This window comes from Primulina tabacum, chromosome 1 (genome assembly GCF_025594145.1).
Source record: "Primulina tabacum isolate GXHZ01 chromosome 1, ASM2559414v2, whole genome shotgun sequence".
NCBI classification, from domain to species: Eukaryota; Viridiplantae; Streptophyta; class Magnoliopsida; order Lamiales; family Gesneriaceae; genus Primulina; species Primulina tabacum.
In genome coordinates, this window is record NC_134550.1 from 2,561,020 (window position 1) to 2,680,884 (window position 119,865).

Genomic DNA, 119,865 nt, shown 5'->3' on the forward strand with positions numbered 1-119,865 from the left:
AATTGAATACATGACACTTGAGACGTTCATATGTCAGCGCTACGTAGAAAAAAAAAACTAAAATGCACATACACAAAAAAGAGTAAAACTTAAATTCGAGCATAGATGACCGACAAAAGACAACTATGAATTACCAAATTTGAAATTTTATCTTTAGTAAAATATGAACCGTACAAAGAAATTCAGTGTCCTTGGAATTTTGTTTTCAGATAGTGAGTTTTTGGAAAGATATTTGGGAAATGAGGGGTATGGTTTTTTTTTAGGTCATTTCGAGATATTAACGATGACCATCGACCATCGTTTGACAAGACTAGGTCCTGATGGGGAAAATGTTGAGATCGGTTTGAGATTTCCTTAAAATTGGTCCAAGGTTGGGTTAGCAATCGATAAAACTATTTTTTAAAAATCTAAATTAATAAACGAGTAACTCTATGTTAAAAAATGCAAATAACTCGAATTGATACAACAAATATTTTGATCAAACCACTATACACAGTATGAAACAAATAAAGTATGTGTTGATTATAAAAAAAACAGATAAATGAAAACACAAATTTGTTTCCGTAAGTTCAAGAGTCCAATATCTTTATATCTTATCTTCCTCCGTTTCTGAAGGTTCCACTAAAAAAGTTTAATTTACACAATAATGTTATACAAACTCACTCGAACTGAAATTACACTTTGAATAATTAGAACTTATAGTCATCTCGATTAAATATTATTATAAGAAGATGATGTGCGACCTCTGCTACTAAGTTTAATTAGTCAAATATCATCATATAAAATTGCAAATTACAAAATAATAAATCAGGATAAAGTAACATAAGCTTGTTACTATTGGTCCTTATAGCCGTCCAATTATAAATAAATTATAATTTTATCATGTTATTGCATCGCGTTCAAACTGGTAAAGATTTCCCCGGTTTAATATACAAAGAAAGATATGGGTTATTGTCTACCTGAAAATATCTAAATAATATTCTCACATGGAGTAATTGAAAAAAATATATATAGATCTTGATTTTGTATTAATATATACTATTAATTATTGCAATAAAATATTTTCCAAAGTATAATTTCTCAATTTATGCCCAAAAAAATTCTCACGTATCGGTGGCATTGAATTATATCCATGTTCAATTTACCGACCACTTTATCCATTCACTGGGTTTTTGAGTTCAATTGTCCATTTTGCGACACTTATCCTATAAGAAAGTTTATAAAGTATATATAAAATAAATAATCTTGCAGTGACCTAAAAAAGATGAGTAAAACAATTTGGGTCAGAGGAGGGTAGAATTAATGGGTTTAAAGTTGTGGGCCTTGATTTTAATGAAAGCATGCCCAATGCTCGCATGGATCATACAACATGTTAATGGGCTGGGCTTTTGAGTGTATAAACTGGGTTACAGCCTACAAAATCAGAGTCCAAAATTTCCCCATGAGCGAGTTCATTAGGGTTAAAAATATATAATCAATTCATAATCAATAGGTTTGAATTTGTAGAGGAATTTCTCCAATTGACATATAGATTAAGAGGCTTTTGACGACACCCACAGGTTATATACCACAAAAGAATGAACTTTTGTTTCACTAATGGCTCAAAAAAGACTTCGATTTACAATAAAGATGCTTTGAACGAGGTCAAAAGATAGAAATAACCACTCAAAGAATGATGCTAATACATAGAAAAAAGATTTTTAACTTATAATAAAGAGACTTGGTCGATGAGGCATCATATCCGTGAATTAGTAAATAGGAAAAAATTTGTGTGAGACGGTCTCATGGGTCGTAATTTGTGAGACATATCTCTTATTTGGATCATCCATGAAAAAGTATTAATTTTTATGCTAAGAGTATTATTTTTTATTGTGAATATCGATACGGTTGACGCGTCTCACAGATAAAGATTCGTGAGACCGTCTCACACGAGACCTACTCTAGTAAATAAATACTGAGGTTGTGTTTGGATGAAATGATTTAGATTTATGGGAGGGTCTCAAATCAAAAGATTTGGAATGCATTGATTTCAAATTATTCGGACAACCAATGGATTTGAAATCGAAACAAAAAATTACGTTTTTACAATATAAAAAGATTTCAGATCACTCATTCTAATTTTGAATAAAATTGTTATGATATTTTTTATATGTGCGTTTAAAACCAAATTCAATCAAATCCTCCATTTTAATACAACATTAGATTTTTTATTTTGTGGTACACGACTACAAATTATGTAACGAAATAAAAAAAAATTAAAAAGAAAAAATTGTAGTTTTAGTCATATATGTTTGTTTGTTTGAGAATTTGGTCTGATATGTTGTCAAATTCAATTCTTAATGTTATATTTTTTGATTCTTAATAACTTTAGTCATTTTTTAATCGAGAGTACTGATTTAGCACCGAAGCGACATTGCATACATCAGTGTCATGTCAGATCTAGTCATATCAACAATGCTTTAAAGTCACGTCAAAAAATGACTAAACAAAAAAAATTGTCCATGGTAGTTATTTAAATATATTCTTGTTTTCATATAAGAACTACTAACTAAAATCACTCCCAAAATTCGATATGAAATATATATTGCGTTAGGTTTGTTTCTTACTTTGTATCAATTAAAATAGAACGCATTTACATCCACACGAGGAAAACTAGTTTCATTGGCCGATGGAGAAGTGGTAGACAATGCATCAAGTGACAGAATCATGGGAACATTTCACATCTACTTTTGAAAAAATCAACAATTTCTAGTTCGCTTGACGTGAGCAAGAGAGACGTGTTAAGGTGCTCCCATTTTTTACTCTCACAAAAGGGATAATTTTCTGTTGCAAAAGATACGCATTGCAGAGCGGTTGAATGGGTCAAAAATTCCTTTTTCATGTTTTTATACACATTTTATTTTATTCTATAGAACCACCACTAATCCCTAACTCCCGGTCGACTTTCATATGTTTCGAGCTGCCTTGCCGCATCTTCTTTATAGATAGAAATTACATTTTCGGTCTTATAATAATTTGTACATACTTCATTTTTGGTCTTATTATCGGTTAATTCACGGTTTTAATCGACTAACATACACTTTTTTTTGCAACATCAGACATATCCGCAATTTTCATCAGAAAATCTGCATTTTCATGTGATACGACATACTTTTCCTATGCCACGTTAGCACCCAGATGAAAGGATTAAAACCGGAAAAAAAAATTGCATAGACTGTCAATCGACTAACAACACAATAAATGCAAAGCATACAAGTTTCAAAACCATAAGTATAATTTCCCCTCCTATAAATCTATCTTCAAACAAACTATAAATTTATTCATGGTATATGTGATGGATCAAATCTGAATTTTGAATTTTGTGAATCCACCTAATTACATCACTAGCTACTTGTTAATTTAATTATGGACCAAAGAAAGGTATTTTAACACTAATCTTGATTTTACTACTTCTCATTGTCATGATTTACACAATTATCCACCTCAAGATATACCGAGTTTACACAGAATAGTAAATGTGAATTATTTGTATAGCCAAATCATGTAACGAATCGATTAATAAATTGACTTGTGCAGGCAGAAAAATCTAAAAATAAGACAGAAGTCCAAAATATTTTTATTAAAATTCATCCTTTGCTATAATAATTATAATTAAAACTAAATCCATAATTACAGTACGAGAAAAGTCATTTAGGAGGCCCTCAATTCAATGATGGGACTTACTCAAAAAAACGACAGCGATGAGTTTTCCTTGTTGGCTTATTTTTATCCAAGAAGCATTATTTTCTCGTTCAAATCCAATATATATCACCGAAAAATTATTATTTTTTGTTTATTTCTATACTGTAAAAAAAATACTTGGTTACATGGTACTCGAGGAGGGAGTCAGAAAATAGAGATTGGAGTATGCAAATAGTATTTAGATAATTTTAAGATGACAAAAGCAAATATTAAGAGAGAAAAGTGAAATATAATTATTTTTAAACCCTAATAAATAAAATTAAAAAATTAAATGAAAGCAATTGCACCCATCCGCCTTCCTCGACTCCGGTACTGATGGTACCGGCAGATTCATTTCAAAATAGCTAAATACCAAAAATCTAAATTTCCTAAACCTAATATGTAAATCTTGACCATCAAATTTGTACGTGCGGCCATATATTTTGTATGTCCCGCACTAGACCTGACAATAAAATGCATGAAAACTTTAGCTCGTACGTGTATAATATGCAGTGAAGTTTCAACTTTTTAGAGAGTAATAGGTGGTGATGATGAGCTACTCATTATTTGTCACTTTCAAAGAGAAATGGGGGACCGAATCCTTTTCTTACAGTACTTAAACAGCGTGAGATAAAATAAAAAAAGATTGCGCCAGTTTAGAATGCTTTATTTACTAAATCCTAACGAGTTGTGGCCAAAACGTCAAACCACTTTTTCTTATTTTAATATTGTTTTCCTTCATTGATTTTCATGGTGGCTTTTAGTTGGATTAAACTTTCTGAAAGGACACTACCATTCTTTGGACGTTGGAACGGTAAAATTTGGAGCAATTTAATAAGGAAAAGTTGTTTTTTTTTTTTCCCAATCGAACACGTAAACTTTGTATTGGTTTCACATCAATATTAAATCAGAAAAAATTAATAAAATTGGTCAAAAACAAATATATTGGACTAAAATTAAAATACGACAACATAAATAATCAAAATCGCAAAAAGATGACCAAACCAACAATACAATTTTCTGATTTAATAAATTTTATATGAATTAAATTTTTTTAAATGGTTGGATTTTGTTGTCTTGTTGATAAGCGAGTAAGACCTTTGATCATAGATTGAAAAAATGGGACAAATTAATACGATGTATATTGGAACACAATCTTCAAAGAAAATTTTGAGTAAAATGTACCTAGTCTTAACTTTACCAAGATCATAATTGATTTCCATGTTAGAGATTTATTCTTTTACATTTAAAATTTAATAATTGTGAACCAAACAAAAGGCTCTGAAAAGTAGAGAGCATTGAAAACCGAAGAACACATTATTCATGTCAGTAAAACTATCATTATACTTGTCATCTCCCCGAGATTCCCAGTTTCAGCAGCAACAAAGAGTTCCGTCCAGAGAAAAGATGTCAAAAGAATACCATAAATTAACTTTTAATATACAATCCGCCATGAAATTAAAAACCCAAGACTTTAAATAAAAAATAAATAAAAATAGCATCTCACTTGATGAAAGTGATAGTACATGCATCCACAAGGTTATAGTTCCTTTTCCAACAGACTACACCTGAATTTCCCACAAGGTAACCAGGAATAATAATCAAGAAAATAGGCTTTTATATATATATATATATATATATAATTACTGTAAGTAACCTAAGAACCTTGGATCATTAAAAAATGTCCAATCTTGTTGAGTCTTTTGTTGGAGAGCTTCAGAGTTTGAGAATGTACTGTTACAATTAGGGTACAATAGAGGATTTATATCTGACCCCCAGCTTGTGTTGTTGCCCATTAATTCCACTGCAGATAAGCAGTTAAATCCACTTAATTCTTGCGGCATGATTTGCATTATCTCCTGAATCTCTGTTGTTATCCTGTCGAATTCTTGAGAATGATTCTTTGCTGCACCATTTATGGCAAGCGGATCTCGTTCGAGCCTGGTCATCGAGTTCTTGCTCAATGGCGGTGGGTTTTCACCGCAAGAAAATTCGGGAACATAGCGATAGTTTTCATTGTTTTCCGGGTTTTTGTTGATGTTGTTGGAAAGTGGGTCGTAATCATAATGAAATATTAATCCTTCGACCTGAGACAAGAGAATGTCGTTAGTTTGCTCTCTGACCAGACGAGATTCTTGGACCCCGTAGCCCACCAACAAGGGCGGCACCACCTGCAGCTGTGGCGGTTGAGGACACATGCTGAATAATTGATTGCTCAGAAAATCTTCATCCCTTTTCTTGGTATCCTTTCGAGCATGCTGCTGTTCCCTTCTCTGTTTGCCTAACAGCTTCTTCTTCAACCTCGTGTTCCAGTAATTCTTTATGTCATTATCTGTTCTTCCAGGCAATTGTGCAGCTATTATAGACCATCTATATAATCCACCCATTAGAAAATATATCAATAAAAACACAAGATATTGAAATATTTAATAAGGTTAAAGTCGTTAACTCGTTTTGATCTATACGAAATCTCTAGAAAAATCCATCTATATATGTGAAAATCATTAAGTTTAATAAGCTTAATCACCTGCTCCCAATACTAACATAGAGGCTGCAAATCAGGTTATCTTCTTCCTCAGTGAAACCTCCATGCTTGATGTTCGGCCGAAGATAATTCAACCACCGAAGCCGACAACTCTTCCCACATCTCTTAAGACCTTAACAAAAACAACAAAAAATCATGATAAAAATCCCATTACGACAACTGTACATAACTCAAAACCACCTGTGATAATTACCTATTTTCTGAGGTAGAGCGATCCAATTTCCTCCAGTTCCATATTTTTCAATATACGATTTCAGCTTCGCATCTTCTTCAGTAGACCAAGGACCTTTCTTTACATTAGCTTTGTCACAGCATGGAGCTCTCCCCATTTTTTCACAGAACTTAGATGAAAAGAGAAATTAATATGAAGAAAGAAAAAAAATTTTGTATTGTTTAATTTCTTTTTGCTGTTACCTGCAACAGGTTCTATATATATATCTCTGTGTGTGTGTATGCTGTGGGTTGCAGTAGGTTGGAAGAGAGGGTGGAGATTATAATAGCTGGAGATGAAGGAGGGGGAACAGTATGGAATGATCAGAGGGATTTCAAAAAAGTGGTGTGGAAAAAGGGAGACCCCTTTATGTAAATATTAAATTAATGGAGGAATTTGAATGCCAGAGCTGTAGACTAAGTTTTTTCTCATTGTCTTTAATTCTCAGTCCAGAATCTAATTTTTATACAGTATAATGTGATTAGTGATTATCCTCACTTTTACTATTATATATTGTAAGATGAGTATGCTTAAGTTATTATAATTTTCACTGAAAATTATTATTTCAAAGATTATTTTAGTGGTTTTTTTTTAAAGCGTACGTAAAAGCTATATAGTATTCCTTCATTGATTATTGCTTGTTTTTGTCGATGGCTCATTGTTAATATATATGGCTTGAGCCCATGTTAAAATTTGGGATGAGATTTCGGATTCTTGACCCAATAATTATAACAAACTCTTCTTCAGGTATATATATAATTTTGCTATGATTCATACCAGCAAGATGTTCAGATATGTTGCTCAATAACCGGAAGAAGACGTTCATATGTGTGCTCACTAAACAGGAGAAGATGTTCACATCCAATATGTGGATGTCAAATCAGCGACAGCGGATATCTATATGAATATCGTTGATGTTTTGTTGGATTTTAAGGTACAACTGTGTAAGGTGGTGGATTTTTTTTTTTTGCTTATTTCATCTCTTTAATTTTAAGTTAATTATGACTTAAAAATTAAATAAAGAAACCGACAGCAAAAACCAAGATGTGACGGTGGGCATACTCTTTTCAACATTGAGGAATGTTTATTTTGAGTTGTTTTGGCATTTAAAATAAGTATTTTATGTTTAACGTTTGACTTAAATGATATCAAAATAATTGTAACCATCATATATGTGTTTTTGTCAAGGAAAAACCAATAGACTAGCCTCGTTAAAATATGCTGCGGCGGAAAATAATGATGTGACATCCAAAATTGGTGATATGACCTCGGACGTTTCTGATGTGTCATCGGACACATCTTGTACTAAAAATGTGAGTTAATTAACATTATCAAAAATTTAAATGTACAAGTTACAAAACCGAAAATTAAATTTTACAGATAGCTTATAAATAAGTCAATTAGTAGGCTACTTGAAAAGTGCAAATTATTAGACCGTAAATTAGTCGAAATAATAATAATAATAATAATAATAATAATAATAATAAACATGTAAGTTACATAATCAAAAATATAATTTCTTTATTTATATCATACATGTATAAACGATTAGCGTTTTGATATATTGTACACCTATTTTGTATATCCAATATGCGGGTGTAACTTCATCGATGCTTACACAAGTGTACATGGTAGGTGTACAATATATCAAAATCATACATGATTATATATATATATATATATATATTTATTAATTTATTATTTATTAATTTATTTAATAATTATTAATTCGCAGTGGAATCCGACCTTTAATGACTACCTCAAAAAGCTATTCCATGCTAAACTAATCTACAACCACATAAAACAAACTACAATAATGTGCATAAAGGATTAATTTAAAGTTGAGCACATTATATTAATTTCATGACTATTTATCAACTTCTCCACACAAAAATTGTCTGGATTAAATCATTATTACATTATACATGAGTGTGATTTACGCGTAGAGGATACGTATAATTCTCAAAAATTAGACTGATTAATTACTCAATCAATAGGCAGAGTTCAAGGTGTCACTTCTCCAGACAAAAAATTTTGGGAAACAAATGATGTCATCTTTATATAGCGATTAATAGGCATCTTGAAAATATTCATATAAAAAATCGAAATAAATTGATTAAAAATATAAGCGAGGCAAGTTTTCTCCTTCACGTCTCCTTTACCGAAAATTATGAAACAGAAACAAATAATAAATTGATAATTATTGTTACGACAAAGGTCTTGAAAGTTAAGCGGAATTGATTTAAATTGAATACATTTGAAATAGAAGGAAGAATTTTTTATGAGAAAATTAGTATATATTGTTCGAAATATTTTGTTGACTCATATAATTAATTAAATTGTACATAAAGAATTCAAAAGGTGGTCTATTTATATATTATGGCTTTCCAAAATATCAAAATAAATTGGTATATATGCTTGTGTAGAAAATGAAAACCCCATCCAATTAAGTCTTATATGAAAAACTGCTCAAGTTATATAAATGATTATTGTCTCTAATGCACAAAGAATAAATTACAATATTTACATATTTTACACTTTTCTACTCCTCTCATCTCTTCAAAAAAATAAGGTGGTCGATTCTCTTTTACATTTGAAGATCCATAAATCTCTAACATATCTATATATACTAGTATAAGCTAGGAAAAAAAATTATTATTCAGTACTGTACAATAATTACTTTTAAAGAAATAATCAAGTTACTAATCTAATATGTTTTATGTTAATTCTATCGGCTATGACTGTAGATAGGGTGTTTTCAATCAAATGAGTGGTGACTGAATGAATGATAGCCCATTGTCTATGTAGAGGAAAAAATATTTTTAACATTTGATAATGAAGCTATTGTACAAAAATTTCAAAATATGAAGACTTAAAAAGACCTATTCTAAGATAATTATTTTGGAGTGTTTAATGATTACTTGATTAAAAAATTTATACATATTTTTTTATTTATTAATTATAATGTATTGTTACCTACACTAGATCAAGATGTTAGCTCCGCTCCTGCAATGACGTGATTTATGTATAAAACTTTATAACTTCAAAATAAATCATCACAAATTTAGAAATTATGGTTATTGTAAAAAAAAATTTAATTAATTTTTTTTTTTGTTTTATACTTTGAATAGTCTAACCATATCATTTTACAATTTTAAGAATATTATTAGAATATTATTCTGATTAGAGATCACATTAATAAATATTTTTATATTTAGACCGCAACACTATATATATATATATACACATATCAAACATAAAATTACTCAATTATATTAGTATAAAAGAACACAAGAAAAAAATAAAATCTGAACTTTATCAAGATATCATAGATTGATTTAATGGTTGAAAAATAAAAAATTGTGATAGCGAGGTGAGAATTTTTCTCCTCATATCATCTTTGTATATTCCACACGTGCAAGTATGTACATATCTTCTAGTATGGGTGTGGGTGTGGGTGTGGGTATTCTTGTCTTATTTAATGTTTGATATTGAAAAAAATTATATTATCATACGTACATTCATTAATACACAAAATTACTTTTATCCAATCTTATCCAAGTTTAATATCATATCACCCCTTTTCTAAGAACTATAAAAATCTTACAAAAAGTAATCTTTATAATTCTTTAATTTTAATATAATCTCCAAGTATTTTCACATTTTTATTTAGAAAATGAGGTGAAAATTATAAATATGAAAAATGCTGCTCAATCTGTAATATTTATAATATGACAAAAAAAACAACCGAATTCCTAGCTTCATAGTTGTCGTTCATCCAAAAGGTTTTATGGAACAACGAAAAGATTGATCGATGGATGACAGATTTTTTTTTTTTAAATAAAAAAACAAACTTCATTTTTTCAAATATTCAATGATGGCAAATTTCAGGATGCATGGACGGGACTTTTTTGGGCAACTTCACTTAATTTAATGATAAAACATACTTACCGTACCATAGTAGAAAGTTTTGTACGTTTTAAGGCGTAGTGTTGAATGGGTTCTTACGTTTGGTCCAAGGGTGCCACTAACCATTATTGACTTAGAAAGTTGGTTGATTGAAGTTAGTGAAAACTGTAATACTGGTCATATCTATCTATCTATATACAGTATTTTTGCTTTGCGATCTCTAGAAATGTAGCTTTTGATTTAAAAAATTGACAAATTTGATTCGTGAAGTTGGGTTTTATGAGATTTTGATCGTCGAATTAGTCAACTTTTGGTTTTAGCGTAATCAATCGGTTTACTTTGGCACATTCATTCTAATTTGTGTCCGAATGGTGACATGGTTTTAGGCCTAACATGACATCAAACAATGTTGATACAGTGTCTGTCATATGTTACTAATATTTACATATCCAGCTAAAATTGTAAGCTTGAATATGTGCAAAAAAAAAAAAAAAAAAAAACCAATGTATCTAATTAAGTTTTTTTTCGCTTCAATAATCTAAAGACTTGATAAAAAAAATTATTATCTTGGGAGAAAAATCAAGCAAAGGATACGTAGATGATCACCCTTAAACTGAATATGCACCAAATTATCAAAGTCATGATCATCCCACAAAAATTCAACTTTCTTTATCTTTCTGTTTTATTTGATTCTATATATATCATTTACGTACGTAACCAAAAGAAAACTGCAGGCATTGTCCTTCCACCATCTCTTCTTAGTTTATATATATATATATATATTCATATTGTTTCCCTACAAAAGGAAATTAATCAGAAGAAAACCGATCAAAAATTGGTGGAGAGTGGGCCTGTACCAGTTGACTGCTCCCTCTTCCTTGTTGAAAATTTATTAGGGTTTTCATTATTTTTTCTGCACTTTCGTCCACCACTTTCAGTGTTTAAGATTTGTATATCCACCAATTGCAGTGATATATATTCAACGCCGGTATACAGTTAAAGTTGGTAAAAATATTAATATAAACTGAACCCACAAGTATTGACTCGGGGAAAAGGTGAAATTTCTTCTGGTGTTCATACTCCTTTTGGAGTCAATCAGTTTCACTTTATGTTCAATCTGAGGCTTTGATTTTCTCCATTTTTGTTGCGTAGTGTGAAATCTTGGGGCCCTTTCAAAGCCATCTGCGGGTTACAGCTCGATCTTTAATAGCACTTTACTTCTCCAGGCATTTTTCTTCTCTTAGCGCTACTCGAGTTTGGAAAGATTAGATGGCTAATTATATATACAAATTCATATTAGTGGAGGCAAATAAGTTATATAATAAAGTTTTGAAGTGTAAAATGATATTTTGTCCAGTAATTCTGTGTTCACATTTTCTAAGCATGCTTTAATTATTGGGTTGGAATTCGGACAATATTTTTGGATGAATTCAGACATTTAATTTTGTATTCTTATACTTTACGTTTTGATTTAGGGAAAATTTTGAATTTTGTCATGTAAGCCGGTATATATACTTTTTTGTCACTATAATTGGTCAAAATTTGAACTTGGTATAATTATTTAGGTTTTTTTCATTTTTAGTTGTCTTTGCTGATGATGCTGGCACGACGCCAAACATACAACGTGTTCCAGTGAAAATGGGGTTAAATTGTACAATTATTGTACAATTTTGTCTAATTTGACGATAAAACCTTGTATAAACAAATTTTCGTGATGAATTTTTGAAATTTCCATCTATTTGTGCATGTCAATTTATCATGTTTGGCATGGATATTTAAGGTATGAAATATGTAATAATATAATTAAATTGGTGAAGTAAAAAAAGAGATCAATAGCATCAGATGTACTAGAATGATGAAAGGCGAGACTTTTATCTTTTATTTTTTTATTTCTTTTACGAAGAAATAGAATTAGATCAATTAACTTGAAATGGGGACAAATATAAATTGATGCCTAATCCCGATCACTCGTAGCAAGTACGGTCTCAAAGTCTTAAATTTAAGATGAGTTCTCGAGTTTAGGACTCGATTATAATGTATGGGAACACAGTACTTGAAGTAAATCGATCAGGACACATTCGAAAGCTTAGAATTGGGTGAGCAATCATAGGAATAGTTGATGCTGAGTTGTATTCAATTCAAAAGAGAGATTAATATTAAAGAAAGACTCGAGTACAAATCGCAATTGATGAGAACTTTAGCATAAAGGCGTTCTATTTATTTTGACGTTTTCATGGAAATGAATATAATAAAACATAGTTGTTATTACAATGAATTAGAGATATCAAAACAAGTGAGACGGGACATCCCGCAACCCGTTGCCACCGCCATTACGCGGGCTGAGACTCCAATGGTCAACTCAGCCAACCTGCCTTGGGCTCTAATTTTAAAAAAATTTAAAAGACATTTGAAATGTTAAGAAATTGAAAAATAAAGTTTAACCAAATAGTTCAACCAATATTTAAAAGCATTATCATGATAAATTAATAATGCGTAAAATTAATTAGTTAAATAAAATATGAAAAAATAAATAAATGCCACAAAAGTCAAATAAAGCTTAAAAAAATATCTAAAAAAAACTTTAAATATATATATATATATATATATATATATATATGACTGCCGGCCCGCACCACCTTAACATGTAGTTTTTATGGGCTCAACTTGTTTGGTCCGTCTACAAATCACTTGAGATTTCTCCAACTCAGCCCGCCCCATTTATATGGTGGGGTGGTAGGCCGAATTCAATTTGACTAGTCTATAATTAATCATAAAAAGTGTTACTATTTCACGGCGAACTCAAAGATTTAATAAGTTTGGAAATTACATTATAAATTCGGATTTTAATAAGATTAATTTAATTGATTTCACTATTTTATATCAATTATTCTCACGTCAATTTGTATGGAACTGGAAACTAGGAAAAATGTGTCCGTTAATTTTAGAGTAAAAATTTTAGTTTTGATGACAAAAAAAAAACATCCATAAGTTTTAAGAACTAACTACTATTTTATTATATTTACAAGTTTCGAGCTGGATATCCTGAACTCAAGCTTCAACACCTTTTATTCAATATTCTAGATGGACTGCCTGTCGGACTAGCTAGACATTTAGGTACAGTTTGGTACATAAGATATGATAAGTAAGGGATATATAGTATAAGGATAAATCAAGGATAAGTATAATGATGAGATAATATGTTGGATGTTTGGTATGATTTTAACAAGAGTGATTAAATTTATATGTTGAATTGTAATGACAAAATTAACCCTATCACAAAAACTTATATTTCATTGTTATCAAGATTTTGTAATTGCATATCTCAATTCTTAAATTACGCTATATATATATACACACACATGTATATATATGTGTGTGTGTGTATATTTGTGTGTGTGTATATATGTATCTATATATTTGTATATATGTATGTATTTAATAAACATTTCACATTAACTTAAATGCATTTAAATTATTTAAACAAAGAGATACCAAACAACATAGCCAAATTCAAACCTTCGCATAATAAAAAAAATAAAATCAAAGTACGGAATGTAGTACGATAAATCTATGAAAATGCCCCCAGTCAAAGCAAAATAAATCATTGTTTTCAACCATGTTTCTCAAAACATGGTTGGTCTGAAATAGAAGATCAATACGTGGTCTAAGAAATAGAAATCAAACTCACTCTTTTTTTAAGAGTTGCTTGACCAAGGAGTTTCGAGCCTCGTCTGGTAAACTGAAGAAATATGCCAATTTCTTTGGATTCTCCACTAACTTGTCACCTACAAACACCCTCTCATCCATTGTCATCCCTGGAATTGCACTTATAGCACCGAACACATCTTTAGTTGCAAAAGGATCATATCCAATTTTTTTTTAGAGATCATCTATGCTAACCTGTGTCATGTCACTGAATTTGTTCATGGCATCGACAATTCGGTCTTCTATTTCAGCACTTCGCTTGCGTTTCTTGCCCACCGATTTCTTACCTGATGTTGCGTCAGAGAAGATAGGGTCTGAGACCGAAATTGAATCAGCATTGTCCTCAAACCCATCCAACAACTTCTCCAACCCCACACCCACAGCAGCACCATCAGTATTCCCCAAGTTCAAGTCATCTTCCTGTACGGCATCAGCAAAGCTTTCAGAGCGTTCTCCAGTTGCACGATCGCGTCCAAAAATCTCACACCAATCATTATAATATGGCCAAGACCTATACCGCATCCCGTGGACACTGCTGTCCATCTGTGTGGCAAATTAGTGAAATTGTTAGGTCATAACTTGTCACAAGAATATACATGAAAGTGTAAGTAAAGCAGCTGAATTCGCAAGATATCAGGCTACTGGAATGTACAGTATAATTCTATACTGTACATTCCCCAACTGCCCACCTCCAATTCAGTACTTTTGTTTTTTAATAATTCAGTATAATTCTATACAGAAGATGGATATATTCATAGGAGAGCAGAGCACTGAGCCTAAAAATTTGCCTTCCCCAACTGCCCACCTCCAAAGTTTAATCCAAACATAAAAAATGTGAATCCAATTCTAGATTGATATACCAGTTGAGTATTTACCTTCTCAAGGAGTTCCCATGCTTCATTTGTGGTGTCTATCATTTTTTCATTTTCATTCCAACCGATTTCGCTCTTGCTTAACAATGTCATTAATGTACCATGAAACTTTTTCCATACATGAATTTTTGAATTGATATGAGGATTGGCCCGCAAATCTATATTTGGGAATGTCTTTTTCATGGCATCTTCTAAAAAACCCAAATAACCAATTTGGAATCCATTCTCACTCTTCCACCCATGATTGACAGCTTCCTTTAATGCTTGAAGGAGAACATCTTCCTCTCTTGTTGTCCACACTCGCCTAGTTTTCTCAACTTTTTTTCCCTTGTCATGTCCTTTGCTGCTACTTGTTCTAAACTCCATCTCTACTACAAAAACGAAAAACAAAAAACAAAAAACAAATACAGAAGGTTAGTATCTAAGTATAAGATTACTTTTCCAAATCGATTAACAAAATGACAAATTTCAAATAAAATAAAAAGTTTCATTCATAGAACAAAACAGGGAAACCAAACATCCACATTGAGGAATACAAATTATGGCATCAACATTGGTAAATCGAAAAATCTACGTATTCAAAACATATAAATACGACATGTATCATGAACTAGAGTACATCGAAATTGCTAAATTATCTCTCCATATATCCCAAGCCGGAGAGGACTCAATATTTTCAATGAAACCATCTTCAGTATCGTTATTGGGACCAACACATGCATCCTCTGCTTCTAAGAAAGGATCATCTGGCATTTCCAATCGAATGAAATTATGTATGAGAATGCAAGCCATGATAATTCGGTTTTGAACTTTCAATGGGTAAAATGATGGACTCCGCAAGATGGCCCATCTCTTTTTCAATAATCCAAACGCTCTTTCTATTACATTTCGTGCAAAGCAGTGCTTTGCATTGAAGAATTCATTGTGATTTTGTGGACCAATGGAGCCATTTCCCCATGCATACATGTGGTATCGCACTTTCCTATACAGCGTTAGAAAACCTTCTACATTGCCATATCCGTTGTCACATAAGTAGTATTGACCTGTCATTTTAGTTACAACATGAAAAAAATGATTACGTAGAACAAAAGACAAGAGTTATGTTCAATGTACTAATTGAATTGTAATAAGTGAGTAAAAAATGTATGTTTGACCTCGTGGTACTTTTAGCCCATTTTGTCGATGAATTGCATCTTGAAGTACCCTAGCATCTGCTGCCGATCCTTCCCAGCCAGTTAATGCATAAATGAATCTCATTTCTCAATCACAAACTCCCAAGATATTTACTGCTGTGGTGCCTTTTCTTGTTCTATATTTGGGCTTTTGTTGATTAGACACGTGCACACTTATATATGTCACATCCAATGCTCCAACACAACCCTACATACAATAATTATTTGTTACTTTCAAATAATTTTTTGCTATCATAGATTCACAATGATATTCAAAACATAAATAAACATACCTTAAACCATTTCCATGTTTCGTTAGTACAACTTTCATCAACAGGAACAAGCTTCACGAGAAGTATTGGGTATAGCTTTAAGATTGATTTCAGAACTTCGTGAAAATGAGTGCTAACAGTGTGTCCACTACGTATATAGTCATGACTTATGATTCTATTTTTTTTATGATGAGCTAGTATGGACAAGAACATAGCCACCTTCTCCTCAACCATTACATGCCTAGATTCTACAAGTCCTCCAACATGTGTGAGCAAGTAACATAGTCGTCCAAATGCATTACGATTCATCCTCAAGTTGACAATGCATTGTGTATCTCCTAATTCAATAATCCTATGCAAGTGATTTATTTGGGAATGAAACCTTCCTATAATATTGTACGAGACATCTTCTGAACGAAGCCTATGTTTTCGATGTAGTACGTACTTTGTATATACTCGTACTAAAATAGTAAAAAACACAAATGCCCGCATAAGTACTGTGTGTAACACTAGCAACACTTGGATGTCCCGATCTTGATTGTCCATGGAAGTACAACTTCTGCCACACCATAATAAAATTGTACATCATATTAGCGGAATAAAAATCTGAGCCAAAAGAAATTCCAGAACCCAAGTTCCAAATAAAAAATTCTGGAATCAAGACAGAGACATGTTCTAGTAGAACTGCGACTTTTCAAATTAAATTTATTATAAAACCAAACTGTTACTTTTCTTTCCTAACCTAAGTTACCAAAATATAATTAATTACGTAGATTCCTCAGTTTATAATCTCACATTAATTCATCCATAAATAATATACCAACAAATACAAACAAATCAATAAGTCTCTCTTACATAACAATATATTCATGTTTTAAATTTAGACTTCTCTGTGTTGATAATGCAATCAATGTCTAATCATATGCTTAGACTAAATTAAACTGTATTTAACATGATTATTAAGATATATTCTCATTTGGAAAACAGAACAGTAGTTTGTTCAACGAGCCAATGCCATGGGAAACTTGTAGAGACGAGAATTAAACAAAAAAAACGAGCTGCAATGCAAAGAAAACTTCACCAGAAAAAAGTCATTCAACTATACAATATATCGCTGTCCTAAAGTCTACAAATGATCATTATTGAAGGTGAAAGTGAAAAAAGATGAGGACCAGTGGATTGCTTCAATTTTTCTGTATATATAACTCTAATCAAAAAATACAGACAAATATTGCAAACAAGTCCAAAAACCATGTTAAATAAGAAATTCCAAAAACCAATTACACTATATAGCTGTCCTAAAGTCTACAAATGATAATTATTCCCTGATATTTTCAGAAGAAGTTTTGCAATATGATTTATACCCTTGAGTTATATACATGGTGTGAGCTCTTTATAGGTGTCCGAATTGATTGATTTTACTCTGGCACAAAAAACATTTAATGAACACCCCCCCTACCCCACCACCCCCCCCCCCCCCTTTTTCTTTATCTATAATGGCACAAAATACATGGTGAGACTTGTGAGACAGCTAAATGTCGTAAAAATTATGAAGAAACCTTTCGATATAGAAGAATCCGTGAAGCTTTTCAATGGAGAGCATCACATAACATCATTAAAGCTTGAGAATTAAAATAATTCTCTTGAGTTAACTTCGTAAATGGGGCAGTAGATGCCCTTGAGTCATCCAGCAAGATATGAAGAAAATGGGAGCAGTAAATTCCCTTGAGTTAACTTCGTAAATCACAACCAACTAATCTGATGCACACGCACAGACATACCAAACAAAATACGAAGATCTTCGCACCATCTAAACAATATGCGTCACAAATCTCACCTCAAATCGTGCAGATCTTCGCACGAACGTCTCTTCGAAATATGGGTTTTCTCCAGCCGCACTGAAGGATCGATGCAAACAAATGAAATGAGAGAAGATAGGGTTTTGGATTTTTATAAATTGGGGGTAATTAAGTCATTTGCAATGTATTTTATCATTACATTAAAATTATCATACCTCTTTGTAAGGATGTTTTATCCTTCTCAAGATTTATTTATCAAGGGCCCATGATCTTTTTAAAAATGTACCAAACGTGGGATAAGGGGGATTATTTATCAATCTCACCCTTATCCCGTGTACCAAACAATGCCTTTAAAGTCATGTTATACAACCTTCATAAGGTTCAAGCTGCGTCCAATATTCAATTTAATATGCTCAAGCTGCATAAGATCTCCACCTGGTGCTCTTGTATATCAAACATTTTTTCCATTTTCTGGCCAGACATGTAACAAATCATTTAACCAATCATGCACTATAGCTTATGTCTCTCATTGATACAAAAATGTCTTCTAATAAGATAAAGATACACATCAGTTATTCTATTTCATGAATCAACTTTATCAGAGTAATTAATTGACATATTTAGATATATGTCAAGGAACATTAAGTGTGGGGTACTGTGAAGAAAAAGAAGAAAAAATACATGTTACTTTGGTGTCGGCTAGACGTCACTACAACAAAAACGGCATACGACAACTGAGGGTGTTGTTGAAAGTTCGTTCAACGACAACGGTTTTTACCTGTTGTGGTAGGTAGAATTTGCGACGGTTTTTGAAAACCATCACTAACTAAGTTAGTGACGGTTTTATTCTTAACCGTAGCTAAAATTAGCGACGGTCAGCGTATAACAACCGTCGCTAAATTTAGCGACGGTCTTTAATCATGATTTTCGTTGCTAAGTTGTTTCGAAAAATAAAAAAAATTCTTTTAATAATTTAATAAATCTAAAAGAAACTAACAATCGAAACTAAAATCGTGTAAGAAAGAAAAATTTTAAGTGTTGTAAAGTAGTAAAATCATGTAAGAGAGATAAATTTTAAGTGTTATGAAGTAGTGAGAAAAATTTTATGTGTTATGAAGTAGTGAGAAAAATTTTAATTGTTGTGTGAAGTGATAAAATTGTGTAAAAGAAAAAATTTTAAGTGTTATGAAGTAGTGAGAAAAACTTTAAGTGTTGTGAGAAGTAAAAAAATTGTGTAAGAGAAAAAAAAATTTATGTGTTGTGGAGGAAAATTGATCGAAAATGGAGATATTTATAGAGAGTTTGCGCGGTATTTGGCTTAACCGTCGCTAATTTCGAATTAGCGACGGGTTTTATAAAACCGTCGCCAAATTTTGCGACGGTTAAATAAAAATCGTCGCTAAATGTAGCGGCGGTTTTAAAAAAATGTGGCATGTTTTGAAATGCGAAGAATTTAATTTAAACTGTCACTATCAGTAGCGACGATTTATCTAAAAGCGTTGCAATAATTAGCGACGACTTGCCTAAAACCGTCGCTAAGTTGAAATTAGCGACCGCTTTATGAGAACCGTCGCTAAATTAGCGTTTGTCCAAAAACCACGCCAATCGACAAAGGTTTTAAAAAACCGTTGTCGATTGTCCAAAAAAATACGCGAATAGACAACGGTTTAAAAAAACTGTTGTCATTCGTCAAAAAAACACGCTAATCGACAACGGTTTTCAAAAACAGTTGTCGATTGGCCAAAAAAACACGCCAAAAGACAACGGTTCATAGAACCGGTTGTCTTTTGCCCTAAAAAAACGCTGAAAGACAACGGTTTTTTGAAAACCGTTGTCGTTGACCCCCTAAAAGACAACGATTTTTGGAAAATCGTTGTCAAAACGCACCTACGACAACGGTTTTCACTAAAATCGTTGTTAAAAACTCTACGACAACGGTTTTTCAAAAAAATCGTTGTCGTAGGTGCGTTGTCGTTGTGCGTTTTTCTTGTAGTGTGTAAAAGATGAACGTTGAAAAATATTTGAACGTTGGAAAAGATCATCTATTTAAAGACAATTATCTTCTTCATCGAAGACTACTGAAATACCGAACTATTAGCAAGAAACAAGATCTCGAGCATTTAATCTGAATATATTCTAACTGTTCATCTATGTACATTCTTCAAGTAATATCTGATCATTAAAGATCATTATGTGCTATACAAAAACTCAAGCTATTATTGACAAGCTATCTGTTTGAGTGTTGTGATCAACCGAATCTAAGGATTAATAATAGCTTGTGTTTCTATTTGTTAAGTTTGAGACTTTGAGTTTCAGTATAAGTAGTGGATAAGTCATAGCTGAAGTGAGTTGTTACAAATTATTTTAAAAGCAAAGTTTTCTAGTGAATTTCATTTCTCACGTGGAAGAATGGGAGACGTGTGATACCCTTGCTAACATTAGTTGAAAATAAAAGTTTAAAATACTTTATAAATAATTACACAGAGTCATATAGAAACTTAAGTTAACCATTTTCGTAAAGCAATGACGAATATGAAGTAATTGCCATAAAAGCACACTGTTATGTAGCGCAGGCACTGGCTTGGGCCCGGAGTTTGACATAATAGTATCAGAGACGGTCACAAGCGGGGCAAATTGCTACATGGATGGGAGCCACCTCTTGAACATGCGGGGTAAAGTGTTACATCATGAGAGCTACCTCTTGAACTTGTTGGAGTCATCTTTATATTCTTGCGCTTGTAGATCGAGAGGCAGGCCGCGACGAGAATGTCACGTTCTGAAATAAAGGTGATTGTGGTATCTTTGTTCCTAATTGATTGAAAATGAAAGTTTAAATTGCTTTATAAATTAGGTTTACAATAAACATCTATAGAAACTTGAGTTAACTATTTTCGTAAAACGATGACAGATACGAAGTAGTTGTTACAGAGGCCAATTGTGCAGTCGTACAAGTGCGGGCCTATGCTCGGGTTATGGCAAGACGTATAAGGATATTGTCTTCTAACTTTTATAAAATATCTTGTGTTATTTTCACTAAGCATTACTTTATTTGTTTAACTTGTTTAAATCAAATCCAAGTGAATATAAGTATTTACTAGATCGAGCCATACATTTCCACACTTTGAAAAATCATTTTCAAGTATCTAGCTGCATCTAGCTAGTCGAGAAAAAGGTTTCGGCAGATAACAACTATTAAGACAGTTTTGAAGAAAATTTTAAAAAAATTTATTAACCTCCCTTCTAAAATATTTTTTATCCAAACAATTATGATATGACAAATAAACGCACAACTCGGCTCCCTGTAGAATTTGGTGACATGTCTTTGGATCCTAACCGCCATGCATTTAAGTTGTTCACGACTTTTCTTGGACAACATTGTTTGTAGTGATCGATATAAATCAAACTATCTAATCGGGATTTCGATATTATTCGATTTATCTTATAATATATACTTTAAAAACATTTTTTGTGTTTTATAAATGAAAAAAAATTAAATTGTGTGTTTGGACAAGATTTTTGTAACATGTTTAATTTATGAATTTTTTTAAAAAAAAAAGTGTTCTCCAAGTTAGTTGTTAATGGACGATTAAGAGATGTTTTTTAATATTTCTAGAATAAAAAAACATGGGTTAAATGAGAAATAATTTTTTTGTAAAATAGTTGTGCAAACAACTTTTTAATTATTTTTAAAAATACAATCGTTATTTTTTAAAAATAGTTGTCTTAACACATTTTTAACTCAAAATATTTTTAAATGATAGTTGTTCAAACACATATTTATTCTTAAAACATCTGTTAAAATATTTTATAAATTTTTTGTAAAAAAATACTTTTATAAAAATGTTTTATAAATATTTTCCAAACGGAGTATGTTTTGTTTTTTGATACTATAAAAGTCAAAGTTTGGTTTTAATTTAATAATCGAAGTGCCAGCATGGTACTAGGGTCGTAAATAAATCCAGCAAAAATTATGAACAATTTATGGCTCGGATTAAGTATATTCATTCTCAAGATTGATTCGAATATCGAAAATTTTAAATTTTTAGATCAAGTTTGGTTGGAAATGTTTGAACCTATTTGCTAGCTATTCGAACTATTGCACAGATATTAAGGTTCGAAAACGAAGGTTTGAAAACTTGAAATATTCAAAAAGTTCTAAATGTATATAAAATCAATATATATTTGTATTACATTCATAAAATATTAAGAATTGCGAACTTGTTTGATTCGTTTACAGTTCTAACATAATATTACTAACGGTGGCACCCATAAAGTTTCTGACGTAACTTTGGATATTGTTGACATATCAAATGTCACTTCATCATCACCACAATGAAAAGAACAAAAAAAACACCTACTTATCGACCTATGACGGAGCTAATAGCTAAACAACTAATTTACAAAGCTATTTTTGCAATTTTCCTTGCAAGAAAACTATGGAGAATGTAATTTTAAGAAAACGACACACTAAATTTTTTATGTATTTTTTCATTTAATCTAATTAGATTGCATGTTTTTGGTGGCTCGTGGATTCCAAAAATTTGACCCGTCTAGGCTTTACAGTGATACACCGAACGGCAGAAGCTGGGCCACTTCATGGGCCCATGTAGGTCCAACCAGATCGTCTAGTCGTTTTTGGTTGCTTGTACGTTGTACGTTGTAGTACGTCTCGTTGGCGGTTAGCTTTAGCTCAAATGTCACATAATTGAATTCGATCAAACGTTATGTGAGACAAGGACGTGGTATTCGCACAGGTGCCTCTCTGAGAGAGAGTAGAGTTGTCTCAAATAATCGTCCAATTACGGGGAAAAGAAAAGCCATAGCATACAAACAGAGAAACGGTGACTAGCATAACTTAAAATAGAAACAAAATTCACACAGCATAATGCTAAGATATGAAAAGCCAAGAAAAAAAAATTACTAAAACAAAACAAAGATCCAAACTCGAGACAAAATCAAAAACAAAAACAAGAATTTAACGGACAACAATGTGTTCTTACTACAGTTGAGTGATCCAACCCATTTTGTCCTCTGTGAGTCCCGTTTGTAGGCTGGTAAGAGCGGAGTAGAGTTGCTGTGACACACGACCAACGCCATCACTTCCATAACTTACCCTGAACATAGCAAAACAAATCATGCTTTCACTTACCATGACACGAGATGTGGACAAGGTTACGTGAACGAAAATGGAATGTCCAGATTAAAAAGCCGAGAAGAGCTCATCTTATGGGAGGCCAACAGAATCTTATCCATTAAGATTTTCTTTGATCTGTTCTCACAACTTTCTGTATGAAGTATCTAAAAATCTAGAATCCAGAAATTACCGTTTATCAAGGTATGTTATACTGCCTACAGGTGAAACCACAACAGCAGTTCCAGTGCAGAAAACTTCATCAGCATCAAGCAATTCATCAACTGCCACCATGCGTTCCTCAACCTACACATCACGTGGAACAAAACTATAAGCTGGCAGCAGAAAAGTGAGCTGAAAAAACAATCAATCTGCTGTGTTCAAAACAAGTACCTCAAATCCCCGACTCCGAGCAACATCTATTATGCTCTTCCGAGTGATGCCGGGTAGGATGGTCCCTTTTATCGCAGGAGTAGATATCACATTACCCTGAAAATATGGTAACTCGATTTCAGACGAAATTGTAAAGGCATAAACACTTGTACAAAGCTTATTAACAGATGAATCCAAAAACTTGTACGATATACTAAAAGCCATAAATGATTTAAAGTGTCAGTTGAATACAGATGTTATAAATTAATAAAAGCCTTTATTGAACTCGGTTTTTAAGTGGTTTTTACCCCAGGAAAAAATGGAAGCAATTTTAATGTGTGGATGTGGATGATAAAAAAGAAATTTGTTTATTTTTCACAAAGAAGTTGAAGCATTAGCCAAAAAGGCCATAAGCCACATTTCCTGGCATCTGAATTTGGACCCTTTTATACACATTTTTTAACGGGTTTTTCAATCCAAACATTAATGTTTTTTTAAAAACAATAGAACAACATTTTTAAAGTCAAAAATTTTCCACCCTCTCGCACTTATAAGCAACATGTATCAAAACATTCTAAAGTCATTCATTTAATGGTCAGTATGGTCACAGCAGGAAAAAAGTAAGCAGAAGTTAGAGAATAATGTAAGCAATAAGTTAAAGCAGGCAGTTTTTAATTTAGCCTCGGAATTGTTTGAGCTAATTTAGAAGATACTTTACCTTAACAACAAATACATTGCAGGATGACACCTCTTCCAAGTATTTCTTGTGAGTACTGTCCAAATACAGAACATCAGAAAAGCCTTTTGCTTTTGCAACACTCTGTGCCTTTAGGACCTACAAATAAGATGTATAAAAATATATAGCCCGCAGTTTTCAATGTCAAATAAAGAGAACATTCATGTAAAAACAAACACTGTACCATAAACAAAGAGTTCTAAGAGTTATCAAGTAGCACGATGCCAAGCCAAGAAACCAGTCATTAAAGACAATTAACTTGTGTTTCCAGACAGGATTGGCGAAATATCAAACAGAAATATTTTTCACGATGTTTAATGTGCATGTGGCAAGAAGAGCAAAATCACTTCATCAGAGTATAAAGCCAGAATATGAAGTAAGATAATATTTATGCAAGCAAATGCAGAAGACGAGAAATGAGAAGCAGCACAATGAGATGGTATGTAACTATAATCATCACAAAAGTCACTTACTCCAGCATAATTTCCAATAGTCTTCACAGCTCCAGTACCACCAGGAGTTGCCCGATGCATTTCTGTCTCGACTATCAAATTAATTGGTGCCAAACCTTCCTACAATCAGAAGCAAAAAAGAAAATGAAAGGAAAAATAATATCGTTACCAAATTCGTAAAGACTGACAAAGACTAACTAAAGACAAATGTTATAAAACTAAATATTGTGCATCTGCACACTATCCAGCAAATATAATATAATGTTCTAAAAGCACAAAAACTTTACTTTAAAATTCTTGTATGTAGGAAAAAGACAAAAAGATGCGCTATTGCAAATGATCTCAGGCAGGAATACAGGAAAAGATATGCCTACAAGATGAAGGACATACAATAAAACCAATATAAAGAATATTCTTCAGGCAGATGAAATACAACGATAAACTCTTAAACACCAATACAGCATTTCATGAAGATAGTGATTCAAGTGGAACATATTCATGTTGCAGCATAATCTTCCAAGAAAATATTGTATACCTTGAAATAGTTTCCCACTGGGGAAACATAAATCAGAAAGGTGTACTCAGGGGCTGGTGCTAGACCAAGTACAGCTCCACTCCCCATGAGCAACGGCCTTATATATAAAGAACCTTTACCCGGTGGGGGGATCTGAAACAGAGAATAAATCAAGAAAACTTTATTGATTCAAAGCAATGCTAGAAATGATAAGATCTAGAGCTACATGTAGAACTGTGACAATACCCATCTTTCATTATTTAAAACAGTGGCTTTTACAGCCTCCACAAACTGCTCTACAGTTGGACAAGGCATGCACATCCGCTCAGCTCCCATTTTGAGTCGTAGTGCATTTTCCTCGGGACGAAAGAGTAAAATTTTACCATCATGTTTCCGATAAGCTTTTAAACCTTCAAACAATCCCTGCAAATTTCTTTTTAATGAATATTTTATAGAACTAGCCAACAAATATTCAAGAATCAAACTTTTTGTTTTAAAAAAAAAAAAGCAAAATGGAAAGAAAAACAACGCAACTAACTTGGCCATAGTTCAAAACTCCTGAATATGGGCTTAACTCAATGTTTCCAAATCTCTGTAATTCACCTTTTATAAAGCTTTCACCTTGGGAACATTTCATCATGTACATATAATCGGTGGGTCTAAACCCAAAACCTAAGTTGTCCCAATCAATGTCGGCTGATTCTACTGCTACGTTGCTGCAAAAATTAAAGATCAAAACAAAACCCAATCACAGAAAAACAAAAGGCGACCCAATTGACAACAGATCATACCTCGCAGGCGAGGCCACTTGAAGAGTATTAACATTATTGTCATTAAATTTACTGAAAGAAGAAAATTGCGATTGCTTGTGTAACTGCACAAACATTCATCAACGCTTCCAAAAATCCATACATGAAAAATAAAGAATCACCAAGCCCACAAACGCATAGGAGAAATAAAGCAGAGGGAAGAAGAAAGGGGGATACAAGTATAACCAAATAAACCCCATTTCATTTGATTCAAGAACAAGCACATACCTGCAGCGGTTGAGTAGAAAACAGCCTTCTCTCGGTGAAAGCAGGAGGAAGGATTTTGATAGCGCTGCGCAAGGAACCAAGCAGAAGGTGGTGATGGGTCTGCGGATTTGGGTGCAGGCCGGCAGAAACAGCGCCGCTCTCCATTTTTCTCCTCTGTAAATTTGTGGTTCTTTCGTAATAACCCCCAGGAAATACCACCACAAATTATAGATGGTGGCAGAGGAATTACTGTGCTGTGACGTCGTCTATCCAGGTTAGGCCTAGTTCGACTGTGACACAACACGATGGGATTTTTCTTTTTGCTGTTTGGTCGACCATTCGACGCCAATAGTTTTTTTTTTTTTCATTAAAATTTTACGTTAAAAAATCATATTTTTATTTTTAATCTAAAATATTTTTAAAAAATATATATATTATTAAAATATTTATTATATAGTTAAAATATTTATTATATATAATAATGCATCCACCCTTTAAATAAATGATCATTTCAGGGATGAACAAAATTACGCATTTTTTCATACAATAAAATTATTATAAGAACATATTTAATATATTTTAAAAATAATTAAATATTTTGTTAATCATAATCAATAATTTAAAGATTTTATAAATAATTAATTAGGTTAAAAATATATGCACCCGAGTTATCGCTTGCATAAGTTGCTAGTGTATATAAATGATGGATTATTTCAAACAATTAATAACATTTACCTATTTATAATAGAAGATTAATTATAATTATAAAAATAAAACATCAACGTTAATGACACTATTTCTTAAATAATAGTAACTATCACAGTCAAAACACATGCGACATACATAATTTAAAAAAAAAAATTAATGATAAATTTGAAGCAAGAAAATTTGTGATATTTAAATCGAATTATGACTCACTTTAATGTAAGTTATTGGAAAAGTTCTTGATTTTTATAACTAATTGACCTTTGTTGTTGATATGGTATTAAGAAACTCAAATTGCTTTTTTAATAATTTGCAGAAGTAATATTCATCATGGAGCAACATTTGTAATGGGAGTAGAAACACTTGTAATCTATCATGCTTTAAGTTGGATTAAATATTTGAACTATGAAAAAATAATTGAGACAGACTCAAAGATATCCACTCCAATACACCAGATATAACCGAATTTTGTCTCACTGTAACAACACGACTTGCATGCACTCATTAGGAACAAGAGTCCTCTCAATATCGAACATGCCATGAGATAAACAAATAGAATTGTACATATATTAGTTAAAACGCCTCTTCAACAAACTTGTTTTGATATTTTTTATGTAATATATAATCCTATAAGCATCATCCTTATGGACAATAGTAATTACTCAATTGAAGATTAACAAGTCGTGGAGTTTGAGTTTTTAAAAAATAATTAACTGACCAATCGTTTTATTTACAACTGATGATTTGATTTAGAACCCTGAAACTGAAAAGGGAAGATTCATACCTAAAATCTCGACGCTTAAATGGCATTAAAATCACATCAAAGATCGTGAGTGTATTGAGTTGTTGAACATAGTGAATTACGTCTAATATTTTGCCAAAAAATTGAAAGAAATTCAAATTTTAATACAAATACTAAAGAACGACAGCCTAACTGTTAATCCGTTGACTTCTATTATCGAAATCTGTAACTACATTTGTACCATTTATAATTAAATGTAAAAATATTTATAATAAAAAGTTATATGGAAGATCGACACTAGTAAACTATTTAAATTTTTTCTTCTGTGTAATAAATTTTTTTAAAATGAACTTAAATTTCCATTAACCAGACATTCTATGGATATTTACAATATATAGCAAAAACAGTGAAACATCACACATATAGTCAAAACTAGCTTTCAAGATATATAATGGCTCGAATAAAAATATCTATTATGCAATATATTATTACAATAAAATTAATATTTTTTTTACTTAAATTAGCATATATTACATAATATTTTATCATAATATAACTAACAAAAAATGAAAATTTTGTGTTGAAAAATAATATTTTTGACATAAAAAATCATATTTTTTATATTTCAAGTCGATTCAAAAATCTAGCTCATATAATTGGCATGTCAGACGGTTTGAGTATCATTCCTCCTATTAAGAGACAAGAAAGTCATATGAATCAAACCGATTTTCTTGGTATAATTTTGGAGAGAGTAAAAACATATTATATATTAATATAAACTGACTCATATAAATTTTATTATTCCTAACATTTTTTTCCACACATGACAATTCCCAAAACAAATACCAAAAAATAAGCTATCATCTTATTTTTCATTACCAACGGTCACAAAACAGAGAATACCCAGACCTTATTTGTATTGGAGTTGTATTGCATTCGAATAAAGAAGCAATTTGGTAAAAATAATAGTAAAAAAATGACACAGTCAACTACATAATTTTTTGGAATAAACTAATTTCTCTTTATGATCGATCAAACTCGTTCTTTTATGAAACTCGATTTGAATAGAGTAAAAAATATGAAGAAACGTCTATTTTTTCAATATGAAAAGGTTACAATGTGTAAATGATGAAGCCTTGTTGAAATCTTGCAAGAATCTTGAAAATTATTTGAATCATAGGGGATGTTCTGATATTAATTGAGATGATTTAATTGCGTGGATGGACTCAAATAAAATGTATATTTTAACATAAGGTTACATGGTTTAGTAAATTACGTCTTTATTATACTTTTTTTTATTATTCATATTCCCTTTCAGCTCAATATCTTTTGGTATCTAAATGTTGTAGTGCAAAAAATTTACTTCATGATAAAATTTCACTTAAGAAATTGAGATAATTTGTTTTCACAAAAAAATGGTAAATGTAACTTTTCGTCTATAAATTCAGTGGATATGAAGAGGAATGCAGCGTTTATTGTTTATCAAAATTTATAATTGATGATAATCACGTAATTCAAATCTTTTAACTCTTACAGCAGTTCAAGCATCATGTTTCGATAATTTTACCCAACACGGACAATTATTACATCACAACAATATTTTTACCAATAAATGCACTATTTTGCAATAAATGAGAATTGAATTCGTGACTATGAATCTGCTATCAATTTTGGGACCGAGAGGTTGCTGATTTATCAAAAATTATAGCTGGTGGTAACGATACGACTCAAATCTTTTAAACTGTACAACACTTTAAATGTCGCGTTTCGATGTTCAACTCATTAAAGATAGCTATTATACTCAACATAATATATTTAATTTTTAGTGAATTCAATAAAATTATGTTTACAACTTAATTTTCAATCACAAGTTTAGGCGTGCAAAACTTTTTATTTAATTGCCGGTGTGATGGAAAAGAAGAAACAAAGACTAGAAAAAAAATAGTAGAAAACTGAAATGCGCCAGCGTGGTAGGATAATGGCAGCAGCCCTACGACTGATGTCGAATAAATTCTTAAGCCAATTGCTGACTCCATTTAAATATTATTTATTTCCTTAATTTTCCAAGTTGACCACAAATCTGCAATTATATATTCTTCCCCCACCTTTTTCTACAAAAATAAATGTTCCAAAAAGATGGCGAGTTGGACGACTTTGTCCACAAAAGATTATCCTAAATATATACTTTGATTCATATTTTAAAAAAGGCTTTCGTTAGGTTTTTCAAAAATATATTTAAAAAATCATAAATTTAATGTCAAAAAATTTTTTGTTCTCGCCTCAAGCTCAATTTTCTGGGGATAAAAAAAAAAATTCAATAATTAACTCAACAAGATATTATATTTAACTCGTCATCAATATCAAAAATATATAAATATAGGTTCGAATAGGAAGAAGTATTTTCAAGTACTTGAAGTGATCAAATAACAAATTATCTATTAACTATATTGCGAGAAGATTAAATAGATTGATTATATTATGAATTTAGAAAAATAATTAAATATTTCGATTACGCAAACTTGCTTAATACTTTTTCTACTAAAAAGACAAGGAATGTATTATTTAAGTGATTGTTTAGAACATTTTAACATTACTATTTGAGCATATAAAAAAATGAACGTACTTTATAATTTGAGCCGCAAAACTTTTAAAATTGGATAAAATCCAAAGAAAAATATCATATATATAGACAGGGGCGAAGTCACAAAATTTTAATTTGGTCGACAATATTTTTGGAACCGTATAACTATTTCTCCTTCCAACACATCCTAAATATTTTATTTTATTATCCTTTTCCCATTATTACTAAAATTTCAGAATATTATATTTACCTTAGAAAGAAATCAAACCTTTAAAATTTACGCAAAGCATTTCCTAGGTAAACAACCATTCTGAAAATTTTTACCACTATTTTATCTCCAATCATCCATTTTATTGAACCACAATTACCTTAAAAATTCATTTTTTTCTCGTTGAACCTAATCTCTGAATAATATTAGAGATTTTGGTGATTGAAATCTACAATGAATCTGGGAACATATAATACATATTATTAAGTTCTATAATTGTAGCAAGATTTTGATTCCTAAGATATTCAAGTTAAAGAATAATAAGAATTTTGAGGGATAGAATTATCATGAAACTCAAAAGCCTTAGTTGGCCTTCTAATTTCCCATTGTTTCAACCTTAAAAGTATCCAACTCTTCACAAATTAAAACTGCAATTTTGAAAAACATTAAAATGTTAGAACCAACCAACTTAAATTTTGGACAAAATTCTACTGGACAGTAGCATAATATTGTCCCGTATACACAATCCGCCCATGTATATGGAGTGGACTGGGTAGATGTACCCATAGAAATGGGCTATCCTTAAACGAAACAACATAAATAAACACGACGAATAAGTCGATATTCCAATTAATAGTAAGTAGAGAATATGTCTTACGCTTAAAGTATGTCGCACTTAATATTGGGGCTTTTAATCAAACAAGTCGACAAATATATATTTTCCCAATACAAATGAATCCAGCAAAGGGAAAGCCATTAAAGAAGATACGTGCATAGTACTGCTTTGAACAAAAATGAAAAAGATTAAAAGGGCATTTTAAAAAAATTTTAATCGGGTAATTGTAACCGGATTTGATATTTATATATAGTCCAAACGCAACAATTATTGCATCCAACGTATTCATATATATTTTTTATTTTGCTTTTTTTCAAATGTAGTACCGTAAATATGATTAGTGACCTAAAATGGATTGTATATACATGGATGACCATGATATATTTATCGAAAGAAAATGTCGATTTCAAATGAAAGTGCAGTCCAACATAAAAGTCTTGGAAAGAGATAATGAATGGCGCCATTTTATTAATATTACAAGATAAACGAGTGAGATCGGGCAATGCTAGCTTTACTTTAAGAAAAGTCGATATCTTTCGGACATAATTCCAAACTACATATATTGTCCTTATCTTAAGATCAAATTATTCATAGTTCATGTAAATCAACTGTGCACGAACATGAGCCTAGCTCGATCGTAAAAATAGCATCATCGTTCGATTTATTAGAACGTAAAACATCGGCAGTGATTAAAATATGAAATTTAATATTAATTATCACAATTTAGTCCAATCTACCTTGAAGAATTTTTTTCCCGGGAAAATTTACCGATCTTCTTCGGTTAAATTCAAAAGCATTCATTATTATTTAGCAACTGTTTGAAGGAATTTACTAATCGAATTAAACGGGGGCAAGGGTTGTGCCTTAAAAGGGGGACAACACTTGAATATTCGATCTAAGATAAGAACTCACACGAAAAATGTCATGGCTAATGGGAGTTGTATGGATTCAATCATTGTCCCACATATTAATGTGTTTCTACACATGCACGCACTCAAGCAAATGGATCCGTAACATGCATTGCAATTTTAGAAGTATGGTTTTCTTTAAATTTCAAAGGAAATATTGTAATTTTGGTTTTATAAATTTGTTTTGTGAGATTTTTGATCGTCAATTTTAATCATATATTTTTTTTAATTTTTCATAATTTTAATAATGTTTAATAAGAGTGTGTCTGTGGTAGTGGGAAGAATAATAATAAATAAAAACAAAAAACATAAAGACTTGACCCAATCCTGACCAATCATTCCTTCGGCGACTTTGGCTAATTCATATCACCAAGCCAAAAGAAAAAAAGAAGCTATGTTTTTTAATACGTGTTTATTCATGGCTTGAAACAGTACACTTTGAATACCAAATTTTGATTCACACCATACAAAATTTCGTGAGATTAGATATTCTAAACTAATTTATCCGTGACACATAAAGTACAAGAAAATTTGTATTTTGATCCTATATGTTTTCCTCTTTATAATTTTGACGTAGACATGTGTGTAATATTATTTATATTTCAAATAAAAATTGACTAAAATATTCATAAAATATCTTTAAATATTGTGACCCTTAAAATTTTAAAAATTAGGTATTTGTGAATGGAATTTTAGTTGAGTAAACCAAGTTCCAACGATTCAGACATCTCCCAACTTCAACAAAATTACATTGGGTTATGATGACAACAAGTACACTGTGTGGTGACAAATTTAATCTATTATCGAAGTGTATCCAGCTCAGACCGCACACGACCCCTCAACCGACCCTTGTTTGATCATAATTGCGATTTAAGGTTTCCAAACAAAGCAAAATCCAAGAAGTTGGATAGTTACACCAAACACATCACTAATTAAACAAGGTAGGCGGAAATAACAACGGACAACACGAAACCTTATCCTCCCAGAAATTAAGGCAACCGTCCATCATGAATAATATACACACGATAATATCCTCAAACGGGACTCGAAATTTCCTATCCAACCAAATCATTTGTAGGACCATCCTGTCTAATCGTGTTCTATTAATATATTATCGCTTTGTCTAATATTCATATGTATGCATAATTTTGTTCTTAGAATTAATTAAAATATATGCATATCTATTACACATACGAGTTTTACAAGGCACGCCATATACTTTTTGTGTCATCTGTCCAGTAAATCTAGTCTATAAAATTTAGTGTCATGATCCGAAAAATAGTTAGTGATAAAGTTATATATCAAAATCGTAGTTCAACTATTAATTAGCTAAATTTCCCGATTTGAAGACTTTTGCGCACAAAAGCGACAAATTGTTAATGAAATAGTTGATAATTTGAGACTTATTAAATCATGGGATTATTAATTAGGTTAATGGAATATTTGTAGCAATTACTAATCATCCGGATAAAGTGCAAAGTGAGTTTCATATTTTTACATTTAAATTTCAACCGTGGGAACGTCGAGTAAAAAGAATCAAATACGGAATAGTGATCTACTGGTCCAATGATTCCAGAGTGGTCTCTTTTGAGATGGTCTCACGAATCTTTATATGTGATACGGGTCAACTCTATCGATATTCACAATAAAAAGTAATACTCTTAGCATAAAAAAAATAATTTTTCATGGATGACTCAAATAAGAGATATGTCTCATAAAATACGACATGTGAGACTGTCGCACACAAATTTTTGCTACGATTCAAACTCATGTATCTTCCACTAGCATTAATGAATCAATCAAATACGGAATAGTGATCTACTGGTCCAAGCATGTTTCCACCAAAGATTAAGCTCACAGCATATCCAATATAGGAATTTAAATGATTATTTTCTTTTGATCGAGTGTCAACGATTCCATACAAATCAGTACCACGTCAGCTCCATGTTAGGAAAAAAATAAACAATGAAAAAAATTTATAATTGACTAACACCGAAATCACATAAACATAGATTATCGAAATCGAAAAAAAAAATATACATGGCTAAACTTATAAGTTTTTTATTTTTTTTATCGAACATGAATGAATTGTAGATGTGTGATATATTTAAATATTTAATTGATGATATACCTTTTAAAATGACTGTGGCGTTTCATGTTTATCTCTTTAATTTATTCTATATCTTTTCTTAATCAAGAAGTATTTTACATTCCTCCTATCTCCAAAGCACATATGATAAGCCATACTTTTTAGATACCATTAAAAACATTAAAAAAAATGATACTGCTTCGTATACATGACTTGGAAAAAGAATAATACAATTAGTTAATTGGAATAAATTTAAAGAAGAACATATTATACAGATCCATATATAAAATCCGAAAAAAAAATTAATGATTTTCGAAAAATTAAAATTAAAATTTGGAAGTGGAAAATTATTTTCAATATTTGCTCCGTAGATTAATGATTGAACATGTAAGCTTCATTGGTGACCCAACTAACGGTGAGGCTGTACTCCATCGGTGTAACGCACCTTGTGAATACTGACTGCCCTTGGATCAATGAGCTCCACATGAAAATATGTAGGGTATAGAAAGGCTACAAGATTAGTAGGCCCGCACATCCGAACACTCCCTATCAAATTTCTAGTTAAGCAAAGATCCTGATCCTTCTTTCTCTATCAATGTTCCACCGGTCATTATAGTTTTCATTCAAATTTACAATACCTTTTTCTAATTTATAAAAATTTAAAAAAAATTATAAAAGTTTGTCGTCGGTTGAAAAAATTATCCATGTTGAGAGTGCAATGGAAACGTATCGCTTAAGTTGCGATACTATTTAAAATATTGAAGTTGTGTTGTTACCATCTTCAATGTTTCTATTAAAACATCAAGTGCTCGATCATATAATATAATGAATAGTTGAAGTTCAATAATTGTTTATGCCGATAAAACAATCGAAAAATGACGTCTGAATTATTATATGATTTTAAATATTGAAATAAATAGTTACCACCCGTTATAATTATATGTGAAACCACTAACATTTATTTGTAAAAAGTTCATGATATTTTTTTATGAAATCATTATTTAAATAAATTAAATACTAGTGGGCTTTATTGAGTATATATAATTTTTGTCGTGTAAGAAAGGTAAAATGTTGTTTTGGATGTCGGAGCGATGACATACTATTTTTCTATATTAAATATATTTCTATTGAGGTTTATAATAATTTAAAAAAACTCAAATAATTTTGAAAATTACATGTATCACTCCTCATGTTTGTATCAAGCTTCTATTTACATCTTTTAACTTTAAAAATTATATATATCTCTCTTAAAATTTATGTCAATCTTACAGTTACCCCTCAAACATGTGTATTCTATAAATGAGTTCAATTTAATTTAATTTTTAATATATTCAAGTGAAAAGTTAACAAAAGTTAAAATAAATGCAAACAACAAACTAAATATTCAAATTACAAATATATATTTTTTGGTTTAATCGATTTTAGTTTTAAAAAATACATGGAGCAAAATGTAATATTTTTGAGTTTTATATCCAATGGTTTTTTTTTTATAGTTATAATAAATTTTAAGGAGGTATATGTAATTAACACATTCTATTATCTTATAATTTGTCGGATGATTATAACGCATATGATTTTTTTAATAAAAATAATTGATATACAAAATCTATTTGCATTTACTGTAAAACGTAGCTAAAACTACCACATGGTGTGTTCATACTAATTTAGTTTCTCTTTATCTCTTTCCCAGACAACAAACAAGAAAATGCCATTGTTATATTTGAGACAGTATCACGAGTGTCGAGTAAGAACAGTCATATCCAATGAATGTATTACAATAATATCTAAGTTTTTACTAATTAGAATACCATAATCCTATTTAGGTGAATTTACAGAACGATTTGCTAAAATGGTTCTGGTCGTCAAGATCATTTTTCGGGACGTACAGTGTATCTTCCATGATATTATTAGAGTGGATAATACATTCCATTGATTGGGAAAAGAAATATAGTCGGCAAAGGAACATGACAAACCCCATTTCTTACAAATGGAACTAAGTATGGTGTGTGAGAGAGACAGGCCATGTGTTCTGCTAAAATACAGTCTTCACAACTAAGTTGTGGGCATCCTATGAAACTACTTTCCCGACCATAAAATTAATTGTAAAACACACTACTTTCGACATTTTGTATGGGTTGATTTGGATCACACCAATATGGACGATTGGCAAGTATTAATCTCCATGATTTTTTTTTAAAGATAAAATGATTGCTTTCTTGTGTGAAATTATTAGGAAATTTCAAACATTAACAACTTTTTTACGTTAAACTCCACACAAGCAACATGCATTAAAAAAATTGTATTTTTTTTTTTTATGTACGAAGCCGAATAGGACTGGAAATTATGGGCATTTGCGCTTGTTTAATTGAGTCTAATGATATCTTCTTCTTCTTTTTTGTGTGTGTAATGATTCGTTTGTTTGGTTTTTTATTTTTTTATTTTTTTGTCGGAGCTAACATAGTGTCGGACATATTAATAATTTCGGGCGTTTTGTGAATATCATGTTAGTAATATGCAATGCCACGTTAGCACTACAACGTAAAATTGATTTACAATTAAAAAAACTTATTGTATTAAAATCAAAATTCGATAATTTACATGAACAAATAGAAACATATCAATAAAATGATTTTACTCATTTTCTCCCCCAATTTTTTTTTATCAACTTTTTTTAATAATGTAAGAAAGTGTGAGGGATGCCCACGAGCCAATATCATCAAAATTCCAAGAATAGTATATAGGAAAGATTACAAAGAAATTTTAGCCGTAGATTTATTAGTTGCACGACTAGAACAAGATGTCAAACTTTTCAGCCCAATGGGTGAATTAATTATTTCTCAATTTAAAAAAAAAAACAAATGATGGGGAGAAAATGGAGTTAATGGTAAAAACAGTGGAAATTGGCATGAAAATGGGTGGCGAGAGGGCAAACGAATCATTCTCTTTGACGTGTGTTGCCCATTGCCAAGGGCATCAAAGCATTCATTCTTTACACATTGATTCTTGTCATTGGAGACTCCAAAGAGATTCCTTGCTGTTGGTCGCTATAATTGAAAATAAGAGTAAAATGTGGTTCAATTAGTCAACCAAGTTGGAGTCCATCAAGACCGAGACCAAGTCGAATTCGATTTTTAAAATATCATTATATATTTTTCCTATAACACGGTGTTAACAAAATATGATATTTTAATATATATATATATATATATATATATAGAGACACACACACACTTAAACTGTTGCAGTGTTTAATGATTTGAATTATATCATCACCCATTCACCGCACACACTGATAGTTAATTGATTAGCCGAAATTAATGTTAATAAATATGTGTATGGCACATCTTAAAAAATTATAAGCATACCATTTCAGGAAAAACGAATTTTGATTATGCAAATATTTTAGAGTAAATATAAATAACAATATTAATAATAATAAAATAAAGAGAAAATTGCAGTACTAATCTTATATATTTCTCTATGAGTAGGTCTCTTGTTAGACGGTCTCACGAATTTTTATCTGTGAGACGGATCTCTTATGACCCACATAAGAGGGAGAGATCTGTCTCACAAAATACGATATTCATGAGTCGTTTTTTGTGAGATGGATCTCCTATTTGCGTCACCTGTGAAAAAGTATTTTTTTATGTAAAGAGTATTACTTTTTATTGTGAATATCGATAGGGTTGACTCGTCTCACAGAAAAAATTCGTGAAACCGTCTCACAAAAGACCTACTCATTTATAATATAAATCAATTTTAAAATTACTGTTTTTCTTAATTGTAAAAAGGAAATAATAATTAAAAAAAACGAGATTATTTCCACTCCCCAAATTGCAATATACTCATTCAATTCTTTGATTATTAATAATAGAAATCTACCCACCCAACCAATTCACCTTTACAAAAGTCTCCTCCCATTCTCTGTGGCTCCTCATTTCACACAAACAGAGGAGGAAAAATACTTTCAATATATACTTTCAAACGCCATTCTTGATTCTTCCCACACAAAAAACAAACACCCGTCTCTCTTTCCCACGACAAACTTTTTCGACCAAATCCCCCAAAAGATTGATGGGTTTCGATGATTTATGCAACCCGAGCTTGGTTTTGGGGTTGGGAATATCTCCCTCAACCGGAGAACCCAAGTCTGCAAATCCATCCTCTGCTCAAAAGCTTCATAAAATTCAGGAGCCATCGTTAACACTGAGTCTGTCCGGTGAAATTACTCACATCAACAATCAACATATTCATGCTGCGAAAAAGGTGGATTCTGATGATAATATCAAGGTTGGTTTTAATGACAACCAATCGGGTGATCATTTGTACAGACAAGAGAGCGCTGCTTCTTCTTTCTCTAACGTTAGTGTGAAGAGGGAGAGGGAAATCGTGAGCAGTGAAGAGGTGGAAACAGAGAGGCTTTCCTCAAGAATCAGCGATGAAGACGATGATGGATCCAATGGTAGGAAGAAACTCAGGCTCAGCAAAGTTCAGTCTGCCCTTTTGGAGGAAAGCTTCAAGCTACACAGCACTCTCAATCCTGTGAGTAATTTCTCTCATATTCAAGAATGATTTTTTTTTTTTGGGTGGGGTTTTCTGTTTTCAATAATTGGGATCAAGGATATGATCTTTTTTTTTGGCTGTTTATTTCATCAGAAACAAAAGCAAGATTTGGCTCGGGAGCTGAAGCTAACCCCTCGACAGGTTGAAGTGTGGTTCCAGAATAGAAGAGCCAGGTCTTGTCCTGAACCTGTGAGATATATTAAATTATTAGTCGAGAATTTGATGCAAATTTAACAGAAATTGTAGAGAAGATAATTGGGAAATTGTTAACGGGCCCCCGTGCATTAACTTTTAGCTCTCTGTCAAAATATTAGAAAGCAGTCAAGCGGACAAGTATTATTCTTTCAATAATTTATTTTGTCCGAGAAAAATGATGATGAACCCCGTATTACTGCAGGACCAAGCTGAAGCAAACAGAGGTAGACTGCGAATTCTTGAAGAAGTGCTGCGAGACGCTGACGGACGAGAATCGGCGACTGCAGAAGGAGCTACAGGAGCTGAAGGCGCTGAAATTAGCACAACCGCTGTATATGCAGCTGCCGGCGGCCACGTTAACCATGTGCCCGTCATGCGAAAGGGTCAGCGGCGCCTCCGCCTCCACCGCTGAAAGCAGGGGTAAGAGCTCATTCACCATGGCTCCGGCGCCGCACTTCTACAATCCCTTCACCAACCCATCTGCCGCATGTTGATGATCAAATTACCCTCTAATAATTATCTTGTAGACTATATATATATATACGTATATATATACGTATCCAGTAGTGTATATGGCTATGGAAACAACACCCTCCCACAACCCTCCTTTTTTAATTTATTAAGGGCTTGTGAAAAAGATTAAAAAGGTTACTAATTTTTATAGATCTTAATTAGATAATTACTATCTTCGTGTTTCTTTTTTCCTTCGGTTTTATGTTAAATATTGGTTGTAAATATTAATGAAGGGATTATTGTTTATTATTTCTCTGTAATATGCATATTTTTTTCTCCTTTGGGATTTATGTTGCTCAATTATTAATCTATCATCGGTGAATTATTGTGCATACGACCTATATTTAATTAAAATATATTATAGTACATATGTGAAGATTTAGATTTATTTTAGTAAATTACACAAAGTTGTACACATGCAATTTCGTTTCCCGTCGATAAAGGGCGGTAGTTAGATCATACGAAAGCACAATATTTTTATTGGTTTCAAGATTACAGATATAGTGTGTGTGTGTGCGTGTTTTTTTTTTTTTTTTATGTGATGGGATAAAAAAAATGTACGAATAATGTCTTTTTTTGCAAAAAAAATATTTGCGAAATTTATGAATTTGGTCTCCCTCTCGACGAGATACAAGGAGAGACGTGTAGAATAAGAAAGGAATGGTTTACCCAATTCTTCTCTATTTAAATAAATGATTATAATATTATAAAATTTTTAATAATATATTTAATATTATAAATTATTTAATAATATATTTAAATATAAAATAATAAAATATAGTTGGTAGAGGGGGGCGGTAAGCTTGTGTATGCCTCAGCTTTAAGGGTGCATGTGGGTCACGCCCAACGTGATGTTCCCGTGTAACCCTCTCACATTTCTTTTCTTTTTCTTTTTAATTTTATTTCTTGGCAACCACTTGTAGACAAATTATTATCCAGTCATTTCAAATTTATATTTTCCTGTGTGTCTCTTTGAGACAAACTTTAAATTAAAAATTTTATTTTTTATTATCGAAATGTTTACGTGTTATATCGAAAATTATTTTTATAATACAAGATTAATTTTATAATACAAGAGTTTGATGCACTTTGGTTATAAAAAGTAGAACATCATGTGCTGTCTTGACTAGTTCGATTTTGATGACCGATTATTTGGAAATTGTGCCCCGACACTTTGATTCAATCCAACTTAAATTTTTCCTTATGTTATTCAAATTTTGAATCAATTACAACTCTTATCACGTGCTATTAATTGATTGACCATACAATATCACATTTGTTTTTTTTACTTAATATATAAAATTTACATAAACATTGTTTTATTACATATCACTTCACAAAACTAATAAACATTATTATTATTGTGTGATATTCAGAAGATGATACAAAATTGATACATAGTTATGGAGAGATATGGATATGACATTTGATAAATACTCGATTCTACATTTATTTTTATTTATGAGTTTATTTTTATTACCACAACTGAAATTGTTTGTATTTTTAAATTGTCAATATAATCATATTATCAATATATTTGGAAAAATTCATAATCAAACCTGGTTTTCATTCTTGAATTTGAACATGGTTCAATTCAATTCCGATAAAAGAATTTAGTGCTCAACAAAAATAACTTTACATATTGCAAGAACGACAAACTATTTAAGTCTAGGGTATGTTTCATATGTGATGGTCTTATGAATTTTATATACGTGAAACTTGTCGACCCGATTCATATTACAAGGATTGCTAATAAATATTTTTGGCAAAAGATAATACATTTTCATTGGTTAGGTTAGATATGAGATTCATGTACAAAATAAAATCATAAGACGGTCTCATATGAATTTTTGTATTAAATTTGTCATGGATATTTTTTTCTTTTTATAAAATTAATAGAATGTTGATTATAATTCCGTAACCAAAACTTTTTTTTTTTAGTTCTATATAAATTTTTTTTTAGTTTTAATAAATATCAAACGGTCCAGAGATGGAGTTTTGAAAAGTAAACGGATGATGATGTATGATTCGATTTCTTCGTTGAAAAGTCATCATACTTGGTCATGTCCAAATTTCAAACGCTGAATCACAATGGCCAGTATCGATCTGTCGTCTTCTTTTTATCTGGTCCACCTTAATCTCCATCACCTTTTTCTTTTGTGGAGAGTAAGCAAGCCATTTTGTTTTGATATGCTAATTCCCAATTTCAACTTGCTCCTCGATCTCTCGTCTTCCTTCTTATTTATGGAGGGAGAGTAACGACTGAATGAAATGAGAAACCGATCTAATAGCATGCAAACATATATATAAATATTTGCATGCATGTATTATTAAAGGGTTTTAAATTTCTTTTTCTGATAATAATTATTATAACAACAGAAATGGGGGACGAGATTCGCAAAGTTCGTGGATGTACACGTAATGTCTACGATGAAAAATAATTAAGGAAGAAAAGAACAAATTGGACTACACGTCCTATGTTGGATAAATTGTCGGTTGTGCTCATTAATTCACGGTGCATCATCCATCGTGTGTTGTTACTTGTTATCATGCTTCAATGCATCTGACTCGACTCCAGCTTTGTAAATACATAATCGTGTGAGTCATATTCTATTCAAAATATCACATTTTTAGAGGGTTAATTACATATACATTTTGTTTACAATAATTATACAAAAAACTCAATTCGTACACCCTTTAAATTCTTACTTTTAATATAATCTCTAAATTCAGTATGCATGAAAATAGGAATTTGCACACAACGCAGACGATTGCTAGTTATATTTACTGTTCCTGACGGCCGGTGTTTGGCATTTGCTTCACTTGCCTATTGAGGCTTAAACCATTCCTTTTGGGCTAAGAACGTTCAGTTGGGCTTTGGCATTTCTTCTAATGAGGGACTAAGGTATCCACACAAATTGCTGTATTTTAAATTTAAAATAGCTTACATCAAGGCATCAAATTTGAGGTGACATATATCGTTTGAGACATAATTATAACAAATCTTACCTCAAGTAAATCTTGTATATATAACCAAATATTAATTTTTCAAAAAAAAAAAAAAAAGAAAACCGGTTTACCAATTCATAATCGATCTGATTGGCCGATTTTTATCTTTTTCACTGCTATAACACCTTTTGATTGTGTTCTAGATTGGATACATTGTGACGCCCCGGGACGGGGGTTGGTTGACACCGGCGTTGCTCTCAAATTTATATTCGAAAACAACAAGCCTCAGAAGTACGAAATTCAGAAACCAGTCTTTTTATTCATAATACGAAGTAATTCATTGTCTGATACAAACTCGAATCACTAATGTTTTACAGCGGAAATGTAAAACAAACATAACATTGCTTCTACAGATACAGCGGAAAATATAATCTAAAACTGAAAGTGACAGTCTTCTTCTTCACCATCCCCAAAACTGGTTCTGCTCCTCTGCTTCTAATCTTTCTTCGTCGTTCTTATCTGAGATGTTTTGGTGGGTGAGTGATATGATTGTCACTCAGTAAGCAGGGGTGGGAATAACTCCCAATTTCGAAATCGTTTTCAACATAAACAGTAATACAATAATATACAGAAACTCTTTATTTCAGAACAGAAATCAGTATTCAGAAATCAGTAATCGGGAATCAGTATTCGGTATTCAGAAATCATAATTTAACAAGTAAGCACCGAGCACATTCGTGAATTTCATGGCTAAACTGATATCAGTCCCCTATATGTTCTCTCCTCTAAGGGGTGAGGCCAGTAATCAGTAATCAGTAATGTTCAGAATATATATTCCTACCATTAGTTCACTAAGTTTCAGTGCTTCGAAATCAGATATCTGGATTCAAGAATATACTTTGCTTTAAAACAGAAATCATCAAACGGTTTTCAAGATATTTATACATAAGCCCACTTACCGTAATTTGTTAAAAGTGTTTCGGTTGAAGTCTGAAATCTGCTTGTTCTTGCTACTGATTTCTGCTGCTCGAAAATCAGCACCCTCTTAGCTCGAAAATTTCAGTAATAATCTCAAGATTTGTGTAACACCAATTCAGGGACTTGAGGCTGTTATTTATAGGCCGAAATCTGACTCTTAGGCTCCCTATTAATGGCCATAATCTGCATTTAACAGCCTTTATTCCATGTTAAATGCTTCAGTTACAAGTCATATGCTGAACCAGTAAATGTCTGCTGGATTCTAATCTTCTGCTGCTGGATTTTATCTGTTGTCTGCTGCTGGATTCTAATCTGCTGTCTGCTGCTGGATTCTAATCTGCTGGAAAAGTACCAGCTTCTGAAATATTATTTTCTGCTGGAAATTTTGCATTGCTACTGAAATGCTGGAAATGCTGGAAATTCGGGTTCCCACATACATGACCGATTCTCGGTCGAACCGATTGGTCTTGTCCTATTTTGAAAACAATTTTTGTGTGAAATATTTAGAGATTATATTAAAATAAAAAATGTTAAAAATATTTTGGTAATAAATATTAATGTTAAATATGACGATATGATCATTTAAAAATTAAAAAATGTGGATAAAAAATACGTTATTAGTCGTTGTGATGCAGTAATAGTTATATAAATAAACTGTGAATTTTCTAAAAATTTTAACTAAATGGAGATGAATTTTTTTTGGAATTTTAAAAGGGTATTTTTTTGCTCGTCAGAAATTACATCATGAACCCAAAAATTGTTATTCTATATATAATGTATTATAGATAGTATAGATGAGATGATAAATTATACAACTTTTCTTTTTAACTATAATAATTATAAAATTTGATACAAAGGTAAGATGATGCAAACATGTTGTATACTTGTATATCATTAGTTAGTGTGTTTAAGTTGGTGAAGTATATTAATGTCTGATCAATAATTAAGAATTAGATTTTTCATACCAATATTTTTTGGTGAGTATATCGCACATATTTTGCCAATCATGGTTTAACTGACTAGTCTGATTAATAACTTACCTGTATTAATTTGAATGTTTATCAAATGTACACCAAAGTTCACAGTCACGAGTTAGGTTATCATAAAATAAATATATATGTTTATTATTTATAATAAAAGAAAAATAGAAAGCGAAAATGAAGACCAGCTGTATTCAGGTGTGAATGAGTCCTCGCCCTTTTGCTGCCATTTCTGTGGCTTCTTGCTGTCTTCGCCTCTTGTCTTCTTCCCTCTTCCCCTTTCTTATCTGTATCGTTATTACTGCCTTCTCCTTTAAAACTCCCTCTTTATTTACATTTATAACATTAATAACCATAAAATAGTAATATTTCATGCATATATTTCTCTGTTTGAATTGAAAAGGGCTCATTCCACGAGGTTTACCGGCTTATACACTCCAAATTCTTTGCCCTGAAACCCCTTTTTTCCAGCTTGATTATTTTGATTTTTCCTCGCATCTTTTGTGTGCTTTTTATCTCTTCTCTGGTTTGTCCTTGCACGTTCCATCACCTCAACTTCTTCAAAAAGCCAAAAAGAAAGAGCCCCCCTCCACACCCATACGTTAGCTAGAGATTCACAGATGTGACATGTTTTTGTAATGTGTAGCGCGAACTGTTCCACTTGATCAGTGAATGTACCCCATCACACTTGGTGTTTGTGTTTTGGGTTCCAATCTGTCCTTATAAAGGTCGCAGTACTCCTTGGAACACTTGCGCTTTATGGTGTGAAATATAATAGGTGATGCGTGAAAATATATATTGGGTTCGAGTTTTTTTTTAGGTTTTGGGAAACAAAACGAGAAGGGATCTCTTGTTGACAGCTGAATATTTTTGCCTCTGAAGGGCTAGCTTCTCCATATCTGCGCTTCGAAATTTATTCTCTCGGGATCTAAATCCCAGAATGGGATGCAGTAAGAAGATGATTTGTGGCCGGAGGATTCAGTACCGTTTCACTGTTTCTTTAATGGTTTGCATGGTTTTAGTCTCGTCCCAGTCAAGATTATACAATGCCGAAGGTAAATTGATGACTCCCAGTTTAGTAATTTCTTGGATTTAATGCGATCAGCTTTTAGTTCTGTGGAATACATTTTCGGGCTAAAGTCACGATCTTGTGCATGTTTCAGGTAGAAAACTAGCACAAATAGCTGATAATTCCGAGGTACAATTTTCCCATTTTCCTTCTGTGTTTCTTCTTCTTTGAAAAAAAAGCACTTTAATGAAATCGAATTCTTCACATTTTTAGACGGTGAATGAAGAAAAAGCAATCCTGCGGGCACAAATCGGCTCCAGGCCGCCGCGCTGCGAGCGGCGGTGCGTCTCCTGCGCCCACTGCGAAGCCATCCAAGTTCCCACGAATCCTCAAACAAGAAACGGAATTAAGAACGCCTCCGCTGCAGTATTCGCCGCAGCAGCCTATGTTAGAGGTGATGACACTTCAAACTACAAGCCAATGAGCTGGAAATGCAAATGCGGCAGCCTCATTTTCAACCCATAATTTTTTGTCCGAATAATCAAAATTCAAACCTTATAATTTTCTGTAAGTAATTAGTCAATTTATTATAACTATTGACACTTTCATAAAAGGTGAATCAAATCATAACCATGGTTCAGTTCACCTAAGTAGTTCTTCTTCTTGGCTCCACCAAAAGGGAAAAATCAGTGTCTTTTTTTTGTGGGCATCTCCGAAATTTCCCCATCTGTCGTGTAAAATCTTTAATTAATACGCCATTGATATGCATTAATATTTTATATTGCATACGTCAAGGCAATCATATACTTACAGCTCTGATATCTGAGCTTTTTTATTTTGTACCGAAGATTCTGATTTGTACAAGGCAGTACTCAGAGTAAATGCGGAGCAGTGAAGATTTCTGTGATTTTTTGCATTATCATCTATATATATATATATATATAAAAACAGAGTTTTTGTCAAAAATAATAATTTTCCGCCAAAATATCATTTCTAAAAAAGAAAAGATTTACATGAATATTGACACATGTGTACTGCAATAATTGATCACTTCAATTATTGTTTGCATTGATTACATCAATTCATTTAATTCAATTTTGAATTCAATTAATTTTTTTATTAATTCAAAATTAATTTATGTATTATATGTTTTTTATTTTTTTACGCAAATTAAAACTAAACTCTATTGAAAACATAAATTATATTAAAAATTTTACATTGATTATATCAATCAGTTTAATTAAAAACTGTATAAATAAATTTAAAATACAAATTATTAATCTAAATCATTCAAAAATAAAATTTTCTATTTTAAGTAATTTCTGCTCAAATTACTTATTAAAAAAGAAATACAATATTTAATTAGTTTATTTAATTTTTCTAAAAATAAAATTGGTTGAATGTTAAAAGTTATCACTACAACAATGTTTTTCAATGGACATTAAATTATCATTTAACAATCATAAATTTTTTTATCTCAAATGCATATTATTTCGAAATTAATTTAATTTGAAAGAATTAATGTATTGTAGTTTTCTTCCAAAATCATATGTATATTGTATATCTTGAATTGTCTTCTTAAAAATTCAAATAAGAGAGCACAAGAAAATTAAAAGAGATATGTTCAAAAGAGTTTCAAATGGACATTAAATTACTCTCAATATAAACATGTATATTACCCTCAATAATCAGAAATTTTTGACACTCAATGCATGTAATTCGAAATTTTCTTAATTTGAAATGGTTAATGTATGATATAATTCTGTCAAAAGCATCAAATGTATCATTATCATCCCTTGGGATGTCTTATTTGAATTTAAAATTATAAATAATGCAATATTGCATATTATATTATAAACCAATTTTATTCTATTTATCTTAATTTATCTACTCCAAAATTGAATTTTGAAATGACTCCTCTTTTCAGCACCATATATGAGTTGAATCATTTCAAGATGTAATGTTCGTTTAAATTTAGATTTGTTCGTTGTTATGAACTACCTACATATGGAAACAACGAGAACAACGAGATACTTTGAAATCTGTCTTTCATAATCGAGAAGTAAAAATATTATTAATCTATTTGTACAAAATTTTAATTATTACGTATTACTAATGTGATAATTTTCTTCTATATTACAAAATTCACGGATACATGATAGTATAAAATTTCCCGTTATTGAAATGATTAAACCAATTCTAAAGAAAGTAAGCATCTTATTGGAAGACACGTTATAAAATTTATTGACATTATTTTTGAATATACATAATAAATATTAATTAAATAACTCTGATTTATACATAATTTACTTATGATCACGTGTTTCATTTTTCTTTCGGAATAATATGATGTTGTGTATATTATGAAGAGATTTTGTAAATAAAATCACAACCCATTTGGATAAAGATATTGATGAAACAATTATTGTTATCATTCAAATGTGTCAAACACGTGTCATGTCACAAAATTCTTTGTGAATGTGGATTTAGACGAAATTACTGAATTTTTAAAAAAGTATTTCTCATTAATTTTATTGAATGTGATTTAAAAATATTTTTTTTATCACATGTTAAAAAATAATAATATATAGCTTATCGAAAATTAAAGAATTAAATATGTATTAAGTTTCGTGATCGACTTCAATATATTAAACACGATAAGCATCATGTCATTGCCTTAGGCTAACACAATCTAAAATTTTGAGATATGATAGTGATTATTAGCCAAAAAAATTAATCTACATGCGTAGTATTTAAGAAAATTTTTTAAAATTACCGAAAAATAGTTTTATTTTTATTTTTTATAATTATATTATTTTTTCAATTTAAATATTTATTTATTTTCACTAATTTTTAATAATATTATCTCGTGCATCGCACATGTTAAATACTAGTTAAAATTACAGCAGAGGATTTACAAAATGTGGCAGTTGTAACTCGAGAAAAATTGGATTAATTTTATTTATATAAATTTATATGTGAATAATTATATATTATGGTATGGATTGTTGGTCAAAATAAAATGATCAACTAATGTTTTGGATTATAGAGTTTTAATGTATTTAGTTGGTCGTGAGCATTTAATTCTAATATATTTTTGTTGAATGATATTAATTTTATTAAATGAATAAAAAGATTAGTGTAAAGTTGATGTTATTTTCGTGAGATAATGATGTAAGAGTAAACTGTATTTTATATTTTGTTATTTATTCTATGATGTTTAGCTTGTAAATTTTAATATTTAATATTTTTATTGTTCTATTGAGAATTGGATAAATGTGCATAGCTTCATCGAAAGAATTCAAAGATGAAAAAATAAAATTGTAGGTGGTAAAATGATATGTGGGTATGATATAGATATACGATCATCCGACAAGTATGAAGATGGAGATAAAGATGAACACCGGATGAGGATGAACAATGTCGTATTTGAATTTTTGGAGACCTGAGTCGAACTTAAAAACTTGAGCCTCTCGAAAGATAGGTCACTCACTGTTTGCACAACATAATTTTTTTGTTTGATTTTCTACTAATAAGTTTTAATATTTTTTTTATCTTTTTTAATAATTTCAATTATCTGGATCATCAATAATCAAGAGAAACAAATTTTTTTTTAACCCATATTACATTTTAGTCATCATCAATAATATTAATACTATATTTTCCATTCAATTTGTTAATAATAAAAACTCGAATAACCATTTTTTACTACTATTATCATCCACAAATGAATCAAGTTATTTAAGATTATTGTTATCTCCTTATTCCGTATCCGTAATACTAATTGTATTTTTCTCGTTGTTTTATTATTCCAATTAATATTTAGTTTTTTCAATATCTTCAGCATAACTTTGATTTAATGCTTATTTTTTTATTTCTATTTTTTATACATAGACAAATTTTTTACATCATACTGATTATCTTAACAAAAAATAATTACAATTTTATATTATAACTATAAATTATACGACTTGGAAAGTTAGAAAACATTTGCAAATTAAAGTGTAAACATGTATATCTCAATTGTATGATATAAGTATTTGTTTATTGAAAAAATCAGATAAATTGATAGCAGAAGTAGTCAGTTCGTAAATCATGCATTAAACAATACATAAAGCTTTTTATTTTAAAAAACAAATACTAAATGTATCGTCGATAGAAACATAAAAGTGAATTGCATTTAAATGCTGCACTGACTATCTCACCAACTATTTTGTGCTAACTTTCAGATTCATAATTCTCTCCCCCCAAAAAAAAAACTAAACATTTACTAGATAATCATTAAATCTTTCAGATACAGGTAAATTAATTAATTAACAACTATCACGCTTAAATATGATAATCTGCATTAAATATGACATGAAATTACGAGAATAAAATTTATTTCGTTGAGATCGATTGAAGAGTAAATAGGAAAGATAGATCATCCTTTCTGTCAAAACAGGTAAAAATATTTTGACAAGAGATAGCTTGTTGGATCTGTTGTTGCCGAGAGTGATATATCAGGTGATGGGACATTTCATAGACCATTTCCCTCTCCAGGCTTTTCTACAGAACTAATATTCGAAAATTTTATTTCATCATAAACAATTACATGCGATATAATAATAATAATAATAATAATAATAATAACAACGATACATCTGGGAATGACCGATTGAGCAAGTTTGCGGTGCAGCACAACACTAATATATATGTGCTAAATTTTAACTTTCGAACAAGTGATAAAATCCTACATTTACTTATTTATTAAAAAAATATAATAATTTAATCATAATTGATAATAAGGATACAAATTCGACTATTTTATAATTTATAACTATTAAATGTGTAATTGTGTTTAACAGGTTTGTGCTCATGTAGTATGCTCTAACGATTAGTAGAGAAGAAAGAATGAGGTGAATATTAAATATTTCTTTAGAAATATCAATTTTTCAAGTATTTATAAAAACAAAATAAAGGTATTTTGCTTCATATATACAAATGCGAGCCAAATGCTGGTGAAGCTAACAGATATTGGATATACATATTGATTTTTTTTCTCCTATTAGTTATATTCTTTGAAGTTGGAATGGTAAATTATTATTTATTTCTAAAAAGCAGTCCTGCTCTTCTTATATCGAGTTTCTTGCTTTTTATTTATATAAAATAATGTAATAATTGATCAATTTTAATGAGATATATTACTTTTCTATTTCATCTAAAATTTTGTGTAGGAAGGAAGAGATGACATTTTTTTATATTAAAACTCAATCAAATTAAACCACAATAATTTGGAGAAAACAAACAAAAATCCTTCTACATGTTCCAAATGTTATGTCCACGAGCTATGTTTTATTTAATTAAATAATTGAAACATACGGGCACAAATGGGGGTTGGAAAAGCCACAGTCACGTGTGGAATCATGCCAACTCTTTTAAAAAGTGTCCTAAAATAATTCGATCTTACCATTATCCTAAATTCCAAAGTAAAGAGAATCTCTTAAATAAAGGCTTTATCAAGACAGGCAAAAGTAATGGCTACAAATATATATATATATATATATAATAGAAACGAAGCTTTTTTTAAAAAAAAAAAAAAACTAGCATAGAATTAATTCTGTAATTCCCAAGTAACATTATTGATGAGCCACGATAGGATATGCGCGAGCCTTGTAGAACAAGGCGCGCATATGCGCGACCCTTTCTAGAAATCTGCAATGCGCTGTTTCAGAAAAACATGTGCGTACCTTGACTTCTTTTGCACCAAACAATGTGTCTTTTGACTAGAATTGTGGCTCTTCAATGCATTCGATCTGGAAAGACATGTCTCTTCTACATATCCAATGATCACTTATAAATAATCACCCCATCCATCATTCAAAAGGTTGGAAAAATTTCATGCCATCTAGTTGCATTTTATCCTCTTCAACACTTGAAAGTTCTTGCATAGTTTTGTTCGCTGATTTCGAGATTTGAAGTGCTGCAAACTCTCGACGTGAAGTCGTTGTATCTTGGGGACGATTGCCTACAACGTATAGCACTATATACGGGTAATTTCGTCTTGCGAAAAAGATTTTTCCTTGTCTCGACTTAACATTGTTGCTGCTCCTTCGCATGGGATTGATTAAGGTAAAATTAGTACACTCGAGCATATACCGAATTCCCAAAGCCAAAACTCCAATTGGACCAAGCTCGACATCTGGATTAAGCACCGCCCGAACAACGTCAATGGAATCCGAAAAAATGAACACATTGATCGATAGACCAAGACGCATACAAAAGTCCAACCCACGGTGGATTTGAACCAGCCCCGCACCTGAAATGGAACCCAGATGCTTAATAGAACAAGCTTGCGCACCACGGACCGACCTGAGCATCTCTCACCATTACCCCAATGCCCCGTTTAATATCAAAATCTACATCAACATCAAGTCTGAACTGATGTGGTAACGGAGATATCCACGAACGATCCGATATTTGTTGCACATCAGTACCAAGAGATATTTGTTCCACATCAGTACCAAGAGGAGTACACACCAATCTATATTTTCGGACATTTTCTAACAACATATAAGCACAATCTACATAGATTCTATGCGAAGGGATCGCCAGTAAAAATGATTTTAGAAGCACCTCCCGTCCGCCCAAAGAGAAGAATTTTGAGGACCAACCCTTGATTTGTTGTTTCATCCTCTCTCGTAAATACTCAAATTGTAATATTTTATTACGCAAAGATAATATAGGCAAGCCAAGGTAAATATCATGACTCCTGATCACCAAGACAGAGAATATACCCCGCAATATCTTCATTAGTTTGAATGAAGCTCCTAGGACTAATGGTCAAAATTAATCACCTGTCCTGACGTTTTCTTATATTTCTGAATGGAGCGACGGTCAATTAAAATGTCTTTCTCTAGTCGCACAAAAAAAATTAAGCTATCATCCACAAAGAACTATAAAAATAACAGGACAAGAATTCGTCATTTTAACTGTTGACCAAAATATATAGAAAAACAGGACAGATAGCTATGTGTAAAACCAGCAAATCAGTATAGTGAATCAAAACAGTAGTATAATGCTTAATTAAATCAAACCGAGGCCTGTAGCTTGTACAGTTTCCTTAAAACAGATTCGCCCCCTTCGGTATGTGCTCCGAGGATTCAGCGGACGTCTGTTTCCCAGGATACAACGGGCAAACCAGCAGAGCTGCAGCACAAAGCACTATGCTAGCGAACAAAAACAGTACCTGAACTTTATCAGTAAACGGAGCATAAGCAGAACAAGCAGAAGCAGTTCTGTAGCAGCAGAACAGCAGTACTGTAGCAGAACGAATAGCAGTACTGTAGCATAAGTACTACTGTAGCAGTAGGAGAAAGTGGATTTTTCGGTCTCTCTTTCTGGCCTTGGCACATCTCCTATTTATACATACCTATACAAGCCATACGAAAGGCCAAAGGTTGTCATAAAGATGCATTTAAGATGGTAGATGAAGCACCAACAGTTGGGGAGATGAAGCACCAACAATCATGTCATGTGAAAGGTCTCAAGGGCATGTGAAAGGTCTAAAAAAAGTAACAAAAGATGGCATAGACTGCTAGGCGATTTTTGACTTGATCGGTTCGACATTCGACGCACCCAGGTCGCGCTCACATAAGTCAAACCTTTTTTCCACTGCAAATCGGGCCCATGATTTGCACCCCCCTGCGCCTGTGTGCGCGAGAGAGAGCCTCTTGACCAATCATTTTTACACCTCCATAAAGTGTATCACAATATAAACTTATCTATACCACTTCATTTTTTCAATGTGGGACAAACCCACCTTTTCAAATTTCCATTCACTCACATGGAAAGCCCATAAGCCTAAAAGCCCACCTTTAATCCAACAATCCCCCACATGAATGAGAATTTAAAGTTATACGAAAGGATTCCACTGATAAAGTTCAATATTTGAGTCTTGCATAGGATAGGTAGGTGTTACCCCTTGAACCTTCCTTTGTGAAAGCATATTAATTCACTGGTTGACAGTAGACGTGATGTCTTTGAACTGTACATCCGTTTGTGTGAATTGTGATATACTTCACACAAGACTCTCCCTGATACTATTAATTTCTCATGATTGTGTTCTTTTTGGCCATGAACACACGGCTGGTTCTGCGAGATGGTCTAGAATTGAGCCTAGCAATTCCTTAGAAGCGGCCCCACTTCTCTCTCACATAGGTGATTCTATATTGCTTCTTATCAGAATCATTAAAAGCCGTAAGCTTATCCTCAACATTTATTGTTTCATAATAGGAATTGGCTAGGGATAACCCCCCACAGTGATTCTCCAAATTAGCGCGATTAGGTTGTCCCATTGAACCTAGTTCTTGGGATCTCCAGTCAGCGTAGGTTGGGTTTTCCTTCGCACCAATTTATTATATAGGCTTGAGCCTCATTCTCCTTGACAATTTCGCAATTAACTCTCTGTTTAACCCTTCGATCAGCGGATCCACTATATTATCCTTTGACTTTACATAGTCAACAGAGATAACTCCAGTTGAGAGTAGTTGTCTAATGGTATTATGTCTACGATGTATATGCCTAGACTTACCATTATACATTTTATTTTGTGCCCTTACAATCGTAGATTGGCTATCACAATGTATGCATATAGCCTGCACTGGTTTTTCCCATCCTGGAACATCTTCTAAGAAGTGACGCAGCCATTCAGCCTCTTCAGCACACTTGTCAAGAGCTATAAACTCAGATTCCATTGTGGATTTGGCTATTACAGTTTGTTTAGAAGATTTCCACGCAATTGCTGCACCTCCTAAAGTGAATACAAATCCACTTGTATATTTTGAGTCTTTCATATCAGATATCCAATTTGCATCACTGTATCCCTCAATAACAGCAGGATATCTGCTATAGTGCAGCCCATGATCACGAGTGTACCTTAAGTATCTTAGCAATCTAATAATTGCTTTCCAGTGTTCAACTCCTGGATTACTCGTAAATCTACTCAATGTGCTCACTGCATAAGCTATGTCTGGTCTTGTACAACTCATTAAGTACATCAGACTTCCAATGACTCGATAGTACTTTAATTGAGACATACTTTCACCTCGATTCTTTGATAGATGCTGACTGGTATCTATCAGAGTTTTAGCCAATGCAGAGTCATCATTATTGAATTTCTCAAGTATTTTGTCTACATAATGTGACTGACTTAGGACTAGCCCTTCTAATGTTCTATGGATTTTAATTCCAAGGATTACATCGGCTAAGCCCAAATCTTTCATGTCAAATCTTGAGTTCAATAACTTCTTGGTGGATTTGATCATCTTATCATTACTACCAATGATAAGTATGTCATCTACGTAAAGACATAAAATGACATTTCCATTTACAGTGTTTTTTATGTATACACATTTGTCACATTCACTGAATTTAAATCCACTTTCCATCATGGCTTTATCAAATTTTTCGTGCCATTGTTTTGGTGCTTGTTTTAAGCCATATAGAGACTTCACCAGTTTACAAACCTTATTTTCTTGCCCAGTCGCAGAAAATCTCTCAGGTTGTTCCATGTAAATTTCTTCTTCTAAATCTCCATTTAGAAAAGCTGTCTTTACATCCATTTGGTGTACTTCAAGATTCCGCAAGGCGGCAATCGCAAGTATCACATGAATAGAAGTTATTCTCGATACAGGAGAATATGTGTCAAAGTAATCAAGCCCTTCTCGTTGATGGTAACCTTTAATTACCAATCTGGCTTTATACTTATATATGGTTCTATCTGATTTCATTTTCCTTTTGAAAATCCATTTACAGCCTAGTGGTTTGCTTCCCGGAGGAAGATTTACTAATTCCCACGTATGGTTTTATAAAATGGATTACATTTCGGAATTTATAGCATCTTTCCATAGAGGTCCCTCAGATGAACTCATTGCTTCCTTGAAGCTTTGAGGTTCACTTTCCATCATGAAAATGATGAAATCCGGACCAAAGGATTTCTCAGCCCTAGCTCTCTTGCTACGTCTAGGTTCAATGTCTTGATCAAGCTCTTGTTCTTCATCAATTGTTTCATATAATCTTTTGGTTCTTCCTTAGATTTTCCTGGAAACATGTGTTCAAAGAACGAAGCATTTCTTGATTCCATTATCGTATTCTTGTGAATATCAGGTATTTGAGATTCGTGTACAAGAAAACGATAAGCGCTACTATTTTGAGCATATCCAATGAAAATGCAATCAACAGTTTTTGGTCCTATCTTTACTTTCTTTGGAGTGAGTACTGCTACTTTGGCAAGACACCCCCACACTCGCAGATATTGGTAGAAAGGACTTCTAACTTTCCATAACTCATATGGACTTTTATCTTGCTTCTTTCAGGGCACCTTATTTAAAAGGTAATTTGCTGTTAGAACAGCTTCCCCCCACATGTTCTGTGGTAAATCAGAACTTAATAACAACGCATTCATTATATCTTTCAATGTGCGATTCTTTCTCTCTGCAATGCCATTTTGCTGAGGAGAATAAGGTGCAGTTCTTTCGTGTTTGATACCGTGTTGAGCACAAAACTCAGCAAATGGATGATTCATATTCACCTTCATGATCACTTCTTAGCACCTTAATTTTCTTGCTAAGTTTGTTTTCAACTTCACTCTTATATTGGACAAATTTGTCAATAGCTTCATCCTTACTTTTGATGAGATACACATAACAAAATTTTGTGCTATCGTCAACAAAAGTGATGAAGTATTTATTTCCACCACGAGTTTGCACACTTTTTAGATCACATATATCACTGTGAATTAGATCAAGTGATTCACTATTTCTTTCAATAGTTCGAAAAGATGATCTTGTTAGTTTTGCCTCGGCACAAGTTTCACATTTGTGTTGTTTATCAATTTGGAATGCAGGAATGCTTTTCATGTAAATTAGTCTACGAATTGTATCGTAATTAACGTGTCCAAGTCTACCATGCCATAAACAAGAAGACTCAAACAAGTAAGCAAAAATATTAACTTTATACATCACAGGCTTAACGGCCATAACATTGAGTTTGAATAACCCATTACAAACATTACATTTGCCAACAAACATTCCACTTTTCGACAAAACCACCTTATCTGACTCGAATACAATGCGGAAATCATGCTTGTTAAGAAGCGACCCTGACACCAAGTTCTTGCGGATGTCAGGCACATACAGTACATTGTTCAAAGTCAGTTCTTTTCCAGATGTCATCTTTAGGACAACTTTCCCTTGACTCTTGATCTCGGAAGTGGCGGAATTTCCCATGAATAGCTTTTCACAATTCATAGATTCCTCAAGAGTAGCAAACATCTCCTTGTCAGAGCAAACATGGCGAGTGGCACCCGTGTCGATCCACCACTCCCTTGGGTTATAACACACCAGATTAACTTCTGATATTACAGCACATAGATTCATGTTCGAAACCTCTTGAGATATGTTCTCCACCATATTCACCTCTCGGTTTCTCTTTGGCTTCTTACATTCAGATGCCTTGTGACCCATGCTATCACAGTTATAGCATTTTCCAGAGAACTTCTTCTTTGAAACACCTCCTTTGGGTCTGAGGTTCAACTTCCTGTTGGAGGGAGAGAAGTTTCTCTTTTTCGAGCTTTGGCCATGCTCGACAACATTTGCCTTAGTGGCAACAGGAGAAAACAATCGTCTTTCCGTACTCTTGTTGTCTTCCTCGATGCGAAGTCTAACAATGAGCTCTTTAACGTTCATCTCTTTTCGCTTGTGTTTTAAGTAGTTTTTGAAATTCTTCCAAGTTGGTGGTAGCTTCTCAACTATAGCAGCCACTTGGAAAGATTCGCTCGACGTCATCCCCTCGGCGTGAATCTCGTGAAGAATCACTTGGATTTCTTGAACTTGACTGATAACCGGCTTAGAATCCATCATTTTAAAATCCAGAAAGCGGCCTACAAGAAATTTCTTGGCCCCAGCATCCTCGGTTTTGTACTTTCTGTCAAGGGATTCCCATAGCTCTTTGGCTGTCTTCTTTTCGCAGTACACATTGTACAGCGAGTCTCCCAATTCATTCAGCACATAATTTCGGCATAGGAAATCAGAATGATTCCAAGCCTTCAGTGCACTGACAGATTCAACATCTCCCTCGCCCTCTTTCAGGTTAGGATCATCCTCAAATAGGAATCTAGCCAGGTTCAGTGTTGTCAAATAAAACAACATTTTCTGCTGCCACCTCTTGAAATCCAGACCAGTGAACTTCTCAGGCTTTTTACCGTAGCTGGCAGGGACAGTAACCGCAGCAGCACGTGGGACAACTTGAGCAGGCACAGTAGGGACAACATGACCAGTTTCCCTTCGCACGCTGGATTCAGTAGCAATATCTGAACTTTAAACCACGTAATGAGTAGAATCTGTTTTAAGTTTGTTGACAAAAATATATGGAAAAACAGGACAGATAGCTATGTGTAAAACCAGCAAATCAGTATAGTGAATCAAAACAGTAGTATAATGCTTAATTAAATCAAACCGAGGCCTGTAGCTTGTACAGTTTCCTTAAAACAGATTCGTCCCTCCGGTATGTGCTCCGAGGATTCTGCGGACGTCTGTTTCCCAGGATACAACGGGCAAACCAGCAGAGTTGCAGCACAAAGCACTATGCTAGCGACCAAAAACAGCACCTGAACTTTATCAGTAAACGGAGCAGGAGCAGAACATCAGTAGGAGAAAGTGGATTTTCCGGTCTCTCTTTCTGGCCTTGGCACATCTCCTATTTATATATACCTATACAAGCCATACGAAAGGCCAAAGGTTGTCATAAAGATTCCTTTAAGATGGTAGATGAAGCACCAACAGTCATGCCATGTGAGGGCATGTGAAAGGTCTCAAAAAATGGCATAGACTGCTAGGCGATTTTTGCCTTAATCGGTTCGACATTCGACGCACCCAGGTCGCGCTCGTACGCTTGCACACAAGTCAAGCCTTTTTTCCACTGCAAATCGGGCCCATGATTTGCACCCCCCTGCGCCTGTGTGTGCGAGAGAGAGCCTCTTGACCAATCATTGTTACACCTCCATAAAGTGTAACACAATATAAACTTATCTATACCACTTCATTTTTTCAATGTGGGACAAACCCACCTTTCCAAATTTTCATTCACTCACATGAAAAGTCCATAAGCCTGAAAGCCCACCTTTAATCCAACATTAACTTCCTTGAACAACCTTTGTTCCACTGTTTTTGTTAAAAGATGTGAGAACCCTTGAGCACAAAGAACAAACATACAGGGGGAAAGGGATCACCTTATCTTAGGCCCCTCTTCGATTGTATTGTACCAAAGATGGATTGATTGATACAAACGAACTATACACAAACGAACTATGACTGTAGTAAAACATCTCATTACCAAATTGACCCAAGAATAAAGAGAGAGCTTTTATTACAACATAAGCATGGCGAAAAAGGTATTCTGATTCCCGAAGCCCTTATCGTTGTTACAAAATTTCAGAGATATTTCATTTGTTCAACGAGTCACGTCCGACTTTTCAAGTTGTGAAATGCATGTATCATTAGATTAACCTTTAAGACGATGCCCCAAAGATAGCATCGAATCAACCGTGTTATTTTCTCGTGGAACCCTTTTCAAATTTCTCCATTTCTTTTGTTTAGCAGAAAAGATCAACGATTCTTGATGCCCATCGGCTGTTTCAAAAAAGACAAAAGAGTCATTCCCCGGAATCAAACAATCACGAATCCAAGAAATCATTTTCACGATTAACACATCGTGTAATAGCCTTTTTAACTTGGATGAATCTAACGGTTGTGGCAGGTTTGGACAGGATCCAGATCGACGTATAATCCCATGAACCATTCTTTTTATTCATACTTGGTCCGAGTGAGTAGTCACTCGTTTACACCACCATCATTTCATGGATACATGGGACATTTCTAAATTCGTTCTTATAGCAGGTTCACAAGACAGAGATATGGTGAGAAAAAGGAAACTCGGCAAGCTCAAAGGTCTTACATGATCCTCCAAGGCTCTAACTAATCCATTAATCCAAGAAAAACAAATGATACTAACATGTTAGCCTGTGACATCCCGTTTTGGTTGAGAAAAGGGATAGTCGACACCGAGCGGAAATATCAGTATCAAAATCAAGATTTGTTTGAATAAAACCAAGGAGATCCAAAACTACCCGAATTGCTGTTCATACATACGAACAAGTAGACCTTCAAGAAGAGACTGAGATAATGCGTGGAAGCTGAAACTACCGAAGCTTTGTATTTGTCAAAGAAATAAACAAGATAGAAATGCACAAGCATGCCCACTAACCAGTAATCTCCCAATAGAGAACAATGACTTTAACTTGGAAAATGGATAGAAAAAGTGAGATATTTGTGTTCAGAAATCCTGACTTGAAAATCTCAACTTTATATTACAATTTTAAACGGACGAAGAGCAGTTTCTAAAAACTATATATGATAGATTTGACTACCAGGTCAAGATAACCATACTCTCAAAGACTATTTGCATGACTGAATGAAAAGAAACCAAGAGTCTAGAAACGTCTTTGGCTCTGGCCTCGGGACTAAAGAAATAGATAGATTTTATCCTTCAACAACCTTAACAGGAACATATTCCCTATCATCTAGTATAGATCTGAGAACCAAAGTAACTACCAAACGCAACTGATAACTCCTAGAGGAGCAGGGAACTAATAATATGTGCCCAATCATCTTTCAGGATCCATCATCTAATATATGTAAACACAAAGAACTTCATTGGCTTCGATGCATCAGTGAAGCATTCTTAGAACAGTTTTTTATTCGTTCTAAATCAGGGGGGTTAAGATGAGAGTTAATTTGCCACAAATCATGGAGAGAGCTCGAAAGAAAAATAAAGAAATTTCCTAAATAAAAAATTTTAATAAACGAAGTGTCGTCGGTGATGTTCTATAATGAAAGCATGATCATGTAACATGTAGATGGAGCCATGGAGAAAACCTTTGTATTCACCATGATAAATAACGCATTCTAATATAACAGGATTGAAATTGAGACACTGACTATCTTCAGTCGTTACAAAGCAAAATAAATCGAATAAAACTATAGGACAAGCGGTAAACTAGTTGATCGAGCAACAAACAACATAATAAGTCTCACAATAAGAACCTCAAAGAAATCATTTTCGTCATGAAAAAATAAATATGCACCATTTATTAGAAACAGATTTTATATCCCGCTCACTAATACAAAGTACTTATAAGTACCAATCAACTACCAAAATTCAAACACAGTAACAGCCATGTATTGATCTTAGAAGCCTGTGCAGAGTAATATATGATAAGACCTAGCCTGCAACTCCAAACTCCAGGGGCTTCTCTCAAATTATAGTCACTATTACAAAATACCCATATACTTCAGATCACCTAGTGCTGTGACCATTGGATACTCTTGATGTCAATCCCATCCTTGTACATTTCATAAAGAGGGCTCATTTCCCTCAACTTCTCCACCTGATTTACTGTGAGCTCCACCGCCCTATCAATTTCTGCCTCGGTAGTGAACCTTCCGATTCCATATCTAATCGAGGTATGAGCCATATCCTCATCAACTCCCAATGCCCTCAACACATATGACGGTTCCAAACTCGCACTGGTACAAGCGCTGCCACTCGAGACAGCCACCTCCTTCAGCCCCATCAACAAGCTCTCACCTTCCACAAAAGCGAAGGACAAGTTCAAATTCCCCACATACCGGCTCTCCTCACTTCCGTTCACAACTACCCCTTCTAACTTCGTCCTTACACCATTCAATAACCGTTCCTGCAACGCCCTTATCCTTTTATCATCATATTCCATTTCCTTCATTGCTAACTCACACGCAGCACCAAACCCAACAACCAAAGGTGTAGGGACAGTTCCACTCCTTATCCCCCTCTCTTGTCCACCCCCATTCATTTGTGGTTCCACTCTAATTCTCGGCCTTCTTCTCATGTACAATGCCCCAATGCCCTTAGGCCCGTAAATCTTATGACCACTCAAAGACATTAGACTAATATTCATCCTGTCCACGTCAATGGGAATCTTCCCCAATGCCTGTGCAGCATCAGTATGCAGAGGAACATTAAACTCCTTGCACATTTTCCCAATTTCTACCATCGGCTGAATAACACCAATCTCGTTATTAACCATCATTACAGAAACCAAGCCGGTATCAGGCCGAATGGAATCCCGGAGCTTTTCCAAATCTACAAGCCCGTCGGAATTTACTGGAAGATAAGTAACCTCAAACCCCTCATGCTGTAAATGACGGCAGGAATCCAATACACATTTATGTTCGGTCTGGGTCGTGATAACGTGACGCTTCTTCTCTTTGTAAAAGTGCAGAACACCCTTGATCGAGATATTGTTAGACTCGGTGGCCCCGGAGGTGAAGATTATTTCTTTTGGCGAGGAGTTGATCAGGGCAGAAACTTGGGCTCGGGCCGCCTCGACAGCCCGTTCCGATTCCCACCCGTAAAGGTGGGTGCGGGAGTGAGGGTTCCCGAATTGGGAAATATAATATGGTAGCATAGCATCAAGAACTCTAGGGTCCACAGGAGACGTTGCCTGCATATCTAGATAGAGAGGTCTCCCGGAGATTTTTACGCCTTTCATTGATATTCCGCTTGACTCCTCCTCTAATGGCTCAACGGAAGCTGCGGCTGCAGTGGAAAAATTAAGGCGGATGAAGGGCGTACCATTAAGGATGCTGCGGCGGATGGCGGCGGCGACAAGCTTCGATGTCATGGCGGTGATGAAGGCGGGTTCTGTGGTTCTCGTTCGAGCTAATTCTGAAAGTAGTGCTTTGAGGGTTGTACTTAAATAGTTATACAGTACTTCAGATTTATTTGGGAAAAATTATTCGATTTATCTGAAAAAAGCAAAAGAGTTTTAGTTAAAGTTTAGATATCAGAGTGAAAATATTTAAAAATACAAGCTAACTGATAATAGGTTATTTAGTGCTTACATTATATAATATTATAGAGAATTGGACAGATCTTTTACTAGTTTATCAATTATGACTGTGCTAATTTATATAAAAAAAAGTGAAAAACGTGTGAAATGATTTCATGGGTCGTATTTTTTTATACGGATATCTTATTTGGGTCATCCACAAAAAAATATTAATTTTTATGCTAAAAATACTACTTTTTATTGTGAATATTGGTAGGTTGACCCGTGTCACAGGTAAAGATTCGCGATACCGTCTCACAAGAGACTTACTCATGAAAAAATTAAAATTTAAAAATGTTGTTTTGATAAATTGGGAAATTAGACAACTATTGTTCAAGTCTAATCGAAAATGGGTTCTTAAAGAAATTATTTAATACACAAGCCTCGACTGTACAAAATGATCGTAAAATTCACTTTCATGTCTCAAAATAGAATATCTACTTTCTATCGTCAATGAATTGGGGAATAAATATTATAATTATAGCATCATCTTTATAACTCTATACTTATTGATCAGATACACTTTAAGTTTCTGTTATAAAAATATTTAAAATAAGTATGGCAAAAAATTATTTTTTTTATTATTCAAAAATTTAAATTGATAACATTTATCAGAATATGAGATATTTTTTAAAATTTAAAAGGGAAAAGTTACTATCTCCTCGTCATCTTTGGATCTTTTCTGTATATGGGCATTAGTTGATTTATCTTGCCCTTTTCCTACCAACTTTTCTTGCAAAATTCAACATCTTTGGTCGACAGAAAATAGTAGGAAATGGGATCTTTTAGGAGTGCAACAGAACTCCAATCTGTTTCCAACGTTTCCATGAAGGCAACTAATCATGTTTCAGCAATCAGCTCATAAGAATCAAAGAACTAAAGGGTTTAAAGTGAAGCATGTTGTGCTGCTTTGTTTGTTGATTGGAGTCTGCATCTGGTTGCTTTGCCCAGTGCACCACTCCCGTGGCAAGAACGCGTCTGATCGTGAGAACACGAAAGTTTCGGATAAGATAAAGGGTGGGAATGAGATCTTGAACTTGGGAAAGAAAAATCTTCGTCCGAGGACAAATGGAGATACAGATCCGCGTCTGATAATGATGTTAATACGACTGAAGATACTGCAGGCAAGGAAACTAGCAAAATCTGGGGATGGTACGAGGGGGGGCACAAAACAGGAGGAAATGAAAGGAGAACATAAGGGCGATGCTGGAGATACGGAGAGCGATGACAGAAATAGACTTGGAGAAGAGAATGCAAAAGAGGAGGGCGACAAGGAGAATAATGATAAAGAAAATGGGGGTGACGAAGTGAATGTCAAAGAGAACAAAGATCAAGAAATTCCAGAAGAAAATGAAACGAAGAAGCAACTGAAGATAAGCATGTCAATGAAAATAATAGTCAAAAACTGCAAGAGAAGGGGACAGAAGAGAATGAAGAACTGCAGGTAGGGGAAGGAGAGAAGATGACAAAGAGGAAGAAGGCTTAAGCAGGTCGATTGAGGAGAGGAGCAAAAAATCCGAGGTCGAATACGATTGAACAACAGATAAATCTAAATAGGTAGAAAAAGAAGATAAGGCAACTAGAGAACGCAGAATTCACCCAATATAACAGACAGAGAAAGTTCTTTGGTTGATTTTATTGAAGAGGAGAAGTCGAATAATTCGACCATTGCTTTGATTGGTAACCAAAACAACACATCTGGTTTAAGTTAGGAAAACAAGGAGTTACCAGCTATAGATGATCAAGTCGATTCATCTGTTTCTGCACTGCCTGAAGAAGGAACTGAAGCTAACAGTCCAAGTAGATTATTTGGTAGTTGTAATGGGATTTTTTTTTTCAATTCTCTGTTTTCTTAGCTTCAGCAATTGCCAAGGATCCACGATCACGTTTGTTATTATTATGTGATCAAACTCCTCTGTGAATGCCAAACATGCATAATTTTTTAACCATTTCTTTACCATATTTGGTAATCATAATCTAATTATTTCGTATAGATTATTACTATGTCATAAATCATCCCAAATTTTTGGAAATTAGCAATCAAACTTTGTTGATCAAGTGATTAGCATCTCATTACTCAATCTTGTGTTCAAGACTTATTATTTGTTTGAATGGTTGGGAGCAAGGAAAAATAAGTTGCAAGTTGAAATGGATTTTATTTCGCTGCCTGAATAAGGAAAAGTAGTACAAAAGAAACCAAGAAAAAGAACAATCTACACTGAATTCCAGAAGAGTAGAACTTTTAGTATCAGAGACCTTCGCCATAATTTTCAAATTCCAGTTCCGTTTGGACATCACAAATTTAAATACATTATATAAATGCACTAAACCATTCTTTATTCCTCGAATTTGCGTTCAATCGACATAGAGCAATCAATGCTCCTTCACCTCAAAAAGGCCATCTGGACCTGCATTCACAAAATGTATGTTAAAAAAAAAAGTGAACGGTTCAGCAGTTTCAAGGTACAGCGTCAAAAAAGACTAATTTATTTTTTAGCGTAGATGTCCCATTAAAATTTAATCTAATGCTCATATTCAAGTATTGTAAGCACGAACCACGTACTGAAATTCTATTATGTTGAAAGGATAGTGATAAGTACTGATTGAAAATTTGTAGTCGTGATTCAAGAATCCACGAAACTAGACATGCTTTTCAGACTGATTGCGTTGATACTATAATTGTGATAGGATCATTTAAAGATAACTTGATACAGTCAGTGATGACTGTACTTAGGAAAGGCATCCTTTGTAATTGATTAGCTTCAATAAGTAGACTACGAGATTCTACCTCAATTATCCCATAATATGGCTACCTAGTTTATATGGACCATGCAAAAGAAAAAGGAAAAAGAAAACTCAGAATTGCATCGGTCCTGTTGGATGGGAAGTATGCTAACTTAGTCCAAAAGAGTGCAATGCAGATGCATGTTTCATAACACTTGTAACATTATTAATCTTCAATGAGTTAACAATCATCCTATACCACAGGTATTCTGCTTCTTCCAATAGGTATGAGTAGTATTTTCCACAAATTCACTTCCACTTTATTTTCCACAGCTATGTTGTTAGCATTATTTCTCTCCCTCAACACAATTATATAGATAGTGAAGAAAAACAAGACTACCAAGGAAAGGTATAAAGTATGCGAACAAAAAAGCAAGGAGTTGAATTCATGTTTAAATGCTTTAGCAAAAAAAAAGTAGCAAAATATTGATAATATCCTCATAAGAGACATGCACCAATCACACGAATACTTAAGCTAGAGATTTTGATGAAGTTGCTTATTGTTGTTTAGAATTTGAGTGGTTGGAAAATCAGTGAAATCACAGAAAAAATGAGTGCAGTAACTTCCGAAATTTCCAGTGTAGTAACAACGGCAGCGAGATTGTTTATCTTAAAACATTCAAAAGGTTAACATCAGAAAGAAGTAAACAACTTATTCCACAAAATACCATTTCAACGAAAAATTGTGATAGATCAGAAGACTAAGAAGCCATATAGACCAGTTGCTGGGAGATAGAAAAATAGGAAAAAAAAAGTTAATTCTACTAACATTTTTAGATCATGAAAGAGATGCTCCTTGAAACACAATTGTAACAACAACATTGACGAAAAACTGGCATTCTTTTCCAAATCATAATTACTACAGCGCAGCACTACAAAATGCAACTTTGGTTGGAGTTTTTTCACATCAGTAATGTTCATAACATTACTTGCTCATAGATGGAATACATACAGCTAGTTGGAACACCAAAAAGTAACATAGAAAATTAGAAACATCCAAACCAATAAAAATAAGAGCAAAGACAGTAATATTGAAGGAAACTGACCCCAGGGAAACTCCTTGTTACGAATGTGCAAGTATGGGTATGACTGCACCACAAAGTTAAAATCACATCAGAAACACTGAAACAAGTTCCGTGGCATTAAAATTTAATGCCGGTAAGTTCATCATCAAAATCTCGATTCTATGCAATCTTCAATACAATGAAACAAAAATTTCTACGTTTTCAACGAGGGAAAAAGTGCTTACAAGGGGCTCGTCAAAGTGATGATGACCCTTGGAAAGGTTATAGATGGCGAGAATGGTGCATGTTGCTATTCCTGCGTAAGTTATCTTCTCCCACTTTGAAGCCTCAGCTGTATAATTCCAAAATAATCAAATAAAATCATTGCAAACAGAAAATTTCTCAGATATTTTCCATCGTATCCTCGCACTTAAATCAATTTCACGAGTAGCACCACATCTGAACATATATAAGCAATACCGGATACAAATTGTAATCGAGAAACCTAATACATACGCGAACGAAAAAGCCAAATAAGCATGGATAAATTAACCTTTATTAGATCTCCCAACAATTTTCCGAAAATTGTTCATTCCAGTTGTAACGTTAAACAAGTCTTTTCAGTGTAATTATATCATATGTCGTGCATACCTTATCGACTCACCAATCACAGAATTATCCCGAATCGAATGAAAGATATTTAACTTTAGAGTTCTTATACAACGAGATCTCACCAAATTTAAAACTCTTTGATTTGGAGCAATTATGTGTTGAGAGATCTTTTAAGATATATGACATAAACACGTTGGAAAACTCAAATTTTGTATGAAACAGTTGTCGAACCAGGATGTTAGACTATTTATTTTATTTGTTTGTCGCACAAACAAACTTTTCGATGGTGCTCGTTTTTTCAATTATGAAACATGGCTAAGTGATCCAACTTACACCAGTAATACAAATTTTAATATATACACATGCAATTCTCAAATTACCAGCTTCATCGTGGTGTGCAGACGAGGAAAAGGACTTTTTTGGAACGGGGGAGGCGCGTGGGGCACGTGCGCCGCCGCGGAAGGCGGAGCGGAGACCAGATCTCACTAGTGCGGTCGCCATTTCTGTTTCTACTAGCGGTTTTCGGCTGAATTTAGCTGTTCTGAAATTTCGTCAGCCCATAACAGAACGATTATCTAATTTTGGAATAAATTAGTCAATTTTTTTGTTATGAGATATTATTTATTTCAACATTTATTATTCATTGTTTAAATTATAAAATTATCAGAACATATTTTATATGAGTTTATTTCATTCTTAATGTTAATATAATATGCCATACATATATATATTTCACACACAGTGTATTTTTGCCTTGACATGTCCAAAGCTTGATGGCAATATTAAGTTCCAATTCATTTTTAAAGCGAATAATCTGCAGGTAGAAGATATTCCAATAGTTTAGCTTCATAATTAGGTAAATTATTATTTTATAATAATAATATTTTATAATTATAAAATAAAATAAGATATAAGTTTAGATTTATTACACTAAATAACAATAAGTTCATTAGTAATTAATAAACATCAATAATAATAATATTTTTTGAGCAGCTATTATTTTTATTTTTTAGTTAAAATGATTTGATTATTAAATATAATTTCATTCAATTTGTTATTTTTTTTATATCAATCATCGAAATGGAATAAATTTACTACTTCATTTATATTTTTATTTCATTCCAAAGTGATTATACTCGTACTTTATTCCACTATAATGTATCATTCATATTCTAGGCATTGTATCACGGGTATTTACCAATGTTCTAAAAAACATGATTAAACGTGGATTAAAAGCGAAATGTGATGAAAATGTTACGATTCAGAGGGAAAAAAGTTAAATATATGTTGACTGCATTAAATGTTATTAATCGTGATTAAACATGATTTTTTTTCAAACTTTAAATTAACTTATTTAAAAATACAACATTTTCAATTTCCATCAACTAATTAAAAACTCTATTAAAATATTATTCTCCTCCAGACAAAAAAAAATCATGGGTTATTATCCCCGTCAAAACTCTTCCCTTCAATTTTGAGATTTATATATCTAAAATTTTGAATATTTGGGATTACTCTTAAATTTATTATATTTAGGCACATCTTTCTCCAATTATGATTTGAAATTTTGTGAGCCCCGACCCGACACAACGATTATTTACAGGCTTACAGCTGGTGACAATGGGCCGATTCTTGGTCCATAATTCAACGCCATACAATGGCCCACTACAGTTGGTTGGCCCGAGTAATCTTAACCCAGTTATCCGAAGTCCAAAGATGGGTTTGGTTTAATGTGATTATTCAAAATATTTGTTTCAATTATGAAAGGATTTTGGATAATATGAATCGATTAAAAGCATTTTAGTCTCGGGTGTGTGGTTGGATCTTCAACTTGCACTTTTAATGAAAAATGTCGAATTTGGTATAACTTTATAATATTTTAATATAAATTCCAAAATATTATTTGACTATAAATTATGAAAGTTTATGCACCGAAATATAAAAGCAAAATGTGAATTTTTTAAATATATATTTTTAGTTCAGTTATCAATTTTAGTTATTTTCATCTCAATCTCGTGATTAAATAAATGATATATTAAATTTTTATAATTACGTAGTTAAAAAAATCTTTTGTAACATACACATGTTATGAATTAAATAAAAAACACACCCCAATATATATAAAGACTAAAATTGATATTTTGTCAAATATTTTTTTTAAAAATACAAAAATCTAGATGTCAACTTTCACATGTCCGAGCGAGGCTAATATAGTAATATAGTTATTTAAATCCATAGGTGTCTCCACCATGGTTAATGGAATACATCACTAAAACCGACTGTCTACATACATCTACGAAAGCAAAAACTTCACATCTTAGCAGCCAAGAATCCAAGATCTCTGTTCACCTCAGCCAACCAAAACCCACGGGTATGAACACACACACACTTTTATTTTACATTGTCCTAAGACTTGGACGAGCTCCTCACTTGGAACTAGTAGGCGAATGATCCTTGATCAATTCGACAACCCTCCTCATAGAAGGTCTACTGGCCGGTAACTCGGCCGTGCACGACAAAGCCACGTTCAAGATCTTCTCCACCTCTTCATATTCAATGGTCGACGAATCCATTCGATGGTCTAAAAGTTTATCGAAGCAAGTTTTGTCTATTGTGCCAGTAGCGTTCTCACTTCCTTGTTCCGAAGATGCAAAAGCCATCTCCATTGCCCACCTAACAATGTTCTTATTCTCGCCAAATGAAGCGTCGTTTGGCCTTTTTCCAGTTATCAGTTCTAATAAAACGACTCCAAAGCTGTAGACATCGCTCTTTTCTGTAACTTTCATCGTGTAGGCATATTCTGCAAAAAGTTAGAATAAAATATAAGCATGTGTACCAGATGATTTTAAGTATGAAATTTTGGTTTGACTGAAAATATGGCTAACCCGGCGCTATGTATCCATAGGAACCTGCAACACGAGACATGACTTGATCACTCTGTAGTCCATCTTGTTTCACTATCTTGGCCAACCCGAAATCAGCTAATTTAGGCTTAAACTCTTCATCTATCAAAATGTTATTCGGTTTGACATCTCTATGAACAATCGATGGCACACAATCATGGTGCAAATAAGCGAGCCCCTGAGCTGCTCCTGATGCAATTGCGAATCTCCTTGGCCAATCCAAATACCTCCCATGCTTCTCGTCATTCAACATGTCTCCTAAACTCCCATTCTTCATATAATCATACACCAACACTTTAATATCCTCGCCCATGCAACTAAACAACAGTCTAACAATGTTCGCATGTCGTATTCTACCCAACGTCTCCACCTCCGAGCGGAACACTTCCTCCGATTCTGCTATACGGTGCATGCCCCAGAGCCTCTTGGCAGCAACTGTCTGCCCACTTTTCAGCTTGACCCGATAGACACGCCCTGACCCACCAGATCCAATAAGATTCTCATCTCTTAAGGCTGCGAACACGTCCTCTTCATTGAACCCAATCCGTTGGAACGACGTGATTTTCCAAGATTTCTTCCTTCTACCAAACGTAATTAACTTCTTGGTCTTGATCAAGAGCCAAAGTAAAACCACCAGTATCAATGCAAGAATTGAGAGAATTCCCACTAGTACAAAGTTCACGTGTTTGGATCTCGAGCAAGGAGGAAGCGGCCCAAGATCCGGACTACACAAATCTGGGTTCTCCATTAGACTTGGGAGAAAAAACTTGGTATCGAAACCAAGTGGGACTTTCCCTTGAAGCCTATTATACGACACATTGAACTCATTGAGTTTCAGATTCGTCAGCGATACCGGAATCTCCCCAGTGAATGAGTTGTGGGAAAGATCCAAGAGTGTTAGCACTGGCAGACTCCCTATTTCTGCCGGAATATTACCTGAAAAATGATTGTCCGATAAATCCAACTGTGTTAACTCTGTCCAATCCCCAACACCTTTCGGAATTTCGCCAATGAACTGATTTTTTTGAATGTGAAACTCCTGTAAATTGGTCAGTTGATACATACACGAGGGCAGATCACCAAAAAACTGGTTCCTACTGCAATCCATTTTCCTAAGCTCTTGCAAACCGCAAATTTCGACAGGAAACTTGCCTGAAAAATTGTTGCCTGAGATCAACAATTGTTCTAGCCCTTTGGCATTTGAAATCGACGGAGGGAAAGAACCTTGTAACTTGTTATCTGTCAGCTCAACCAGCACAAGCCCACTAATACCCCAGAATCCATCTGGTACCGCTCCTGAAAGTTCATTTTCTTGAATTCTCACATACGTTAAACTACTGCATTCGCCGTATAATTCAGGGATTGTGCCTGAAATTCTGTTACCAAAGAGTATCAAACGATTAAGCGTCTTCTTATAACACAAATTCCGAGGTAACGGGCCATCCAAATTGTTATCAGATACGTCAATTTCTTCCAAATCCGAGTTCATACCCATGAATTCGGGCAAAGAACCTGACAAGTTGTTATTAAACAGCCTCAGATCGACAAGATTTGGGTTTAAAGCTAAAGCCTCTGGAATTTCACCTTCCAAGAAATTGTCGCTGAGTTGTAAAGATTCCAACTGAAGACCCGCCAGACTTTCAGGTATTTTTCCGGTAAGACTATTACCCGAGGCGTCAAACTGCCGCAACGAAGTAAGATTGGAAAACGTGTCTGGCAATTCCCCCGATAGTTGATTACCAAATAGTTCAATCACTTCGACGCTTTTCACTCCAGCAATACTTTCTGGTATGTTTCCTTGAAGATTATTCGCTGACAAATCCAAGGTTTTGAGAGAAACAAGATTTCCAATAGAGACCGGGATTTTCCCGACAAGATTAGAATACGAGAGAACCAGAATCTGAAGATTTCTGAGGCTTCCTATGATTTCCGGCAATGGGCTGGAGATAAAGGGATTTCCAGACAACACTAACTGAGTTAATCCAGTTAAATTGAACAAGAAATCCGGGATCGACCCGTTCAACAGATTTGAACCCAGAGACAAAAAACTGAGTCTTGGAAAATTGGCAAAACTTGCGGGAATTTCACCTGAAAAATTGTTGAGGGACAAATCCAAGACCGTCAGATTCAGGAACTCCACCGGGAACTCCGGTAAGTCGCCGACAAAATAATTCGACGACAGATTGAGAGAAAAAAGATGAGAACACAGTGAAATGGAATCAGAATCAATGCTCCCGCCGAGGCTATTGGATGACACGTCCATATTCCGGAGAGTAGAAATCCGGCAAAAATCCGCCGGAAAATTCCCTGAAACATTGATATCAGATAGCTCGATGGAAACCACGCTGATATTCTGCCGGTCGCAAGAAATGCCCGTCCAACTGCACGGCGCATTCCGGACCGACCCGACCCAGTCGTCGAGCTTCCTCAACGGGTCGTGGAGTTGGCTGTTCTTTACGCGGAGAAGAATCTCTGCGTCTCTGTTGGATGAATCCGCAGTGTGTATGAAACTGACCAAGAAAATGGCAAGTATGAAAAACAGAATCTGGATTTGATTTCCCCCACGACTACTCATGTTGTTTCAGGTACAGCAAAATGAACTTAGTTCAACAGATGACTTATACACAACGAATTCGAAGGTCTGTGATTTGCTGTCAAGTTCTAAAAAATACTGAAAGCGGTGAAAATGCTGTTTATGGATAGAAATTAGAGTGGTGAAAATATTGTTTGGGCATGGAGAGTGATAATACAGTGAAATCTGACGAGATTGTGAGTTCCCAGGATTAACAAAATCTATCGAATTGGAAAAAAAGTCAATGGAGATGATGCGATACTGTGAATATTTCCTACAAGTGGTAAAACAGTAAAATTTAGGAATTCAATAGTTTGAACAGTTGGAGTAATTTTTTTCCTATTTCTGAAAAGTATTTGCGATTTCTTTATATTTGTCATTCGTTCTAATAAGTTCTCAATCTTATTATTCCAATATCTATTATATTAAGAATATTCCACGTCATCTTCGGACTCTGTCTGTTTTATGATTTTGTTTTGTAAATGTTCAAATTTTGATTTTGATCCTATAAATTAGGTTATGTTTTGATTTTTCTTCATACTTGCAAATATAGGGTAAATTTAATTTAATGTCACTAGTATGTGATGCGCAAAATCTAAGATGGTTGGTAAGAGTCAATACAAGTTAGAAATGTCCACCATTATTAAATCCAAAGACGAATAGTAGGAATCTATGTCGTGACTTGATAAGTGTCTTGGATTGTAATCGGAATATATCCCTAAAATCAAATTCCACTTTTGGATCATAAAAATTTTTTTATGAGACTTTATACGACCCAATTTAAAAAATGGGGGAATGATACTAAAACAATTTTTTTTGTTTTCTCAAGGCTTTGAATCTTGAATAATGGATTAAAACAAGGTACATTTGTTGATTGCTTATAGGTTATAGCACATCTTATATCAAATGTCTCAAGTTGTGATTTAACTGTTATAAACGTCTCTCCAACTAAAACAAACAAGGATCATTTGATCATTGTTTTGAGAAATTTTACAATATAATAATTTGGTAAATTTGTTTGTAAGACGTATTTTTGGATTCTCGAGATTGGGAATAATAGTTTGGATGAAGTATTTTTATTGTTTCTTATTAATTTATTTTTAAAATTATTGGGTTAAGTGTGTATAAGTGAAAATAATAATAAGATTAATGATCTTATGGAAGTTTTTGTGCGTCAAGCTGTTGACATTACATCATTTGATCTGGTTGGCTAGATGAACCGTAAAATAATGATGCCAGATTTTAACAGGTAATACTATATCTGCTGAGGACAGGGCCGACGATAGGAAAATGATAAGACTGATATCTAACAGATATAAGACAACACAACAGATAGACACGCACATCTTCGTGCTCATCGGCCTAGCAGCTCGACTCATTAGCACACAAATAGGTGCACTTTGCGTTGCCACAACTATAAAAAAATAAAGTTACGCTTTGACTAATAACTATAACTTTTGGCCTAGTAATAAAGGTTTTATCCTTGCAAAAATGTATTTGGATAAAATTATTCTTAAGAAAAAGGTATTGCAATGACTCAACTTCGGGACTTTTCAATTATTAATCGAACCAAATGTTGATTCTAATTTTGTTTGGATATTGGTAGATAAAACCACTTTCCCTAACCTTATCTGCCTCATCATTTTTTAAAATTGCAAGGCTAGCTGTCCAATGACGTTTGAAAAGCATTTTTTTTAATTAAACAATTTTAAGAAATAAAATCATGGGTACTAATTAATAATTCAGTGGTTTTATGTACGTAGACGAATGTCTCGTGCGAAATCAGTTTTCCAAGCTATGTAATAGTGTGCTCAGATGAGAAAGGGTTTAATATATTGGATTCATGTTTAGTCAGGTTCTTGAAGCTTCTACTAAAAAGACGAAAGACAACACATGAATCTTAGAAATTTCAAAATAACAAAGCTTTATTTCTCATGAAAATGCTAAAATAATGATGTGATAACGAAAAAATATAGCGTAACACAAATTAATGATATTGTGGGATGTGATATTGCTAATGATACATCATCCTCAGGAGGGATAAAAATATTAAAATTGAAAAGTACAAATTAGTATATTAAAGTCGTGAATTGACTAAAAGCATGACAAAAAATTAAAAAAATATATATGAAAATAAAGAGACCAAAAATATAACTTTTCTTATTTTTCATGTAGATTAATATGAAGAATCTATAAAGCGATATGAAGCATATCCTGTGGAAATATTTTTTCGAACACGACGTCAATTGAAAATTGGGTTGAGGAGATGCATTCATCTGAGATGGAACATCTTCTTTGTTTGGGAGTGTTTTGGCTGTTTGTGAATCAAGATAACATTTCATAATTAATATATTAAATTGCATATTCATTATATAAATATTAGATGACCAAAAATTGAAATAAAAATTAATAAAATTTAAACCTTTTTAAAAACCGAACAGAAGTATGCCTTTGTTCTTCATATATCAGTTTCTATTTCTGCGTTCAATTTGATAAAAGTTTGTGATTTTTTGCTTGGGAAAATTCGAGAGAGTGTGAGCTTCGAATTACGGTAATTATATGTTTTATATCCTAGAAAGTCAATTTTTTGAGAACTATTTGTACCATTTGTGAGATGAATTATTATCTTTAAGAAAGCATCAAATTTGACATGCCTAACTTATATACCAATTTCATTGTCCATTTGATTTTTCATAAATTTTATACAACAAATATACGTACAAAGTCAAGGAAATTAAAATCATACAAGTGGCATAACATCATAAAACTATTTTTCTTTTATAAAATATTAGTTCGAGAATAATCTACTTCTTTTGCAGGAGATAAAAAAAACAAAATAAAATGACAGTTTATTTATTTTTGAGAAAATAATTTTTTTGATACATTAACTTCGTCTACTTTGTAAAAAAAAAAAAAAAACTTCGTCTACTTTAGGTTTTAACCAACTAAATTTTCAAATTTTGATTTTTATTTTACTAACTTCGATTTTTTTTTGTTTTGAGTCCTATCTCGCCAACGTGTTCACTTGATATCGTAAAATTTACTGTGTTGCTCGCAACCCGGAGTCCCAGACAAGCCGGCAAGCGAATTAAACATCGTCTCGTCTCCGTGAAGATTACGTTGTTTTCTCCACACAAAACCCACGATTTAATTAATTAATTAATATTATTAATAATTAATATATTCAAATTAAACACATACCCAACAGCAAGTGTGTGCGTGCATTCCAGCCAGAAGGTTCTGTTTTACCACTATCCTTTCTGAAATTAATAACGGAAGAAGCACTGTTTGGTTTTTTGATGTTTTCATTCGCGACGGTGAAATTAGGAAACGTACAGATTGCTGGCGATCATTAATTTTCCAGGCCAATCGGGATATGATATATCAAGAGCATGATTCGAAAGATACACGAGTTGCTTATGATTTAGTAAAACGATAAAAACTCGATTATATTTTAATATGAATCTCCAATATTGTTTATAAATTGTGTGGTTAGAGAAAATGATTCCTGCTGAAAAATAGTTATATCAACGACATTTGTATGATTTGTATTTGAGTTATATACTTATATATTAGTATAATATATATAATTTTTAATCAATCTAAGAAAGCCAACGTTCCAAAATTAGAAAATGGGCTTCTACCTTAATTTGTTTCTCATTAAAAAAACAAGGGGAAAATCTTCTTCCTTCTTTTTTTCTATCGAGTGCGTCTAAATATCAAACTGATAAAAACCTTAACATTTAATGTTGGAAGTTGGTTTCCAAACCTGTCTGTACAATTTAATTCGATGGGCGGAAAAAGTCGAATTAGCAGTCTGAACAAGGACTACGTATGATTTTTTTTTAAAGGCTTACACATGATTGGAGTCACTTTCTTTTGACTCAGATGGGCGGAAAATGTCGAATTAGCAGTCTGGACGAGGGGCCATGTTCGGCCAAAATTGTTAATTTATTTCAACACAGATTCAAATATTATTAGTCGTCTATATATGTGAGAACATGGACGTCCAGAATACCAAATAATTTGATTTTTGTAACGTTATATACAAAGCTCTTTCTATGCTTTTTATTCGTTTTTTGGATTCTCTTTTGCAGATTTGGTCGAAATCACATTTTCTTTAGGAAATTAAAATAATGCATTTTTTTGTTTACTTTAATCTGTTTGGATACTGTTCTTAATTCGCTAAATAATTCTATAATATATATGCTATTAAGTGTGAGATCTAATGTATCTCTTGTATTAATATGGCAATGTTGCATACATGACATTTGGTGCGAAAGATTAGATGTTAATGGATCACGCATTTTTGTTTTATTTAATATTTGACTCAAATTTTAAAATGACTAGATTTATATGTTATTATGTTAGAGTAGGTCTCTTGTGAGACGGTCTCACGAATCTTTATCTGTGAGACGGGTCAACTCTACCGATATTCACAAGTAAAAAGTAATACTCAAAGCATAAAAAGTAATATTTTTTCATGGATGACCCAAATAAGATATATATCTCACAAAATACGACCCGTGAGACCGTCTCACACAAGTTTTTATCATTATATTATCCAAATATATTGATTTATCATTTATCGTCCAATCACACGAATCAAAATGTATAATCGACGATATATTTTGTGTTTGTGAGTTCGATTTTCAATGTATTGTTTTTGTATGGTTATATAAAGTGGTAAAGTAGAATTGAGTGGGGGTAATTGACCTTAATGTATATATTGCTCCACCATCAACCGAGTGCGATATACAAATGGTAAGTAGTGTATTTAGTCATCGAGGATAATGAGACTAATGATGTTCTTCTGTCTGTGGGGAACTTGGTCCCAACCTCTCCTAATATTGGAAATTTTTTATTTAAGAATATTTTTTTTAATTTTTTTGAGGGAATTGTAGGAATTTTATTTAATCTACTCATTATCTATTACATCCAAAATTAAAGTTAGGGGATACACCCAATTCATTTGATCAGACATAGAAACAAGACAAAAACTTGCGTGAGACGGTCTCACGGGTCGTATTTTGTGATATGAATCTCTTATTTGCATCATCCATGAAAAAAATATTATTTTTTCATGCTAAGAGTATTACTTTTTAATGTGAATATCGGTAGGGATTAACCCGTCTCACAGATAAATATTAGTGAGACCGTCTCACAAGAAACCTACTCTAGAAAGAGTGGCCCTAACCAGTGCATAGACAACCTGATTCACTGATAAAAACGTGAAGGTAAAACTACAACTGAGAATTTCCGTTGCTAGACTTATCAAGCTATGGATTATTCAAGAATATTTAATTTGGTAATATTGCACAAAAACAAAGTCAATTTATCATTTATTAGGAATAACTGGGCCAAGCATTATTTGGATGTGGAATACAAAGCATTTTTTTCAAGATATTCCTACAATTCCACTCAGGTGGGTGCATATATTCTCAGGCCCAACTCATTATTAGCAGCTAAAGTTCGGCATTGGCTACTTTATTTTTTATTTTTAATAATGATAATAAAGTAAGAATATATTATTTGATTTTGATTATTTTGTGCGTGTAAACAAAACCATTCACAGATTTTCATTTCTAGGTTATTGAATTCTCACACTTTAGACACTACAATTTTATTCCAACAAAACAATAAAGATAAGTAACTAAAATTGAAATTTGGCAACACAAATTATCAAAATCGCGCTAAGACGAATATATGACCAAAATTATAATCTTTCACGCATCTAGTTTATGTAAACATCATGTTTACCATATGATTTATGAGGGGATTAGTCTGACGCGCCATTGCTTCAGAAAACCTACTTCTCTTTTCAGTCTAACACAGGAATTTTTTGTATTTAATGGTAAAAACAAGATTAAAAACCATTTACGATGGTACACGGAAACACTAAAAAAATTACAAATGACCACATATCATGTTGGATATCCACACATTAGTTACGAAAATAATATTCATATGGGGATTTTAAAATTTTTTCCGACGTAAAATCATTTGAAATCCAGCTGTCGAATTATTCTCTCAAATATAAATCATTCTGTCCCAGACAACATAGAAAAAAGTTGGGTCAATGAATCAATAATAAGGTTGTAGAATGAACTGTGTGCATGCATGTAATATATTGGGGCTCATGCTAATTAAATTTCGTGCCTCAAAACTACAGAATGCGGGAACTCCCTCGTTTATGAATATAAAGACAATGGTGCGCAAACAATGTTGCATCTTCAAAAGATTTTGCATAAACCTGATGTAACACACTCTAAAATCCCCAGAATTTTTGAAAATCTTACGCAACAGAGTTAAATCTCAAACTCTTCCCGCGGGATTCCCCATCACTTTGTACGTAAGTCCTTGGGATTTTATAACTTAGGATCAAACTCGAACATTTCGATATCACAGGAGGCATGTCAATGTTACAGTGTCATCATAGCAACATATAATGATGATGATGTTTCGAAGACTACCCGTCAAATGTCTAGCTCCGCCCCTGTTTATGAACGCAAGTCCTCGGGATTTTGCAATTTTAAGAAAACATAAAACCCCTATAAAATGTGAACATTACATTACTGCTGAACCCAAATTTGAAATACAATGCAGTGTTTTTGTTTTTTCAAACGAAGCGGGTGGCGCCATGTTTCTTTCCCTGATTATTTAATTTTCAAATCTATTATTTATGGAACATTAATTCCACAAGCTACCTCTGGAAAGCATCTACAGTACATGATCCGCTGATGCAAAGAATTTAATATTTGATTGTAAATTAATAGTAATAAATTATAATAATATCATGAATCACAGCCGTTTAAAAAGGGCATTATGTACAGAAAAAATAATTTATTAAATTCAGAAAAGCGTATGAAAAAATATTCAGGTGGGGTGTGCTATTTTGTCATAGGAGCAGTCACATTAATGCTTGGATTGCAGATAATATTGAAGAGGCAGGATTATACACTGAAAAGTAAACTAAAATACAGATAATTTATCAACGTCATTAATGAACTTCGTACCATAATCGTTGAATATAATATTTGAAACCCACAGCAGATCAAACTCAAATAAAGAAGAAGAAAAAGAGAGAAGCTAATTAAATACCACCAAGAAAATTGTTTGGCAGCCATTTGTTTTGTATTTTAGAAAAATATCCACATAATAATATAATCATGTTATTTTATATATTTTTTCAAAATCTATTGTATTATGTCAGTTGTCACACGTTGATTGAATAAACCTGAGAGTTGTATATATGGATTTGGCCAATCCTCTCCCTTGAGCTAGCTTTTGAGGTTGAGTTAGGTCCAAGTTTCAGTCTGTATCAGAGCTCGGGTTCCACCGTTATGTGTTGGACTGCTCATATTTGAGTTATTTGTAAACTTTACGCGTGCGGAGGATGTGTTAGTTGTCATTCCTGATTGCATATATGGATTTAGATAATCTTCACAGCTAGTTTTTGGGTAGAGTTAGGTCCAAGTTCAAATCTTAATCTATTATATTATAATTTTTTGAATATAACCACATATTATTTAAAAAATTAATCAGTTCCATCTGATATGGTAACAAATCTTTTTTCCAAGCATATACGAAATCCATCATTTAACTCGATTTATTTCTAAACATCCATGCATTTGACAAAATGCAAAATAAACAGAAAAGTTCAAATTCTTTATGTGTGTATATATATATATAAAATATCTCTGTGTGTATAATATCAAGAGACGCACATTTGTTGGAATTAAAAATCGGATATATAAATGTTATAAATACCGCAAAGATAGGATCTTCCTTACATTTCAACAAGGATTTCTTTGTTCTTCATTAGATTAACAGGAAAAAAAACAAAGATGTAAATGTATGCATCCATGAAAGAAATCCCACAGTAAAAAAAAACTTACAGAAATATATATTAAAAAAAAGATCTCATCAAGAGTTAATTAAAGAAAACAGAAAAAAACTATTGCCTGGCTCCGTTCTGTTTGCCTCTTCATTGGACTTTTCAGATGGCCGAAATCTCCACTAAACCAGTGTGATATTAAACTATGTAATTCTTAGCCTTCGTGTTGTTAGTAAATGACCGTGCAGGACTTGTAAACCCGGGCCGGAGCTGTATCCTCCATTCTTGGACCAGGGGCACATCGGTCATTGCATGAAACATGGATTGAAGCTTTGGAATGGGGAAGAGCAGGTGAAAGTGTTTCTTAAAACATTTTCACATCTGGTCTGCAAAATAATGTCCCACCAACTCTCTCTCTCTCTCTGTTATATAGTACTGTATGACTTGTGATTAATTATATATATATATATATATAGGGCTCATATATGTTATATTATGTATGTATAGGTGGGGTTAAACTCCATTTTGCCCCCTGAGCTTCTCCTGGAATGGAGGCGGAGGCGTTGGGAGTGGGAGAAGGCGAAAGGCGGGGGTTTTGTTTTTGTTTGTTGTGTTTTTAAATGAAGCCCAAGAGGCAAAGGACATTTTGTCAATGCCTTACGAAGACGATGTCTCGAAAAAAATGAAGGCTTTTAATTGTATTTATTGTCTTTGCTTTAAAAGTCAATTCCACATTTTTACATGTATTATATTATATTATTATATATATTTGAAAAGTGTGGTACATCCTATATTTATTAACAGCCATAAAATTAATTAAACTAATAAAGTCGTTATCATTTTTTAAAAACTGAATTTAGATTATAATTCTCATTTTTCCCCACCCTTATACTAGACTAGATGAGGGTGATGACATCCATGTCCAGGTTTTGTTCATCTTAGCTAGATAAATTTAGATGCCTCCCTCATTTTCCGTATTAATAAACATACAATTTGTTTTTTTTTTTTCATGTGAACAAATCCAACCAGATTAAATATAATAATATTTTTAAGATTTGACAGATTTTTTATGGGTTAGAAATATTTTTTTGAAGGAAATAAAATTAATATAATTTAACAGATGTCTAGCCGTAGAAGAGAAAACACGTCACCTTGAATTATAATTGAACTCGTTGTTCTTTTCATGGAATTATATATTTATAGAGATCACATGTTATCAAAATTAGTTGTTACGTTTCATTCTTCTGTTTTTTTCTTGGTAATTTAATTATTGAATATTAGAATTAGGCGACAAGGCTTACTTCCGATCGATATTGTCATTTATTTTATAAGAAATCTAATGTTATGTTAAAAACAGTATCTAGCATAAGATTAATTAAATATAGAATATATATTTAATTCTGGCCTTTCATATTCCATTGTCTCCTAAATATTATAAAAATAAAAACTTATAGATAATAATAATTTATAATATATGTATAACGTATGTATCCTAGCTACAGTACAAAAACAAAATGTTGAGAGGTTGGGAAGCTAGTGAAGGAGTGGGGGTGGTAGAAGGCCACTTTCAACTTTATCTTGTGTCCGCTTTTCTGGTAAGACACAAGTTTTCGCTTTCATTCAACCAAGTCTCATGTGTTTGATTTATGTGATGTTTACCTCTATTATACGTGTCAAATACATAAAATACATGGAAGGTGAATGCCGAAATGCAGTTTTAGTTACTTCCTATGGTGACTAAAGAATGATTGTGCTTATTATAAATATAATAATGATTAAATATTTTGGTAAGTAGTTTTTAATTTTTTTTTAAAAAAAAGAAAAGAAAAGAAAAGAAAAGAAAAGAAAAGGGATATGTAGGAGGAGAGCGGAGAGAGTTGAAAAGGAGTGAAGGGGGGGGTGTTGTGCCTTAAACGTCAAAGGACGTCCAGCAACAATTATAAAAAGACAATCATCATTTGCTTCTTTGAATTGTACCACATTTTTGGTTTCTTTCTAGAAGCACAACACTTTTTTCTTTCCAATAATAACTTGCCTTCTGGTCTGCTCTTGCCATTTGCTACCGATACTAGATAGTGGCTTATATATATATATATATATATATATATCGATCTGTCGTCTCCGTAGGTTTACTTATTGTTGGCCCTTCCAATGTATTTGATATCTTGGGAGTCTGAGTCGAACTTAAAAAATCGAGCTCCTCGAATAACAAATAGTCGTTTTTTACAACATAATTTTTATTGGTTTCTTTTTTAACTAATAAATGTTTAACATTTTATAAAAAAATATTTTTCATTCAATTTATTCATTACATAAAATTCAAATGATTAATTTTAAATTGACATTATCATCCATAAACAAATCAAGTTATTGAACATTATTTTATCTTGATTTTCTCATTCCATATTTTATCTTAGTAGTATCTTCAGTTTAATTTTGATTTAATACTTCCTTCTTATTTCCTCTTTGATACCTAGACAAATTCTATCATAACTATAAATTATATGACTTGGAAATTTAGAAATCATTTGCAAATTAATATGTAAACATGCATATCTCAGTTGTATAATTTTAGCATTTATTCATTGAAAACATTAGATAACGTGATAACATAAATACTGAATTAGTAAATCGTGCATTGAACAATACATAATTATTTTTTAAAAGCAACTTCTAATTGTCTTGCCAATACAATCATAAATTTGAGAAAAATTAGTAGCGTCGTCCAGAATATAACATAGGGATATTGAAATTTATAAACAAACTATTTCTTTATAAATTTTCATAACGAATTTTGAAGTAAAACATAATATTTAAATTTAATCATCTAGATATATCACATGCTACTATGAAGGAGACGATAACAATTAACACTCTTATTATAGCTAGATATGAATATAAAATTAAGAAAAGTGAAAATCTTTAATCTTAGAAATTATTGGAATCATATAATAGAATAAATGATATTTTTTTCAATATTTGAAGCTAATAAGTACACACACGAAATAAAATAGTGAGTAGATCTATTGTGAGATGGTCTCACGAATCTTTATATGTGAGACAGGTCAACCCTACCGATATTCACAATAAAAAGTAATACTCTTAGCATAAAAAGTAATATTTTTCATAAATGACCCAAATAAGAGACATGTCTTATAAAATACGACTCGTGAGACCGTCTCACACAAATTTTTACCAATATCGTAACAAAAGTTATACATTGTCGTTCGTATCGAGGGAAAAGCCTGCCTATCGAGAACAAGGCCAGAGGAGTTAGGGACTTAGGGTGGTGATGCTTGGGTGGGCGTTCTGAAATTTTGTTTACATGTAAAATATATATTTGAAATTTTAATTTAAAATTTATTCTTATAATGGATTTATATATATATATATATAAACATCAGAATATATTTTTTGCAATGAATTTAAAATATAGATTATAATTTCTTTTCTCAAATTCGCATAAGCAGCAAATATTTATAAATTTAATTTAAATGTTATACTTAAAATGGATTTAGGAAAAAATAAATTATAATATATTTTTACAATTACATTTAAAAATATTTTATAATTTATATTTCTCACATTTTCATATGAAAGCAAAATCAAACGCGACAAAATAGAAATGCAAAAAATTATATTATATTACTTTTTTTCTCGATAAAAACAATTGATAAAAGTGTGATTTAAATAACTTCTAGCCCGGCGCTATAGGGAGCATAGTGGGAGGTCCGAGATTCGGTGGGCCTGCACGATAATAAATTTTACGATGGGCCGTTTAATAAAGTTGCCTAAAGAAACCGTTCGACCCCAGCCCGTAAATCCAGGCCCAAATTTTGATTATTTATTTGTAGTTATCAAATAGTGACGCAGATTTATCGAGATGGTGTGTATGATAATTAAATTATATAAATGCTCAACAAGGAATTTTCATTTAACTCAGCCTTTTCTTCTTCATTTTCTGGCTCCTTTTTCTTTTGTCTCCTAAGTTTATCTCTAATGTCAACACTATTGGATTGTACGTGAGTCCCAAAACTGCTCGGTCACCATGATTTACTTCCTCTCCACATGCTTCGAGACGGCAAATTAAAGGAGCCCTATTGGTGGGGGATTAAACCTTTTTGGGACTATTAATTAAATCAAGTATATGTAATAACACACACACATGTGTGTGTGTGTGTGTTGTATGTATATTACAATCAACAAAAAAGTGAGTGGGGGGAATATCTTTTTGTTACTTTACAGCAACCTCAACTTCCATCTTTATCCTGCTCCCACTATTTCTGTCACACCGGTGCAAACGTTGCCATCAAAAGCATTGCAAATATCCTTTTGCCTTTTGGTAATCTAATAATCTCCATGGATTCCTTTTCCCGACAAAAGTACATCTATCAATAATCCTATTCATAATTTACCCAGACAAATTGAATACAATATGCAAATTACTACATTCAGTGGTCACTATTTATCAGTTTAAGATATTTTCTTTAAAAAACATAGCATCTCAACCATTTCCATAGTTTTATTTAATTTTTTTAATTGGGAAGACTTTGTTGTCATTGGGTCAATCAATTACTCATTTCCCATCTATATTATGTTATTAACTTCTTTAGAGTAACTATTTCAAAGGAAAACAAAATATTTAATTCAATAATTATCATTCTTATCCTTACTAAAAACATCTTCAAGTCACTCCATATTTTACTTAGAAAAAAATCTAAACAGACTTCCATTTTAAATCAAGCAATTCTTCTAAATTGAAAATAATTTCGTTTTAATTGTTTAGTATTATTTGATCAAATTAAAAATAATAATAATATATGTAAAGTGTGTGCATATTTTACTAGTACTAATTAAAGTTTTAGGTATCGGATTAGAGGATAGCAATTACAATTCATCATCTGCATTATCATTTTTAGCAATCAATTACTCCTTTTACATTTTGATTTTGTCGATTTATTAAGTGGGAGATGATGACAAAAGAATTAGTGGAGCAATTTTATATATATTAAAAAAGACACCAACATTTTGTTTTCAAATTGTTTTTTACGAATCAAAATCAGTAAAAACTAAATATAAAGGAAAAAAAACAGTTTTCTAAAAAAAAAAATTTAGTATATAACAATCATCTTGCCCACTGAAAAAAACAAAAATAAATAAATATTACATATGAGAGAGAAAGAAGTGGAGAAATAAGAGGCGTGCATGACTGTAGCAGCGCGGTCTACCGCTGTCATATATGCAAGTCACCTGCCCATATCTGCGTTGGTCGCAAAGTAAATTTTTCATGTGACAAAGCGGGTAAAATGTTTTCTCAAGCACAACCTGATCAGACAATTAAATGGACAAATTTTAGAAGTGTCCAAATTCCATTCAGACTCATGTTTGTGAAAATGAACCCTATTCACCAACTGTATAACAATTTTTTTTTAAAAAAAATAAATTCTGGATCAACTAGCTCGACCTAAAACCACTAAAAAAAATTCATCCGATCAATCACCTCGATTAATTAGGTCGAGTTTCCTCCGATCGGATAGGATTTCTTGACGAACAATACATTGGCAATAAATTGCCCTGCTTTGGATTTTCTTTAATCAAATTGAGTTGCTATTACTCCAATTACCTACTAAAAATTGAAAGGCGTGCAGGTTGGAGTAGAATCAATCGATAGTATCAACTATTTAATGAAGAGAGCTTTTAACTCAACTTGAAGGCAATATCAGATCAGAAAGAGTTTCTGACTGATGCCTTGGGTTGAATTTATGTCTCATAATGATGACTTCCAAGTATCCCTATACACACAAATACAATCTAGTAGTTCTCCAGTGAACCCCACACTTTTCCCAATTGAAAGCCACTGCACACCACCCCCATGCAGTGAGATGTACAATTTTCTAATTGTTTAAACACACTTAACCAAACCCCATTTGCGACTAAACAATTACCAAATTCTCCACTTTCCATATATCACTCTAAGAGAAACAAGACACAAAAGGATGAAAATTTATAATAATTATACGATTACTTTTGATATAAAAAAAGGAAGAAAAGCAAGGCCATTCCACCACCCTTACTGTACACACACTTTGAAAACTGTCAACACCAACATTCAAAAGTTAAGAGCATAAACAAACTGGCCCCATAAATCAGATGCAGGGTAAAAAAATTGGACACAAAATATGAAAGGTAGCTAACTATGATCCAATGCAAAGAAGCTAAGCGGGTAAGAAAAGAACACTCCTGAGTCGAAGGGTGCGAATTAAATACTGAGAAGATCGGGTGGTGGTTGAGTTTGATGGTGTTTAATGGGAGATTCTAAACTGGATTCTGCTGGAGGATTATATTCTGTGATCGCAGAATCTTCCAGTTTGTTGTCGATTGGCCTAGGAAGCTCGGTTAGTATTTGCACTACCTCACGCATGGTGGGGCGTTCGACTGCCTGTTCTTCTATACAAAGCATCGCTACATAGAAGACGTGTATCACTTCGTGTAGAGGGACGGTGGGGAGTATTGGATCGAGGATCTTGATCACATCTTCTTTGTTTCCATCAGTCATTCTCCGAACCCATTGGACTATGTCAACACCGTCACCAAACTCTCCCACTGGCTTTCGCCCTGTAACAAGTTCTAAGAGAACCACCCCGAAGCTGTATACATCACTTTTCTCATCGACTTTGAGTGTGTAGGCATATTCTACAAAGAGCACGAAAATGTAATTTTATGAATCAATATGCAGTAATTAAATCCCCACCAATCTTGACAACGTAAAAAATTTGAGTAACAGAAATAATTCAAATTATTTCAAATACAATATAATCACAGTTAACTAAATCCTAAAACAATACCTGGAGCAATATATCCATATGAACCAGCAATAGCTGACATGCACTCTGATGCTCCTGAATCTTGTAAGAACTTGGCAAGCCCAAAATCAGCTACATGAGCTTCAAAATTGGAATCCAAGAGTATGTTATTTGATTTAACATCACGGTGAACGATCAATGGCGAGCAATCATGATGAAGATAGCAAAGGCCTTTTGCAGCCTCCACAGCTATCTTATACCTAGTATCCCAACTCAAATGGCCTCCTCCTTTCTTGCCATGAAGCATTTCTCCCAAACTGCCATTCGGCATATATTCGTAAACCAAAAGATTAGTTTCTTGATTCGAGCAGAAACCCAATAATCTAACTATGTGCCGGTGTCTAATCGTCCCTAAAGTCTGTATCTCTGCACTGAACCCATGATCGTGCGAAGAGAAACGGCCTATTGCCGGTAACCTCTTCACAGCCATGTGTTCACCATTTGAAAGTACACCCTTGTACACAATACCAGCACCTCCTTTTCCAATTATGTTGTCCTCCTTCAAACAAGCCAATACCTCATCACAAGAAAAATCCAATCTTTGGAAGGCAGTGAGTTTCCAAGAACGAGACTCATTTGCTTTCTTCAATGACCGAGCTTTAATGATTGCTGCCACAGCAAACACAATCGAACAAACTAGCAACCCAAGAACTAGTAAAAGCTTCATTAAAGCAGAGAAAGACCCCTTCTGATGAGGCCTTTCAGCACCATCTACACCACCCTCTTTGCAAGGCCCCAAATACGGACCACATAGATAAGGATTGCCCAAAAACAACGTAGAATTGAAATAACTGAATTGACCAGTGCTAGGAACCAAACCAGACAAATTGTTGTAAGAAAAATCAACAGAAGTTAAGCTTTGCATGCTAGAAACCGAAGAAGGAATGCTGCCTGACAAATGGTTTCTAGACAAGTTCAAGTAGTTCAAAATCTTCATACCAGTCATCTCAGGAGGAATCTCACCAAAGAGCTGATTTCGGCTCAGATCAACATATGTTAGCAGCTTGCACTGGCTAATCTCCGGCGCAATGGGGCCAGAAAACTCGTTATGGCTGAAATCCATCTTTGAGAGCTCCCGCAACTTCCCTATTTCAGCTGGAATCTGGCCTGTAAACTTGTTACCATCAAGCAAAAGCTTTTGAACACCGACAAAATTCCCAATACTTGGCGGCAATGGCCCGGTGAGATGATTGTTAGATAGACTTATCTGCCCCAGACGAGAAGACAACTCATCCGTCTCTGGAAATGAACCAGAAAGAAGATTGTCATGAAGCTCGACTTGGGTTAGATTGGGCAGACTCAAGAGCCCTTTTGGAATGGACCCATTTAGATAGTTTTCGCCCATTCGAACACGACTCAGGGACTCGCACTGGCCGAGTGTATCTGGAATCGGGCCCACTAGGAAGTTACCCAGAGTGATCAATGTGTGAAGATGGTTTCCTGTGCAGAGATTTTGGGGTAAATTTCCTGTTAACTTGTTGGAACTAACATCTACTTCCTGCAGATTGCCATTAGAACCTAAATTATGCGGAATGCTTCCAGTGAAGTTGTTGTCCCACAACTGCAAAACTTGGAGCTCCGGTAATTCCCCAATGAAGTCTGGTATTGAGCCCGTCAGCCTATTCCTGAAAAGATTCAAGAGAGTCACATTTTTCAGCTCCGCAAACAAGGGAGGAATCTCACCAGAAAGCATGTTGTTTGACAGGTCCATTGATTTTAAGCTCTTTAGCTTCCCAAGTTCCGCAGTCAATGGCCCCGAGAGATCATTCACTTGGAGAAAAAGGGTGTCAAGATTCTCCAGATTACCCAACTCCGCAGGGATCTCGCCGTTGAGCCCGCAGCTTGAAGCATCGAACCGCGTCAACTGAGACAAATTCCCAATCTCCTTTGGAATTCCCCCAGAAAATGTATTGAAGTACCCAATGTAAAGTTCCTTGAGTTGCGTCAGGTTTCCAATCTCCATTGGAATCATTCCCGTCAGCCCATTGCCGGAAACAGCGAGGTATTCCAGATACTGAAACGAGCCAAACTCCGGCGGAATCTCACCGGAGAAGAAGTTGCCACCGAGGTGTAAGTGGCGGAGGTTAGTCAGTAGATACGCTTGCGACGGGAAGTCCCCAGTCAAGTTATTGTTGTAAAGATCGAGAACTTGAAGGTTTTTCAGGCCGTAAAGTCCAGGAGGGAAGCTCAAGTTGAAAACATTGTTAGATAGATTAAGATTACGGAGGTTAGTGATTTCAGAGATTTGTAAAGGGACAGGGCCGGAGAGATAGTTGTCGGCGGCGGACAAGTTCAAAAGTAACCGGAGGTGGCCAACATTAGGGGAGAGTGTTCCAGTGAGGCTGAGGCCGGAGATATCGAGAGCAATCACGTGACCCCCGGTGGCGTCGCAGGTAACTCCCCGCCACGTGCAGTGGCTGGTGTCGGGGTTCCAGGAAGCCAAGGAGGAATGCGGGTCTTCGGTGATAGCCCCTTTAATTGAAAGTAAAGCTCGGTCACCCGACCACCGGGGCTGTGTTGCGGCGGCGGAGTGGCGGAGGTGGAGATGGAGGTGGAGGAACAGCAGCAGGAGGAAAAGCATTCTTTTTATTTTTTGTACTTACTAGGCGACAGTTCACTCTGTGCTTTAAGTTGGAAACTGAATATTTAAAAAAGGAGTGAAAAAACGAATATACATACTATTTGAATATATAATTATAAAAAATAATGATAGAATGTCTTGTAATTTTGATATATAAATTAAAAAATAAAAAAAATGATTTCAATGAAAATTGAATCTACTACCTAAACCCTAACAAATAATAAGTCTATCCGCTGAACTACATATAACTTGCATTAAAATTTTAACATTTTATTAATATATATATTTATTAAAACAGACAATGACATCAAAATTAGTTACTCTAAGTGTCTCAAACTTAATAAAATAATATATATAATCAACATGTTTAAATTGTAATTATAACTCGTTGTGTGAGTAACTAAATATCACTGAGATGTGTAAAATATCACCTTCTAACCAATCAAATTATTCAATTTGGATAAGATGATTATTTCATTTTGATTTCAACGATTTTACTCATGAAATTTATGTTTACGCGTATCAAGTTTGATTGGTTCGATTATTTCAGTTGACGGATCTTAATCTTTTTGAGTAAATTTTAATCGATTTAATTTTTATGACGATTTAACATATATAAAGACAAGTCACCATCAAGAATATATGAATGCCACTTACTTTAGCACTAAACAAATAATCGATCTAACCAAACTCGAAATATAAATTACTTTTCTCAAATATATCATTGTAGCGTAGAGTTTCTTGGCATACACCATCTTTTGTAAAAGTTCGTCAAATCTTTTTCGGGAACTTTACCATTTGCCTCTTCAATGTGACAAAAAGAAAAAAAGGAAACTCGCTGAATTTCTGGCCAAGTAAAGGAAAGTGAACCTACCATGAAATTGACACAACAAATATATGATGTTACACACATTTTTCTCAAGACAAACAGAAATTAAAAGCAATCTTCTTAAATGGATGGCAATTGGCAACGGTGGGGGACATATATATTCTCTGTAGCTTTCAAATAATATGGCATTGATTTGATTTCGGTTACATTTGAACTAGCTGGTGTAAACAGGCGCTTTCGTATCATGTAATACAAAATATATTCATGGTGGAAAAATATTGTAGCAAATTCAACTATCAAACAAAGCTTTTAGTTTCAGCCCGGCAAATAAATTTTAAAATTTATCGCACGAAAAGCATATCTTAGTGCTACGAATTAAGTTATCCATATTCGTACACATTTTCGAGGCGCCCGAGCATATCTTATTGCTACGAATTAAGTTCCCCATATGGATCGAGATTATGATGCCATGAGGCTATATGGTAGCTCTTACATGGAAATGCTATTATCAAATATCAAATATAAAGCAAATAAGATTCAAATAGCTAGAACAAGAGACGATCTTAGATAGTCAACAAACGACCACTAATTCGTGCTGACCCGGTTTAATTTTAGGTGATACAAAGGTTAAAATTGCCCAGACAAGAAACATAGTGACAAAAACCTAAGAGGAAGTTGATAAAAATTAAATGAAACATAGTTATAAAAAAAAAAGGCAGATAGTTCTGTTTGTGAAGGATACAAACATGACCTAGGTTATTTAAGGTAAAAGTCATTGTCCCAGTGGCCACATGCACACAAAGAACACAACTCATCATTTCAGCATCATTAGGAGGAATTGTCTGCATATATACATGTCTTGAACTGAGTATAGGGTAATTTATTTCCAAAATTAAATCCTTTTCTTGAAGTTACATTAAATTGGACAAAGGGAAATACAATTCTGCCCATAATGTTTTGCTTTGTTATCTCTTCTGGTCTATTCGGGGAGTTGTACAAGTGGGGACTATATTTTAGAATTTACTTTAATCCATTTTAGTATTGCATCATATCAAGACAAAGGTTGATGTATGATGTCCTACAGATTGTGTTCTAGAATTTGTATTTGATGCTGTATATAAAGGTAGAATAAACCATGGTAAAATGGAGAATATAGAGAACAAGAATATAAAAATAGTAAAAAATATGTATCGGAATTGAACGTTGAAAAAAAAGAGAACAAAAAGAAAATGCTAAAAGGAACATATATAGACATATATATGTATAGTACCTCTATAATCTTTTCAGTGATTCGTATGCAGAAACATGTACGTCTGAGCATTCTGCATCCCACGAAAAGTCCTTCGACATGGCATCTGTTATCCTTCTATACCATTCTGATGGATTGTTTTTCTGTACCAAATGTTTTGTCCATTAACAGATCCAATTTTTTCAGCAAATTTGGAAGGAATAAAAATGAGAAACACTTACAATTTCATCAATCGCTTGGCCAAGGGGGATATTCCCGAACGTATTGTTGATATACTTTGCGAAATTAGTGCTCTCATTATCATGTTCTCCAAAGTGCCTGTGAACGAGCAAAGAGACTTAAGACACGGAGAGATTCATGGAATAAACTGAAAAAATTGAGTAAATATTGTATTCGCTTGATATAATCTTTATATTATAGTATCATGAATTATGATAAATACGCTACAACATTAACTCACCTTAAGCTGCTGTCGGAAAAATATATACGAATAGGAGCTGATCCATATTTTAAGGCCTTCAGCTGTAAATTTGGAAACACAGAAGAATATTTAAAACGCTGACGGGATGTCTCACATTAAGATAAATCTAAAAAAAAATACATGTTGACATCATTGATTAATCTTGAATCTTTTTTCACGGCCATAAAAGAGTAACCGCATGCCTCCATCTTATACTAACCTTTTACCAACTACGTGGCCAACATCTGACTTGAAGACTACCTTGCTATGTAGCACGGATACTCTAATTTTTTTTCCCGGTAGTATCGTACAAAGATACGACACGGATACGGCAAAATCCGTGTCGTTGACTTTTTATAGGTTTGACCAGTCGAATACATCTTGGACACAGTTAGAATACGCTATGTACACGACGTAGATATGTTTCTGAATACATTTCGTTTGCTTTTTCTTCTTAAATCACTCCTGTTAACATGTACACTGTATATATTTACATAAATATATACACACACACACAATATATTCATATAAATATATATATCTCATTATCTCTACCATTTTTAATGTTGAATTTCTATAAATATATATATATATATATATATATATATATATATTATAATAATTTTTGTATTTTAGCCGTACTTGTGTCTCATATTTTCAAAATTTGTCGTAACGCTGTATCCGTATCATATTCGATACGATACCCGTATCATATTCAACATAGCTACCTTGATAACACCCTACAAACACCAGGCAGCAATTTCAAATATGTTGGTTGTGAACCTGATTGTTTGCCTATTGGTTGGGGCTTGAGAATTTCTCCAGCAGTGTTGTGATAGCTTCTTCATTGAAATTCCCATTTGAATTGAGCATAACCAACAGGTTAAATAAGAACTTGATTCGTGATTGAGGTTAGAGCGTTAAAAGAGTATGATCGCATAGCAAAGAGCTCGTAATATATGTCTATCAGTGATTATAGCTTGATCTGACTGCAAACAGTAGGCACATATATCAATCGCGTTAAATCATACCACAACTACTATTTTCGTGCACATTGACAAAAGTGCCTTCCTTCTTAATACAATCATGCAATGGCATAGATATTAATCCATCACTTGAGATTTCATTTCAAGATTCATATGCTTATACGTGTGATTAAAAGATCTCGACACCTCTAAAATTGGACAAAAAACAGATAGTCTTAAGGTGCTTGGATTTTTCTCACGCGGAACCTTTCAAGTTACTTTATTATATTACTTAATTTTACGTGACAGTTTATGACCAGTAAAGTCTTCAAACACAAAGGCAAGAATTGTCCAGAGTTCAAGGTGATTTGTCTTCTGAAGCAAATACATAAATAGAGAAATGAGTAAAATGGATACTTTATTTTCTATTTCTAAATAAATGCAGGATCCATGCAACACTTACAGGCACTTGAAGCAGATGATCGTCATAAGATTGGCATAACATGATGTCAGATCCTGAAATTATCAGATGTAGTAATCCCTCATCATATTTATCAATGAATTTAACATTTTCATCCTGCAACAAGAATTGGAAATGTATTTACCAGGCAATAAGAAGAAAAAGTGAATAATATTATGATCCCAAAAATCCAAAAATCTACCTGCATTTCTTCCTGAAAAAGTTGTAGAGCCCCGCTCAAGACTGGAATTTCGCCAGATCTCATGAAAATGAACTGTGTAGATGCATTAAAGAATTGGAGATCGCAACATGAGAGAAAGTCGAAGGACATTGAATGAGAGAAGACTCGTAATCCACTACTTCATTAAGCTCATTACTGTATTATAGTTATGACCTGAATTCCCCTCCTGGAAGCTATCCAAACAAGTGTCTTTAACTTATCAAGGTCAAAATCTGAAATATCTGAATAAATGCATCCAACCTGAAGAATCACACAGTTCAAATCGTATAAGATCACTATCTCAAGTATAAAACAGACAAAAAAGAACAATTATATATAATAATTAGCAGTTCTCTCTCCGTGCCATAGTTGGAAGCAAGTGGCAGACTGGCTTTTATCAAGACTCACAAGAATTTCAGATGTTGCCTCGGGTAAATCTAGGTGCCGCTGCAATGTGACTTTACACACAGATTTTCCTTGCATGTTATCTGCATTATAGCTTTGCGGTAGAAAATTGTCCTTTGAAGGATCCCACGTTGATTTTTCAAATCCAATTGGAGCAATCACCAATTTTTGCCTACAATCAGACTCAAAATGAGACTACAGCACACAATATATTGAAGCAAGTAAGAATTAACAACCAATTGTGAAGGAAGTCCAGCTGATGTGCGAAAAAGCTCAACATAGAGTGCGAACACAATATTATATTAAACAACTCGACTTTTAGAATTTCCAAGAAAGCAATTCATACTCGTGAGCAGCTAATGTGGGCTCCATCCCATATCCAAATGCATCGATAACCTGACCTTTCGCTTGAATGGATGACATTATTATAACTTTATTAGAGTAAACAATTCCACCCTGCACCCATGAGAAAAACTACTTTCATACAAATATAATGGATGAGGTACATCTCAAGATAAGAAACAAAAGGACATTGTCAACGTTTTTTTTGTTTTCTTAATATTTAATGCTTGAGCGAGTTTGGAACGAATACCTTCAAAATGTTAACAAGATGAGCCTTATTATTATCTTGCAGTCGATCAGGGCGATGCAATATAGAAGGATCGAGCCCACACAAAGCTAGTTTTTCAGGTTGTTCGAGACACTAAAGACACACAAAACATTTATCAAGATGCTCACATTATTACATGGAATGAGAAAAACAGTAAAAATATAAGGTTAAAGTTTCCAAAGCATAAAAATAAGGAGCTCACTTGGGAATCAAAACTCTGGCAAGTTAACAATACCCTTGTGCCTGCAAGGCCCTGCATATCAACATTTAGAGTGATCTATATTTATGTCATTCGGCATATCCAGATAATTAACTGCCAGAATCAGCATATCCAATAAAAAAAAGACATAATAGATCATAGGTGGGTTGAACTACGTTAGACCAAAGCTTGTTGGATTTGAAAGGCTAAACCTCCAATTTTGTTGATATAACTGGAAGGTGGCATAATTCTCAAGATGAAAAGATGTGAAACATGATCCCGATAAATGGTGTTTCTAGGATAGCATATATACAATGCCACGAAGAAAGGTATGAGATTAGATGCCAGGTGGTACCAAAAGGTAAGAGAGATGACATAGATGGAGCTCAACAGAGTGAGTGTTAAGCTAAAAGCTTTCAGATGCTCAACAAGCATATCACAGACTCGAGATCACTCAGGGTCACACCTGGTTAACATGAACATCCCAGAAGAGCGGCCCAACAATGGATGTTTGCCAATTGTGTATATGAAGCACATCAGGCTGTTTTCCTGATTTAATTAGATAATCCAGTGAAGCTCGAGAGAAATATGCAAATCTGATAACCAAAAACAATCACAGGGTTAAAAAACATTCTGTAAAAAACAGGGAGTACGAACTAGATGAATAAATCTTCTACCATGGGAAAAAAATACATGCTGAAAATAATTCCTGAAAGAATGTAAAGTGAAAAAACAGCATATCTAATACGTTTTATTTGGTTTCTTAAATTGTTTTGAAAGCAGTGTCTTCTTCGTCCGGGAATGAGAGTTTGAGGTTGGTTTTGCATGGTGAAATGGGTTGGACGTGGGGTTACGGGATGGAGAAGGGGAATAACTCACGTCCCCTTTTATTTCTCCTTTTTCTTTTCTTTAAAACAACAGGTAATTAGAACCAATTAGGTGGAAAATACATACCATAAGATCACTTAATTATTTGAATTAATTAGAGAATTCGGTAAATATATAATTAGTTTTTTGAGGTGTTACAGTAGGAGCAAATCTTTTGCATATTAAAAGTATATTTGAATCCAATAACGAACTTAAAATAAGTTCCAGCAGAAATTATGAACAGAAAAACCTTGTAGCTGGGTACTGTGCTGAACAAAATCTCTCTACTGTTATTAAAACAGAAAAAGTGTGCCCACAAATGAAAATTAAACAAATAAAACACAAGCTAAGGATTTATACCAAATATTTGATAAACATTGCAAGATCAATAAATGAAAATAATTGATAGACTCGAACCTTTCAAAGTCATTTGGGTAACCGTATATCCTCTCATGGCTAAATAGAGATGAATAATAGACTGGTTGTATAAAGGTAACTCCGATACCATAGACAACCCTGTACAGCAAGCATGCAAAGGAAATTCATTTTAAAAAGCAAAAAAAAAAAAAAGTGTTTGCGATATATATGTATGTATATATATGTAATAATAAGTATGCGCTTGTGCGCATGTGTGCAAAGAGTAAAAGTTATAACTCACCCAGTCCAGATCCTGTTTCCATGCAATTGACCATTATAATATGAGTAAAACTCCGCTTGAATTTCTCGTAATCCTTGAACTTCATCAAGTCGTAAGCAAGCATACCTATTCCAGAGTTTAATATGACTCCTCATGAACCAGTGAGAAAAATTGACGGTGATCTTTAATTCATGAACCAATAAGCTGATGTGTACAAGAACATGTATCTCAAAACAGAAGCTGAAGAAATCTAATGCAAGCAAAGTAGAGCAGGCAATTGTGAAAATATTTAATTTTTTAAATAAACAACATAACATCAAGGACTTATTGACACCTGATTAATCGCATGCTGTTTCTTTCTGAGAATGCCAAGGAAACCACCAACAAAAAATGATCGAACATGCAAATTATGAATCGAGATTGTTTTGGTGAAAAATCAAAACCTTATGTACTGCCAAGATGCAATACATAACGCATAATACATCCAAGAACTCATGTACAGTATGAGGCTCAAACTTGAACTTTCGCTTGTTTCTAGACTAGTAAAGAGGATTTCAATTGTTATATTAGAAGTCACAATTATGATTATTTAAATGTCAATTGTAATTGACTGTCTTAAACCATAAATTAAATCTTTAATAAGTTAATTTGTTTTCATGGAGCTGCTTTGGATGAATCATCATAGCTGTATTAATAACTACTAAATTGCAGTAATCTTTTCCACGGCAGTCGAATACGAATATAAAATTGCTGACAAAAGGAGTTCATAACAGTTCAAAATACAGTGATGGCAGCCTATGGAGGGCTGAGGAGTTCCAGCAACATGACAAGGTTTTAGGTTCTACATGCCAACTACACAATGATGTGGGAAAAAACCATAGTGAAACATAAAGTTCATGATTACTTGGGCAAAATAACCTCGACAATATTTCCCCGTCTCTGAAGAGAGCGTGATAACCCTGTTATATATGATGCCAAAGATCCGACAGAAACCACTGGTGACATTTCTGTACAGATGTGGATTATGTGAAATCCATCCCTGAACCATAAAGACCACCAGTTTAGCTCCAAGGGACAAGTTAAGCCGTAATCCTGAATGTAAATTTCGTGAAATTCAGGAATAAAAAGAAAGGAAATGTAAGGAAAGTGTCAGATATCAGCAACTCTCGTGACCCCATAATTATGTTGCCGACTCCCACAAACAAGTTTGCTTGTCTCACAGGTGATAATTTGCCTGCTACTTTGAAATTCATAATTATTTATTTGACAAAAAAAAAATACTTGTTTTCAGATGTTTAATGCAACAAACATTGGGGTTAGCATCCAGAAAATAGATGCAAAAGCAAAAAAAAATAAAAATTCAGTCCATCCTCAAACATTGTGAATTATAAAATGATTACAGCTCTTTTTCTGAACAACACGCGAAATGCATATGAAACATCAAGCAGTAGTAGTGGGCATGGAGAAAACATACGTTTCGCTCTTCTGTGAAAAATGACGCAGCTCTGCCAGAAGTCCAGTATCATTCATGCTCAAAATGTCGTTTAAATCATCGACCAAACTACCCCTCGAATACATGACTAGCCTTCTTAAATCCAACGCCTCCTCACTGCCAATCATGCCAGTGAGAACCAATGAATCTATTCTTAGAAGCAACTCCGAGCTGGTGGAAAAATTATCTGTAGTTTGCCAATAGAAAAAAAAAACCAATAAGATTCATCAACCCTTTTTGAGTGAGTTTAAATTAGTAATTAAACCTCTTCATTCAAATCAGTTTATCACCCTAATTTTAATGGCCTCCAATTTAAGACATGATGCTTCAAAGGACAAAATAGAGCAAAAAGAAAAAAACAAGATTTCAAGATGATAGAAACAACAATAATCAATTCCCCATATAAAACATAACGTGCGCAAACTTTCGGATTCTTCTTCCATCAAATTCACAGAAGAAAATAACAGTGTAACAAAGGCAGCTTGATTATAATACTCTGTACTGGACAACAAATAAATGGAGCTAGCACAGAAAAATCAAATAAAAACAGCCACAACCTCTTCTGATATTTGTCTCCTTCTTCGCCTCCAGTTGTTCTAGTCTATCAAGTAACGAGTTCCGCTCATTGCTCACCCTTTCGAGCTCCTCCATTGCTAGTAGGCGCTGTTTGTTTAAGTACAGAATATCTGAATAATAATCATACAGGGCACAAAATCACCAATCAAGACATACCCCACAAAGACGCACAGAAAAAACAGTAATCGGAAGTAGGTCATACTGACTTTGCTGGGCTTCCTTGAATAGTTTCCAAATGTCTTTAGGTTTCTCTTCTTTTTCACTACTGATGGCCTTCAATTGGTTCTACATAATTAAAAGAACAGAATGAGCACTAAAATTAGTACATAACATGTATGATCAGAGGAAAAAACAGATACCTGATGCACATCCGCATCAGCTTGACTTCCCAACCTAGATTGAAATAGTGAATATGTTGTGAGTTATTCACGTGGAATGAAAAATGAATGCAATTTAAAACAAATGAAATGCTTACTCCACTGAGATGGGAGCTCTAGATAAGCCATTCCTCTCTCCAACATCCCTAAAATTGAAGGTTTCAATGCAAAACCAAACCGATTACTTCCATGAATTGGTAATACGATTGAAATTGATGCTATATTTAACAGTCAAACAATGCACCGTAAAACCTGATCTATTCAACATCAGACAACATACTATATTTTATAACAAAGCCGTGCAAATGATCTTGTTTCTACACTCATGAAATTTGTATGTGCTACTGAAGAGCGAATTCTATCTGATGTCAGTGCAGCATCAGCCTCCTGTATGATTAGTATCTTGAAAGATACATCAGAGTCGTGTCAGTGCTACTGAATTTACCCAGCCTAAATTGATATACAATTAACTATCTGTGGTTCGGAAAATCTTCGATAGTATAACATGAAAACCAGTTTTTCCTGCAAGAAATTGTCCGAAACTTAAACTAATGGGCGATGACTAACAATAATAACTTTACCCGATCAAGTTGGTCGAGTATCCGGCAGACGATTCAAAGAAATATAAAGCGATTAATCAGTACAGGACGACAAAGATCCAATTAACGAGATATAATGCGATCATATCTCCACAAAACTTCGCATTCATGATGTCTGCTCCATTACCATGATAAAAGCTCGAGGCTAGCAATAGTGTAATGCCGCACTTCCATAATTTCAGTTCAATTAAACAGATAGTTTAGATTGTTCGAGCAAAAAAATGAAATTGAGGGAATTTTAGGCAATGGGATTAACTTAACGACTACGATCGACTATTAAACCTGCATAAATTCAAAGGAATAAACTTTACAGTGAGGAAGAAGGAAATTGCAATAGAGGTAAAAGAGTTGCAGTACCTTGAGCAATGAAGGAGGTGAGTTCCTTTGAATTTTTTGCTTGTGCTACTGTAATTGGGCAAAACGGAAAATCTTGGGACAGAAGAAGGCGTAAGGACCTCCATTTTTCCGCATTCAGAGCGCAGCCGCGGCGGAGGGGAATAGTTGCATACTTTGCTGGTGCTACGTGCAGCGGTTGCTCTTTCTCTAGACACGTTCGATTACTTTTCACAGATTGGGATAGAAAAGTATGGGCGAATCAGATTTATTAACTTTTTAAATTTTAATTTTCTCATTCACTTTCTGAATTTATTTATTTAGAAACATTCAACATTTTAATTAATTAAAATTTAGAATTTCTGGTTCATCAGAAACCAAATTTCAAGATTTAGCTTTGGAAACTATTAATTTATTTAAATTTTAAGATTTTTTGTTCTTTAGAACTTGAAAATCTTAAAATAATTAAAATTAAGCCTATTTTTTAGGACATTGATTTTACCACTGAAAAATAACAAGACAGTGTAATAATTGTATAGTATATATATTTATATCATTGATGTAAATTTACATGTTTAATTATATCAGTAGATTTTCGCTTTTCTATTACAAAATTTGTAATTTTTCATTGGCAAGACACCCCCCAGTGTTCGGACATGTAAAAACCTGTTCCCAGATATTTTTTTAAAAAGAGCAAAAAAAAACTAAGGTAGGCAAGGAACAGGACTCCAACTCTAGCCTGATGGACTATGGTACTAAAAAACTGATAAATTATACTTTCGACCATAACATTTTTTTGGTGACAAACTCCGGAGTTCGCATATATCAGAGTATTTGAATCTCGAGTTTCCCCGCCAAGCGCAACCGTTTTCCTCTTCTTATAGCTGTTCATTGTCGTCTTTTTGACAAATTTTTACACCGATGACTTAACAACGAAACATGCGAGTTCAGAAAAATTGTTTTTTTGACAAAAACCGATGTTTTTATATACAAAGCTGGTTCACAAAAAAGCTACATGCATCTAGGTACATATATTTTGTTCGAGTGTTTTAGAAAAAGGCAGTCGATTTCTCGTATCAGTTGATCATCTCTCTCACAGAAACGCAAGCACGTATGTAAAATACAGTATGAAACATTTGAGGATCAAATCACTCAAATATCCCAGAGGCCTCAATTCAAATGTACATGCAATAAAATTAGCCAACTGTGATCATAGTACGTACTCACATGATGGTCTGAAACCGGCCATAAAAAAACTGCATTACGATAATTGATTTAGCACGGAATTTTGTCACATCAACGACTATTCCCATCTCGAAACGCCCATTACATGGTCATGACGGTAAACCGAAACCAGCGTCTGGCCTCTGGAGGCCGAGTGATAACATATCCTAGTCATGACCAAAAGCAACGGGCGAACTTTCAGCTATGCGCACGCTCGGGTTTTGAGGTTAAGTAATTCATTATATTTTCCAATTTTGGCCCATTAAGCTTTCTGAATGTCTGGTGCAGTCGTGCAGAGTAAGAGTTGCTTTGGATAAAGATTTCTTTCTCCGGAAGCCACAATTTTATGTATCAATATTAAATGATATTAATTATCAGAGCAACCCTAAAACTAGGATCGATGTAGATTCTAGCTAAATGGTATTTAGATAGCTCTTCGAATACGAAGGAGTGTATATTTACGACTTGAGTTAACTATTTCCACGAGACAAAATATACGAACACCGAACACGTCAATTAGGATTATCGTGGTCTTTCACGATGAACAATTACATTTGGCTCCTTGTTATTTCCAGGGATTTTTCAATATATTTTTTTTCCCTAAAATTTTGTATGGGACACATGATTTTATGGTCCACCACCCTAATAATTTGATAAATGTATAGTCTAAAATTTAGGATGGCTACAAATGGGTGACGCAATGATTTATCTAACATGGCCTAGCTATCTAGTTTATCCCGATCTTTCAATCTGTCCAACCAATTGAAAATGACTTGTATACTAAAATTTTGGGTCCAAGAATTTTTCTTCTTTATATTATGAATAACGAAAAGATAAGCTTGATTGGTCGTGCTTCATATTCTGGGCTCCATGCATATTTAATTTTTCACAAAGAGTGGACGTTAATTTGGAATACTAGCTACGTGTTGGATATGTGAAATGTGTGATATTTATAATTTAATAATACGAAATGATAGACTCATTGTTCTCAATTCGATATGCTGATGGGGGAGCCTTTATAAAGAACATAAACATTTTGTGATATTTAACTTTACATTTTTTTAAAAAATTAGCATTTTTATGAATTATTGTTGATCATACGATGGACTTTCTGATTGAGGTGGTCTTAACTCCGTCGTATTTTCGGCAATAGAATCCCGAAAAATTACGAACAACCAAGTATGAGGTGTAGTAAATTTTGTCAATAAAAATCCCACCGACTCTGAAGTCAAATTATGTAAAAAATGGAAAAATATAATATTGTATGATAAAAATATAAATGGCAGCTAAAGAACCATGTAAATTTGTTTGGGATTATATCTAGTAGTGAATAAGATGTGAGCGTATGTACCTAATAATCAAGATGTCTTTTCCAAGTTATGTCTATTTGATGTTAGTTAATCAATCAATCAAACGTCGAAGTAGTATAGTATAGATTCATGAACAATGACAAAAACTTGTGTGAGACGATCTCACGGATCGCATTTTGTGAGACAGATCTCTTATTTGGGTCATCCATGAAAAAATATTATTTTTTATGCTAAAAATATTACTTTTTGTTGTCAATATCGGTAGAATTGACCATCTCACAGATAAAAATTCGTGAGATCGTCTCACAAAAGACATACTCATAAACAATTTGTCTTTCACATTCTTAGATTCCGTGATCAGTTGGATATATCATATTTATAAGTTTTATGTGTCCCCATTTAATAGTTTACAGTAAATATTATTTAAATAAAAACTATTTATGTTACTAAATTCAAATTTAGTAAAATAAAATTCAAATTCATTCTAAATTAATTTAAGTGTTTTTCACAATAACTATAATGAATCTTAATTATATTTATATTTAAAAATATTTGAAATCGATTTATCAAATATATTCACTAATCAAATTATAAATCCAAACGCGATATGAAATAATCGGAACAAAAGTAAAAATAATTTTTTTAAAAGAAAAAGCAGTAAAATAAATCAAAGGAACCAATTAACCCTACCAATGTTATCACAAATTTAGAGGGAAATCAAATCAATCATAGTATATGAGGTTTCGATCCAAGTGTCCAAAAACTTTTCAATTTCAATAATAATAATAATAATATTCGATTTTATTTTATACAGAAAACACGAAATTAAAATCTAGCATCCTCGAAGCCATGCAAATCTCTGACTCTGTTCAATGATTTCTTCATGATGGCTACTTTAGCCAGCCGCTCCGCCGTTCTCCAAGCCGACGTCGGGGTGATCGGCTCCACTCCCGCTTCTCTCTCGTGGCTGTTCTTCCTCCGTTGCTGCTGCGTTCCACTCAATTCGCTCAGCTCCGATTCCAACAATCTCACAAATACTTCGCCGGAATGTGCGACCAGAGCACGAGCAGAGGCCAGCATGTGCTGCGCTCCACCTATATCGTTCCTCTCGACTAGTCTCCTACTCTCGGCGACGGCTCGTGTGGCGATGAGCAGGCATTTGAGTCGTTTGATCTCACGATTGGAGGAACCGGAGGCGCTTGGGCGGGGAAGTGGAAGAAATGTTTCTTTGTCGTGTATTCGTTGTAGGGTTGACGGGTCTTTGTACGAGCATCGAACGGACAAGAAACGGTGGGTCCGGGGAGCCAACGATGGGACCTTCAATTCTACCAACAATTCTTTCTCCTCTTCTGAATGGAAATCCCCGACCCGGCACCAGCTTGACCCGGATCCGATAAATGCTGGTCTACCCGTGCATGAATAAACCGCCGGGATAACATACGGAGGTGAACCAGGTGTCGGCACAAGCTGAATTTCGAGATCTTGGATAGGGGTGGAGAGTGTGCTGTTTATGTATTTAGCGAAGGAGTCCGGCGGCGCGAGGACGCACGCGCTCAGATTGAAAGAATGGATTGGGATTTTCATGTGTGAGACGCGTGAGGATGAGGCAACCGGGTCATTGCGTTGGCCGTCAGTGAATAGGAGGATGCTGGCTGAGGGGTTTCTCTCGAGGCGGTCCTCGATTAGCTTGGCGGCCTTTCTGAGCGAGTCCGTTGGGCTGGAGGCGGCGCAATCAAGTGCTCCGACTGCGTCGATGATCATGCGGGCCGATTTCTTGCCTGCGGTGGTCATTCTGCGCAGCGGAAGCAGCCGCTTCGAAGCGGCGGAGAATGCCACGATGGATAATCTGTCTGCCGCGGAGAGGGAGGAGACCACTAGTCTCATCGCCCTCTTCATCAGATGAAGCTTTTCGCCAGTTACACTTCTGCTGACATTGAGCACTGTCACCAAATCAATGGGAGCGTTCCTGACGGGCGTCGCTGATGCTTTGATTTTCAAACTCACGGCGTAAGACTCGTTGGTTTTCCCGACCGATACCACAGCCACCTCCGGCGAGAAAGCAATCTCTACACTCCTTCCCATCTCGTTCCAAATCTTCATGTTTTTGGAACCATAAAATCGGGGGAATTCTTCGTTTTCCTTCTTCAGTTTCATCTGATTCAGGTATCGGATTGAACCGTGCGCAGGAAGTGCGTGATGACAGTGGCTCGTCATCATTATAGACCTTCAACGTACATCTTCTCTCACTGTTGTTCTGATTCCCAAATTCTTTAGCTTCTGATTCTCTCCTCTCATGATCATCTTTGTAGAAATTCTGGAAACTTTCCGACTTCAGAAGATGCATTTCTTTCCATGCAGAATTGCAGACGGGGCAGGCGAGGGAGCCCTGCTTCTTCAGGAACGAAGAAATGCAGGGGAAATGGAATCTGTGGCTGCACTCAGCCGTGAAAACGGCGGTTCCCCCTCCTGTCTTCACACCTTGCGAGCATATTCCGCACCTACTCTGCTGATCATTGCCGAATGATGGACAACGTAAGTTAATCAAAAAAGAATAACCAAATCCTACTGTTCAAAAGTAAAAGCAGCAAACTTTCAATCAATCACCAATTGTACCACCAGGTTTACACACCTTTGCAAGGCCCAGGCTTGATTTGAGTAAAGAAAAGGTTGATGGTGAGCGGGGTGAAGAAGGGGTGGATCGATGGAAGAATCTTGGACTGTCTCCAGTCTTGCAATGAAGTTTTACACTTTGCGGAGCTGATGAGTTAGTCGGAACTGCGACTGTGCGCGCCCCCTCCGGTGGCATAACGGTGGTTCTGCAGCGGAGGGTGAGGCCTGAAACCGGCTGAGTCTCCAGGCGAGGAGTTGAAGGGTTGGAGAAGAAGCCACCGAATCTGGAGCGGAGTCTCGGGCTCGGAACGGTGTCTGATGCATCTCTGAAAATCGTCGAATCCTGTTTCTGATCCTTTGAATTTGATGTGCAGAATGCTTTTCGCCAGCCCAAAACCATCTTCTGCTAGACAAAATTAACAATATCCTCAGGTTTTATTGATCTTTTGCTTTCTGCGATGTAATGATTGTTTAAGTTTGATTTAAGACAGTGGATTGAGGTTTTGGGAGTTTCCTTATGGCGCAAAGTAGCGGTTTTTAATGATAATGAAGATGATGGGAGGAGAGGTAGCTAGCTAAAACTGGTGGTTTATTGAGCAAAATGGGATTTTGGTATTATTGGAGAAGACAAGAAGGAGAAAACATGGAATTGTGACAATTGACGAATAGGACAAAACGATGATTAAAAAAACAGCCCTCGTCTTTACGAATTCTCGCTTTGTTTTTGTTTTTGTTGAATAAAAAATGTTAAATTGATATCTAATTTTAAAATAAAAATGTACAAGCTCATATAAGAGAAAATTACTCCATGTCCATGTAACATATACCATATTACCATGCTAAAAAAAGAATCCTTTTTTTTTTTTGCATTAGATTCAAAGGTTAAAAGCAAGGATAATGTTACCACCGTGAAATCAATGCTCTACTAAAATTTTATCTAAAAAATTCAGGGTTAAAAATTTTATTAAAACTTTTTCAGTAGCGCTTCGCTTATTTTTTCGTGCTTTTTGTAAAGTCAAAGGGGTGGGATTAACCTGAATCATCTGCAAAGAGATATACGCGCAGATAAATAAATAGACAGAGCACAGAGCTCTACTTTTGCCATAAATCTGGGACCCTATACACTTTTTGCTTCATTTTGGAAATGTTTATGGGATCTTTTCTCAGCCCAAATTGATTTTCTTGTTGCTTTTTTACCCATTTTACATGTATGAGACACTCTGCCTGGTAAATAAACAGAGGCAGAGTCCACGGGTGATTCAGATTTCACCAGTTTTCTTTGGAAAACTAAATTGATTTTGATGTAACTAAGGAAGTGTACTTTTTGTTTTTTTTTTTAAATACATTGTTTGTATCTCTAGGATCAAACCTATACAAGGTACGAAATTTGATGCATTGAAATTGGAGACGATAGCTCCGAGGTTGGATCTTCGTTTGGAGAGCTCAGATCGGACCTTCGAAATCTAGATGTACCAACAAGAACGTTAGAAGAGGGTCGGAAGATTATTCTGTCGGAGGAGGTGTAAAATCTAATATGATTCATGACAAATTATAATTCAAACACATATGATTTGACATATATATAGATCTTAAAACTTCATAATAATCACATTCCATTAGTTATAAAAATAATTAATTATTAACATTTGTTTGTCATAGATTTCTTCTGCTGCGTAATTGATGAAAATGATTTCCTCTCTTTCCTAATTCTCGAGTCACAGAGCTTTCTCTTTAGTGATAGATTATGATATCTTTGATCATCTCTTGTAGAGAAAGAGAGGACCGTTTCACGTAAATAACGTGTGTTAGTAGTATAAAATCACTCTGACCAATTCAACTTGAGTTGAAAAGAAGATCCTATAATATCCTTCTTATTCATTTAATAATAAGCACTATCTATTAAACCATAAATTAGATATTTAAATATTAATTAAATATCTAATAATAATGTGGCACGTGGGCCACAAAACTAACAGGAGCACCAACAAGAACGTTAGAAGAGGGCCGGAAGTTTGTTCTAGCGTAGCGACGGTCAAGTCAGAGAATAGAAAACAGGGAGAATATTGTGTATGTAGAGTGAGTGAGTATAAAAAATGAATAAACAATTAATGAAACCTTATATTTATAGGAGAAAAATAGAGTCCTGATTTGATAAATTTAGATTCTCAAAATCTTGTACAAAATTAGGTTAAATCTTAATGGACTTTACCTTTCTGGGTTTCATTTTTTTGGGTTACCCGTTAATGTCTGAATGAGAGCTCTCCTAGGTAAGAGCTCATATGTAGTCTGGACTCATTGAAAGCTCCGTCGAGACATTTCCAATAAATAAGAAACCATAATCTGGGAGGTCGACACGTGAGTTCGGCATGGGAGTTCGGCATGGGAGGTCAGCTATCACTTCTTGTGTTACGACTACGAGCGTCTGGGAGGTCGGCCAAGATGACATCCTGGATGCCCTCCTATTCACATCGCACCTGAGAAGACCCATGATGTGGGGCCCTTAGCTCCTAATCGTTATTACAACACAATCTGATTAGGATTAACTAATTACAGCGGAAAACGAGTTTAAATTTTCTTTACAATGAGCCCAAATCATTTCTTCTATAATTTGAATACTAAAAATAGTATTTCATCTCACGTCATAAACATGCCCACACGTAATCAAAACCAATCATATACAAACAACTCATATCCTCGGGACATGCCCCGGTATATAGATACATATACATATATATTGGGAACAAGACATAAACATAAAACCTCAGCCCAAGCTGTGGCTCCCTCCAGAAGTACCCTCTCCGGTCTCCTGATATCCTGGAGTACCTGCGATTGTCCACACACAAAGACAACAGCAGCCCCCTTGGGGGTGAGCAAAGCTCCGTATGGAACAACCAATCATATATACCACAGATATCTAAACGATGATATATGGTATGCAATGCATGTATGTCGTGGAGGTATCAGGTCAAATGCCCATCCACTGAGCACATGTCAGAATCAATCGAATCGCTATCAAATCAATGCTCGAGCTGGCACACCGGCCAATATGGGATACTCGTATGATAGCGTCGGCAAAGCGCCATCAAATCCCAAATCTCATATCCGATCATATGGGGCCACTATTGTCTATGCTTTACGGGTCATATAATACCAGCATAGCGATTGTGTTCACAAACCCCGGAATCCAATCAAATCATATCAGGGTATCCAAGGATCATAGCTCAACGTGCATGTCATGTATCGATGTATGCATAAAATGATGTGTGTTAACAAAACATTTATTTTATACATCGATATCTCAATCTCAATGTCATGTATGCCACATCAATCAACAAATAAGGCATATAGACACATAATCTCATCCCAATCAATCAAATCAATCCGACATATATCATATAATACAGATACCTGTCGTATGTTACCCGGTCGCAACATACCTCAATTCTTCGTTTCCAGTTGATGTAGCCTGAAGATATTGATATTACACTCTATCTACATCAATAACATACTCATTCCAATCAATAACATACTCCAAAATCATTAATATGAGTTTCAAATATCATTTGAAACTTCAAAAATTCATATCAAATCAAATTCATATCATAATTCAATTTCGACTTCGAATATAAGTTTCTTGTCGGTTATTCTACTACATATCAGAAATTCAACTTCAAATACATGCTATTCCAGCACTTTGATATTTAGAGCTGCTGGAACTAGAAGAAAATTACCTCAGTCAGAAGCCCTCGACGCGAAGATCACAAATATATAATTTGTTTCGCGTTTAGACAGTGTTTCGAAGTCGATTCGGACGAAAGAAATCGAGTTTCCCTTCTTTTCTCTCGAAGCCACGGTAAGGAAATGAAGAAAGAGTAAAGCAGAAGTCTCGTTCTTATCACCACCGTTCTCGCGCTCGGGCGGTAGAATTCTCGCGCCCGAGCGCGAGACATTCTGCCCCCAACTCAAATATGTACCGCGCTCGGGCGGTCACAAATTACCGCTCGGGCGCGGCATGTTTTGCCCGAACATCCATTTCACATACTCTGGCGCTCGGGCGGTCACTTTCTACCGCCCGGGTGCCACACATTCTGTACAAATATTTATGTTTGTACTAAATTGGCGTCCGGGCTCTCCACTCGAGCTCTTACAACGTCAATTCATATTCAATATTCATTCCCTCAATTCCATTGTCACGATATACATCAAATACATAATCACATGACAATTTCATAAATTATCGATAGTCACATAAGATTTACGACAATACGATACACGGTCCTTACACATGACCTTCTGAATACTGGGTTTTTGTCCTTCTGGGTTATCGAGAGTGGGCCTGGGCCTAACCTCTCTCCGATGCGGGGTATCAAAATTTTTTTAATTAATGGTATGATCAAATCTCAAATTTGAGTTTTTGCTGTCAAATGAACTATCATCCATCGAAGATACACATACAATTCATACAGTTCATTAAACAGCACAAGAAACGCGAAATGAAATATCATAATTTCTATTACACGAGACCGCCTCTTCATATTCTCAATTTAGATAAAATTTCATACAAAATTGCAGATATATTGAATACAATTTCAATTTTATTTGTATTTTTCAAAAAACAAAACGTTACATTTCACCCAAACAATAATTACAAACTACCACCTAATAATTACAAATACTTTTAAAATTAATTGTCAATAATTTTTATAGAAATTGAGTAAACTTGAAAAAAAAAATTTACTCGAAAATGAATACACATAATTATCTGTATATAAGTAAAGATTGAAGTGATAGGAGTAGGACAGACCCCATTTTCCTTCCGAGTTTCTAAATAATATTAAAGTTGCCCTAATTAATGCAGAGATGAAGCAATTAGTGTATCTTAATCCCATCAGAAACATCCCAAAGTCCACCTGATCTAGACACATTAACTGGGCCATGTGATGTCGACACTCACCAATAAATAAATTAATTTTTTTTATCCAATAACAATTTTTTTATTAAAAAAAGTATATAATCATCTTCCAGATTTTCGTTCATCAAATGGATCAATCATATTCATATTTACAATAAAAAAATAATATTTTTAACATAAAAAGTAATTTTTTTCGTGAGTGACTCGAATAAAATATATATTACAAAATTGACTCGTGAAATTATGTCACATTAATTTTTGTGTTAAAAAAATAAGAACAAGGCCAATTATCTTCCTCTTTAATTCTCGCAATTCTCACCAACCAAATCCACAATTAGGCAACAAAATGAGTGCCATGTTTATATCTATATATGTAATGCTCATCAAGAACAATAATCATCTTCATAATTCAAAATGTGAAACTTATATTATTGAATAACTGAGATAATGATTTTTCTCATTTAAAAAAATTGTTGATCAATGATGATTATCATTTCACCTTTTTATTTTACTCCAATCCAAAACTAAATTCAAATGGCGTCAACTTCTATTTTTTAGTCCAAATATATAATCGCCAGAGATCCACCAAAATTATAGAATTGTTTTTATTTGGGTTTATGATGATCTCAATACGTCAAAAAGACTTGCTGCAACGTATCGACAATCTTTACCTCCGTATTAACTGAATATGACTCTTTCATTAGAGTAATTATTGATTAACACAAATTGATATAAGTTTTAACTCGACAAAACAGCAATCCAGAAGGTAACATATTAATTAAATGCGACAAAGTTACAAAGCTAAAATTATAATCAATCTGAAAAAATAAAAAATGATGAAGGTTTTTTATCTTAAAAAAATGTGACAACGCAAATTATTTGTAAGGTTTAATTAAAGTAAAAAAAAAAACATTATATGTAAAATTAACATCATGTTAAACCTCGTATTTTTGAAAATCAGGCATAAATCCTATATTGGAGGGGTAAAATGTGCTTGAGTTTTTATAATATAAAGGTGTAATGTATTTGATTAAGTCTATTATTACTTTTATGGAGTTTTATGCATTTTAAAATTTGCAATTAACCCTTATTTACAGGGGGGGATTGGTTCCATGGCCTTAATCAAGGTTAATTTAATTTAACCATAAAATGATCAAAAATCAATGCGACAACATAATTCAGTGGGCATTCAAAAAGGCATGATTGGTAATAGTTAACTTGAGGGGCGATGTCTATCTAAAGTCCAGAAACTAATGGCACAAACGAGTGATTGCATCTTTATTTTTGTGACCTAATTATTTCATTTGCCCAAACCTGGAATGATGATGTTTTGTAAAGGTGGTTTGAGATAGCCTATGGTCATTTTTTATATGCTCGAAATTAATAAATATTTGAAATTTTTTTTAAAAAAATATTAATTGAAAATAAACATTAATCGTGAGGAAGGTGACATGTGTATTCACCGGAACGAGATCTAATTATCCAACCTTATCTATACGTGAAGAGTAGGTCTCTTGTGAGACGGTCTCACGAATCTTAATTTGTGAGATGAGTCAACCCTACCGATATTCACAATAAAAAGTAATACTCTTAGCATAAAAAATAATATTTTTTCATTTATGATCCAAATAAGAGATCCGTCTCACAAAATACGATCCGTGAGACCGTCTCACACAAATTTTTGCAATCTTCGAAATATATATGTTTTAACACTTTGTGTATGTTGATTAGCAAGTACTTATGATACATGGGCATGTCTTGAACTAATCGAACACTGTTTGCTAGTCTATTTATTTGTCTCGAAATCCTCTTCTCTACTTAGTTTCTCATTAACAAGTACTCATGTATGATCGTGCATTGAAATGATCAGACACCGTTTGTTAGTCCATATACATATCATGAAATCCTTCGCTCTATTTTATGTACAATTTCATGCTTTGATTTTTATTTGGGTAAGTAAATCTTGTATATGACTGAACTTAATTGTATTACCGCATCTGTCAGTGCAACATGAAATGATAGACAAAGTGGATCAGCGGATTTTGTTCCATTCCATTAGTGACGCACTTTCTCGGTGCATGCATAAGAGTTCAAATTCATGGAACTATTCAACGATGGGCTCAGACAAAAGGTGAATGATATTAGTGCATAAAATTAGTGCTCGATGACACAGTTAGGTGAGGCGATACATTCGCCCCCCATGTGCTAACAGTATCAACTCTCTGTAGAATTCCCTACCATTGATCGGACAGTTAATAGAGATGTAGACCTACACGTCTTTAGACTAGGATGGGGTGCTCAGCAGGACGCGTATGTTGGGTTCTCAACACAAGAACAACAAAATTCTGTGAGAAATTAACAATGAGTAATTGTTTACAAGAAAAGCGTACTTCAAGAATAGATTTGGCAGCCCTCTTTATCACACTTGTGTGCTCAGTGGACGAGAACACTACACATATCGAGCCGTGGTTATAATATCATAAATCAAAGTTGGTTTTAGATATGTTAATTGGTGAAACTTTTCTTTTATTGATGATCATGTAGATTATATTATATTTATTTAACAACCTTCAAACTGTTAGGACATCGTATTTTCGCACTCAAGACGCAGCGAAAGTTAAAAAATAATTTTCTTTGGCTTCGTGTGTTCAAAACATTCACAGGGCGTTTAAAGTTATACATTTGTGTTTATTACGCTTGACTCCAAACTATTCCGGTTTTTACGTGGAAATAGACTTTCTTGTAAATCCACACGAACGGCTCTTCAAATTTAATTTGATCGTCTAATTAGGTCCACAATCGAATATTGTTTGCATCGCTTGGATTGCACTGTAAATCGCAAACAGTTTTTTCGTTGAGATTGAGACGTCCAAATTTTCTAAATTCGGAGTCGGTGTAACAACGATATGGAACTTCACAAGGAAGAAACTTGCGGCCAAATTTTTCTTCACCCTTAACAAAGTGGCCGTGACTTTGCTTTTAAAAAGGTGGAAGATTTTGTTAATTTTTTCTTATTAATTCTTAATCAATAACTAACCAATTAATTATTGATTTTTAATCAATAACTAAGCAAATCTAATTTGCATATTTGGACAAAAATTTCTTCCCACATTTTTGGTGATGACACTTTCAAGGAGAGATTGGAGAGGATTTGTGGTGGTTTTCAAGGTAAGAAAATCCTTTGATTCTTAATCAATATTATGGATTCTTAATTCATAATGAAGCAAATTTAATTTGCTCCTTTTTGCCAAAATTTCTTCCAATTCTTTTATGATGGCCAAGAGTTAATTGATTGCAATTGAGAAGGATATTTCATTACATTTAAATTCTCATATTATTAATATATAATATATTTATCATATTTTAATAATGAATGATATATTAATACCATATATACACATATTTTATATCACCATTTAAAATATATATTAATTAAGTTAAATAAACATTATTTAATTTATATAATTAACTCATAGATTAATTAAATTCTAGACTACTCTGGAACATATTTATGGAAATTTGTGCATATTAGTAATCATCACTACTAGCACAATCATTTAATTAGTAAATTCTCAATTTACTAAATAAATGATTCCGAACTCATTATAACCCCGATTGACGATTCGAGAGCACCAATGTATCAAGGATACAAGTCTTGTTCATATAATGAAAAATGAAAATTTCGAAGATCAAATTTTTCACTTACCATATTGGGCGCCTTCCATTTTTAATAAACTCCTTTACGAAACAGGCAGTTCTATTTTTCTTCCTTATTTAGCAATCATGACAACTTCCATTTCTTCCATCCTATGGAATCAGCTCATAAACTCATTTATAAGCTTCATGTTTGATCTCTATCAAACTATAGTCGCCAAATTTCAACTTCTTGAAATTTGACTTTCTCAACGAGAACACAGAATCCGATAACTGTGTAATCATCAATGGTTCAGTGATACAGCTAGCCTTGAGTTCACATCTCCATGTGATTCATAATAACATTTATTCTTATTCGGGCTTACCCTAGTTAGCCTCATTCTTTTCATCAACTCCTTGATCAAGAATGTCAGAACTCATTTCTGATTGCACTCATCGAATCATGGTAAGAGCGTCTAGTAGCATCACCACATGATCCATTAGGTATTACTGATAGTGCATGCAAGAACCTTTAGTCATGGTTAGCGTACAGTACGGTCCCTTCAACACATATATCTCGATCGAATCTGCAATCATCGGTATATCGAGATTTGCATATGAATTCATTAACGATGCGATTTATCTTTGAGTACTAATAGTGGTATGATATGTGCAACTAGGAAAACACATTTCCCTAAAACGCATTTCTTGTTCCGGCCAGATACTCCTTGCACTATTAACTCATCAGATCACATAGGATATCTTCGTCCGTAGGCGAACGGTGAATATCCGACTACAATGCATTTGCACCTATGTATTTCGAAACTACACCCAACCTTGTCACCCGATGACCCTCGATAGAGTCGGTAAACGGATCAAAGTGCATGCTATTACTTATAGCCCTTACATTGTCCCGGATCAAAGAACTAATGGTGTACAACCATAACTGCGGACTATTCCACTCGATAAGTCAGAATTACTTGGACAGTCCGAGGGAAGGTTGTTCAGTGCATTATCATATGATCATTCATCTGTGTGAATGGACATCTCCATGCCCTTGCCAATGAAACATGGCGTTTACATCACAGATGCTAGTCTCGAGCTCGAGCGACTTTTATCCTTGTTTTAGGCAGTTAATTCGACTAGGAACATGTTAAGAATATATGATACACTTTCTAATGAGTTTCATGATCTTACGTTGCGACGCATACCTCATGGTGCCTATTGTATATTCAAAAACCTTTTCTATGCAGCTTGCATGAGTATACAGATAAAGTATAATGTCATAATCGAATAAAATCGTAAAATATTATTAAAATAAAGATTGTTTTACATCAATGAAAAAAATCTCTAGCCACAAGTTACTTACCGGACACCTACTTTAACCCAAACATGTCCCACCAAGTCAAAATGTTGGCTAGAGATATGTCGGGGGAAGGTTTTTTTAAAGGCCTTTTGTGACTGATATAATGGATTCTTTTTTCTTCTTCTTTTTTTTTTGACAATTATTTAAGGGCCAAATTCATTTTTTTTCCTTTATGAAATTAAAATTTGTGTTCATTTCTTTGGAGGTTACCTATCAACCAATCAAGCTTGCAAGGAAACTCGGAGTAGGTTATTAATGTAGTAGTTGAAGAGAATCAATGCAACGTTATGAAAAAATTTATATCACATCATTCTTGTCCATAATCTGAGCTCAGCGAGAAATAAATATGAAAAGCACGTTGTCGAACATCGAATTTTTGTACTGCGACTGACTAATTTGCCCATCTCCGATGTCGTTGCAAAATTGCCCAATAATCGTTTTCATGTGTCTACCCAATTACTGGATAGAAATGCTTCAGACATGGAGTTAATATTACAGTGAAATCGAGATAATATTACAGTGAAATCGCATAGCGGTCAGCTGTAAGAGCGAGTCACAAAATATGTCTAATTAGATCACACGCATTAAACAACACAAGTACATAATATTTCAGTATAACTATATGGCCAACTAACAATCTCAAAACCACCAATTGTTCCAACAAAAACACAAAATGCACTCAAGAAACGGATAAGCAACCAAAAAACATCTAAAACATAATTTACGACTGAATCACAAGACATTTTGACAAATCTTTCGTTCCCTCATTTCATTTTTCAGCTTTAATTTAAACTGGATCATTCCACTATTGACCATGCCGACCACAAAGCAATCTCCCAGAGCGGAAAGTTAGTTTCGGTTCTTAGATTTTTCAGCGGCCCTGGGAGCTGTAAACAAACAGAGATATAATAAGAAACTTCAAAAATGATCAACAATACAACATGAAGGGTCAAGTTCATACAGTCAAATTCTATGGATTATTCATTTGTTCCATGGGTTACCTTTCTTTTTTATTTATTTACTTTCGTAGGACCATGTTTCTTAAGTATCCATGTTTATATCTCAAGGATCCCAGTTCGTACACTACATTCCAGCAACTCATCCTCAGGCGACTTGGCAATTAAACATCCCCAATGCATATATGAAATAAAGATGATGAAAGTGTAGATCATTGAGTTTTAAACCATCTATAGTTTCCAAATGTTCATATGATTTAAAAAACAATAACCCAAAGGCTCACCAAAGAATTTCTGATCACATAACATGCTTTCAAAAATTAAGAAGTCCATGCTGTGATAACAACTCATATATGGGCATACACAAAATCCAACTCGTAATAAAATGGCTTACCTAATCCAATAGCATCAGCGCCTTTCATAATTTTGAGCCTCCTGCATGAATCAATGAACATCCTAGAACAGAACCACTTCTCAGTCACATGAAAAGTTATGGAAGATACACCTTATAATATCAATGATAACCAATTCGTCATGTTCCATTAACATGGTTCCACATAAATCAGAATAGCATATTCCTAAACTTGTGAAAGAGGATAGAGAAACAATGCAGTTGAGTGTCAACCATTCAATTGTACCAAACTTCACCAGTTTGAAAAATAAGGCACATGTGACAAACAAAAGAAATGACTGACATTTACCACCCGCGTACACTAAACTTCAATCATCTATTTTTTATGGAGTAATTGAAATTTAGATCTAAATAACTGCTTACGAGGAAATGAGTAAGTTGGAGACTGGATCATAAACCAAATTAAGAAAATGCAGAATACTCGAGAATGAAAGGATCGTGAATTCTGACCTTGACTGACATTGCCGAAAAAATAAATTAAATCGAGAAAGGTCATATACTTTTAATACTTTTAGTGCTGGCGGCACGATAACCAGAGAAAAGATTTATACTTTACTTTGCTAGTTAGACCTCCAACTGTGGCACGTATATCGTATTGACAACACAAACAAATATGTGAATATCATGTATGCAGGCTCCTAATCATACTTCTTCTCGAAACTAGATAGCTTTGAGTGTATCTTCATTTATTGTTTTCAGGAAACTATATATGATAATCAGCAGCAACAATCATAGACTCAAAGAAGGAACAGCGGAAAAATTACTTCCAAGGGACATCCCCAACAAGCATCCAATCACCATCCTTATCCTCATAAGTCAGCACATAATCTGGTCCAAGCAAAAGATCCCTCATCTTGTTCTCGCTCAATGGTTCCTCGTTTGGAGCTCCCTGAGGTCCACATTGTCCTGAGGCCAGAACAACATCACAAAATCGTCTGCATGCTGAAGATAGAATCTAGATTGAACAAAAGCTTACCTAAGGTAAAACAACTGAACATTTTCTCAAGCGCAGTAGAAAGTTCGGCGTATGTGGAGTACATTCTCAGATCCACCTTCCTCAGATAAGGAGCACCATCCATGCTGACTTTCACAAAAAGAGCACCAGGACCAGGTTTACCATCAACTTCATCATTGTTCTTTGCGTTTGAGGCTAGAGTATTCTTTCTGTAAGATCTGATAGGAGGCCAACCAACAACCTGTGCCCTGCAAAACAATGCAATACTCCTAAGTGCCAGAATACTAACTTGATCACAATACTCGTCTTTTCCCATTTATCGTTTCAAGCCGAAACACGCACTTAGCCGCAGGTACGCTATTGTCGTTAGATCCATTCATCTTGTTATTGCATTCCTCTGACTTTTTGGCAGGTGTCTCTGTCTTAATGGATGAGTGAGTCCCAGATGACCTGTTGGAAAGCATAAAATTTATCCCAGCATTACCAGCCAAGTTTGCTTGTTCAGGATCAGACGCCGACCCATTCAACATCCATTTTCCTTCATTAAATCCATCTACAGTATCTGAGAATCCTCTTTTGTTTCCGGAAGTAATCGTCTTTTGCAACACCGAAGAGATTACTTCCTGTGATGGAGCCAGCGGAAACAGTTGCTTCTCGTCAAGATTCCCGGAGCTCAACATGTTAAAACCTGAATCTCTCTCTGGCGATTGGCATCCAGGAAGACCAAGCCTCAATTCCGTGGCTTTCAGATTCAAATTGTTCTTGTTTTCTTCAGGAATGCTTGAGAATGCGGAGCTATCCACCGAAGAACAATCAGACAGACCCATGTAATTGCGTTCTTTCAACCCCAACTCATTCTGGGAAATACATTCTGTAGATGCTGAAGATGCCATCAAAGAAACATTACATTGACTTTTCCCCTCAATACCCAACGGTGGTGGAGACATCAAGTTCAATACAATATGCTATAAATCTGCAAAATAGAAGATGAAAATACATTTTCTGTTGACCGAAATGAAGTCCCTCGAGAAAGCTGATTGTTATCTTAAACAAATTTAAGCATATATATACATGGTACAATAACATTAACTTTCCCAAATTATAAAGAGTAACTCTTGAAAAGAAAAAATTGTCGCGAGAATCTTTTTTGCTACCAGGCACAAGTATCGAAAAATATTCACACAAAATGGATAGGGTCATCGTGAGATCTGCAACCCTAAAATGAAGAATAAAGGCAAAACTATAATATCAACCCACCATCAGATGAGCAAATTTCGGATACTCAAAACACGTACTCCAGTTCTCCTCAAAAAACATTAAAAAAAATAATCAAAACATCAAATCACCACCAGAGGAAAGTTATTTCTCACACAAACAACCAATCAAATTCCTCCACAAACATGCAGATGAACACCGATTACCGCCGCACAAAAAATGGGAAAAAGCGTATAATCAAACGATAGACATTTTTTGCAACTTCCACCCAAAACCTCCATAGCAATAACCCAACATATTTCCCTTCCAACCCTCAATCACAGCTCATACAGAAGCACAATATCCATGATACTCGTCACATAATCATACAGTCAAAAGACCACTAATGTTACAAACTCGATAAAGACACAGCTGAATTTCCGTACCACCAAGCCAAAAAACAAGAAAGTTCAAAAAGAAATCCCAAAAATCCCACGTGTACCTGAAATTTATATATGAATCGAGAAGTAACAGCAGGCACCCAAAGAAGATGCAGATTCAGAACTTCGAGGAACTGTAGAGTAAGCAGAGAGGATTGGTTTTTCAAGGACCCTCCATCTCCGAAAGGAAGCTAGAGAGGAATATTATGTATTACTTGGCCGAGAAAATCGAAGCTCTGCACGAGCAAGTAAACAAATTACAAAATCCGACAGGTGGGGGCAAAACGGGGATTTGGCGTGTAAAGTGGGTAATATTTTTTAGAAAGGGGTAAACGAATCATCGACGGCTGGGAGAGATTGGATCAAGCGAATCGTGGCCGTTGAAGATGGTCAGGGAGATATAATTACCTGTCGCTGTTGCAGTTTAGAAAGGGGTAAACGAATCATCGACGGCTGGGAGAGATTGGATCAAGCGAATCGTGGCCGTTGAAGATGGTCAGGGAGCTATAATTACCTGTCGCTGTTGCAGGGTGATAAATGGTGTATTCGCAGACAGGTTTTACTGGCTTCTCCATTGAAACCTTTCCGCCAGATATCCAAACGACCAATATACCCTTCATGTTGCAAGCAAAACTTCACAGATTGTTTAACTCAATATTTTAGAACTTAAATCTTTAAAAAAAAAGTTAAAACTCGAACGATTTGAAGAGCGTGTACAGGGAATCCTATGCATGCATGATACTTTGTCCTGTCTTGTGTTTATTACATTTATGTAAATGTAAGAATATTTTCATCCTCATCATCGTATCGATGAACCGTTTTGGTAGATACTTGAGTTCGAACCTAGTGTTGGATAAAAAAATGTCCCCACTTTTGTAGGTTGTGATTAAAAATTAAAACTTTGAAATTGTACAATGACTCCACTCAATTTCGATTAAAACCTATGTTGAAAATATGAAATTTCATCTATGAGTACATAAGTTATTGGCTG

General features: G+C 33.7%; 10 protein-coding genes and 2 pseudogenes across 16 annotated transcripts; 2 read left to right on the top strand and 10 right to left on the bottom strand.

Moving 5' to 3' along the window:
• Nucleotides 1-5,179: 5,179 nt before the first annotated feature.
• Nucleotides 5,180-6,829, bottom strand: LOC142515914 (transcription factor MYB87-like). The gene is made up of 3 exons (XM_075619824.1): nucleotides 6,459-6,829; nucleotides 6,248-6,377; nucleotides 5,180-6,090 (listed from the first exon to the last, which is right to left on the bottom strand). Exons 1-3 carry the CDS (start codon nucleotides 6,592-6,594, stop codon nucleotides 5,364-5,366), a joined length of 993 nt encoding a protein of 330 aa, XP_075475939.1. The 5' UTR covers nucleotides 6,595-6,829; the 3' UTR covers nucleotides 5,180-5,363.
• An 8,514-nt stretch (nucleotides 6,830-15,343) lies between these two features.
• Nucleotides 15,344-18,329, bottom strand: LOC142507630 (uncharacterized; annotated as a pseudogene).
• A 4,696-nt stretch (nucleotides 18,330-23,025) lies between these two features.
• On the bottom strand, nucleotides 23,026-26,694 carry LOC142507786 (branched-chain amino acid aminotransferase 2, chloroplastic). The gene is made up of 10 exons (XM_075619514.1): nucleotides 26,448-26,694; nucleotides 26,202-26,284; nucleotides 25,949-26,126; nucleotides 25,657-25,833; nucleotides 25,432-25,563; nucleotides 24,918-25,016; nucleotides 24,427-24,543; nucleotides 23,730-23,825; nucleotides 23,530-23,642; nucleotides 23,026-23,319 (listed from the first exon to the last, which is right to left on the bottom strand). Exons 1-10 carry the CDS (start codon nucleotides 26,589-26,591, stop codon nucleotides 23,205-23,207), a joined length of 1,254 nt encoding a protein of 417 aa, XP_075475629.1. The 5' UTR covers nucleotides 26,592-26,694; the 3' UTR covers nucleotides 23,026-23,204.
• An 11,456-nt stretch (nucleotides 26,695-38,150) lies between these two features.
• LOC142507945 (homeobox-leucine zipper protein HAT22-like) lies at nucleotides 38,151-39,795 on the top strand. Its single transcript, XM_075619521.1, has 3 exons — nucleotides 38,151-38,817; nucleotides 38,932-39,011; nucleotides 39,236-39,795. Exons 1-3 carry the CDS (start codon nucleotides 38,350-38,352, stop codon nucleotides 39,525-39,527), a joined length of 840 nt encoding a protein of 279 aa, XP_075475636.1. The 5' UTR covers nucleotides 38,151-38,349; the 3' UTR covers nucleotides 39,528-39,795.
• A 4,834-nt stretch (nucleotides 39,796-44,629) lies between these two features.
• LOC142515930 (EPIDERMAL PATTERNING FACTOR-like protein 2) lies at nucleotides 44,630-46,378 on the top strand. Its single transcript, XM_075619825.1, has 4 exons — nucleotides 44,630-45,231; nucleotides 45,336-45,508; nucleotides 45,617-45,651; nucleotides 45,736-46,378. Exons 2-4 carry the CDS (start codon nucleotides 45,394-45,396, stop codon nucleotides 45,985-45,987), a joined length of 402 nt encoding a protein of 133 aa, XP_075475940.1. The 5' UTR covers nucleotides 44,630-45,231; nucleotides 45,336-45,393; the 3' UTR covers nucleotides 45,988-46,378.
• Nucleotides 46,379-60,624: 14,246 nt separating this feature from the next.
• Nucleotides 60,625-62,296, bottom strand: LOC142508100 (cysteine desulfurase, mitochondrial-like). Its single transcript, XM_075619524.1, has one exon. It carries the CDS (start codon nucleotides 62,219-62,221, stop codon nucleotides 60,860-60,862), a length of 1,362 nt encoding a protein of 453 aa, XP_075475639.1. The 5' UTR covers nucleotides 62,222-62,296; the 3' UTR covers nucleotides 60,625-60,859.
• A 2,334-nt stretch (nucleotides 62,297-64,630) lies between these two features.
• LOC142515946 (cytochrome c oxidase subunit 6a, mitochondrial-like) lies at nucleotides 64,631-67,395 on the bottom strand. Its single transcript, XM_075619826.1, has 4 exons — nucleotides 67,209-67,395; nucleotides 66,462-66,568; nucleotides 66,259-66,301; nucleotides 64,631-64,836 (listed from the first exon to the last, which is right to left on the bottom strand). The coding sequence occupies exons 1-4, from the start codon at nucleotides 67,327-67,329 to the stop codon at nucleotides 64,802-64,804; spliced, it is 306 nt and encodes a 101-aa protein (XP_075475941.1). The 5' UTR covers nucleotides 67,330-67,395; the 3' UTR covers nucleotides 64,631-64,801.
• A 1,655-nt stretch (nucleotides 67,396-69,050) lies between these two features.
• On the bottom strand, nucleotides 69,051-72,503 carry LOC142508824 (uncharacterized). Its single transcript, XM_075619544.1, has 2 exons — nucleotides 69,714-72,503; nucleotides 69,051-69,628 (listed from the first exon to the last, which is right to left on the bottom strand). Exons 1-2 carry the CDS (start codon nucleotides 72,304-72,306, stop codon nucleotides 69,255-69,257), a joined length of 2,967 nt encoding a protein of 988 aa, XP_075475659.1. The 5' UTR covers nucleotides 72,307-72,503; the 3' UTR covers nucleotides 69,051-69,254.
• Nucleotides 72,504-86,081: 13,578 nt separating this feature from the next.
• On the bottom strand, nucleotides 86,082-89,641 carry LOC142508671 (uncharacterized). The gene is made up of 2 exons (XM_075619540.1): nucleotides 86,986-89,641; nucleotides 86,082-86,833 (listed from the first exon to the last, which is right to left on the bottom strand). The coding sequence occupies exons 1-2, from the start codon at nucleotides 89,582-89,584 to the stop codon at nucleotides 86,400-86,402; spliced, it is 3,033 nt and encodes a 1,010-aa protein (XP_075475655.1). The 5' UTR covers nucleotides 89,585-89,641; the 3' UTR covers nucleotides 86,082-86,399.
• Nucleotides 89,642-90,211: 570 nt separating this feature from the next.
• LOC142508980 (putative starch synthase 4, chloroplastic/amyloplastic) lies at nucleotides 90,212-100,121 on the bottom strand. Of its 6 annotated transcripts, none has more exons than XM_075619549.1 (21): nucleotides 99,887-100,121; nucleotides 99,029-99,076; nucleotides 98,913-98,946; nucleotides 98,760-98,838; nucleotides 98,535-98,663; nucleotides 97,960-98,164; nucleotides 97,390-97,524; nucleotides 96,507-96,611; nucleotides 96,266-96,364; nucleotides 95,448-95,577; nucleotides 94,985-95,035; nucleotides 94,765-94,875; nucleotides 94,519-94,628; nucleotides 94,176-94,344; nucleotides 93,942-94,028; nucleotides 93,750-93,821; nucleotides 93,551-93,664; nucleotides 92,123-92,184; nucleotides 91,884-91,980; nucleotides 91,684-91,805; nucleotides 90,212-90,454 (listed from the first exon to the last, which is right to left on the bottom strand). In XM_075619549.1, the coding sequence occupies exons 1-20, from the start codon at nucleotides 99,988-99,990 to the stop codon at nucleotides 91,686-91,688; spliced, it is 2,061 nt and encodes a 686-aa protein (XP_075475664.1). In that variant the 5' UTR covers nucleotides 99,991-100,121; the 3' UTR covers nucleotides 90,212-90,454; nucleotides 91,684-91,685. The 6 variants fall into 6 exon arrangements, with proteins under 6 accessions (XP_075475664.1, XP_075475678.1, XP_075475669.1 ...); XM_075619554.1 differs by lacking the exon at nucleotides 90,212-90,454 and adding an exon at nucleotides 90,515-91,255; XM_075619558.1 differs by lacking the exon at nucleotides 90,212-90,454 and adding an exon at nucleotides 90,520-90,915.
• Nucleotides 100,122-103,107: 2,986 nt separating this feature from the next.
• LOC142508256 (putative E3 ubiquitin-protein ligase EDA40) lies at nucleotides 103,108-105,690 on the bottom strand (annotated as a pseudogene).
• A 9,780-nt stretch (nucleotides 105,691-115,470) lies between these two features.
• LOC142508414 (auxin-responsive protein IAA9-like) lies at nucleotides 115,471-119,108 on the bottom strand. Of its 2 annotated transcripts, none has more exons than XM_075619538.1 (6): nucleotides 118,937-119,108; nucleotides 117,583-118,120; nucleotides 117,262-117,488; nucleotides 117,050-117,191; nucleotides 116,268-116,329; nucleotides 115,471-115,804 (listed from the first exon to the last, which is right to left on the bottom strand). In XM_075619538.1, exons 2-6 carry the CDS (start codon nucleotides 118,065-118,067, stop codon nucleotides 115,767-115,769), a joined length of 954 nt encoding a protein of 317 aa, XP_075475653.1. In that variant the 5' UTR covers nucleotides 118,068-118,120; nucleotides 118,937-119,108; the 3' UTR covers nucleotides 115,471-115,766. The 2 variants fall into 2 exon arrangements, with proteins under 2 accessions (XP_075475653.1, XP_075475648.1); XM_075619533.1 differs by having other exon boundaries at nucleotides 117,583-118,213.
• Nucleotides 119,109-119,865: the final 757 nt, after the last annotated feature.

Excerpts from the sequence above, each read along its gene's own strand:
- LOC142508824 (XM_075619544.1), bottom strand. The coding sequence starts at position 72,306 with ATGAGTAGTCGTGGGGGAAATCAAATCCAGATTCTGTTTTTCATACTT. Across the intron at positions 69,629-69,713 it reads CTATGGATACATAGCGCCGG|AATATGCCTACACGATGAAA; the intron begins GTTAGCCATATT and ends AACTTTTTGCAG.
- LOC142515930 (XM_075619825.1), top strand. The coding sequence starts at position 45,394 with ATGGGATGCAGTAAGAAGATGATTTGTGGCCGGAGGATTCAGTACCGT. Across the intron at positions 45,509-45,616 it reads AAGATTATACAATGCCGAAG|GTAGAAAACTAGCACAAATA; the intron begins GTAAATTGATGA and ends TGCATGTTTCAG. Across the intron at positions 45,652-45,735 it reads AAATAGCTGATAATTCCGAG|ACGGTGAATGAAGAAAAAGC; the intron begins GTACAATTTTCC and ends TCACATTTTTAG.
- LOC142508980 (XM_075619549.1), bottom strand. The coding sequence starts at position 99,990 with ATGGAGGTCCTTACGCCTTCTTCTGTCCCAAGATTTTCCGTTTTGCCC. Across the intron at positions 98,839-98,912 it reads CTGATGCGGATGTGCATCAG|AACCAATTGAAGGCCATCAG; the intron begins GTATCTGTTTTT and ends TTAATTATGTAG. Across the intron at positions 95,036-95,447 it reads GGGATGTTCATGTTAACCAG|GGCCTTGCAGGCACAAGGGT; the intron begins GTGTGACCCTGA and ends GTTGATATGCAG.
- LOC142508414 (XM_075619533.1), bottom strand. The coding sequence starts at position 118,187 with ATGTCTCCACCACCGTTGGGTATTGAGGGGAAAAGTCAATGTAATGTT. Across the intron at positions 117,192-117,261 it reads GTTCAGTTGTTTTACCTTAG|GACAATGTGGACCTCAGGGA; the intron begins GTAAGCTTTTGT and ends TTCTGGCCTCAG. Across the intron at positions 116,330-117,049 it reads GTTGGGGATGTCCCTTGGAA|GATGTTCATTGATTCATGCA; the intron begins GTAATTTTTCCG and ends GTTCTGTTCTAG.
- LOC142507945 (XM_075619521.1), top strand. The coding sequence starts at position 38,350 with ATGGGTTTCGATGATTTATGCAACCCGAGCTTGGTTTTGGGGTTGGGA. Across the intron at positions 38,818-38,931 it reads TACACAGCACTCTCAATCCT|AAACAAAAGCAAGATTTGGC; the intron begins GTGAGTAATTTC and ends TTATTTCATCAG. Across the intron at positions 39,012-39,235 it reads TTCCAGAATAGAAGAGCCAG|GACCAAGCTGAAGCAAACAG; the intron begins GTCTTGTCCTGA and ends GTATTACTGCAG.
- LOC142508671 (XM_075619540.1), bottom strand. The coding sequence starts at position 89,584 with ATGCTTTTCCTCCTGCTGCTGTTCCTCCACCTCCATCTCCACCTCCGC. Across the intron at positions 86,834-86,985 it reads ATATGGATATATTGCTCCAG|AATATGCCTACACACTCAAA; the intron begins GTATTGTTTTAG and ends TGCTCTTTGTAG.
- LOC142515946 (XM_075619826.1), bottom strand. The coding sequence starts at position 67,329 with ATGGCGACCGCACTAGTGAGATCTGGTCTCCGCTCCGCCTTCCGCGGC. Across the intron at positions 66,302-66,461 it reads ATCACTTTGACGAGCCCCTT|TCATACCCATACTTGCACAT; the intron begins GTAAGCACTTTT and ends TTTGTGGTGCAG. Across the intron at positions 64,837-66,258 it reads TAACAAGGAGTTTCCCTGGG|GTCCAGATGGCCTTTTTGAG; the intron begins GTCAGTTTCCTT and ends TTGTGAATGCAG.
- LOC142507786 (XM_075619514.1), bottom strand. The coding sequence starts at position 26,591 with ATGGAGAGCGGCGCTGTTTCTGCCGGCCTGCACCCAAATCCGCAGACC. Across the intron at positions 26,127-26,201 it reads CAAGTGGCCTCGCCTGCGAG|CAACGTAGCAGTAGAATCAG; the intron begins GTATGATCTGTT and ends TAATTTTTGCAG. Across the intron at positions 23,643-23,729 it reads CTCGGAGTCGGGGATTTGAG|GTTGAGGAACGCATGGTGGC; the intron begins GTACTTGTTTTG and ends CGTGATGTGTAG.
- LOC142515914 (XM_075619824.1), bottom strand. The coding sequence starts at position 6,594 with ATGGGGAGAGCTCCATGCTGTGACAAAGCTAATGTAAAGAAAGGTCCT. Across the intron at positions 6,378-6,458 it reads CGCTCTACCTCAGAAAATAG|GTCTTAAGAGATGTGGGAAG; the intron begins GTAATTATCACA and ends GTTTTTGTTAAG. Across the intron at positions 6,091-6,247 it reads TATGTTAGTATTGGGAGCAG|ATGGTCTATAATAGCTGCAC; the intron begins GTGATTAAGCTT and ends TGGATTATATAG.
- LOC142508100 (XM_075619524.1), bottom strand. The coding sequence starts at position 62,221 with ATGACATCGAAGCTTGTCGCCGCCGCCATCCGCCGCAGCATCCTTAAT.